The sequence below is a fragment of the Xenopus laevis genome, chromosome 9_10L, assembly GCF_017654675.1.
Source record: "Xenopus laevis strain J_2021 chromosome 9_10L, Xenopus_laevis_v10.1, whole genome shotgun sequence".
Lineage (NCBI taxonomy): Eukaryota > Metazoa > Chordata > Amphibia > Anura > Pipidae > Xenopus > Xenopus laevis.
In genome coordinates this window covers 38,124,917-38,269,095 of record NC_054387.1, presented here as the reverse complement: position 1 = coordinate 38,269,095, position 144,179 = coordinate 38,124,917, and the positions used below count along the sequence as shown (strand labels likewise).

The 144,179-nt window shown below is 39.7% G+C and overlaps 2 protein-coding genes across 2 annotated transcripts; one reads left to right on the top strand and one right to left on the bottom strand.

The window, feature by feature from the left end:
- Positions 1-28,645: 28,645 nt before the first annotated feature.
- On the bottom strand, positions 28,646-55,672 carry LOC108704601. The gene is made up of 21 exons (XM_018241222.2): positions 55,346-55,672; positions 53,353-54,589; positions 49,879-50,079; positions 49,519-49,642; positions 48,684-48,777; positions 46,578-46,664; positions 44,010-44,126; positions 41,223-41,321; positions 40,967-41,115; positions 38,991-39,129; positions 38,523-38,645; positions 38,045-38,236; positions 36,779-37,776; positions 36,282-36,531; positions 35,656-35,745; positions 34,832-35,053; positions 31,171-31,341; positions 30,881-31,058; positions 29,933-30,031; positions 29,366-29,608; positions 28,646-28,926 (listed from the first exon to the last, which is right to left on the bottom strand). The coding sequence occupies exons 2-21, from the start codon at positions 54,233-54,235 to the stop codon at positions 28,772-28,774; spliced, it is 4,614 nt and encodes a 1,537-aa protein (XP_018096711.1). The 5' UTR covers positions 54,236-54,589; positions 55,346-55,672; the 3' UTR covers positions 28,646-28,771.
- A 17,848-nt stretch (positions 55,673-73,520) lies between these two features.
- On the top strand, positions 73,521-101,339 carry MGC116505 (uncharacterized protein). The gene is given in 15 exon segments (NM_001096159.1): positions 73,521-73,655; positions 83,506-83,617; positions 90,289-90,417; positions 91,031-91,186; positions 91,746-91,809; positions 92,993-93,056; positions 94,090-94,181; positions 95,143-95,319; positions 96,901-96,960; positions 97,775-97,942; positions 98,205-98,272; positions 99,248-99,290; positions 99,894-99,957; positions 100,420-100,496; positions 100,838-101,339. Coding segments are annotated over 15 exon segments (1,428 nt in total). The 5' UTR covers positions 73,521-73,540; the 3' UTR covers positions 100,877-101,339.
- The last annotated feature ends 42,840 nt before the right edge of the window (positions 101,340-144,179 follow it).

Below are 144,179 nucleotides of genomic sequence, written 5' to 3'. Positions count from 1 at the left end.
GGGCTGGATATACAGTTTATCTGTGATTACTTGCTCTATGTGCCACTGTGTAGGCAGGATCATTAGTGCTTCCAAATTTTGGATGTTATATTTAATCCTCCATCTGGTAGAGAGCAGGCAGTTTACTATATACCAGAAGTACACCACACTCCTTAAACATGGACTTTCGTCATCAACGGATAGGTCTGTTATCCGGAAAACTCCAAATCCTGAGCATTCTGAATTACAGGTTCCATACCTGTACCTCTCCTATACTAGGTAGTTGCTTAGACAGAAAGATAGTTCAAGATCCTTTTGGTTGAAGGTCTAATATGAACTCATGTAACCAGTGGCGTAACTAGTTGTTACTGGGCCCCATAGCAAATTCAATTTAGGGCCCCAAAATATTTATAAGTTGGCCTATTTTACCAAGATATATTAAAATTGCTAATTAATTAGGGTCTCACTGGGCCCCCTACACTCCTAGGCCCCCCTGCAACTGCAGGGTCTGCTTCCTCTATAGTTACGCCCCTGCATGTAACATTATCTCAAGAAAACAGAAAGCACATTGGTTAATGGCTAGACTTCTTCATATTACTCCAAAAAAAAAACCCTAGCCATTAATGAATGCATATTCATGCACTGATATTGTACAGCTCTGTATTAATAAATGGCACCTTGTATATTTTATTTCATGTCAGAGAGGGAGTTCCAAACTAAACAAACTGTTTTCCCTCCTGTGTGACGATTTTTCCATGTTTACAGAGATTTCTAACTGGGTTTCTTTTGACAGTAAGGCTTTTTTAAACTACACAGATCACTTCATAAAAGTACACCTATTTCCCTTAATTTACAAATGGTTTTTCCAAACCGCACTGTTCCCTACTGCGCTGTGTCCCACCCCTACAGATCTATTCATATTTACTGTCTCTCAACCTCAAAGGATGTTGCTACATTTGATGAGCAGCTAGAAATGCATGAAGAGCCCTATGGTAAACTGGGACATATCCCTGGTGTGGGGCACCACAATAAAATTGGTTTAAAGTGACCTTTCTGTATTTTAAGCTATAAGTTCTTTAAATGTTCCAGTCATTACTTTAAAGAGCTTGAGCTACCTCTGTTACTGAGTGAGCAAATCCTCTGACTACAAATCGGGTTGCAACACTGTCAGAATTTCATCAGCCCCTAGATGATAAAACATCAAGTTAAGGCTGGGTCAGTTCCGCTGTTGGTTAGCCCATTCATGAACCCAGCCTGCCCATTTCCACCCCTGATCTGCCCAATACCCACTCCCACCATGTCCAGCTTCCCCCATTCCACTGCAGATCCACCCAATTGTTGCCTCCCTATGTCACCACCCAACACCCTTATAAGCAACTCCACTATAATGAAATATAAAAAAATCTGATTCTAGGAACATTTTCAGCACACATTTATAAAACATTTTTTAATTGTTTGTAGATGTAGTTAATATTGAAAGCAGTGTTCTTTGCACTGTGGGTTCTGCTTTGGAACTGGAAGTTCTAGCTGGTTGCTAGGGATTAATTACCGTAGCAGCATGGCTGCAGTGAGGAAGCCAGAATATAGGATGAATAGAAGGCCAACCTAAATAGAAATATAGGGACCTGTTATCTGGGAAAACCCCAGACCCTGCACAATCTGTATAACAGGTCTTTCTGTAATTTGCAGTAGAAAAGAGTATAATATATAAACCAAATAGCATTATTTTGCCTCCAATGAGGATTAATTATATTTTAGGATCAAGTACATGGCACTGTTTCAATATTACAGAGAAAAAGAAATTAATTAAAAAAAATAGAATTATATGCTTAAAATGGAAATTTAGGAGACTGCCTTCCCGTGCTTTCTGGATAATGGGTTTCCGGATAACGGATCGTATACCTAAGCAACAACATAAAGAATAGGAATACAATGTAAGTTTTAATGTCAATGCATTTAGGGGCAGATTTAAGGGTCGAATTTCGAAGGAAAAAATACTTGACATTCGACCATTGAATTAAAATACTTTGACTTCGAATATCGAAGTCGAAGGATTTTTCAGCGAATTTGGCAATCGAACGATCAAAGTAAAATTGTTCGATCGAATGATTAAATCGTTCGAATCAAACTATTCGAACGATTTTAGTGTAGGATCGAACAATTTTACTTTGATGTGTGAAGACTTAGAAAAATGCATTAGAAGGTCCCCATAGGCTAACATAGCACGTCGGCAGGTTTAATTTGGCGAACTATTGAATTCAAAGTTTTTTTAAAGAGACATTACTTCGATTATCGAATATTCTAACTTTTTTACTTCGAATCGAATTCGAAGTCATAGTATCCTATTCGATGGTCGAAGTATCCAAAAAATTACTTTGAATTTCAAATTTTTTTACTTCGAAAATTCACTTAGACCCTTGATAAATCTGCCTCTATAGGAATGCACAAATGCCTAATTTTAGGGCTTATGTGCAGCGAGATAGCTTACTGACTGGAGAGGCAGGCTAATAGTTCGAAAACCCCATAAAATAAAAAGTGAAGACCAAATGAAAGTTTGCTAAGAATAGACTCGGCTATAACAAAATAACAGCCCTTTGTGCATATTTCACATTCAGTAAATGCCACAGTATGATACCATATGTTGCCGAACAGCTGATATGAAGGTCATCACTGAAATTCCTCTGAATTATCTTGACTCATATAGTTCCAGCAAAACTGAGTGGGGACATTATTATCTATAGGTTATTTGTATGAACAGTATCTAATGCAGTATTGTTGTAATGATAAAGTTTTGTTAAAGTCTAGTGTTGAGCATTCTGATAAAATAATATTTTAGTCCTAACAATGCAGAAAGATGGAGGGTGGGATACATAACATTTGCATTGTAAAATAATGAATCTGGGAAATGTTATAAGGGGGGCTCCTGTTGCCTAGAAGATGTATTAGAGCTCACAACATTAAAAGCTCCAGAAATCATATTCTTTTGTTACCTTTTAAAGGCAACCTACCCTTCTGGGACTTGAAATACCTTTGCTTTCCAGAGAATCTGTGCACCGCCCACTCTGGAAGACTAGCAGAGGGACTTCAAGTCCCAGAATCCATCACTTCACAGTGGGACAAGGTGAGGGAGGGGCTGCATGACACTGTGAGCCTAAGTGGATGGGGGACTGTTCCTTGTTATCCCATACAGAAATCAAACAGATGTTTATGCACCTTTTCTACATATGCTCAACTGAATGAGCTCATGTGAAAAAGGGAGGTATATTTATCCATTAAGTTAATTTTTAGTACAATACTAATGATATTCTGAGACAGTTTACAGTTGGTATTCGTGTATTTTTAAATTATTTAGCTTTTTGGTCAGTTGCTAGGGCTTATTTACCATAGCAGCAGCAGTTTGGAAGTTAAAATGGGAGATCAATAGGGCAGGGACAGAAAAAAAGATTTGACTTATGTCTGCTTATACTATATGTTAGTAATGTGCAGGTATATTCATATGTTGGGTGGGTTAGGGTTACATATTGGGGTTGCTGGTGCAGTTTTGTGTGTGCAGCGAGTCCAGCTTTAGCCAGTGCCAGACCTGCCAATGATCACATGACATGCAAATTGCACTTCAGACTGGACTTTGATGTATTAATTTTAAACTGAATTTTATTTCTTAATCCATTAAAAAGATACAAACAAGTGCCTATGCCACTTAATTATGAGCATATAACAAATTTTAAGGGCAGAGACACACTCAGATTCAGGGAGATTAGTCACCCATCTCCTCTTCTTCCGGACGACTAATCTCCCCGAACTGCCTCACGCTGGCAAGAATGTAAATTGCCGGCAGGATGGCTATCGGTGCGCATTGTTTTTCGAAGTCGCCCCGAAGAAGAGGAGATTTTGCGGCCGGACGACTAATCTCCCCGAATCTGAGTGTGTGCCTCTGCCCTAAAGGAAAGGAAACAGAATTTACATGAGATTAGCATCAATTCTGTTTATTCAAACTAATCTTAAAATGCAAAGCTAGCTAGGGGTTGTTTTGGATACAGCTAAATTAAGTTTTACAACAATTATAACATTAAAACATATTCCAATTTGAGATCAAATCCGACCATTTACTTTAAGAAATTTCTGTGCAAATTGGATAGATATATATATATAATGGTGTCTCTTCCGTGAAAACATTTAAAAATGACGTTCTTCCAGTCATCCCAATCTTCCAACATCTACCCAAGGTCCTCCCTTGGGTAGACCTATCGAGACTGGAATTCACTCATTAAATGTGAGATTGTCAAAACTGATGTATTTTACAACCGGATAGCACATACGCCAACCTGTATATGGGTTGGTTGAAGGATGCCCACATCTATAAAGTGAAACACTCCGTACTAAGAACATCATCAAATATAAATGTTATGTGGATGATCTTAGCGACAGGTTTGGGGTATATGCATCCAGACCACTGACCGGTGAGTTCCCTCATTTTCTATTTCTCTTTGATGTGAAGCTGACCCCGGGGTATTAACACCTAGGTCTTTATTGCAAGTGAGTGCAAAGAAGTGATTATTCAATTGAAACTTAATTACGGGAGCGTTGTCTGGGGGTATTGACACCCAGACTCCATTACAATGGCTATGGGGTTATTAATTAAGGTTTGAGTTGTATTTTCATAAAAAAGTTGAGTTTTCGAGCTGTTTTTGATCAAAACTCCCATTTGCTAGTTAAAAAAAATAACTCTAGTTTAAAAAAAACAAACAAAAAAAAAACACACATTTTTGAGGTTTATTATACCCCGATCCTGGAATAGCAAGGTTGTATAGGAGTCAATGGCAGAGGTCCCTTGAACCAGATGTTAATAGCCTGCATGATATTCAAAATGTTGTTGCCTCTAGTTTCAGAGGGGTTGAGTTCTGTCTGGAGCCTTCATTTATTTATGAAGTAGAACGCTATTTGGATATTAATCATAGAGCGGATATGTTTGTCTATAAGATGGGAAATTGTTGCCTAAAATCCCTAAGAGAAGTCTCAGCAACATGCAGGCTGGGACAAATCAAGATAATTAAGCTGCTGTCACCTTCAGAATCAGACAGCCCCGTGCTATATAAATGTCTCACCCTGACTCACTGTACACAATACTTTACTACTGTCTGGAGTCATCGCACTTTGACTTTGGGTGTTTAATCACACGTATACATAACATTTAGTACACAAAGCATCATATTATACCATTTACAAGGTAATATTCCAGAACTTACAATATCACACCTTCAACCATTTTTAGGCATGTGTGGGGGAATTATTGTATTTCTCTTGCTTCAGATTATGAGCAACAAAGTAACAGGAACAGAACAAATAAATATGGCTCAGATGAATCCCCAACTGTTATAAAGGGGAATGCTGTCATTTTTCCAGTACACTTGCTTCCACATATTTAAGTGAGGACGGGCGTCTTACCCTTGTTGGCCATAATTGAGAACTTTGCTTCCACTTCTTAAAACCAGACTGGAACAAATCAAAACCAAACCTGATGAATATTTGTGGAGATCCCCAGGGTAATGTAGGTTTGTGTTGCTCACTTCTATACTGTAGGTTTGCTTAGAGCACTTTGGTACCCCAGATTTGTATGAATCACTTTGCTGTAGGATTCTGTAGATTCAATTAGTTCTATAGGGTTGTGTAAATACTTTTTTGATAAAGTAGGCATGCTGGTTTGTGTCGAACACTTTGGTGATCTACATTTGTATTGTGTGTAGGTTTTTCTAGATCCATTTAATTATACAGGTTTGTGTAGATCCCTTTAGGGACTTTAGGGTTGTATAGATCACTTCTGTGCTATAGGTTTGTGTCTTCATTTAGTTTAAGGGGTTTGTGTAAATCAGTAAAAGGTTTCGCATGGAACCCTTTGGCTCTCTAGGTTTGCATGGATTACTTCTTTGCTGCAAGTTTGTGTCCATCCATTTAATTGTATGGGGTTGTGTAGATCCTTGATTACTTTTAGGTTTCTTTGGAACGCTTTGATGCTAAAGATTTGTATTACTGATGTCGGTGTTTAGGTTTGTCTAGATCCATTTAGTTTTATTTAAATACAACACTTTGGTGCTCTAGGATTGAATAATCACTTCCGTGGTTTAGATTCGTCTAGATTTATTTACTGCTGTAGATTTGGGCAGATGTTTATAGGTTTGTGTAGAAGATTTTGTACCAATTTTATGCTGTAGGTTTGTGTACTGTAGATCTTTTCCATAATGAAGGTGTGTGTATAGTATTGTGTAGAACACTTTGGCTAAATTTGTGTTGCTTATGTCTATAAGTCTAGTTCCTTGTAGGCAGTGGCGTAACTAGATATTACTGGGCCCCACAGCAAATTATTTTTCAGGCCCCCAAAATTTTTAGCAGTTGACTTGTTTTACCAATGTTTATTGAAATTGTATATGAATTAGGGCCTCGTGGGGCCCCTATACCTCCTGGGCCCCCCTGCAGGCGCAGGGTCTGCTTCCTCTATAGTTACTCCCCTGCTTGTAGGTTTGTGTATATCCTACAGTAAAGTATTTTATGGAAGTACATCTTGGAACTGTATGATTGTATGGATCACATCCACAGTTTGGTTTTATCTCTAGAGCTGTTTATTTCGGAAAGGTTTGTGTAGATCCCTTTAGAAATGTACGTTTGTGTAGAACGCTTTGGTGCTCTCCGTTTATATTAATCACTTGTGAACTGCAGTTTACCTAAAGCATCGCTGTCGGTTTGTGTTTATCAGTCAGTTTGTATATTATCACAGCTGGTGAATATTACAACCATTGTTTCCCTGAGAAATAATGTATTTGTAAATATCAAATATCAAATGTTTCCCTTAAGTGTTAACTATATATTGCCATTACAGCACACAAGAATATCCAACCTTTTTCTTGATTTCTTGAAAAAAACGTAGAATGAGAATTTGCTGGTGTCTGCTAATACTTTCTTATCAGCCTTTGGGGTTAGCGAGTGCTACACTGAAGAATGTCTGAATGTATCTGTTGGCTTAACGTTGTGGTTTATCAGAATGTAGGAGTATGAGAGAAGTACAGAATCAACTCTGCACTTTAGATAAATATTTGGATTAGACCCAAAGAGCATCAATTTCTCATCATCTTGGGTATGATAGCCATAGTGATTCATTCATTTACAGTTATTATTATTTGCCATTCGTGCCATATTTTGGGTAATTATGCTAAAGTTCTCTGCTTTCAAATCAGTTGCAGCAACAGCAAATAGAAATATGAATGAGAGGAGGAATATGGTCATTATGACTGCTACTTGCTATTAGTCAGGGGTGTAACTAGAGAGGAAGCAGACCCTGCAACTGCATGGGCTACAGGAGGTATAGGGGCCCCTATTCATATACACGTTAAATAAATATTGGTAAAACAGGTCAACCTCTAGACATTTTCGGGGCCTGAAAAATAATTTGCTGTGGGGTCCATTAATATCTACTTACGCGACTGCTATTAGTTCCTCTAAGCTGTGCACTTTTGACACCAGCATATACAATGAAAATGAGGGAGTGTACAGGAAATGTTGTTTGTATAATTCAGAGTTACTGGGAGCTACCAACCATGTTTTGTGCACTTTTTGTGATGTGGGAACATTAGTGTAGTGTTATGTAGTTTTGTTTCTACAGTGGTTTAATAGGGAAGGTACATTAAAGCTAGAGAGTTGGGTTATGCAGGATTATGTAATAAATGCCCAAAGTTTGCCAAGGTCTAGCAGCCCAAGGCAACCAATCAGATATTTGGTTTCAAACAGCTAGCCATTAAATGCTACCTGATAATCAGTTACCTTACCTTATATACTGCATGAATATTTAAAGGGCTGGTTCACCAACTTTTAGTATGTTATAGAATGGCTAATTCTAAGCAACTTTTTAATTGGCCTTCATTTTTTCTTGTATATAGTTTTGTAATTATAAATAGTCTTCTGACTCTTTGCATCTTTCAAATGGGGGTCACTGACCCCATGTGAAAAAACAAATATTCTGTAAAGCTGGCCATAGACGCAAAGATCCGATCATACGAATCAAGTACGATCGGACTTTCCCATCTCCCAACCCTCCACTAACCATTCAGATCAAAGTCTTACCATTCTGATCAAATGAAGTAGTAAAAGAACAGATCAGCCGATGTTCTGCCCCTGACAGCAATCGTATGAAAGGTTATGTCCCACAAAACAAGTGACAGTCTTGCACTGAAAATCGTACGATCGGCAATATATGCAGAGATATTATTGGCAGCCGACAGAAATTTTCTAACCTGTCCGATCGACCAAACGACCGATCTCCACCAGACAAAAAATGTTGGGACTCTCCACATATGGTCTGAAAGTAGTACGAATCCACGATTCGTATGATCGGATCGTTGCATCTATGGCCAGCTTAAGGCTACAAATGTATTGTTATTGCTACTTTATATTACTCATCTTTCTATTCAGGCCTCTCCTATTCATATCCCAGTCTCTTATTCAAATCAATGCATGGCTAATTTGGACGATGCAGACCCACACCTGCAGGGGGGACAGGCCCAGGTCTACTTCCTCTGTAGGAGGGTCCGTGAGTGATCAGCGACGCACAGGAAAACACGGGTCACACAGGATTCCTTTAGGCACTGTGGGGGACTCACGATTTTCCGCACCTTAAGTGACCGATGATTTCCACTGGAGGGGTGTCATGATCAGGCAAAAACAAATTTGCTGGGGGCCTAGGTCCCATTCGCTACACCACTGCTTTTGCCCACTGGAGGACCAAATCTGTACCCCATACCTGCCACCACCTTCTGTACCATGCCAATGACACCCACAGCACCACCCACACATGGAAAACTGCCCGATGCACATGAGCCAACCAGGTATGGACTGGGAGTCAAAATAGGCCCTGGCATTTCAAGTACACAGTGGCCCAATAAGCCCCCCACCAGCCCACTAAATAGTGATTGTTTATGGCATCTTACAGCAGCCCCTCTGGCATTTGCCAGAACACACAGATTGCCAGTCCGGGCCTGGTAACCAACCTCTGTTAAGGACCCAGGGCTGGGTGGACTCAGAGGTTGGTGCCTAACAATTCCCCCCCGGAGGTTAACTTTCCTTGTCTTTAAAGGGGATGTTCACCTCCCAAACACTTTTTCAAATTCAATCGTTTTCAGAAATTTGGAAATAAAGACTTTTTTCAGTAACTTTACATTTTTTATTTTTTATTGTTTTTCCAAAATCTAAGTTTAAAGTTTAACGTCCTTCTCTCTGGTGTTTGAGTCTGGCAGCTCAGTGATTCAACATTGCAACATTTTAAATTTAGCTGGAATATTAGCAACTATTGCATCAATTCTAACAGCTGCCTGTAATGAAACTCCGGGATTCTGCTCAGCAGGGACAAAGATAAGACATCTCTCAATTTAGAACAGTTTACAGAGTAGGAGCTGCTTTAGAAAGTGAAAAATGAAATTTTACACTTCAATATTATAGAAATGGTCATACATAGAAAATAGAAACCAATTAAAAAAAGTCTTTATTTCTGGTGAATAATCTGAAACCAACTGAACCAAAAAAAGTGTTGGACGGAAGCTGCTTCTCATTTATTTGAATAAGAAATGCACTGCCCATAACATACTCTGGAGCTATCAGACAGGGATCACTGTGGAATGTTCCAAGACCATCTTGTCTCATATGTAATGTTATACTCTGTATAATGCTCATTATTTTTCTTTCAAATGGGTAGGCATTGTGACCTCCACGTTTCTACCCATGAATAAAAGCCTCATTAGAATTGCTGCACGTGACAGCTGACTATTTCACTCAAATACAATTGCATACATGTATATAAATATTGCATGGAAACATGTTTTAAAGGGCATTTTGGCTTCAAAGTATCCAATTGATGTATTTCCCATATCACTTGCCCAAAACTGACTGTACAAATCTGTCTAGTGTTTAATTATTCATTATAAGGGCAGAGGTACTGTATGTCCCAAAGTCTCCTAGAATTTCATTTTCTTGGAATATCCTATAAAGCAGGGGTGTCTAACCTGCGGCCCAGGATGGTTATGAATGTGGCCCAGCTTGAAACGCTCAGTTCCCGAGGAAACGTCATAATAATATAATAATACGTCTATTTTATATCCAGGTGTCCCATATTCCAGTGTATAGCTCCATCTGGGTATCCAACTGGTATTGTAGTTCTTTTCTGTGTATTTTCTTTACTTTTACAAATCAAAAGTGTTTGTGTATTTCATGTGTGGCCCCAGACAATTTTTCTTTTTCCAATGTGGCCCAGGGAAGCCCTAAAAGGTTGGACACCCCTGATATAAAGTAAAGCACCACCTTTTCTTTTTACTTTTTTTTATTTGCAGTAGCCATTGAGAGACAGCTGGGAATGGTGACCCAAATGCAGGGAGGGTGACTCTAGTCTCATTATTATACCCCTGGAGGCAGTGCTGTCCAACTTTTCCTGTGCTGTTCCCTAAATGATGGGAGAAGACACATGAGAGCTGGAGTTGGCAGGAGGGATTAAAGCAGAGGAGTTCAGCTGGATGCACAGAATTCTTTTCTTATCTAAAGACATATGTGCCAGAGATGGTGTCTGCAGGGTGTTCCGAGTAATTCTCTACCTCTCACAGCTAAAATGTCATTGTATTGATGAAGGAGGATTTCCTTTATGTATAATTTATATACATTGGAAGGCTGACCGACGTGACAGTGTAATATATTGTCATTTTACTAGTTCTGTACAGCTTTTTATTCAGCAGCTCTTTAATTTGCATTTTAAGCAATCCGGTAGCTAGATTCCAAATTACCCTAGCAACCATGCATTGATTTGAATATTTGAATAAGAGACTGGAATATGAATAGGAGAGGACCTTAATAATAAAAATTAGCAATAACAATACATTTGTAGCCTTACAGAACATTTGTTTTTTAGATGGTGTCAGCGACACCCATTTGAAAGCTGGAAAAAGTCAGAAGAAAAGGCAAATAGTTATAAAACTATATCAAAAAAAATAATAAAGACTAATGGAAAAGTTGCTTAAAATTGGCCATTCTTTTTTATAGTGTTTGAATTATTTGCTGTCTCTTTCCAGCTTTCAAATGGGGGTCACTGACCCCACCTAAAAGCAAATGCTCTGTAAGGCTACACATTTATTTTAATTGCTACTTTTTATTACTCATATTTCAATGCAGGTCCTCTCCTATTCCAGCCTCTTTTTCAAATCATAGCATGGTTGCTAGGGTAAGTTCAAACCAGAGAGCTGCTGAATAAAAAGCAAAATACCTCAAAAACCACAAATAATAAAAAAATGAAAACCAATTACAAATTATCTCATAATATCACTCTCTACATCATACTACAAGTTAATTTAATGGTAAACAACCCCTTTAATTGCCTTGGAAAGCGAACCTCCCTGTGTGTCTCTGCCCTTAGAGGACATTTTTTTCAGGCCGAATTTTGGTGGTATTAAAGTTTTACTAGAGCTCTAAAAATTGCTAATGCCACGAAAGTTATTAAAAGATCCGAGTATAAAAAATATGAATGGAAAGAAGTGCAGGAAAAAATACAAATATCTCTAAAAAATATAGTTTTTCAGATAATTACTAGTGAAAGAAATTCAAAAACCTCAAAGTCTGAATGGCTAAAAAAACTATTCCAATAGGATTAGCTCAGCTCCCATTGACTTCAATGGGACCTTGACTGCTTTTACTTGGGCAAGTTTTGTATTGTATTGTTTTCATGTTTTTTTAAATAGAGTTCCTAGTGTTGTGTAAACAGGTGTAGGCTTCTTCAGGGTTGGACTGGGGTGTCTTGGGCCCACCGGGGCTGCAACTTCAAGGGCCCTTCTATTGGTGTCTGTCCCCCCAGTGCTGTATAACTTTTACCTCCTTAACTTTGTGGCTGTGATCAGAGTGAAAGGGATTGTCTGGACAGAGGAGCAGGTCTGGGTTGGAGGGAGCCATGAAGGCCGGAGCCCACCGGTTTTTTTTCCTAGTATCCCACTGGTTCACTGGTCCTCTCCTTTGGGTCTTTTAAGAAAATAGCAATATTTCTGACTGGAGGTGAAGGCGTAAAATAAACAATTACCCTAAGAAATATGACCCTGAACCCTGGCTCAGCCATACATACTTTTAGAATCACACAATCTCCAGCTAACATTTTGGAGCGCTACTATTAGTTCAGGAACTCACTTCTGTTGTCAGCGATCATTTGCCTGAATGTGGATGAATTTGCTCCTAAGAGTTGGTTTCCAATGAGCAGATGTTATTAGATCTGGTTGGTTATTAGACTTGGGTAGAGTTTGTGTCCTTTGTTGCCTTATGGGTCAAGATATCATGCTTCTATTCTTATAGCTTTTGGAGACTACAGTTCCCAACATGGTAACTGGCTGGCCATATTGGGGAACATGTTGAGGATCACGCATGCACGAATGCCCCAGCTCATTCACTTTTGGATTGGTCAACATTTCCTCCAATCCTACACATCACATGCATGCCCACAATAAGTAACCCCTCTAGTGCAGGGCCCAGTTCTGGCTTAAGAGGCTTTAATGCAAAAATAACTATTGCTTCCCCCTTTGGGAGAGTGGGCTCTGTTGGCTTGCATCTCTGCTGGAGGAAACATTTTTCATGTGATAGGTGCCCTTTAAGTCGGTTTGCCTGGAATATGAATGTAAAATAAGTGTTGGTATTTCTCAATCAAATTATATGCTTGTGCTACAAAGTCAGCTCCCCCAAGTTCAGTGCCTTGTCAGGCAGTATGGAATGTCAGACGTTAAGCAAGATGAATTAAAAGACTGTGTAAGGCAATTTCTGTACATATGGCTTCCCGCTGTGAGACATTTGCTAACAGGCATAATACATTGCATGCACATAACTAAGCATTTCTTGGGGCAAAGCCAGGAGAGATGTTATGGAACCCATGCATTTCTGCACTGTCAAAACTAATGACTAAAGGCAGCACGATTCATAGGAATTCAGCTCTGTCACCAGCTTCTGTTAGTAAATGCTCTGATATTCTTTTGAATGTTACATGCGTTACACATGCACGGTAACAAGGATGAAATTGTGTTGGGAAAATAATTCCAGGTCCGTAGAGTGAGTTATGCCATGTGTTTGTATGGATACAGGCTACAGCCATTGTTAATGTGTTTGTATAATGTGAAAATATTATGCCTGCAGCTTTTGATTTTACATATAATAATACGGGAATGGGGAGGGGAATGAAGACGGGACAGGAAGGAGAATAAATAGCATAAACTAGATCAATGTTGTAGAAAGAGTTTATTTCAGTAACTCTGTATATTTTCCATGAATTAGTTAAATTGCTCAATTGCTTCCTATGCAGGAAAGGAAGAAAATAAACCATTCAGTTAGTAGCAAATCTTTTATCTGACGTCAGGCACAAATACAAGAGAGGAAATTGCACTGTGGGCAAAAAAACATGATATTTTGCAACTGATTTTTTGCATTTCTTGCCCCCAAACTCTTTGGCAAGGATCTCTAGCGTCTGATAAAATTAATAAAGCCCTTGCATACAAAGAGACTCAAGGAATAAAGACTCCTTTCTTTGGTAACATTTTGCCCTGAGTTACAATTTTGAGGATCCTTTGACAGACAGGAGGATGCAGAAAGGGTTTATGTTTCTAAGAAGGCAATAAATGCTCAGCATGGAGCTTCCTTTCGCAGAATAACTAGCAAATGAACTTTGCCTCAGTATTTAAAAATAGCCTCTCAAGACAGCCTGTTGCTAAGTATAGTTCAGCTATGTCTTCTTTGAAGTGAAATAGGAGAATATAGCCCAGAAGTACAGGAGGTGAGAGAATGCATCTCCATCCCTGTTTCATCCCTATTCCCCTGTAGATACAATAACATGATGTACCAGTTATCTGCCCCTTATATTCTGTCTGTAGCCTGACAGAAAAACAACCAAATTGCATAGACACATGGCCGCCATTGGGGGGGTGGCACATGGGTTAAAGTAGTACCTGGCCTGGGCCTAAAGGGGGGCCAGGCTGTGCTGCACTTTTTGAATTAGCCTGGCCCCCCTTGATAGTGCCTAAGTGAAGTCCCATGGAGCCAAAGTCCCACGAGCGAAAATCCCACGGAGCCGAAGTCCCAAAAAGACCCGGCGTTGAAGTCCTGAAGATGCGAAAAGACCCAAAGCCATGAAAAGACCCGATGTTAAAGTCCTGAAGCCGTGAAAAGACCTAAAGCCACAAAAAGACCCAACACTGAAGTCCTGAAGCCACAAAAAGACCAAAAAACACTAAAAGACCCGACGTTGAAGTCCTGAAGCCGTGAAAAGACCCAAAGCCATGAAAGGAGTCGAAGCTGAAGTCCTGAAGGCGCCAAAAGAGCCAAAGGAAACTGAAGAAGCTGTCATCGCCGAGGACAAGGAAGAAGAACTTAAGGTAAATTCCACTGGACACCAATGTGTTCTTTAAATACACTATAGGCCCCTGGCCACCAATGTGTTTTTAAATTTTCTATGGGGCCCCTGACCACAAATTGTATTAACTTTTAAGGGGGGTACCTTTTTAAAAAAGTTTCTGTGGGGCTCCTGACTACCAATGTTTTTTTTTTACTTGTAAGGGGGGGGGGACTGGCCAGCAATGTTTTTTTATACCTTGTGAGGGGGAAAAAAATTCTAAACGAATATATATATTTTCAGGGAAATATTTACAAAGGGATCAGCGCCTATGGCAACAGAAATTAGGAACCAACATAGCGTAATACGTTCACTCAAAATGAGGGGAATCACCAAGTGCTTTAAACTGACTTATTTCAGAAGTGCTCCCCTTTCTCCAATAAGCGTCTAGTTAGAGAAAACAAATACTCTAGGGATATAGGTAAAGAGTAAGGTTTGTTCTCCAGTGTGGCAATTAGTTGCGTGTTTCAAATCTGGAACACCTCCACCATTTAGGTAAAATGCCTACTTACAAACCACTCTCGTGCTATAGCATGTCTATTAAATCCGCCTGTACGATCCTTGTTAGACCTCGCACCCTCTGTAGACTCCAGAGCACGGATAAAAACCGGAAATAGTATAATACCGTTTTATTTAAAATGACTTCTTAAAAACAACAATAAATGCACTCACATTTCTTTCCCTTAGTAAAATCGCATTCAGTCCAATTTTTGTAGCTACAAAGTCCCAGAGGATAGTGTTTACTGGCCCGATTCAGACCTCCTCGTGGTGCTTGTAATAGACCGATGTGTGTTCACCTTCACCTAACGCGTTTCGCTGTTGCTCACAGCTTCATCAGAGGCATGTGGGGGGGGGGAGACCCTGGCCACCAATGTGTTTTTTTTTTTACTTGTAGGGAGGGGAGGCTGGCCCCAGTGAAGTTTTCTTTAACTTTTGTGGGGGGTCCCTGACCACCATTGGGTTTTTAGCGCCCATCTTTGTGTGGCTTTTTGGTGTATGTGGTCTCTAGGGCGGGGCTTGTCATGGTGGGTAGGCCCGTGATTTCTGATGGTGGCCCTGCATAGACAGCAGAGTGGCTGATAAATAGAGAGCGGTTGACCAAATAAAACCCTGGGTGATAAAGGAACTTTACATAGCCCCCCCCAGTGCCAGCAAGCAAACCCTTCAAAACGAAAAGTGCACGATAAGTAATGCCAATATAAGCCTATGAAGGATCAGCACTCTCTGTAGTGAAATATATGTGCTCTTTTAGTCTTTACTATTACAACCCCTGGGGAACCCCTAAGTCTAAGCAGTTAATGGCAGCATACACATGTAAGTCATGTAAGCAGGGTCAAGCCAACTAGGCACCCTAGGAAATCCGACCGGCAACCTTGCTCCCCCCACACACACCCTGACATTGAAGGAGGGGACAAATACAAGAGTCCTCTGCACTCAACCCATTATCAATATATTTAAGACAGAGACATTTTGTGCATACTGCTACTAAAAAATGCCTTACCCTTTAAACAAAACAGGGACTGTTTGTCCATATATTGCAATATATTTGAGCTGGCCAACTACGTCAAAGTCATCCCATATCTGGCCAGTCCTATGCTCAATATTCATCTGAGCAAATATATTGCAATATATGGACAAACAATCCCTGTTTTGTTTAAAGGGTAAGGCATTTTTCAGTAGCAGTATGCACAAAATGTCTCTGTCTTAAATATATTGATAATGGGTTGAGTGCAGAGGACTCTTGTATTTGTCTATATGTATTTTGTGGTCACAGCCTCATTGCACCCCTGCCTAATGTTTTTAAAAATTAGTGGTGAGCACAACTTTCCCTTGTTTGTTATTGAAGGAGGGGAAGCAGCAGAGGGGAGGGCAGTGACTATGAACTGGGGGTAGGCAGAAGAGGTACCTGCACTGCGCCTCCCTATTGTTGCACCCTAGGCAAGTGCCTTTCTGCCTACCCCTAGTTCTGGCCCTGCATGTAATGTCAAGGTCAGATCATTCTGGATGGTGGTACAGGTATGGGATCTGTTATCCATAATGCTTGGGACCTGGGTTTTTTTCTTGATTATGGATCTTTCAGAATGTGGATATTTATACATTGTCTGCTAGAAAATTGTCAACATTAAATAAACCCAATAGGCTGGTTTTACTTCCAATAAGGATTAATTATATCTTAGTTGGGATCAAGTACAAGCAACTGTTTTATTATTACAGAGAACCGTGGATAAGAATCTACTGGTTTCCAACAATTGGGGGCCTCCAAATAAATAGGTTCTGTCCGATATATCCTAATAAATATTTTGTATTTTTTTAATTCATTGGTTTATTATTATTTTTGGAGGGACATTTTTTTGGAATACTGTTGTAGATTTGCACCCTGGGACTGGGGTGAGCTGTGAGTATACCCTCCTGTGTTCATTGACTTTCTTGTTCTTTATTTTTGTTTTATTTTTTCTGGTAGTACCAGTACAGGTATAGGATCCCTTATCCGGACACCCGATATTCAGAATGCTCCGAATTACGGAATGGCTGTCTCCCATAGACTCCATTTTATCCAAATAATCCAAATTTTTAAAAATGATTTCCTTTTTCTCTCTAATAATAAAACAGTAGCTTGTACTTGATCCCAACTAAGATGTTTAAATGAATTTATAGTAGACTTAAGGCATGAAGACCCAAGTTATGGAAAGATGCATTATCTGGAAAACCCCAGGTCCCAAGCATTTTAGATAACAGGCCCCCTGTACAGGCCCCCTGTACTTTTTCTGGCTTTAAGCACCATTCATTTTTTCACGGCCTCCAAACAAAGCCTCCACAGCTTGCTGCAATAGGGATAAACAAAAATATGTGTGTAAAGTAATCCAAGGTAAACTATGGTGATGCACTGCCAAGAACTTATGCTCCTTATGTCCTGGTCATTCTACAGTTTCATTAAAGTGTACCTGTCACCTACACATAAAAAACTTCATAATGAAAGTCCTTTCCAAATTAAATATGGAACCCTAAAAATTTTTTCATTAAAACATCCATACCTGTTATAAAGGTGTTTAAATATCTAAACTCTCAATCAAATATTACCTGCCCCGCCTCTATGCCCGTGTCATAGAGGAGGGGCAGTCAATTACTTTCACTTTCCATTCAGCACTTCTTACATGTCACTGCTCTTCCCACATTCCCCCTTCACTCCTCAGGCTCTATATTTGTGTAGGGCACTGCACATGGACATTAGGTCCCTCATTCTGGTTCATATACAAGATTTTGGGGTGATACACAATTTCCCTTAATTTTTTTCTTAATCTTAATTTTGTGTCCACAAAATGGCAGCTGCCTGCTTGCTGTGATTGTATAATTCCAAAACAGAAGGAAACAAAATTTAAATAATAAATACAGTGTCAGTAAAGTTTATTTTGCTCAACTAACATGATAGAAAAGAATTTGAAATTATTTCTTAGGGTGACAGGTCCCCTTTAAAATATATGTTTCCTGGGCTTATAAACAGTGTCTACATTCTAAAGAGGAAGGCACAAGCTAAATGGCAGCTGCTAATCAACTCAGAGGAATAACCATATTATCATATCCACACCACTATTAAAGGGATGTGCAAATATTACATATTTCAAGGCAACAGACACGATTGTGATTATTTAACAGTGGTTCAAAGGGCACAACCAAAAACCAGGGAACAAATAGCTGCCTGATCAAAATGTGATGCATGCTTTCTAGACACTGTACTTTCCTTAGGTTGTGTAACATCACCCGGCCCAAATGATATATTCCCCTTATTAATATACTTATGCTATAAAGGTATATTTTAACTTTAAAACGTGTTTCCTTTTTTTCAGTATTTGTTTTAACTTTACTGACTGGTAAAGATCATGGTAAATAGTTTCAGTGACACTTAAGGACCTAGCAAATATTTGGGCTTATTATACAAAGATGTTTACAGTTTTCTCTTAAGTTGTTTAATTACCGTACTGAATTTTCAGTGAGTTATAACTTTTCTAAGGGATCACGTGTTGCATTCCAAAGGACTGAGTATACAGATCCTCCCCGCCCATCGTTTTCCTTCCCTGCGCATGCTCAACCCACCTTGCCATTTTCAGCCGCAAATCACACTGTTAGGTAGGTGGCCATCGAAGCTTTGACCCCGCACTGTATCCATACACAATATGGTTGCCTCTCCATTGCTGTGTTTGTTTGGAACAGCAGGAAGTAAAGGGGAGCTACAAGTCCTCTTCCTAATCTGTATGTGTATCAGACACTGGTAGATATAAGTGAATCAGCAGATAAGACATCTAAACATGGCCTATACTCCAACCAATATCCATAGCACACTCATATAATCAGCCGTTTATAAAATTGGAGTTAAAGGGACTGTTTACATTTGAACTTTTAGTACGATGTACACAGTAACAATCCAAGACAATGTGCATTTGGTCTGCATTTCTTATTATTTGTTGTTTTTTAATTATTTCACTTTTTGTTCAGCAACTCTCCAGTCTGCAACAGTTATCTGGTTACTAGGGTTCATATTACCTTAGCAGCAATGGAGACGTTTGAATAAGAGACTGTTATATGAATAGGAGCTGAATAGAAAAATATGTAATAAATAGTAACAAACAACAATCAAATTGTAGCCTCCCAGAGGAATCATTTTTTGGCTGGTGGGGCCAGTTGGGGAAAGTTGGAAAGCATCAGAAGAAGAAGGCATATCATTAAAAAACTATTAAAAAAATAAATAATGATCAATTGAAATGTTGCTTAGAATTAGCCATTAATGGCTTACAGGTGCACTTACTGTCAAGATATCCCTCCTCCAAGCACATGGATATGGGAATATAGTAAAGCAGTCAAGATGGATATATGTGGAATGCAGTAAAGCAGACAAGCCAGATCTGTGTCTCTGGGTGCTGATTTCAAGGCATATCGAGCAGAAACAAGACCCTTCCATCATGCATTGTGACTGTGAAAAGAATCCATGACAGGTGCGGTATTTATAAAGGTGTCTGTTTTATTTAAGACTCACAAGTATGCTGGTATTTCACATCACTTTTGGGACAAGTTCAGGCAAAGAAGAATTTCTGGGATGAAAAGTGTGTGTGTATAAGGCATGGCAATTAAAACCAGAATTTATGAAACATTAACAAGTTAACTTTTTTTAACACCATAATTTTACACTCCGCTACACCAAGGCCTGATCTCTCCCCAATTTCTGTACAACCACAAGTTCTTCCATAGCAGGATACATTATACTTTCCATGGACTGCTCTCTTCCCTGCCCTAGGTCCTGTCTGCAGGGCACCCTTCATGTACCCTACTGTCACCCTGCCTGTTTAGAACAATCAAAGGATATAGGTTTCATCCCACCTTGTGATATTGCATTGTGCCAAGGATGGCCAATGGCTGATGGGGAAGTCTCAGGGGCTGCACCCCTTTTCTGCTTCACTAGACTTGAGCTAATGGGTAAAACATTGTAATTTGGTCATCCATCCCAATATGAGAAGGCTGTAAGGAATGTATTGTCTAAAGATATATCCTAGCTGCCTGTGGGCTGAATCCTGACCTCTGCTTTAGAAAACAATGAGAGTATCTACCAAAACAGAGGATTCTCTATGAGCTGTGTTTGTGTATTCCTGGGGCTGCAAACTAAAATAGCAATTTTGTTTTCAAGGGAGACACACAAAAGTTAATCTTTGTGTATTGCTATTATGCTCTTGTTTATACAGTATCAGTGTTATCCTTTATTTATTTAATGCTACTATAGTGTTTACACAGCACTTAAAGAAGATTAAATATTAAGGTACATCTTGCAATGCAAGAAGGTCCCTGCCACATTTTGCATGCTACTACAATCTAATCAGGGGCATAGTAATCTGTATACGTATGGGTTGTGGGAGAAACCATGCAGGCATAAAAAGTACATACAGTACAGGTATGGGATCCATTATCCGGAAACAGATTATCCAGAAAGTTTAGAATTACAGAAAGGCCTTCTCCCATACACTCAATTTTATCCAAATATTCCAAAATTGTAATAAATGATTTCCTTTTTCTCTGTAATAATAAAACTGTATTTACTTTTTGTAAATATTTACAAAAGTGAACGCCGCTAATTAGAGAACTAAAAATCCATATACAAAAGCTTTGCTATTTAGTGCCTTTTACAACGCTAGCGGCCAGTCGCATTGAAACAGCTCACCCGAAAAAGGTGGTGACCCGAGTGTAGAAACCCCAGGTCCCGCTCCTGGGTTGAAAAAATGCCTAAAACATTATAGAGGGTAATTTACCAGAAGGAACTCACCAGATCAAACGAGTGGCCCCGGGTGCATCGCCCCAAGCCCGTAGCTGTAGGTGAGTCACGATCAGTAGAAAATATTTGCCGAGCACTCCATTCACCCGTAGAATTAAAAGAAGTACATTTTTATTTTCAACTTATTAAAAGCATCGATTCCCTGACGCGTTTCGTATCCACCGATATGTAGTGACCTTAGACACCTATGACTGCATATCGGTGGATACGAAACTGTCAGGGAATCGATGCTTTTTATAAGTTGAAAATAAAAATGTACTTCTTTTAATTCTACAGGTGAATGGAATGCTCGGCAAATATTTTCTACTAATAATAAAACTGTACCTTGTACTTGATCCAAACTAAGATATAATTTATACTTATTGGAGGCAAAAACCAGTCTATTGGGTTTATTTCATGTTTACATGATTTTCTAGTAGACTTAAGGTGTGAAGATCCAAATTACGGAAAGATCCATTATCCGGAAAACGCCAGGTCCCGAGCATTCTGGATAACAGGTGCCATACCTGTACAGATTTTTTGGACACAGTGGGGCTCATTTATAAACACTCGGCAAATGTGTAACCCATAGCAACCAATCAGTGATGAGCTTTTTTTATCAGTCAGCTGCACGTTGAACAAGGAAAGCAATACTTCTGATTGGTTGTTATGGGTTACTGGTTTATAAATGAGCCCCACTTGGTCAGAATCAAGACACTGGGTGAGTGGGTGGTAGTGAGAGCCCAAGAGAGGGTGTGGGGCCCCTAGGATAGCGACCTTGTTGGGCCTTGCACACCCCAGTCCAATGCTGGTTGCTGTCAATACCTCCCTCTAATATAACTCCCCAAAAGTCATCGTTATTATTGATTACATCTATAGTAATAAGTAAAATTAACTGGAATTGCTGTACTTTTTTTCCCTTGATGATGTTTCACTAGTCATCAGACTGACTTCCTCAATGCAGAATTGAGAAATTCCTGAATTGAGAAAGTCAGCAAGATGACTAGTGAAACAGTCTTCACGGGAAAAAGAAAAGACAGCAAGTCCAGTTGATTTGATTTATTACTATAGACATACCATGACCTGGATGAATGTGACCATTCACAGACCTATTGATTTACCCTCAAGTGTGAAACATGCACTTGTAACCATATTCTGCTTCCAAAATAACCGCATGCGCTTGCATCGAGGCAAAGGTGCAAGGACTATCTTTATCCTGTAAGGGAAGGGCAGATAATTGTAAGTCTCCAGAAACTGTATCCAACTATAAATGATGACTGCTCATTGGAATTTAAAGGTGTGCCTTTCAGAACTAATCTAAGATTATTTGGCTTTTTTTTTTTTTTTTAAATATTGTAACCTTTTGTTTTGCAGCTTTCCAGTTTGCTGTCTGGTTGCCGGCGTTGCAGGCCCTAACAACAAAATAGCATTTGCACTATCATAGTAATAGTTAATTCTAAAATTTCTTTAACAAGATGAGTAGGTTTATAGTTTTTTTTCCCAGCAGCTGCTTGAATGATCCATTTATCTAATTATACTGTTTCCTCCCACCCCAATCATCTGTACTGGTGCCAGCTCCCATCATGCACAGTGATTTATATTCTGCCTTTGAAGAACTCTGTTTAACCTCAGCTTCACTGCGTCCCGTCCTCATTATTGCATTGCTCTTCCTTAGGCTTGAACTCCCGTCTCATTACTGTAATACAGTTAACTCTCTGAACCCACATTTCCTAATTTCTCCTTCCACCCACTTCTGCTTGTGTGTCACTCACCCCACCTTCCCCAAACCAAATTCAGTGAACAAGAACTGAATATGAAGAGGGTGATTATGTGGTGCTCCCTATCCCTGGTAAAGCAAAGAATCTTATGAGGGAGATAAGATTAAGATGATATTGATGTGCTATAAAACTTACTGTTTATCGTTAGCCAATAAAACCAGGGAAAATGAAAAAAAAAAACATCAAAGCAAATAAAGACAAGAGCTCACTGCAGTTTCTTGGGTGTGCAATTAAAATGGAACTAACTGGAAAGCCATATCTGTGTAATTCAGTACAGGTATGGGATTCGTTATCTGGAAACCTGTTATCCAGAAAGCCCCAAATTACAAGAAGGCCATCTCCCATAGACTTAATTTTATCAGAATAATTCCAATTTTTAAAAATTATTTCCTTTTTTTCTGTAATAATAAAACAGTAGCTTTGTAGTTGTTCCAAACTAAGATATAATTAATCCTTATTGGAAGCATAACCAGCCTATTGGATTTATTTCATGTTTACATGATTTTTTTAATAGACTTATGCCATGAAGATCAAATTATGTAAAGATACATTATCTGGAAAAGCCCAGGTCTCGAGCATTCTGGATAACAGATCCCATAGCTGTAGCAGTTTCACAATTGATCACACACATACATATACATACATATATATATATATATATATGGCACATGGTCACTTTAAACTTATCTGAGGTGTACTAATATGGCATCAGTTAAATTCAGTTTTGGGTGTACCAATATGGCTCCCAAAAAGGGTCAGGGTTGTAACCTTTATCCACCCCTACTGAAACTGAATAGTAATTGTTGCACCTGGGATTGGTTGTTTTGTTAATTGGTATATTGTTTTGATTGGTGCACGTTTGTTTAAATATTTGAGGCATGACTCTGTTAAGATAGCCTATGATTAAGTGTTTATGACATGAAAGCGTAAGGCTGTGGACACAATAAACTCTTACTCTTTTCACTTGGAACTAATTGCCTGGTGGAAGTTTGCCTTCATTAAGTACCTGCTCCAAAGACTTTTCGGATTGTCCGCTCCCCGTACTGAGGGCTCAGGGCGGTGCACCTGGGCCTCTTCCCTCTTGTGGTGAGTAATCACTTTCTACCAGGAGCCCCTAACTTCAGACTTATGATAGACTTCATTTTATCCAAATAATAGTTTTTAAAAATGATTTCCCCTTTCTCTGTAATACTAAAACGGTACCTTGTATCTGATCCCAACTAAGATATAATTAATCCTTATTGGAAGCAAAACCAGCCTATTGAGTTTATTTAATGTTTACATGATTTTTTTTAATAGACTTACTCCATGAAGATCAAATTATGGAAAGATCCATTATCTGGAAAAGCCCAGGTCTCGAGCATTCTGGATAACAGATCCCATAGCTGTAGTAGCTTCACAATTGATCTCAACGCTTTAAATGTTCACTTGGTCACCACTTGTATTAAAATAGAGAGGGGTTTACATGGTGTTTGGCTTCTCCCACTGTCCGCGTTCCTGTGACTCTGTTTACTCAGATGGTTGGCCCTCTTGCTTCACAGGCATCTGGATCACAACAAAGCAAACATTAAGTGGTACTGACTTATACTGAATCCAAGATCCTACTTAGTCTTACACCTGTTACTGGGTCTTTGACAGATGAGGTTCTGTGTGGATACTGACCCCTTCCTTCCTCTTCCAGGGACCATCAGCTGCTTGGTTAACTGGCTTATTCCTATCTCTTACAAACCCAGGTGGAGTTAAATAGAATTTGGCCTAACGTTAGCTTGCCTGCCTATGGAGTAGTGATAAACTCTCTTAGGCAGATAACCTCAAGCTCTGGGGTCATTAGCATTAATTCTTCATCAAACAAAGTATTTGGGGCAGTCTACACACTCCTCTATATAGACTTCTCAATACAATCCCATCCCTCCTGATTGACACTGAGGGAGCACCTCCTACTAAACCTTCTACTAAAGGTCGTTCCTTGCCTTACACTGCCATCTAGTGAATGGAATACAGAATAAACGCAAACAAACAAAATATAAAACTTAAACCCTCTTGCAGGTATCGCTTGATAGCAAAGCCCTTGTTGCTTACAATACTCAATATTAATATACACTCATTCTCAACCTCTCTCACAAATGTAGAGATGTCAGTCAGGGCCATCCTTGGAGCATGCAGCATGCTGCCAGAAAAGTGGGTGTGGTTTAGCATGGTGTGGGGCGTGTCCTACCATGACATCAGAAATCGCTAAGTGCGCTTGTCCACATCTTTAACCAGCTCTTTTTGCATGTCACAAATAAAAAATAAAATAAAGACAGAATGGTCAATAATGATTGGAGTACATATAGGTGGGGGCTACCGTAGTAGACCATGGAACACTTTTTAAAGGCATCATTTTACATTTTTTCCCAACAGGCACATAAAGGTATCCATACATTCAAACTATCACTTACTTTTCCAGGGCTGGGCTTTGCTCCTCCAGCAGATCTTGTCATCTAGACCACACCCTTCTTGAACTCCTCCTCCTGCACTGCTATTGCCCTTTATATATTCTCCCTCTGGTGGTGGCGGTAAAAATTACACAACATTTAACATATCAACAGAACCTTACCACCCTCTAGTGGCCAAACTCCCACACCCTGGGTAGTTGCCATCACTGCTTTTGTCAATGAGGAACAAACTTGGTAAATTTCTGTGCTACATTTTAAACCTATAGAAATAAAGAAGTAATAAAATGAATCCTTCTACAATTCAGGCTACATAAAACTATAGATTTATCATGTTTTGTGAACGTTCCTAGTATCAGAAACATGGTCTGGGCAACCATCTAGAGGGTATAGTGAGTAATGCAGTCAGGGGCCCTGTGGCAGAGAGGGGCCTCAAAAACAGAAAAGTGAAAAGACTGGGGCCTGAGAGGAGTGGACAGTATTTAGTGGATCACAGAGTTTTGCCAGAGTTGGCTGGGTGGATCAGGGGTATGATTTTTGTTTGTTTTTTACGACGGGGTTCCATTTTGCTTGTTTTAATAGCCACCAACCAACGGTAGGCTAATAATAATAAGTAGGCCCTGCTATCTTAGGCTAATGCCAGGGACTGAAATCGGCCTGTGAAATAAGCAGACCAAAAATTAGCCCTACGTTATGTGGCTCAAGTGCAGACACGGCTGATTTTCTTGCACCAAAATCAGCAGTGTATGCCTGCATCAAAACCGACACAACCGTGCAGGCAGGAGAGGAGGCTAATGGCAATTTCAGCTGCCATCTGGCATTAGCCTGAGCCCTGAGCATGGCTATATTTATTAATAAATGAAGGTAGGTAATTTTATTGTAAATTTTCCAACACTGCTTTTGTTCCTTAAAGGGGTGGTTCACCTTTAATGTAACTTTTATTTAATTATAGAATGGCCAATTCTGAGCAACTTTTCAATTGGTTTTCATTATTTCATTTTTTTTATAGTTATTTGCCGTTTTCTTCTGACTCTTTGCAGCTTTCAAATGGGCGTCGCCGACTCCCTTCTAAAAAGCAAATGCTCTGTAAGGCTACAAATGTATTGTTATTGCTACTTTTTATTACTGATCCTTCTATTCAGGCCATCTCCTATTCATGTTCCAGTCTCTTATTCAAATCACTGCATGGTTGCTAGCAGGGCCAGAACTAGGGGTAGGCAGAAGACACGCAGCGAAAGGGGGGCGCTGGGCAGGTACCTGACTTTTGCCTACACCTAGTCCATGTTCGCTGCTCCTCTCTCACTCCTTCGGCACTCCTCCCCCCCCTCAGTCGCTTTACCCCGTCTCTCCTCAGTCACTTTCCCCGCCTCCCTCCCCTCAGTCGCTTTCCCCGCCTCTCACCTCCGTCGCTTTCCTCTGCCTCCCTGCCTCCATCCCCTCCAGCGCTTTAACACCCTCCCCTCCGGCGTTCTGCGCATGTGTGCCCACAATGTGTTCAGGAGTGCGGGGGGAGCGCAGAGGAGAGCACCGAGAGGAGCACATGGGGAGCGCGGTGGGTGCCCGGGTCGCCTAGGCGCCCGGTCAGCTTGGCCCGCCACTGGTTGCTAGGGTAATTTGGACCCTAGTTACCAGATTACTTTAGATGCAAATTGAAGAGCTGCTGAATAAAAAGCGAAATAACTCAAAAACCACAAATAATAGAAAATGAAAACCAGTTGCAAATTGTATCAGAATATCACTCTCTACATCATACTAAAAGTTATCTCAAAAGGTGAACAAATGTCATTGTGCTGATCATATCAGTTTGCCTTGGACTCCTGATCAACAATCGACAGTAGGTCACTGTACAGGTCAATAAATAACATCATTTAAGTCATTATTTGAATGATTTGAATTACATCATGGCTTCACAGAAATGGTTGTTCAGATTGTGTAACGTCCCGAGGTCACGATTGCCAAAGATATTGTAACGCTGTCATGTCTCACATCCTCTCCAGTGTGGGAATCCGTGCATTGAATACTGTGATTATTCTCATAGGAATACTTGTGTCCAGTATAGTGGGCTGCAGAGAAACTGAGCAACAGAGACTGGAATATTAGTGCCACTTGTGTTCAAAACTGAGTATCTTTTTGTCACTTGCAGGTATAGCCAAATAGAGGACTAATTGCCGCATTTTGGGGACATTAACATATTGATTATTTAGAAGATGAAACAGTGTTACTGTGCATGACTGAAGCCCATTGTGCGTGCGTCTAACTGCAGAACACCTAATTCCACTTCCTAATTTTGTGTGAGAACATCCTGCAGGGGAAACAACACTGTCCCTCTTATTAAACATGCAAATGAAGGGATAATAAAGTAAAACAAATCACCCCACTTACTCAGTTCCACTACAGTTGCTATTCCAGTTTACTTGCCACTGAACATTCCCATAGCAACTGCTATTCCAGTAATAAAGCAGTTTTTCTAAATTAAAGATGAAATTGCATGAAAATAGTCCCATCCACCATAAGATCTACTGCTGTACACCTGCTGGTGTATTTCAGCTGGACGATAAATGTCTATACAAATAGCAGGAGCTGTTATCCAGAATGATGGGAACCTGGGGTTTTCTGGATAAGGGACCTTTCTATAATTTGGATCTCCATACCTTAAGTCTACTAAAAAAGAATTTAAATAAACCCAACAGGATTGTTTTTGCATCCAATAAGGATTGATTATATCTTTATTTGGACGAAGTACAAAGTACCATGTCAATACTACAGAGAAAAAAAGAAATTGTTTAAAAATGTTAATTATTTGATTACAATGGACTGGCTTTTCATAAATCTGAGCTTCATGTATAACAGGTTTCCGGATAATGGATCTGTGTGTGTGTGTATATCTATCTATCTATATCTATCTATCTATCTATCAAATCATAATTATGTATAGAAAAGCACACTATGTTATTAGTGAAACTGTGATTTATTTTACACTAATTGGCATTTTATCGGACGTTTCGATCTTACATGGAGACCTTTCTCAAGGATGAGATCACCAATAACAGAGTGTGCTGATCCTGCTTTTCTATATATATTTATCGGGAGAAATACCGGCACTCTTGTTAAATCCAATCTTTAATGTCTGGGTGCAGTCCACATATTAAGTCAGCCGTGTCGAAGAACTTTATTGCACCATAAGACCTGTGAGTACGGCCTCTTCAAACTCTTTCTATATATTTATTTATATTTTTTGTCTGGAAACCAGCTATCTAGAAAGTTCTGAATTACAGGAAGGCCATCTTCAATAGTATCCACTGTAAAGAGATAAAAAATAAATTTTTTAAAATTATTTCTTTTTTCTCTGTAATAATAAAACAGTACCTTGTACTTGATCCAAACTAAGATATAGTTGGAGGAAAAACAATCCTATTAGGATGAATTCATGTTTAACTGATTTTATAGTAGATGTAAGGTACGGAGATCCAAATTACAGAAAGATCACTTATTCAGAAAGGATCCTGAGCGTTATGGATAACAGGTCCCATACCTGTGCATCAATGAACATTAATAATTATCTTTTAATATTTTTCTCTGTTTAATTGTCAGGTATTCCATCTCAGAATCGCAGATTGTGAAGAATTTCTAAAATTTCTGGGCGTTCCCAATAAATAATTAAGAAATTGCTTCCCAAAGAGCCCAGGCAGCAGTTGGTGTTCTGAAGAACCAGCAGGAATAAATCACATTTCAAATAAAATGCATCATATTGATTTATTTACATATTTAAAATTCAGTGTCTTGCAGGTATATCAGCCCAGCTGCTTTAGATGTGGAGTCCATGTCTGTTTCTGAAAAGCCTTTGCTACAGCTTCAGCTACAGTCCTTAAGGGATGTTGTTTCCAGGGGGCTTCTCTGTAGCGTGCAGGGGGCGCCAGCAATCCAAGGGATAACACATGTTCTGCTGACCTAGCGGAAAGTGATTTGGAACCGAAGAACTCAAACCGCTGACACTTCCTTCTGATGAACCGGAACTAGCGGCTGAGAGAAGGAAAAACAAAGTAGATATAATTGATGGGAAAGAGAGGGAAGTGGGAAATAAGGAGAAACAACAGCAATAAATCCAACAGAAACAATGTATATAGGTTGCTCTCAGCTGGAATTAGTTGTGTAAAAGGGATTCCTTTAGCCTGTGAGTATTAAAACTTCTCTCATCACTGTATTGCTACCCGCATGATGTTGCATAGTTCCTTCTTTGTATAAACTTTGTATAAATTGGACATACCAATAATAAATATGTGCTATGAAACTGTATCCCATAGCACCAAATCAGATCTCGGCTTTCATTTTTCTGACCAGAAAGCCAGCAAAAGCTAAATGCTCATTGGCTGCTGTGATTTACCAGCTTTGGCTGTGTGTGTGGGCCTAACCTGTTAGAAGAGTTGAAGAATCTGGTAATGTGCAAATCATGCATACTCACTTAAGAAGACACCAGCCTCCCTCTCCTGTGGAGACTCGGTTTTGTAAGACCTCCACGACGGTTCGGAGCTAGGGCAACAATGATGGGGGCTCAGTGAGCCTCGGCCAGAGGAGGTGGAGGAACAGCCACCAAGAGATACAGCACTGCTGGCACTGCTCCTGGAGCCGACTGACATGGAACGCAGCGGGATAGGAGATCTTGGAAAGGGCAAAGTGACTGCAGGAGATGAACGGAGATTGTCGTCTGGGGATAGAGAATGAAAAAGCATAAATATTCTAGAGCCTGGAAATTTAAAAAGCACACTGTATAACAAAAGCAACTGGGTGCAAAAATGATGTCACTCTTACACAAGTGATGTAAATACATACAGTACATAGTAGTTGGATTAAGGACACTAAAATGTCCTACAATTAAGAACACAGACACAATGAGGGGTCATTTATCAGCACTGGGCAAATTTGCACGTGGGGCATCATGCATGCAGCCAATCAGCAATTAGTTTACAATTAGAAGAGCGGAATCAAGCATTTGAGACTTTGCATGAATATCTCCTCCCCCTGTACAAACCTGGAACAGTTCTGCTGCTGATGGCTGAATCACTTGGCTGGATGTCCGTGAAAGGTTTGCACCCGATGCCTGAGAACACACGTTCCTGTCTGCGCAGCTCTTAGGAAAGATAAAGATAATGGAGTCAGATGTTTCCTTGGTCATCAATAAGGGGTGGGTAACACTTTGGTATAATAGGAATGATAACGGCTAACTTCTTAACTACTTTAAATAAAGGCAAACCTTAGAATGTCTGTGTTCCTCTTTGGCCTCATACTTTTATATGGTCATGAAACTTGTCGGTAACTTATAATATTCTTATATTTTACAAGAGGGGGTACTTTATTCACTATATAAATGTTGCTTAGAGATGTCTTCGGTTATAATCAGAGCTTAGCGATGTCATTTCTGTCACATGACTCACTTTTGTCTTATAATAAATAAAGTACCCCCTGTTGCAAAATATGAGGATATTAGAAGTCCCCTTGGAGTTCCATGACCTGTACAAAAACACTTGGCCTTTGGCCCCCTGTTCTTATATGGTCATGAAACTCCTCTGTAACTTATCCTATAGAAGAGCATGTACTTTATTCACTATATAAAAACTAAAAGGTTGCACTAAATATGATTTTTAATGATTTCCAGTTATGGCTCTGTGCTCTGCTTCCTATCACAGCTGAGCCACCCACTGGTCAGTAAGGAAGGTGGGATGAACCACAACCAGGGAGGCTAAAATCAGCAATCATTCAAATAGTGCAAAATCTCCCAGGATGAGGGGCATGGCATATATATATGTACTGTATATTTCTAATTTTCAAATGTTATGTGCCCAAAAAATTACAATAATGTGCTTTACAGTTTTTATTTGTTTATTAAATGATGCATGGAGTAAATCATAGTAACTTCAATGCATTTTGTCTTATTTTAAGTAACACTTTTGGATGCGGTGTATTATTATGTGTGATTTACCTCGATTCTTTATGGCTTGGTCCCAAAGGATCTTCTGCAAATCTCCTGTCCAGGCCTCCTTGACTTCTGCTGAGGGTGCCTGCAGTGTATATGTGTCCTCCAATTTTCTCCTTCGGAACCAGATCTCAAAGCAAAGTCCACTGCCCCCCAAGGTATGAGTTAGGCCAATCTCTGAAGTCTGGAAGAAGTTTGGAGATTAAGGTTTGCGTTCTTGTTCATCATATTTCATGCTGCACAACCTCATGTGTGTGTCATTGTCTTTACCATTATTACCAATGCATTCACATTACCTTGAATGACTGTTTGTAAACATAGACCTCACTACCCGATGAAGTCTTCTTGGCTTTGCTGAAAAGAATGAGATCTTCGAACAGGAAGACTCTCCTCCAACATTTCTTTTTCTTGTAGGAGATCATGAATTCCCCCTGAAGCAGGAGCCGGCCCTGCTCCTTCAAGTTCACCTGTAGAAAAGCAAAAATCAAGCCTACTGACACAAATGCTGAGTGCTCTCCTTCTCAATGATTCATGTTACTTTATATTCAGAAAAATCTATTTAAAACATAGTCTTTACTTTGTCTGAGAAGAGGAGAGCCATGTGCATATTTTTACAGCTTTCGAGTACCATTTTACCATTACTACTGAACATTCTTTGAGAAAGATTTCATTACTGGTGACCTGTTTAAAGCCATATGAAGAACAACTAAGGGTGGCCATGCACGGCACTTTAAAGCTGCCGATATCGGTCCTTTAGACTGATTCGGCAGTTTATCTGCCCCTGTGTGGGGGCGTCCGTCGGGTCTCCCCGATTGATATCTGGCCAAAAATCAGGCTGCACCCATTTCCTTCGTATAATCCAATAGTTTGGCCCTAGGGCCGAATGTTTGGGTTAACCTGATATTGCCCTGCCATTGGTGGGCATATTGGGGAAAGATCCGCTTGTTTGACGATGTCACCAAACAAGCGGATCTTTTCCCAATATGCCCACCAATGGCAGGGCAATATCAGGTTAATCCAAATTGTGTATGGCCACCTTAAATATGCTTTTTAAAGGAAAACTATACCCCCAAAATGAACACAACTCTGTCTGTTAATTGGCTCATGTGACCTAACATGTATGGTTTGTTGGTATGTTTGTGAGTACAGTGAATCCTACGATCCCAGGGGGTGGCCCTTATTTTTTAAAATGGCAATTTTCTATTTATGATTACCCAATGGCACATACTACTAGATAAGTATATTATTATGAAAATGGTTTATTTACATGAAGCAGGATTTTACATATGAGCTGTTTTATGCAATATCTTTTTATAGAGACCTACATTGTTTGGGGGGTATAGTTTTCCTTTAAGCTACCAAACTCTGATTGTAATTCATATTGGATTTCTGATTCTCACCACCAGATATATGCGAGAACGTTGCCGAACAGCCCATGGCGCCACAAATAGTTTTTGTATGGGGCAGGCAGATCGAGAGAGGGGGTTTGGGCCAGCGGGGGTCCATGTGGGCTGGGGTCCCATCAATCCAGTCCGACCCTGGGCCAATTTATTGCAGGTACAGCTCTTTTGTCATCAAACTGAATAGCCTATGGGCCAAATCTGTAGATCCCTCCAGTCTAAACATTCATATGTGTGGCAGAATCACATGCAACTTCTGTTTCATAGGCCTAGTTATACAAATAAGCCTAAATTGCTATACAGGTATGGGTTCCGTTATCCGGAAACCCATATTCCAGAAAGCTCCGAATTACAGGAAGGCTGTCTTCCATAGACTCCATTTTAATCTTATAAACCAGAATTTTAGAAATGATTTAATTTAAGCAAAACTATCTTATTGGGTTTATTTAATGTTTTCATGATTTTCTAATAGACTTAAGGCATGAAGAATTATGGAAAGACCCCTTATCTGGAAAACCCCAGGTCCTGAGCAGGGCTGGATTTACATAACGGGCACCCCCAGGGCCCACTGTCATTCTCCACCCCAATCCCCTACCTTTTCATTGAGACCGGAGCAATGGGGATTGGCAAATTTAAAACCTATCGTATCGCCTGCGCATCCCCAGTGTTTCTGAGCCAATCCTGGCGCCCTATGCCCTGGCCTTGATGGCCTCTCCACAAATCCGGGTCTGCTCCTGAGTATTTTTTTTTTTTTTTAATTGTAAGACACAGGCTGGGAAAGTAGTAAATGGGGTATACATTGTTCCTAGGTTTTTAAATTATACATGGTGAGGGGTTGAGTATAATTCGACTCAGCTGGCTCATGCTGGTGGAAGTCTGGTGCCTCAGTCTTTATACTTTATACTATATTGGAGGGAGAAGGAGTTTGTGAAGAGCTGCTGCAAAACGAGTTGGGAGCTCTAAGGTACCGTGCCTTACCATACCTTGTTTGGGTTGGAAGAGACCCTTATGAGGGTTCTGTCTTCTGTTAAACTTATATCCCTGCATAAGTGACTGTGTTCATTACATTACATTACACATTAGTACGGGTTATCTTAATATTCTGGTCATCTACCACAGGGATATAAAATAAACAGACTGTTGCATATTGCCATTTATTAATTTGTCTTGCCTCTTAGAATCCAATGACCTTGTGATGGTTATTATTTTATAAATGGAAACAAATTAGCCCTTACATGGCTCTCCGGAGTGTGAAGGATTTTCTAATGGTGACAAGTGATATTAAAATCAGTGGCAGGTGACAGATCTATTTCCAGCGTTATTTTGTGACTTGCTGGGTGGTGCACAGAGAGACGAGGCAGGCTCATCATGGCCGTTTCTTCTGATAGTTTTTGCAGCAATACGGATATATTTGATCTGTTGCTCAGTGCAGCAAATGGCTTGTGGATAATGCTGGGAAGTGTAGTTCTACAAAAGCTGCATAGCTGTAGATTTCTATGTGGTTTTTAAGCTGTCATTTGAAACCTGTGATTTCCACCTTTAGTAAACAGTGATTTTTCCCCTGGTGTTTTGCAGCTAATCCGCCACTTTGTCTTTGTCCCTCTGTGATGTCTCCGCTGTGCCCCTGTCCATTTCTATGTGCCTGTGATTAATCTGCCACCTTCTCCTATTTGGTTCCATGCAGTTACCCTGCTCCTCGATCCATCTCGCTCTCCCTAATGTCCCCTCTGTGCACCGGCAATTCACTTTGCCTTTAATAGCCATAAATGCTTTGATGCTTTCCATATTACATCTTCCTCGCTACATTTCACCGGGAATTTAAAACCTCCTTGTCACCTACCTTGTCTCATCTTTCAGTAGCAAGTGAGGTGCAGAGCATTTTTAACCCTCAGCTTAAGAAGAAAGAGGTTAACATTTACTTCTATTCAATTTTTTTAAAGTGACAATTTTGACTGCACGTTCCTTTTCCTCGTAAGCGGGTTGTCTACCTTAACAAGAAACTAAAATAGAAACAAATGCCAGTTCAATCACTTTTGCTGTATTGGTCCAGTTTGTAAAGAAAAGACAGGACAACCCACAACACCCCTATTATGTAGAGATGTAATAAAAAAAAATCTTTCATTTGCACATGAAACCCATAACAACCAATCAGATCTTTGTTTTCAAATAGCTGACCAGTAAATGCTACATGCTGATTGGTTGCTATGGGTTAGTAGGCTAGTAGCTAGTATTACATGACCACCTAAACCATATACACTCAAGGCCTAAAGGTGGCCATACAAGGTCCTGTAAAATTTGCCGACTCTGTCCCTCAAGACCGAGTCAAAAGTTTTATTGGCCTGTGTATGCGGCCACCAACAGGCTTGCCCAACTTAAAATTCCAATGGGCAAGAGGTGCATAGGAACCTTGATGTGGTCCTTTTGTAAGGAACCTCCATAGCCCCAGTCAAATGTTGGCCCCAAATAGGATCTGGCAGTTTATGACCAGCTTAAGGGCATCTTAAGGACATTGCCACCTAGGTTTCAAAAACAATAATCTGGTCATCAAATTACTTACATCACAGTCCTGAATAGCGTCCATTGCAAGGAGGTCATTGCCGTGCCGTAACTGGAAACGGACAACTTCACGAGCGGCCTGCAGCTCAACTTGTCGAGTGCTCTGCCCCTTCAGCTCCCATTCTAGGTCCTGCAGGAGTAGGCTATATTTGCTAATGCGCTGGATAGGTTTTAATAGGTAGGAAGAGAGGTCCATCTTGTCATTCAGTTCCTGCTGCTTTCTCTGAAAAAAGCAAACATAGTCTTGTAATATAACCTAGGCCTTATACATGAGCTATGTCTTCAGTGAAGTATACTTATGTAACATAGATTAAGGGGCATATTTAGCAAGGGTTGAAATTCAAACTGAAAAGACTTCGAAATTCGAATTCAAACAGACCAACCGAAATTAAGTCAAAGTTTCTTTTTGGCCGAATAGGTCCATATTTGGTAGAATTCAAATCGTACGAATCAAAGGAATAGCGCATTCGATTGTATTCGATTCAAAGTTTTTCCCAAAACTTTTTTCAAAAGTCCACCAATTGACTACAAATAGGTTCTACAGGTACAGTACATGATACATTTCGATATTCGAATTTTCTATTTTTTTTCAAATTCAAATCGAATTTGGACTATTCCCTATTTTTTCCATTCAAAAATTCACCTCGTCCGTTTATAAATCTGCACCTAACACAATAAATTAGGTTGAAAAATTATACACGTGCATGGAGTTGAAATTTTTTGTTTTAAAGAGAAAAAGTTGAAAAATCCCTCCTGAGGAGTTTCAAAATATGGACAGATGGGTTGAATGGCTATAAAACACATACAAAAATTGCTCTTCCCTACCTTAAAGAATGCTGCTCCATGTTCCTGTAAAAGTCTGTCTGACTGGGGCTTGTTCTTGCTGTAAAATGCATAAAGCCCAAACTGATCCTTCTGTAACAGTTTAAAAAATAATTTTTTTAGAATATTTTCATTTTACACACAAACACGAGACCTGTGAAGAAAAAACACGAATGGATAATATGAGTTTTTGTCTGACCTGCATTCAATATGATCTGATCATTCACCATTCTGAACTGAACAACTAGATTATCTCAAAATGGGCCTGTGGGTGACCAACTTATCAAATTTTTAGCAGTCTAAAAACGTTTGTTTTTTGTGTTTTTATCCTTCTCTGGTGGTGTCAGCGGCTGACTGTCTTTAAATTGACTTAAAGTGGACAATGGGCCTATCCACATGCACCTTATATGAGGCTGTAGATTCATAAACACAAAGTAGTCTGGGAAACTCAAAAACATGACCTATCGTTAGATAATGAATATATATGCATATATTAAAGTTTGAAATGCACTAAGGACTTGCAAAGATACACCAATATATAAAGAAAGGGCCAGAAAAAATAGGACTATATGGCAAATAATTACATAGTAAAATAACTAAATAACTGCCACATATATGTATGCACTTACATGTTTAAGGAAGCAGCCTCCAACAAGGCTTGGCTCTCGTCGGCAGCTAGTCAGTTCCTGTAGAAAAACATGGCTATGGAACTCGTAGAGTTTCTCCAGGTTACCAAAGATGGCAGCATGCTGACCACGCAGTGTTGTTGGGGCATCTGGACGGTCCATTTCACTCAGGTAGTGAGATAGGACATATCCCAGGGAACAAACATAATCTCTTTCAGTAGTAAGGAGCTCCTCCATAATCTTGTGCATCTTACTGCAGAGCAAACAAACAATAGTTGAAGCAAAATATTAAAGGGCAAGCAGTGGATGAAGAAAAATGAAAAACACACAAATAGAAAGATATAAAACACAGTGAGAGACAAAGGGTGAAATCAGTAGAGAAACAGAAGGCATGTGAGCTAGGTAATTACAGAAGTCAGATAACGTGGTACAGGTATGGGACCTATCTACAGGCAACAGTTGCACACATATACACTGTGAATTTGAATTGTTTTTCTTACGCAAAGTTGGCTTTCATAGACCAGTCACTTTCCCGTGATGAATCACTTATGTTTCCTCTTGTCCAAGGAATACGTGGAGTTAGTGGTTCCATTGCTAGCAAGGGAGATATGATAGAAGAGCTTTCGGTGGAATACTGAGAGCCTGAGTCCCCTGTGGAGAAGCTAGCATGTCTGGAGAGAGGGCAGCGCCTTCCTGGTTGCACAACTGCTCTACCACTATCTCTTCTTGAAATGGTGCTTGAGTCATCACTGAGAGATCTGCCAAGTGCCAGCCATCCTAAATGGTCTGCTTTGGAGGCACATGGTGGCTGTACTGGGGTTGTCCGAGACAGAGTTTGGGTTGGAGAATGAAGAATCTCCAAAGCTTCATTGTTGGAATTTTGAACCATGAGCTCTGTGTGCTCTGGGTCTGCATCACTGTTACTCCTAGATTCCTCGCTGGTAGAACATCCCTTTGAAGTGACTGATTCTCTTGCTGGTCTCCTATTCCGATTGCTCCTGGATGCCTTCAAGAACAGCCCTACAGAACCAGTATGCAGACCAAAGCTACAGCAATTGATCACAGTAGTTTCAGCTGTTCTCATGCTGCCCCTGGGTCTAAATTCTTCTTCCCTTTGATTTTTTGGCAACACTTCGTTGGAAAAACCTGTTTGAGTATCTTCGCTATGTTTTTTGGAATTTGAGCTCCCAGAAGTATCTTTGTGCCAGCCTGCTATGTCTGTCCTCTGCTCTTCTTTACATTTCTCTAAAGTCTCCTCTAGGAGTTGCCTGGACTCCTGGCATCTCAGCCATGTCTCATTCCAAACAGTTAGTCCTCTGCTGCTGCTGAGTGAGTACGACTCCTCTTTCATTTCCTGGAATTTGTCAGCTGACAGTTCATTGTTCAGCCGCTGCAGGTAACTTTCCAGGCACTGTTGAGTCTCTGGAAGGCATAGCTTCTGCTCTGACTTCTTTAGCTGTCCAAGGTAACGGCTGCAACTCGCAGTCAGCTGAGATATCTGGTGGAAGACCAGCCATATATATATATTAGTAAACATTCTTGGTCCCAATATAGAGTGCACAGTAATATGGAAGGAAATGTAGCCTATTGTAAGCAGCTACACAATCACCCTCACCATTTATATATTTTTTAATTAATTTGGTTTTCCTCATCTCAGCCCCTTGAAACTTGAAACTTGCCTTAGTCTGCAGTGCCCCTCCAGTTACCAGGGGCAGCAAAAAGCCACACCTGGTCATTTTAACTTATTTTCTGACCATAATATTTACCTTATCACAAAACCTGTAGAGATTCAAAAGTTTCTCCAGCTCCTCCTTCTGCCTTTCTACACACATATAAAAGCTGGTGAGTCTTGTCTGGAAGCTGCTTCTTGCCACCTTAAAGGATTCCATCTCTGGGAAGAGAGACCTGTTGAATTTATTGGCATCGTCCAGAAGTACAAGCCCATGGTTATAATGCACCTACAAAGAGATTGAGCATTATTATGGTATTGGGTATTAGAGCAACATGAAGATTCACCAAAAGCAAAAGGAAGTTAGCAGTGTTGGGTCAGGTAGATTTGAAAAGGACTGGTGCAATGTCGTGAAATACATGGTCACTTTATAAAAACTTCATAAAATAATTTGACTTATGAGGGACAAGAAGGACTACCTTAAGATGTATCATGCTTATAATATAAAGAATATAGAGTGATATACTGTATTTAGTATAATCTCTGATTTCCTGAGATGCATAAATGCTGCTAACCGTTGCTTGGAGGAAGAAGTCCTTGAACTTCTTGTGATATCGCTCAAGGATGTCCAAGGACCATTCCATCGTGTCCATCTCATGCAACTGATTCTCTCCATCTCCATCCATCCAGGAGCTCAACTGAGGGGACACAGAAAGAATATAGGAAATATGAATTAAAACATCCCACTGGCTTTTTCTGCTCTATAGCTACAAGCTCATAACCTTTTCCAAATATGCTTTCTAGAATACATTGCAAACATTTTGCCATTGAGAGGATTCTCTATGCTGCATTTGGAATGCACCCTATAATCTTTTATCCTTAAATTGTATGCCTTAAATTCTTTTAAATACAAAATCCTCCAAATCCCTTCTTGTCTTTTCATTTATCTTAGTGCTTCTAGCTTTTATCCTTTTTATTGAACCACTTCAATCCCCGTGAATCTGTGTAGTTTGTGGTTTCCTGTTTTTTTCTGCTCAACTCACCTGGTTAAACTGACTCTCTAGCTCTCGAATTTTCAGCAGTGACTCCAGGAGTTCCAGCCTTCGGTTGGACTTGGTCACTAGAGCGTGCACCTGCTCCTCCAACTGATTGTATAAATGTACAGCAGCCTCCACCGCACTCCTGCCAACCATAAACAATATTAGAGAAGCTGGGGGGAGGTAATTTCTGGGTAATTTATTAGTCCACGCCTACTTTTGACTCCCCACTCAAGGTCATGGCCATAAAGTTACTGCAGAATCATAGGGTGGGTGAACCAAAAATGGGGATATTCTTGAGCAAGTATCTGCAGTGTCATACTGGCCCACCAGAAAACCAGGAAAATATCCAGTGGGCCCGGGTGTCAATGGGCCCTCCTGCTTCTAAACATTTTGCCTATTTCATGGATATTACCAATTTCTGTATGGGAATAACTAGGCTAAATAGATAGAATGATATAGGATATAAAGAAAAAATGACTTGGAGAATAAAGTAAGGAGAGGAAGAGGAAATATAGTTTGTAGAGTGGGCCCATGAAGGTTTTCTGGAAGGCCCCTGGTATCCCAGTCTGACACTGGTAATAGGACACAGGAGCAAGGTCCTTAGATGGGGCCTATTTTTGTGAAATGGGGGCTGATGGGAACCCTTCCATAAAAAAAGTATGGAGATATAGTCCATCATATAGTTATATATTGTCTGGTGTTCTTCAAGCAGTTAGATAAAGGCATCCCAAATGGGCGAATAGTTGATAACAGGAGCTGCAGACCCAACCAGTTTACCCAACCATCTTAATTACCTTGCAATGCTGGAAAGGCTCCCCTGAGAATAATGATGGCTCCATTTACTTTGATCATTAACTGCCTGATTTTTCTCAGGCTTATAAAGAATGGGCAGCCCATATGGGCTGGTAACCATAGAAACACAGAACTCAATAGGGTAAGAAGCAGGACTCTCTCAAGATGGATCAGTAGTAATAGCTTGAACTGCATCAGACAGTAACCATAGAAACATAGGACCTAGAAGGGCAAGAATCTGTGGTACAGGCTTAGGGCGTTCTTAGTATAAACTGAGATGGTGCATTAATAGCTCAATCTGTTTTAAGCAATTTGGGAATTTAAATTTGCAGGTGGTTATCCAAATAAAATATGAAGACTAACCTTTCCAAGAAAAGAACTTAGAGAACTAGCCACTACTGCAATGCACCCTTTGCAAAAGAGCCTTAATGCAACTGTACATTATGATACCGTGGAGGTACCCCATTAACATCGAGGAGATATAGCAATGGCCTGCAGTTACGTCTTTGGATTTTATTAAAGCCGATTAAGGTTTCTCATATGGCGCCTAGTTAGACAAGACATTACATATTCAAAGCGACTACACTTTCTATGCTGGAATTTTACATAATAAATAGGCCCCTTAGTGTTCTGTAAGAATGCATCAGTGTGATCCTGTATTTAATGGAATGATGTGTGGATTATAAAAGGCAGCAATGTCAGTATCCTTACTGGCTCAGTTCTACACACTGCTGGCCAACTGCCGAGGGAAAAGCAGAATGTGTTGCCTGATTCTGCTCCTACAGGCTTGTGTGCTAAGGGTTGCTTGTTGACAAGAGCCAGGGTCCTCTGGAAACATGTAATGAGCAGTATTTAACACAGATCATTTTGCAACGTGAGCCAACTCTGCTTGTTACTATTAAATACTTGGCTGACCTTGACTAGACTTGGGTTGCAGTGGCACCTACTGGTAAGGACTATGAACAGCCCTTCTGTAACACAAAAGCTAAGCTTGCCTCTTTGGTTTAAGTTTTATGAATAGACATTTGTTTTTTGGAGTATGGGAATTCATCATTTTTTTCCTTTGGGATATATCTTTATGAACATGAAACTTGAAACAAAGAGGTACACTTTTTAGCATTTGTGTTACAATTTGTCAAAATGGGCAGTGCTGTTCATAGTCCTTGGTGTTGATCCCTAGAGCCTACCTGACATCCTGAGAGCAGCAGAAGCGCATGGCCTCCTTGCGGAGTCTAGCCAAGGTTGTCCCTCCTTCTCGCTGCAGGGACACCAAGCAGGAATCACTTAGCACCACCTTCATGAGATCTCTGTGCTGGGCCATTTTCTCTTCCACTTCCTGCATGGAATTGCCAAGAATTACTGGTCACAGCCAAGCATGGAGTCTGTGCTCCCTCAATGGTCACCCACCATAAACCCAGTGAAAGAACTAACTTCTGCCCTTACCCGAGAGTCTTGTGGGGCACTGCCCTCTCCCAGCTCCTGGATGGAGTTTTGCAGCAAGTCGGAGGCCTTCCTCAGGTCTGACAGGAATGCATCCAGCTTCTAGCCAAGCAAAGAACATGTGTCAGTGGTACAGGGGAAATAAAATGCTTGGAACAAGGATGAATGGTGACAAATTGGGGAAAATAATGGCACTCTGGGTGTTTTATAAACCAAATAAAATACCTTCAAATGAAAATCTGATGTCTCTATATGTAAATGTATTACATAAATATTTAAGTAAAGGTCCGCAGACCGCTTCCTTTTTTGTAGAACAAGAGGGAAAAAGAGCAAAAATAGAACAATGTAGGTTAACTTCTGTGATACTCAACTCGTTTATCATTTCTTTGAATTTTCAAGGCTCATCAACAGTTGCTGGAGAAGCCACCTCCACTTTGTATCACAGACGAAAAAGAGACTGGAGAGCCTTTCAATGCAGTCTTTATCTTTTTATTGAAGCACTATGGGGCAAATTCACTAAGATTCGTAGTTGCGCCAGGCGTAACTTTGCCGCACTTCGCCAGGCGTAGTTTCGCCAGCGCTCTGCAAATTCACTAAAATCCGAAGTTGCGCTCAGGGGTAGTGTAAGGTTGCGAAGTTGCGCTAGTGTTGATTCGCTAAGCGAAGCAAAGTTACGCTAGCGATGGTTAATTTGCATACGGCGCCAAATTCAAATTTCAATGGAGGAATACGTACAATCACTACAAATGCCTGGGAAACCTTCAAAACATCAAATAAAAATTTTATTTTGCCCTACACATGTGCCCACTGTATAGTTAAGTTGCCATGAGTTAGGAAATGTAGGGGGGAAGGAGGGGAGCCCCAAAAAAATTTTCGATCTTTTTCAGCCTATCACCCATAATATAGAAAAAATGCCAGCGTTTTTTGGGACTTATAAAAAATGTGAACTTTTTTTGAAGCAATCCCTATCTACTCTATTGCGCTTCGCCTGGTCTGAGGTGGCGAAGGAAGTCTAGCGTAAAAGGTAGCGTTCAGTACAATGCGTGCGTTAGTGAATTTGCGTAGTTACGTCCGTTGCGAAAATTCACCAGGCGTAAGGGTGCGAAGTAACACTAGCGAATTTACGCCAGCGTTCGTTAGTGAATTTGCGAAGTAACGAAAATGACCAACGCTAGCGAATTGACACTAGCGTTAGGCGCTTCGGCGCTTAGTGAATTTGTCCCCATGTGTTTCAGACTACATGGGTCCTTCCTCGGGTGCATGGAAGGACCCGTGTGGTCCGAAACACATAGTGCTTTAATAATAAGATATAGACTGCATTGAAAGGCTCTCCAGTTCATTTTTAGTCTACAAAAATAGAACAATTTTGCTATCTTTCTAAAGACAGTTAGTTTCAGTTAGTTCTGTTGAAAATGTATTAGAATTAGATGATAGAAAACTGTTGTTTCAGAAATTGTGCAGCTTGAATTTTCATTATAGTTACCCTTTAATTCTACAAAACTTGAGTCTATTAAATGCCCAAACCAGTTTTATGTGATGTTAAGTAGGGGCACAAGTATTTAAATGCAGTGATCAGTGCATGATACTCCCTGTGCCGTTAATGCAGAGACACCAACCCAGAAGTTTTACATTTCAGGTTCTCTCTACCCAAAGCTGCCTGTTTCTGAGCATTTCCAAGTGCATTTCAGTTCTCTTAAGACATCGGGGTTAAAATTCAGTTGCAAATTATATATGTATATAAAATTTACATGAAAAGCCAACGTGACGTTTTGGTCCACACAGGGACCTTTTTCCTTGAGATTTTTCGAGCATTTCACACTATCAAGATTATTTAACGTGCACCCAAGTTTTGAAAGCGGCGTGCTGCTCGATAAATATATCTGGGCACCAGTGAAAAAAGTGCTTAAGAAAATCAATGTTTAAGTAAATTCATTAATATACATGTAGGAGGGTCATGGTTTTGTCATCCCCTTATTTAAATTCCCTCAAGGTTTACTTCCAGCTATGAAAAGTAACATCAAGGGGCACATTTACTTAGCTCGAGTGAAGGAATAGAAGAAAAAATACTTTTTTTTGGCTACTTCAACCATCGAATTGGCTACTTCGACTACGACTTCGAAACGAACGATTCTAACTAAAAATCGTTTGACTATTCGACCATTCGATAGTCGAAGTACTGTCTCTTTAAAAAAAAACTTTGACCAACTACTTCGCCACCTAAAACCTACCAAACATCAATGTTAGGCTTTCTAACAATTTCTGATTTCATATTTTCTTTAATCGAATGATTTTTCCTTAGATCGCAGGAAATGCGGTAAATCCTTCGACTTCGATATTCGAAGTCGAAGGATTTTACTTTGACGTTCGAATATCGAGGGTTAATTAAACCTCGATATTTGACCATTAGTAAATGTGCCCCAAAAAGTAAAAAATTAGGCTACATTTTGAGTGTTCTACAGGGAAAGGCAGTATTAGTATGACTTGCAAGTTCATGCCATTTCCTTATAAACACTATTTTATGTTGGGCAGAGGTATTAAGTGAATGTGCTTGATAGATAATAGAGGCTAATAGGCAAAACTAAAATCATAGAATGGCATATAAGCCCCTGTTGCAAAAGCACTCCTTTTTTTTAATCCGTGCATGCATGTTTGAAAAGACCCCTCACACCCCATCCTTATGCATACATGTGCTAATTACATGCAGGTTTATTCAGGTCAAGGTAGATCAGCATGCAGCTGGAGACACACAACGTTCCGTCTCATTCATTCTGTTGTGCTGCAAACAGGCACCTGGTAAAACTGGACCCACTCGCTGTGACAGTATGGGAAGGTACCTCCTAGGTCCCAGGTCAGTTGCCCAATCTCCACGTACCGGCTCAGAGCCTTCAGCGAAGTCAAGACCTCCACCTGCAATGTGTGCCGAAAACAGAGATTATTCAATCATTCCATTTGAGGTGCAGGTAAGAATATATTTTCAATTGCTTCATATTCTTAATGTTTACCCCTGTGTTTGTCACACGCAGAACACTTTTTATATCCCCTTGGGAAATGTAGCTACCATTTTTTTTGAGGGTTGTTTATTATAATTGTAGTGCCGTAGATGGATCTCTGTGGCCATCACATTGCTGTCTCTGATTGGAGTATTCAAAGGTTTAATTATGGACAGAGGTCTAAACTGCACAAGCGCACATTAGGTACACATTGCTAGGATCATGAAATACTAGGGGGGTTATTTACTAAACTCTGAATGCAAAAATCCCGAAAATACGTATTTTTTTTTTTTATAAAATCGGACTTTTAAAAAAATCACAAATTTTTTGGAATTTATTAAACCCCCGAGGATGGAGAATGCCGAATGTGAAAAGCCAACATCTCAGACCTGTCGAGGTTGCATATAAGTCAATGGGAGAAATCCCAAAGATTTTTTTGATGTGCGCTGGGTTTCATGCAATACCCCAACGTTTTTGGGCAAAAATCAGAGTTTTCGGGTCCAAAAAAAATCCAAAAAAAAATCATGAAATATCAGATGAAAAATTTGAAAATCTGATTTTTTTTTTTTCCCGCAAAGCAAATTTTCGGGAAAATGTAATAACAAATAAGCGTAAAAAACCCATGCGGATTTGATCGGAGTTTGTAGCAGAAAATATTGAGATAAATTTGGACTTTGATAAATAACCCCCTAGGTGTTTTGATTGTCTGGACAAGCAGATGTGATCAAAACCTCATGGGTAAATAGGTTGGGTATGTAATTTTCTCTCTTATCCTGCACGTTATCATATCTGCATCTGACATAACAGACAAAGCTCCTTGATTTTTCAAATGCAAATGTTTGTATTAGTGATGTGCTGCTTGGCAAAAATCAAGCATCTGGCTTGTAAATGAGCCTTTATTTCAATTTTTTTTTAAATTACACAATTCGATACATTTACAGTACGGGGCAGATTTATCAAGGGTCAAATTTAGAGTTCAACTCCCAGGAACTCGAAATTTGAATTAAAAACGACGATTGAAATTTATCACAAAAAAAAAAATCTAATCTTTTGAATGGGATCAAATCAAAATTTGTTTCAAGTTTTTTGCTCCGTCAGGAAGCCAGTAAAACTCCAAATTGATCCCAGTACAAGGTTTTGTTTTTTTAAAAAAATTCAAATCGAAATTGTAACTATTCCCTAGTCGAATTTCTAAAATAAACTCAAAAATTTGAATTTGAAAATTTTCAAAATTTGAAATTCGAATTTTCACTTCGACCCTTGATAAATCTGCCCCTAAATGTTAAACAGACCAAGCTATAAAATTGTTGATCTTTGATAACAAAGCCAACATAGTTACATGAATAATATACGTCTGCTGTACAACCATATTATATTTGACGATGTAGCTAGCCATGGAAACCTATGCCGCTTAGGGTGGCCGTATACAGGTTGGGACATCTGGTTATTGGAAGGGTTGACTAGATGCATACGGTAGAAATGGACATAAACAGGGATAACTATTGTTCCATTCAGATTTGACAGGAAGTAAAAAGATCAAATGTGATCCAGCAGGATATCAGGATGGTTTTTCAAGTGAGCCCTGAGCTGATATACATCCCCAGAAAACTGGGCAGTATGGTCAAAATTGGCCAAGATGTCCTGCTAAATCTGAGCATGTATGACTAGCTTCAACTTAACAACTAGTGCATTGTTCAGAAGACCACATCTTTCTCCATGTTTAATTATTTCTATTGCTATCTAAACTGTTTGGTTAACCAAACAACCTTTGTACTTTTGTGTTATGAACCTGTAAGTTCCCCTTTTTATTTGCTGGGAAGGAACAGTTTAAATCCGTTTCTAAAGCATATGTGTTTACATTATATAAGAATAATCTTTATTTAGAGACAATGCATGGTCATAAAAAAAAAAGGATGTCTGTATTATTTACATAAAAGGGATCTGCCAAATTCGTATTCTTACGGCTGTCTTTTGAGGTGGTTGAATCTGGGGGATTATGTCTCGTATGGGACTCTGTGGCTAGTGGACAATTTGGGAGTTTTTTTAAAAGCTCTAATGTAATAAAATGTATGTTAAAACCCCTTTACCCACTTTCTATCCCATTAACCTAAATGTAGATATGTAGAAGAGCATGTGCCCAGAATGTACAGATGAATATAAATATATTATAAATACCATATATAAAGACCGTTTTTTTTAAAGAGGATATACTTTCCCTTTAAATTGTTCTGTTTGTTAGCTTAAAACAAGTTACTTTACCCTTCTACCCTACTGCACTTTGCAAAGGGCCCATTGTAACCTCATTACTGGCCAAACGGATTAAGAAACATGTTTCAGAGACCCTTGTAGTCTTAAGGTCACGGCTCACCTGTAGCCCCGGAATTCTTTCCAGCTGGGAAGCCGTCTCCTTTTCCACTAGGATTAAAATGCTTTGAATGGATCCAGGGAAAGAAGCCTAGAACAGAAAGACGTACGAGAGTCAGATGTTGTAAAGTTTTTGTTGAAATTTCACAAAAGTGGCCAAGATAGAAATAGCAATCAAGGCCACCCTGTAACATGCATTTTTCATATGAGAAGACTGCTGCAGTTCCTAAATTAAATGATGTTGGGAGTCTGCAGCCCCACTAATTGTATAGCTGTCACTCACTATCAGGCATCACCTCTCATTAAGAGATTATATTGCTCTAATTGGCTCATTAGGCAGCAGTTTTATTTATAAGATTATAATCCCTGAATGCAGGGAACATTTATGTTAGTAGTAGACACCAGGGTCAGACTGGGCCGGCGGCAGGGCCGGATTTCCATAGCTGGTGCCCCTAGGCCCACTGCTGTCTGTCGCCCCTTTTCCCCTCCCCTTTATTCGTCATCGGGACCGGACCCGTGAACCCAGTCTCACTGGAAAACTAATGGAAGTAGGTGTTGGTTTTCATTGAAAGCCTTCCTACAAGTGGTATTAGATATCACTCTTTAATAGAAGCTTTTTCTAAGAGTAGATGAGTTTTCATTCAGCACATATTTGTTAAAAATTATCAGAGTTGCCTAACATGAGCAGCCTTTTCACTCTTTAGAGCTATGGTATAAAGGGCATTTAGTACACTGTGGGTTAATTCCTATAAACAACAGTATGGAGTGACATGAATCTTTTTGACCCAGCACCGCAACTATCCAACATGGGGCTAGGGTTGCCATCCGGCCGGTATTTTACTGGCCTAGCCGGTAAAATACGTGCCGAGGCCGGTATTACAAATTTGCCGGTAATTTGTAATACCCTTAAGAAAAAGCCATTTGCCCGCCCCCAATTTGCGCAGTATTTTTTTTACCAGGTTTCTGTCCATTGCACGCCACCTTTTGAGTTAATGTGCGTGACCCCGTCCCTTTTGCATCACAGCCCGTACCTTTTTGTTCCTGCCCCACCACTGGCCGGTAAATTGTTTTAGAAAAGGTGCTAACCCTACATGGGGCCCGGCTGCAGCATATTTCAGGTTCATAATCGTGGGTCTAGGGCATTGGTCCCCCAAGTGGCTTGTGAGCAACACGTTGCTCTCCAACCCCTTAGATGTTGCTCCCAGTGGCCTCAAAACAGGAGCTTATTTTTGAATTCCAGGCTTGAAGGCAAGATTTGGTTGCATAAAAAACAGGTGTACTGCTAAACAGAGCCTCCTGTAGGCTGCAAATCCACATAGAGGCTATCCATAACCAATTACAGCACATATTGGTACCCCCAGGAACTTTTTGTATGCCTATGTTGCTCTCCAACGTTTTATCAACAATAGACGGTGACACATATGTACAGGCTTTAGCTATAGTTATTAGTTATTAGAAGACTTCTTTTAGTAGAAGAATGATTTTCAGTTCAAGGTAGATGTGTTAATCATTAGAAAAGCTTCCTCTGGCTAGCAGATAACATGGCTAATTAGAAGACGTTTGTCTTATAAGAATCTCATTAAAAAGCATTTTCAAGCAGTAACAGTCACGTGGCTGTGGAGGTACATCTACTGGTAGTATATTGTCAATTATTTCCATCAGTAATAAGCAGTTCTGCAGCCCAGTGAATGTGTCTCAGATTTGTAAAGTCATTAGAAAGCAGGCACATGGCTGAGCTGTTTCACTTTGTAAAGTAACCTTCCATTCATGAGAGGACACCCCATTTCACACATTTCTCATTATACCATATATTTAATTCTTGCAAGGTTATCTAAGCCCTTTATTAAGAGGAAGCCAGTTGTGCAATTAGAATGCTGCTAATTAGGGATTTCCCATTTTGAGGGAATTTCATCAGAGATGATTTTGTAACTGTAGCACAGAACGGCTCTTGGCTCAGAGCTCACTACTGACTGGCTGAATCACGCCTTTCCTTCATTGCACTTCAGTGTGAGATGAAAACATGTCTGGAACAGGGGAGTAGCTCAGAACAGCTGTCACTACATTGCTGAAGCCTGTCTCAACAAGCCTGGAAGTCCTATGGCAGCCTCACCTGTACTGAGTGTAGAGCAGCTTGAAGGCACGGCGATGGGGCTTGTTTCCTGGCATCCACTAGAATCAGCATTCCGAGGTCTTTCACTTCTTTCCTGAACAATGATACCATGAAGTTGTAAGGAGAAATCACATCTGTATGTTATGGTATAACTCACCCCCAGGGTTGACTCTTTTTCTGGAAAAAAATACCAGCCTTCCTAAACGATATGCTTTCTTCTTTATTAATAACATTAAGGCTGGTGGCAACTCTGAGCACACACACACATGCAAAACAGGTAAATATAGCATAAATGACTATCCCTATTCTGAATCATAAACTTTGCAATATAAAAAAATTCAACCTTCAACCATAGCTTTGCATCCCTTATGTTGCAGCCATAGGCCTGAGCTTCTTTAACCTACTGTACATGATATAAACAGCCGGTTACAGATTTATACATTTTACCTCTCTTGTAATGCAATTCTTGCTGAGTAAAACAAGGGTAACCCAATGTCAAAGAGATTCCTAATATCATGGTTATTGCTCAGTGAAGCCAAAAAATTATTCCGAAGCCTTTCAGTATGGCCAAAGGAGGGCACTGTTTTATTGGAACCTAAGGATGAGATTTTAAATGTACTTGTACATCCTTGATGACTAGGTTACCTGATGACCTCTAGGACAGATATATTCTTGTCTATAGCTCAAGTACAGCTTTTGGCTCTCAGGGGATATTGGGATTTGTAGCATTAGCAACCGTTGACTGGTCTGTAGTCTCTTTGGCGCATTAAATGTATGACTGCTTGGAGCAGTTGTGGTACCTGCTGGAGTGCCCATTATTCTGGTGTTTTCTTACCTGGCAACAGAGCAGAGGTAGAGCAGGAGACGAGCCACTTCCCTAGTCGAGCACCAAGTGGCATCCCAAGATGTACTGTCCGTGGTCACCTGGATGATGGCCCTGCCCAGCTTGTCACGGCTCCCTGGGACCACAGAATTAGTAAATAAATACTACATCTTACATAAACTATTCAGTGTAGAAATTGGTTTAAAACAATGTAAGTTATAAGACTAGTGTAACTCCCACATTTATAGCCTGTATGACTGTAAGGTACATCAGTATTCTTGCAGTGATTATTAGCGTATTGATAATAGTAAATGTTTTATACAAAAACAATCTGAGTGTTGACATTTTAACGTTTTTACCAATGATACTCACCTGGAAGACATGCGATTCCTGAGTATAAAAGTTTAGCACTCAGATCCTGGCACTGGATGGGAGGGTCTTGGATATTCTCCAAGGGAACAGTGCCTTTTACAGGAGATCCTACTATGGACACCCACAGTCCAGCTTTGGAAGGCACCTTCTGAACCGTGGAAGTCACCTCAAGGCCAGAGTTGCCATTAGCCACTGTTGCTGCTGAAAGGAGACAAAAATTGTTTGTTTTGTTAGGGTCCAACACTTAAAAAAAGATGTGGCTCATATCTAGGTAGGCTTTACCATGACTCAATCATTACTGCCTGTAACATATTCAAATAATATTATTTGGGTGGAATTTGTGGGTTTGGTCCTTACTGATTTAGTGATATCCAATCCAATGATGAATAAGTGATTGGGGCCTGTAACATATAGCAGTTTTTTATATTTTAAGCTGGCCATACAGAGCTAAGGCTAGTGGTGGGTATCAGAAGCAGCCATCTAGGGCACAATTGGGTAGGGGCAGACAAAGGATCGGCCGGTGTAGGGCTCGGGTACAGTTCACTAGTGAGCACTCAGTTTGTCTAGTGGTAAGGAAGAGTGAAAGGGGGTTATGTAAGTATGGGCATCAGGGCAGGTGGGTTTTTGGAGTGAGCGAGTGTGCATTCAGCAGGGAGGGAGTTTGGGGGGGGTGAAAGATAGTGACGAGGATAGGGGTGACCCAGCACTGTATACAGCCCAACATGAACTCTCGTATAGGTCAAAAACAACAGACACCCAGACCAAATGTTTTTGGGATGAATCAGATCTCCATCATGAAAAGTAGAAAATACATTGAGCGATGAATGCAGTAATTTCCTTACTGATCACTGTGAGGTGTTTAAAGGGGAACTCCACAAAAATATAACTTGAGCGTTTTGAAAAGTAAACATAATTTCAAGCAACTTTGCAATATACATCAATCAAAAAATATGCAGACTTTTCATGATTTTTAATGGTTTGGCACAGTTCCCTAAGCCTAGCCCCCTGCTCTCCTGTTGACCTGACTACTTTGCTGAGCTGGCTGACTACTTTTACTTTGTATCAACAGCCAGCTGTCCTCAGCCTGCATCAATTCCACAATTCCCTGCACATGTTATTTCACTAAGGAAAGGAACATCGCAGTGCAATGCATTGTGGGTTATATAGTTCCTGCATGCTGTCTGTAAGCTGTGGAGTAGTTGTTACAATTTGTAACATCAGTGTTTAGTCCCTCCTTCCCCGCGAGGTTTTCAAATGATGCAGAAAGAGAAGAACTGTTAAAACAGCTGGATTTCAGCATAGAAAATTTTATTTATTCATACTTTTTGAAGAAACGGGTATCTGTGATTGGTATATTAGGGGTTTCTGTGTTATGTGGTCCTCTTTATCAAATTTTGGTTTGGAAGCCGGAGTTCCCCTTTAAAATCTCAGCAACTGCCTATCTCCAAATACAACTGTAGCCTGATATTTGCTAGTGTGTTCTTCTTTAGTGTGGGGGAGAGAAGCTAAATCTGCTTGGTTATGTGTGTGCCTATGGGTGCGTTTGCTTGCAAGTGACTGTGTATTACAATTCAGTAAGTGGGAGGAGTTACCTGTGGCTAATGCACCAAGGGGACCCACCAAATCTCAGGCTATCTGCTCTGTATTTATTCTGTAAGGTGATGGTAGGTTTCATTGTTTGTATATCACTTCCCATTTAGTCTATTACGTTTGGGTCAGACTATTTCTTTTGGCCAGTCCCACTTCTAACCCCAATACACCTCTAAATATGAAGCACAGAGTAACCATTATATATATATATATATATATATAAATAAGCATCATGTACTCTTTTTATTCGTTTTAGTTGTGATATGGAATCTTCTGACTCAACTTTAAACAAGCATGGAACCTTCTCCCAAAATAATATCAGTTATGTAAATAGTCCCCCTAGCAACAATGTTATATAAAAAGATCTGCCTATCCATGCACACACATGCAGTTTTCAATGTGAAAAAAACCATGCTTCCACAATTCCTGCACCAGCCAACTTTTAGACCCGATCCAGACCTGATTAAAGCCAAATAGCACTCTAATCTGCATAGTGTTTATTGCTCTAGAGAGCACATGATAGCACAATTCTGCCAAGAAGCAACCAGCCCACACACAACTTGATGTATGGCACCATAAGATGCCCTCAAACCCATGTTGTACAGCTGGGGTCATACACTGGGTCATGATCTCTCTCTTTATATAGTAACAGCCCTCATTCCAAAGGAGAAGAACAAAAAAATAGAACAGTAGAAATGCACAAAAATAATTCAGTGACTGGTTGGTATAGGGAATGTACCTTTTGTTTTTGTTGTTTCCTTCTTCGTTTGCATTAAATTAAATAGAATATAAAGAATTAAGATAGTCTCTGTGTACTTCATTGCATTTATAAATACAAGTGGGCTTTGCATAATTGCTTGTCTCAGCAAAGGCATTGCACAAAGAGACCACTACTATATATTTAAAGGAAAGCAGAAAGCATCAATAAGGAAATCTGTCCATTAGGCCATTGGTTCAACTGCTCAATTTGCCTACATATATAGGGGGCCAGATTTGCAAAAAAACAGACCTCTCATAAGTCATCCAAATGAATAGATCAAGCAGCAGAACCATTATGCCCATTTGGCAAAAGTTGTCTTTGAATAAAAAGGCATAGGAATGCTGTACAGTATCATTCCAACTGGTCAGAATAACGGTTGTACTGAGGGGGTGCTAATATCTGGTTTATCAAGAAAAATGTATTATGTTAGGACCACACTTAATTTATTTGGCATCACCCACACTCCTGTAGCCTTGCATCATTTGGCAGAAGTCCAGAAAGACGCTGGCACAGAGTATATTCTATTCATTCTTAGTACTATAAAGTATACAATGGTATGGGAATGCAGTGCAGGCATTGTTTGAACCAAGGTTAAGAAAGCATGGATTTTCTCTGCTTGGCACTTCTCGCACAGGGCCTGAATTTCAATTCCAGTCATTACCATTATCATTACTCTGTCCAGCATCAGCCATCAAGTACCTTGCAGCATCTGGTACTGGTCTATTCCATTCCTGATCCAAAACATTAGCCTTTTAGCAGATTACATTCACCATGCAAGCTATTATCATGCTAATGTAAATACCATTCACATCCTTTAACCAAGCCCCCCACAAGCATGCAAGAATCTTGAATTTTTTGCCGTAGAATAAACATTGCTGTATTTTTCTGTTACATGAAATTTCCAGCTTATAGATAATAATACAGATATACATTTTACAAACATAAAACTGACTACCACATAAGTGCTCCACCATTATATTAAGACTTATCCAGGCTATAGTGATGCAAATGTATGTAAAATGATGGAGACCCTTCATTCTTCATTTGCTTAACATATTCATTTGAACCTATTTCTGTGGGGGTTTTTTTAAGCATTTTTATGTTTTTAGCACTTTTTGGCCTACCTTTTCCACCGAATCTACTCCTGCTAAGGCGAGGGGAACAGACAGCAGACACTCTCCTCCAGGTGCCGCCATATTGGTTGGCATTGGCATCCATAGCAATTCCATCTCCGGTTGACGAGGAACCCCTTTGACCTCTTAGAAATGAAAATTTGTGTACAAGAGATGGAGAGGGCTCTGAACCAGGTGTGGCATTGGGTTTGGGATTTCTCGAAGTGCTCTGACCAGACATGTCTCCAATTCTATTGGCTTCTGCTTTTCCTGGCAACAACCTGTGTGAGGGCACGTGGGCCTGATTTTTGCGGCGTGAGCAGAGAGGACTTTCCAGTGCAGCAAATGTCGTGGATAGCTCTCCTCTGCCCACTGAATCTTCTAAAATATTCGCCATGTGAACAGAGCTAAAACTAACTGGATTTTTTAAAGCAGCAAGGTATGACTGTCGAAAGTGGCACTTTGTCTCCTGAGCATCCAAGCCTTTGTTAAACCTTCTTCTTAAACAAGGGGTGCAAGCTCCTTCCTTGTTTGTCAGAACTCGCCCACAAATCCACTTTTTATTATTATTTGTAGAAATACTTAAAACAGAATCTCCATTAACGACAGGGGGATCCCCCATCTCAGGTGAGCAGCATGAGGAGGTGTGCTCTGCCGAAGCAGCAATGTCTAAAAGGTCCACATAGTCTCCTTCTATCTCCTGGTGAGACACATCCTTTACACTTGGTATCATCAGACCACTGATCTGCTCTATGGCCTGTGCATGGTCCAGGTTGTCTTTAAATCTAACAGAATGCAGGTTCTTATTCTGCATGGACTTTTCTATCACACCTACTGTCCTGCGGCAGTTGACATCTCCATAAGGCACTGGAGTGGATGGTAGAGAAGCAGGCATACACACTTGCTGTGGAAGCTTCTGTTGTAGATATCTGCTGAATAGCCTTGGAACAGGTAACACTTTCAAGATCTTCTATTGTGTCACCAGTATGTACCTGTTCCTTTACCCCCACAGTGCAGTGCACCTTGTGTCCCTATAAGACCCAATCAATCAGCAGCCAGAGACAGTGTTCCAGATGAGGTTTTGCTCAACACTTATCTCTTGCAATAAGAGGTGACATCTGGAGAGGGCAGGCTACTGTCATTTGGATATTTAGTTAGAAGCTCACAAGTAAACAATCCATTAGGGAGAATCTCGTTATCACTCTCTTAAAAAGTCGCACGACTGTGTTCACATTGGGATGTACAGAACCTGCAGGGAAGAACAACAAAGAGAAAAGGGAATCCATGAGACAGTCTGACATGTTTACGGAAAAGAGAAGAGATTTGTGTGCAAGGATAGCCAATAAATATCACCCCGTGCTATCTCTTACATTTTAATGCACATGCTCTTTCTTTATCATGCCACGAGGCTAAGAAATGCTGGTTTGGGAGGCGTTTGTCAGCAACAGTTCTCCTGAATGTAGATAGATCGGAGAAATAATGCTATAAACATACAGCCCAAAGTATCCCTTTTATTTATATATTTATTTATTACCACCAATGCTCACAGGTGCCTTAAATCTGCGCTGCACTGCCGGAATAAATAAGCATTTACGCTACGGAAGAATCATTTTGTAGGGCTGTAAAGGTCCATAAGTGATGGTGCAAAGAGAGCCATATTTCTTACTAAAGAGTGGAAGCAGCCATACTGATTTCTCTGTTGAAGTAAATTGCTTTATTATACAAAGACTCCCATGACACAGTGCCTTCATGGCCAAACAATAGAAAGCTATTTTATATAATTATTATTTTCAAATATACAATTCCCTTATAATGACATCTGTTCACAGTAGGGTAAGCCTGTTTAGATGGTAATCCAGTCTATCTGTCACAGTAGACCATGCTTTCCCAGTGTATTCTGGGAAATGCATTCTGGAGTGCAGAAACATAAAAAAACGAAATGGAAAAGAAGCAAATCCCCAGGATTTAGAGAAACTTCCAAGGAATGCCAATCATTGTGCCCTACCTCCTGCTGTTGGGCTTCTAGGAAAAGAAATTCAGGTTCCTTGGGCTCTTTCTGACATCGGATGAGGTTCTTTACTTATGGCCGTTGGTCGTGTTGAAGTTTTGGGTCTGCTGAACTGTGTCTATCGGCAATAAGAATAGAACAGAAGACCCCCAAGCACCTTCAGTCACTACTAGCCTCCCCTAGCAGTACTCCTCCCTCCCTGCATTGCCCTTCCATTGATGTGATTGGAGGGCAGGTTTCCGAATTTAGCCTTACTAAAGACAGAGGAATGTAGAGACAGAGCCTGGTGTCAGAGTCTGTCAGACTTTAATAGAAACCCCCTTCCCCCCACTGCTTGCTTCCACTGATCGGAAACTAACAGTTGTATCAACAGTCACCTGCTGAGACCCCTCTAACCCATTCAAGTACCCCTCCCACCCCAAAGCCCCTGCTACTGTAGTATAGTAGCTGTGCCAGGGAAAGAGAGCCGATAGCCAGCCTATCAGAATCCAGTGTTCTAGTTTTTTCTGTGCATAAAAAAAGTGTAGAAAGAGATAAAATGATTTGTCCTCTGCTACTTTCTACCTGAGGGCTTTGGACAAAATGTCCTGTCTGCCTTAGCCCTAACAGTATGTAGTTTGTATACTCTGTTTGTATCTTTTTTTGGTTTCCTTATGGTGCACCATAGTCCAAAATCATACTGGTAAGATATCTGGCGAAACTGCCTTTGGCAAAGAAAGTAGACTGCAAGCTCCTCAGGATGATCCATTCATAATAACCAATATCATTTCACATCCTGTAAAAAAAGATCCTTATAAATGTTGCTTAGGGATGTCCCAAGACTGAGTATAACTTGTGTACTATAGAAAATAGTGCACCCCTTTGTAAGAAAACCAAATTTGTGATTGTTCTTTACATTTTGGCTCCACAAATTCTCATTTAAAAGTCATCTGCAAAATGCAGGGAAGTCGACCTGTGACTTGCAAACTGTCGGAGAATGACTTTTCCAAAGGAAAAAACAGGGGATAATGTTTATATTTTTAACTTTTCAGATACAATTTGCAGTACCTAACATGCATAGCTTAGTAGATAAAAGGGAGAGAAAGATCTACTGTATCTATCTAATCACATTTATCTATCTTTATCACATTTATCTATATCTTTATCACATCTATCTATCTATCATCTATTTGTCATCTATCATCTATCTATCTACAGTATATCTATCTATCTATCTATCTATCTATCTATCAGTGTTTTATGTATGTTAAAGATGCAATTTGCCAGCCTGGGGTGACGGGTTTAGTGTGTCAGACTAAGGGGTTGCTAAAAAGATTAACATATATTCAGTTCTCCGTTAGAGGCTGAATGGGGATTATAAATGAATTCTTTGCAGCATGGGGTATTGTGTTTAAGGGGCATGAAGTGCAAGCGAAGCGCTGAATGGAATCCTGGCCAAGCCTCTGGTTCTTGTTTCTGGATACAGATGAACTTAATAGCCATGCAGCAACAAATACCTGATAACAATAATGCAGTGTTTTCCCTTTGCTCTGAGGTTGCAACACTACATACAGGCTACAACAGTTCAGTTCATCAGTTGTTAGGCTAGTTCTGTCTATATGCTTTGTGGACATTCACACTCAAACAAAAAATAAATCATCTGAAACTATTACAGGGAGTTGCAGCCATCTGTACTTCTACTACATACACGCCAAAGTCATAGATCCCACTGTAGGTGAATTAGTTGCAGCAAGTTCAAGACGTCCAAGTCCCAGTTATAACATTACTGGTGTGAGCAAGATCTTCAATGGCCTTTTTAATTGCCCCATAATGAGTCTGAATAGGCTGATAATAAGAGACAGTTCCTCTTTTTTTGTTTTCCTGGAGTGATAAGTGGCAGTAATTACATTCCTGCATCTTTAAATATTCACCCTTTGGTGCTTAAAGGACTCACTATAGTACTTTGTTCAGCTCTTGTCCAGTCTATTGTTTAAACCTTTTTACTGGGCCTGCAAAGTAATAAGGACATGTGCTCACAGAAGTTAACAAAGCTCCAGACAACAACAGCTGTTACTGCTGAGCCCAATAAATTCCCTATTAAATGCGCCAAAAGGAGAGGGTTAACCTCTCATATGTTTTGTGTGTGTGTGTATATATATATATATATATATATATATATATATATATATATATATATATATATATATATACACACACACCCATACAGATTATTAATGCTCTATACCACTATGACTTTTCTCAGGGATGACAAGCAAAAGACATTGGTAGGCAAGCCTGATGAAGGTCACTGTGGGTATTATAGAGCACTACCGTATTATATTTTTGTTTTCTTTAGTCCTATGCTGTGTCCATTTTTCAGTTACATTTTATGACACTGTATATTTGGGAGCAGAACACAGAAGATGAACGGTAGTTATACACTGATATCCAGAATGCTCAGAATTACGGGAAGGCCATCTCCCATAGACTCCATTAATTCATCATTCCAATTTTTAAATATATTTCCTTTTACTCTGTAATAATAAAACCGTACCTTGTACTTGATTCGAACTAAGATATAATTAATCCATAGGGATGGCAAAATAATCATATTGGGTGTATTTAATGTTTAAATATTATTCAAGCAGACAAAGGATGAAGATACAAATTATGGAAAGATCACATATACAGAAAACCCCAGGTCCCGAGCATTCTGGATAGCAGGTCCCATACCTGTACTGCATTATGATTAGTTTATCAATAATAGTTCAGATATGACACACACTTTTCCACTAACCTAGATTGTCTTTCTCCCTTTTTAAGCCTCTTTTTTTTTTTTTTTTTGCTTTCTTTTGTGACTGTAGCTCTTTAAGATCTGCTCCCTTCAGCCCATGCTGCCAGAAAGGAACAATAGATCTCTGGGATGAAGGGAAAGTGTGGGCCGGGAAGTTTAGAAGCTGCCTGCAGAGGGGGATTTTGTGATTGTCCATTAACCCCGTCCCACTTTCTTTCTCTCTTGTTAAAGAAAATCACTCTTGTGTAAAACTGCCAAAGATTAGGAGCTGTTTTCATATTATCCCAGAGTCAGAGAACAGCAAATGCTCAGGTAAATGGTGAGGGAACGTGCGAGTATTTACCTCTTTCCTCCAGCGGAAGCTTCACTTGTCAGGGCCTGTCTTACAAAGGCAGGCGTTTCAAATCAAAGTTTTTTTTATCCTTGTTTGACATTGTCAGGGCTAACACTGCTAGTGCATGTACAATCCTAAAGAATGAGAAAAGCACATGGCACAAGTGGCGCTTAAACTCACTGCTGTTTTGTACAACAAACATACAAAATCAGAACCTTACAAAGTACCCAAGGTTGGACAGTTGGGACTACGTATGTATTAGAGATAATATAGGTCAAGGTCTGCTACAAACTATGAACAGCTATTTCTCTGGTATTTTGCCCTCTCCTTACTTAAATTTAGAAGTCACAAATTCACTTGGGTTGGAAGACTCTACTGAGTTCAGCCTGGTATGTCTATATAAAACCTACCTAAGGGCTCTTACTGATGAGCGGTTGAAGCTGCGCTCCCCTGCGTTCCGTTTTTCTGCGTTCAGCCCCAGGGGAGCGCAGGAATAGCCGCATTTAGCTTTTTTCAATGGGGCTGTACTCACACAGTCGCGTGTAGGCACTGATCGCAGGTTGAGACGCAACATGCTGCATTTTTCCTGCGTTCAGCACCTACACGCGCGTGTGAGTACAGCCCCATTGAAAAAAAAAGCTAAATGCGTCTATTCCTGTGCTCCCCTGCATCTGAACGCAGAAAAACAGAATGCAGGGGAGCGCAGCTTCAACCGCTCGTCAGTAAGAGCCCTAACTGCTAGTTGATCCAGAGGGAAAGGAGCATTCCCCATCTGAAGCCTCTCCAATTTGCCTCAAAGGGGGGTAACAAATTCTGACTAGTCCAAGACCAGTCCCTCGGTCAACTTTGTACTAAAGGGGCCATACACTGCCAGATCCTTGTATAAAACACTTCGCCTACGGAGGCGCATCGACAATTTCATCAATGTTCTGATGCCCTCCCTGTTAAACCCATCTGATTATCAGCCAGATATCGGTCAGGCAGGGTCATTGGTGGGCCCCATACATGAGCCAAAAAACTGCTGACTCTTTCTGGAGAAACCAGCCCCTTCATTTCATTTCAGTGACCGTGTATTTTCTCTCTGGCTAAAGGTGTCCAGCCCTTTCTTGAAGCTATCTAATGTATCTGCCAGTACAGGTATGGGATCCGTTATCCGAGAATCCGTTATTCAGACTACAGAAAGGCTGTCTCCCATAGACTTTATTTCATCCAAATTTTTAAAATGTCTTTCCTTTTTCTCTGTAATAATAAAACCATACCTTGTACTTGATACCAACTAAGATATAATTAATCCTTATTGGAAGCAAAACCTGCCTGTTGGGTTTATTTAATGTTTACATTCATTTTAAGTTGACTTAAGGCATGGAGATCCAAATTACAGAAAGATCTGTTATCCAGTAAACCCCAGGTCTCAAGCATTCTGGATATCGGGAAATTTCCACAACTTCACAGCTCTCACTGTAACAAACCCTTTGTGCACCTTAAGGAACTAACTGTATTGTAATACAGTTATGGGACCCATTATCCAGAATGCTCGGGACCTGGAGCTTTCTAGATAACGGGTCTTTCTGTAATTTGGATCTTCACACCTTAAGACTACTAGAAAATCATGTATACATTAAATAAACCCAAAAGGCTCGTTTTGCTTCTAATAAGGATTAATTATATCTTAGTTTGAATCAAGTACAATGTACTGTTTTATTATTATAGAGAAAAAGGAAATCATTTGTAAATTCTGAACTTTCTGGATAGCGGGTTTCCAGATAACTGATCCTATACCTGTACAACATAATTGTATTTAGAATACTCATTTCTTGTGCCAAAGCTACTTAAAACATTACAGGTAGCACCATCACCGTACGCTATGACTTCCTCTCCTCTCATAGGTAGAGCCCTCCCCTACTGACTACTAACAATACACAAATGAAAGCATGCATCAGTTCTACTGAAATGTTTGCCTATATATGTAAACAATTATGTCTTTATCATTTTAGGGTAAGGCCACACTGGGCGTTTTGGGGAGATTGGGTCGCCTAATGACTAATCGCCTCGTCTTTTGTGGCGACCAATCTCCCCAAACGCCTTTTCTCACTCTGCACTGGCTAAAATGAAAAAAAATGCCGGCGCTAATTCGCTAATCAAGCGCGGCGAATTAGCGCCAGCGTTTTTTTCATTTTAGCCAGCGCAGAGTGAGAGAAGGCGTTTGGGGAGATTGGTCACAGCAAAGACGAGGCGATTAGTCGCCAGGCGACCAAATCTCCCCAAAACGCCCAGTGTGGCCTTACCCTTACTCTGTATTTAGTGAGATAGCACAAACACAAATATATTTGCTTTCCAGACAACCATAACCAAAAATATACCAATTCCATATCCTATCCTATACTATCTTAAGTTTAACAGATTCCAAACGTTTACAGATATATTGTTAAAGCTTCAACACACATCAAAGCATATTTGATAAATAAATACAGATATGGGATCTGTTATCTGGAAACCCATTATTCAAAAAGCTCTGAATTATGGGAAGGCCATCTCCCACAGACTACATTTTTATCAAATAATTAACATTTTTAAAAATGTTTTTCCTTTTCTCTCTAATAATAAGACAGTATCTTCTATCTAACTAGGATATAATTCATCCTTATTTGCGGGAAAACAACCCTATTGGGTTTATTTAATGTTGAAATTATGTTTTAGTAGATTTACTAATGGCAATCCAAACTACAGAAAGACCCATCATCTGGAAAGCCCCAGATCCCAAGCATTTTGAATAATAGGTCCCATACCTGCTTAATTTAGAAGATCTATGCCTTTTCCATGTTGTAACTGGTAGTTGATTTGTGCACATTATAATTTGGCTAAAATGCATCAGGTGCAAGCAGGGTTGCATGCCATTTTTTGCAAAAGCATAATTACTATGGAATGCTGGGTAAGAACAATTTTATTTCAAAGTGCCCTTATTCATGTAACAGACACAAGCCAGAATAAATAGGCAGAGAACCAGAAGCATTCAATATACTTCATATGTTCCAGTATAAAACGGAAGTGGGGGGAGGGAATAGTGTTCCTCTCTGTGCAAAAAAATGGCACCTATACCAAATAATCAATGTATTTCCCCCTAACATGGTCCCAAATGACTACAACTGCCCGTATTGTATAATGTCCTGCCTTGGCGTGAGTGAGGCGTAACAGGTGACAGCTTGGAGGGCTCTCATAAGATGCTAAGTGGAGGCATTCCATGTGTCCCAGAGATTTCAGTTGTACACACAAGTGAGTAAAGGCTGTGGGGTCACTTGCTGTGTTGCAATTATTGCATATATGGCTCTTAGTAAACAGCAGGTATGTCAAAAAGTATTTTAATAAACCTCCCTGTGTCAGGAAGAACTAAAGTTCCTCACAGGCCACCCTGCTTGTCATTCATTATGTGAGTCTATAGCTTGGGGCTCTGTGCTGTGGCCAAAGTAGAAAAATAAGTGAATGCTGATAATGAATAGTAATTAATAGTGTGAGAACTTTGGCAGTCCCTGGGATAATGGCTTCAGCATATGGTGTGGTAGCTTCTGTGATTACAGGCTTAGGATGGAAGGGTTCTTGGTAATGGGGTAAAATGTATTAGGGTATAGTTCATTATTCTATTAGGATAGAATAGAAGAGAAAAGACAGTAGAACCAAATGAATAGATAAACAATACAGTAGACAGTACAAATAGATAAATAGAATGGAAATTAATGTTAAATTATACAAATAGACTTAGGTAAAGAAGACGATAAGAATTATTGATAGAATGAGTAAATAAATAATATAGTAATAAGAATAAGAATGTGTCTGGCACTATTACTTGGTACTAAGAAAGACCCCAGTCAATTTACCCTAATATCGTCCAAATAGAAGAGGGGGATGGTGGTTAGCACAGCTTTTCCAAATGTTATGCGTCCAATTCCTTAATAGTTGCTCTGTGCTGCAACTGCTGCAACTGCTGCAAATGATCCAAGTATAGGAAAAGGAAGAGGAACTCCCCTTGATAAAGGGTATTGAACCCGAAACATGTTGTGTTTACCACTGCCTGGAATAAAAAGTTGTTTGCAGTAATAATGCTGGAGTTCCTCTTCCTTCTCCTATACTTGTAAAACACCATTATAGAGTATACCAAAAGAAGCATTCTCCAAAGGCTGCAGGACCTGTCTCCCACCCCTCCTCAGTCATGAGGTCTGCTCCCCCTTTCTGCCAATCAATATAGGCAGAGCTCTCGAGTCTAAGAAATGTAAAAATGTTATTTAAGAATAGCCAGCTTTTTTTAGAACTATTAATCTTATCATTATAACAACAGCTGGACTATCATGGGATACTGGGAGTGTTAATCTATCTGTGGAGGCCACACTTTGTATATCCCTGATTATAGTATTTTGAACTATAATATGTACACTCACCCTTCTTACCCTACCTCTCAATGTTAAACACTCAAGTGTTAAGCTGCAAGTTTGGTACAACTCTGTATATGTTTGTAATTCTTTTGCACCATATTGCAATTTATTGTGCTCTGTTTAGTTGCATCAACTAGTTTGTCTTATTTTGCTCACTGTGGTTACTGTGTAGAAATAACTCAGGTGGGTTAAAGTCCAATCCAGGTGGGTTAAAGTCCAACCCAGGTGATGTGAAGTCCAACTCAGGTAATGTAAAGTGACAGAATCTGTACCTTTTAATAGCTCTGTATATTTACAGTAATGGAAAAAACACACAGGCTTCATGTAGGCTTGCTACCTGGCAGGTATTTTACCGGCCTGGCTGGTAAAAATGATGGTTGATCCCAATGTTATTAATAGGGAAAAAAGTTAAATATATAGGAAGGCCAGTATTTTTTTCCAGAAAAGTTGGCAACCCTAGCTTCATGTCAGGCAGAAGTCAAATGTACTTCAGCTGCTGCAGAGCCTCTGCCAACAGTGGTGTAAATGCCATACGTCAGTACTGTCCTCTCTTTTTTACTAAAACGTTTCTCTGAGCGTTTGTCTTCTGAATTGCACCAGACAGAATAGGAATTCATGATGTTTGAGCCAGACTATCTTAGGAAAGTGAGGCAGCTGCAAATAAATCAGCTTGACATTGGTTGCAAGGGTCACCTGTGTTAGGAAAAGGTTTGACTGCATACATCTTTAGGTAAAAGCTTCCCCCTGCTAATTTCTAGGTGCTCGACAGTTCTTTACTTTACCCAGGTGCTGTCATGCTAATACACAAATGTGCACACTGGGCACATGCAACCCGTTTTGACAATGTTGAAAAGGTGAGACAGGCCCCAATGGAGGGAACTGTAGGGAAAAGTATGAGGAAAAGTAATGTATAATAGCTGTTAGTGTAATGCAAAACAGTAGCCACATTAGAAGTGTATTAAAAGTTATTTTTTGGGGCCCTTATTCGTCCTTCCATTACAAAGCTGCATGGCTATAGCTTATTGCGCTCATTGAACAGTAACTCCATGTAGACCATTCCATTTTGTTTTCCTCAGCAGTGGAAATGATGTACAGTACTTTCCCTCTCGGCAACAGCAATATCCCTATCGCCTACAGGGGCACTGATAGACACAGTTATTATCTGGTATTTATATCAGGGCGGATTTACATAGCAGGCGCCCCTAGGCCCACTGTCGTTTGTCGCCCCGTCCCCTTCCTATTATTCAGTCAAATTTTCATCATCGGGACCATAGCAATGGGGATTGCCGAACAGGAAATTTTTAAAACTATCATACCTCCTGCAACTCCCAAGTGTTTCTGAACCAATGTCGCCCCCTAAAATCCTGCTGCCCTAGGCCTGGTGGCCTTGGTGGCCTCTCCACAAATCCGGGCCTGTATATATAATGCCAATACATTTATGCAGCACTTTACAGAAATTATTGCATCAGTCATTCCCTCATTCTAAGGTCCCTATAACATGCCCACACAGTAGGGTCAAATAACCTGCCTAATTTTTGAAGTGAGGAAGGAAACCAGAGAATGTGGAGGAAACCCATGCAGACACAGGGGAAATATAAAGACTTGAATTAAGGACCCCAGGTGCTGCAAACAGAAGTCACTACTATGTTGGCAATTCCCGCTGACTTGTAAGGCAATATACAGAGAATGATGATATTTTCCCTATTCCCCCAAAATACCATACAGAACACATGAGCTTGTTGCCTCTAGAGAAGATTTCTTAACCTATTGAAAAATGTCAATCATAACTCAGATTTCCAGTCTCTGTGTCTATTAATCCTGGTCAGGCTGTTCCCAGAAAACTCCCTTGGGCTCTGGGGGTAGGGGTAACATGCCATCTGATATTTCAGGGGTTAAGGAATGGAAGGGGGATGACAGTAGTAATGATGTGCTTTAGGAGTGCCTGAATGACAGCATGCCCTGGACTGTGGAGTAGACAGACAGCTGTGTGACAGAGAGAAGCTTGAGTGCAACACAGTAAGAACTGGATACCTAATCTATGCAATACAGTGGGACCATAATAGAGTTAAAGGAACGCCATGTAAATAAACTCAGCTTTTTTTATTTTATATTCCAGGGGCAGTATATTTTCTTTCTTTTTTTATTAAACAACCATAGAAGACCATTGGCTTTCATGCTTTATACCTCCCATGTCATTAGCTGATTTAGTTTCACTGGAGATAATGAGCTCTGCATAAACAACCCCTCCCTTCACCCATTTGCTGAGACTGTTTTGGCTTACAGATAAGCAGAAATATAGCATGCAGTGACTTCTATCTATACACTGGTGATTTGATTATCTACCATGGTAGAAGTTAGAAACACAGAATAGCTTTAGTTTCCCTCTTTTCCACTGTTTACAATGTCGGACTGGCCCACCGTGTTGGGGGGATACCAGGAAAACTCCCGGTGGGCCCAGGCGTCAGTGGGCCCTCATGCTGCTAAAGATTTCGCCTATTTCATGGGCATTTCCTGTTTCTTTGAGAACAAAGAGGCTAAATAGATGGAATAATATATTATAGTATGTAAAGAATTGAGACTAGGAGAATAGAGGTTGAGTGAGGAGAGGAAGAATAATAGTACTGAGAGTGGGCCCCTGGTCTAAGGTTTTTAAGTGGGCTCCTGGTGTCCCAGTCCGACACTGCCTGTTTAGCTGAAGAAATAAAACCATTGATTTCCCCTGAATAAAACAATAGGCAAAGGTATGTCCAACGCATCTCCCCCTAGCCCTGAGGAGCAGTGATTTATTCCTGCGAATAAAGGATCCTGTGGTGCTGCTGTATATTGGGTAACACTGCGTTACAATAACAGTAACATGTTCAAAGCCGTGTTTTATTGCTCGCTCTCTGTCTGCTCGGAAGGAACAGCTGAAACAACCAGTTGGGGTCACAGAGAGGGGACATTATTCATGGAATCACTATTACAGTGTACTAGGAGGAAGCAGGTGTCCCTGATCAAAAGGAGGTTCTATATCAGGTTTTTATGTAGCCGTGCCCTCAGTGCCACCTGAGAAGGAATTTATGGTTGGCTCCGGGACAGCACAAGTGCAAATTCCGCCCCAGCTTTGAGGTTGCCATTTATCCCATTGCATACAGTATTTATGTTTTACAGCAGGTCAGGTGGCAGAGAATGTGAGGATGTCCGCTTTGCATGAAAGGGGACAAGATCGCTAAGTGATTAAAAATAATAGAGAATTCATATAAAATGTAGGTTTATGTAAGGAGTTGTCCTCGTTACATTGCTAGTTATTCAGGAATATCCTCCAGCTTAAGTTGCCACCTTTTCTGGTAAAAATTACCGGCCTTCCTATATATTTATCTTTTTTCCCTATTAATAACATTGGGATCAACCATCATTTTTACCGGCCAGGTGTCAACCCTAGTGGAAGTTCATGTGAGACTTAACTGTAAGTATGAGGTAGACAATTTGCAATTGGTCTTTATTTTTTATTCTTTATTCACTGGTTACTGGGGTGTTTCTTATCTTAGCAACAAGGCACAGATTTATATGGAATAGTGCAAGATGGACAGGAGAGCCAATGAACTAAGTATAAATAAAAAATGTAGGTAGTTTAGAGGTGAACTTCCCCTTTTATCGTCCCCTTTAACCACACCCAAGGGGGCTTATTTATTAACACTGGAGACAAATATCACTGTTGATGATGCCCATAGCAACCAATCAGCAATTAGATTTTTACAGTGATCTACAAGTTAGAAAACAAAAGCAAAGTTCTGTTGCTATGGGCAACTTCACTGATCTCCAGTGCTAATAAATAATTAAATATGCCACCCCCCAGTGTCAACTGCACCCTAATCTCTCAGCATCGACAACAGTATCAGTATGCAAGCATTCACAATGCAGAAATATAGCCAGTATGTGGTAAATTAGCCATCCCAGTAAGCAGGCTCTCTGTATTTTGTTCCTGTATAGAGGTATGTAATAGGAACCATCTTAACAGGTGTAGTGGTTTCCAGGGGAAGACAATTCTAGCGGACCTATGATGCACTTCCTGTGTCACTGTCCCATGTGATAGGCAGGATCTTGCTACTGAAGCAAATTGCCCTAAAGTGTCCCTGGAGTGGGAAAGAGGGATTACTGACACTGTCCCAGTAGCTTCTATGAGTTGCTTCTTGCAGGAATGATTAGATAAACATCTTGGAACATTCCATTCCAGAAGCAGAAAACACATGCTATGAAAGCCTACATGGGCATATCGTATTAGGGAGTAGTAATGACATGGCAGAAAGCGGGTTTAATTTCCAATTTTTATCATATAATATGCAGACGTTTCAATTTACATTTTCTAACTCTACGGGGCAGATTAATTAAAGGGCGAAGTGGGCTTTTTTTAGCAAAAATTCGCCAAAATGACCTTTCAAGGGATATTGCCAACTTACTAAAAGGCGAAGTGGACAATTCGCTAGTGAAAAAGCTCAAAGTTTTGCGCCATTTTGCCAGGGGAATTTTCGTTCAGACGAATGATCATTACTCTGTAAATTTATAAAAGTAGGAACTTTCCAATCTGTTACCCTTTTCACCAGTCTGTTTCACCAGGTTTTACCGAACTGATAAGATGAAGCTATATCCTCAACTAGTGATGTGCGGGCCGGCCCGATACCCGCGGGAACCACGGGTTTACCAGTGGGTCGAGCGGGATCGGGCCAACATCACACTTTTCTTCTCTGGGTGCGGGTTGAGCACCGTCAAATTCTGACTTTCGTGCTCTTCTTTTATAGACGATGCGCCTGCTTGCCCCGCCCCTTTTGTGACATCATCGGCGGGGCGGGTCAGCGCGGGTCTGTAAAAGGAACCCGGAAGTCTAGGTGGGCTAAGGGAGGGCGGGTTAAGTTTCTGGATTTCCCCGACCCGCACATCACTATCCTCAACATTATTATGTCAGTGACATCATATCCTGTATGCCAAAAAAGTCATAAAAAAAAGACAAACCGCTGGTGTTTTTTCCATATTTTAATGTGGGATTATGTTTACAAGTTGTTACTATTAAATATATTTTATTTACACTTTTTTTTAACCATTTGAAGCGCATTCAACATTTGTTTTAGGGTGGGCTCTTTTGTGGATCTCTTTTGTATTTATTTATTTAGCTTTTTTGGACATTTTTAATAATAAAAGTGGCCACTTCCAGCAATTTCACAAACAATCACTAATATAGGCATACCGGCATATATATATGTATAGATGTAACAAAGTTTTGCTAGGAAGAAGATAACATTCAAGAAAATCTGCATAGAAACGCTCACAATGACAACGTTTCAGTGGCGAAAGAACAACAGCGTTCATTTTGTGTATTCACTGCAAAATAACGTATGATAAAGTATGCCAACGTTTTTTGGGATATTCCTGCTTTGGCACTGTAACGGGCTGTTCCATTCTATAGCAAAAGGCAACTCTTTATATAGCAAAACCTGTGCTGGAGCAAGAAGTTGGCGGACTTCTTTAACAGACATACTTATATGCAGCTTTACTTTACGCTGTGCTCAATAGGCCAGTTCTCTGTAGGCTGTTTCCGAGCAAAGGTATAATTTGCACAAATGTATTAAATATGGATGTACCGAATCCAATATTTTGGATTCAGCCGAACCCCCGAATCTTTTGCGAACGATTCGGGCCGAATACTGAACCGAATCCTAATTTGCATATGCATATACCTCCTTGTTTTGTAACAAAAAGTCATGTGATTTCCCTCCCAGCCCCTAATTTGCATATGCAAATTAGGATTTGGATTTGATTCGGCCGGGCAGAAGGATTCGTCCCCCGAATCCTGCTTAAAAAGGCCGAATCTTGGCCGAATTCTGAACCGAATCCTGGATTCCTAGTAGTAAATATACTTAATTCCGTTTATGGTGTCAACAAGTCCCAATTTATGAACAACAGAGGCAAATATATAAACAAGGGAGGAATAGTATAAAAAGGAAGAGAAAGGCCATATTGTAATACCTCCGTTCATTGTCACTAACCATTGTAGACACACCTACATTTTGTCCTGTGCTTTTTCCAGGATACATGTGACTTATGTAATACCAAAGGCAGGGACTTAAAGAGTTTCAGGTATATCTGGGCATGGTCTGAACTTTTATTTGTCTTGGGCAGATCAGGGCATGCCCAATAATTCTTGCATTTGCCTGGCTTTATTTTTGATTGTCCCCAGCCTCCTCTTTAACTGTATCAGGGCCTGTCCCTGTGGCTGTTCTCTTAATTAATATTTCACATGCGCGGAAAATAAATTCAGTATTAATCTGTGCTTGTAGCTAAGAGCGGCACAATTAAGGAGTAGCTGTATTATTAATGTTATGAGTTTTATTACATCATGCAAAATGTGGGAGTTGCTGAGTTTTGTTCTGTTTGGAGAGTGATACAACAGTTGTTTTTACAGCTGTTGGAAACTAGTGTATGCTCTCTGCCAATTCATTGTGCAAATTGATCGTCTTAATTATTCAATTTGTTATACAAAGCCTATAGATCATGTAGGGGGGTAATGTAATACAATATAGCAAAGAGAAAAAATTTGGATGTTGCAATTTAATATTCTTCATTACGCTTTTATTGCATTGCGAAACTTTAACATCTGCTTGAAGGTGGCGTAAACGTTTGGAGCAAACTTAACGTTTTCAATCAGAAGTTTTATTACATACACTTCGCACTATCGCAAACTATAAAATTCGCAATCCTACTGGCGTGTAAAGGGCAAAGTGTTCGCAAAGGCAAAATTGTTCACTTAGCGAACATTTATTTACATTGTGAACGAATTGGGAATGAGTTTTGCGTTAGCGACAAATACGTTCCCTTCTAATTGTTTTATTGCTGCTCTGATTATCTTACAGGGGGAACATATTAGTCTTCATTTATATAGCTCTGACATATTCTGCAACCATGTACATCATTCCCATCAGTCCCTGGCTCATTGGAGCTTACAGTTCAAGGCCCCTATTCCATTCACACACACTATGATTAGTTATCGTAACAACCAGCTATCCTGCCTGTAAGTTTTTGTAGTGTGGAATGGCAGGGCTTGTTTTCCCACTTGATGAACAGCCCATTTAAATAGTTATAGCATTATTGCTTGGGCCATTATAAATGATGTCTCCCTGGAGGCTGAAAGTGCCGTGAGCTCATTACAATGACATCATGCAATGAGGATTAAGAAAACAGATTTGTACACATACAGTATTAGGAATTTTTAGTTAGGTAAGTTCACTTGTGGCACAGTAACTTGGAAACAGTATATGTTACAACAGGGGCACAAAGGCTAAAATTAAAGTCAGTCCCCATGAAAGGATGTGCAGATGTATTTACACACAAATACATGAAATTATTGAAACACATTTCACATTTCCTGATCAGAAACAAGTTTTTGTATTTGGGAACACATAGGGGCATCTGAACCAGTGCGCATAACTATAGGGCTGGGGTAAGGTTCCCTAATTCATCACTCTACCTTACATCCATGGGCCCTCACTATCCGGGGTTGTGAACAAAAGGCCTATAGGATTCCCAGAAATATATAATAAAGGGGGCCTGGAGATGCTGGTTTATGCCCCTGGAGGAACGGCTTTCCAGGACCAGAGCACTCGGTTAGATGACATCTCTTAATCTGCAGTATGTGTGAGAAAACTGTGTATCCAGGGGTGCAACTACAGAGGAAGCAGACCCTGTGGTTGCAGGGGGCAGAATTTAGGGGGCCCAGTTAGGCTAACTAATGGGTAAATTCGATATATTTTGGTAGAACTTGTCAACTTTTGGGGCCGAAAGTTGGATTTGCTGTTGGGCCCAGTAACCTCTAGTTACGCCACTGTATGAAGATGCCCCAGTAGCTCCCCATCTTCTTTTCTGCTGATTCATTGTACATGCTCTGAGCTGCTGTCACTTACTGAGCTTAGGGACCCACTCACAATATACAGTACACATAGAATAGAAATGTCACACTACAAGGCGGATTAGTAATTAATACAGATAGTTAGTACATGGCAGAGACCAGTGGGTGCTTATCACATTTGAGCTGTTTCATGAACTCAAGGTTCTACAAAGATTGGTCTAGTTAACCAAACCAACCATTCAGATGTTTCCTTTTTCAACAGATGACCAGTGGGTTATGGGTTACTAGACCTCGTGCAACTTCTTGTTATTATCCAACAACAGCAGTTTCAGTTCAGTTATAGAAAGATTATTACATGCTAGCTGGGAAGTCTAGGGAAACTAGATTAAAGGTCCCACTGAAGCAGGGAATAATATGAATGATGAAATGGCTACTGTACTTTTAACTTTTCCTGCAGAATTCTGTTAAGAACAGGGGAATCTAAACAACCACCAGAGGGACATACTTATGCCCCTGAGGAAGCCGTGTAATGCGGTAAAATGCGTCGGGCAGGTGGCATAGGTGGACGGTGGGCGACTAGCTCCCACTTGTTCCCCACGTAGCTAGGTAGAATTTTCTCTGGGGAATGACGAAGGGAGGTTTTGGGGAATGGCCATAGTAACATGGCGGATACTTTAATACTTTAGTGGTCAGGCTGCAAAGAGAACGCTGACTACACGGTTTGTCCACCAATCTATCCTATGCCTGGTTTTTAAATGTGTGTATTTTTAGGGACACGGTCCCGGACTTCCATATATATATTTAATGGAGTCAGTCTCGGCATTGTCTGTATGGGTGCGGGTGTGCTTTTAACTTATCTGGATTAAAAGTTACGTTTTATGTTATTTTTCACGAACTTTATTTATTAATTGCATCTGAACTGGTTAGCTTGGAGTGCACAGGGTTTAAAAAGTCCTCTACTTTCCCTGTCCCTCTGGTGTTTGTTTAGATTATATTGGTTCTTTAATGAACACTAACCTGCAGAGAATTTAGGTTTACAATTTGATTACACTCACCTGTGTGAAAAGAACAGGGGAATACCTGTGATTAAATAGATTAAGGGTATCTCTGTGTACCGGCGCTACAACCAGTCCCTATTATTAAGTGGCTGCTTAGGCTAATTTCACATTGAGTGGATCCTTTGCTGGTGCCCAACAATGTTCATGCCACTGCCATTTACTCATGGGCTCCACTATCTTACTGTTCAGTAAGGGCATGAAGAGGTTCTGCTCCAGGGGGTCTATCATTTCTATAGAATATGCCATTAAAATGATGGAAAGGCAGTTCAAAGATCTATTAAAGGGATCTATTATTTTTTTCCTAATAAAAGAAAACATTATTTTAAGCAACTTTCCATCATAAAAAATTTCTATGGTTTTTTAAATTATTTGTATATGTAAAGCTATTGAAAGCAGTGTTTGTCCCTTTCTATTCTCTGCACTGGTGGCTCAGCCTGTTGAAACAATGTAAGACAAGTCAGCTGATGAACAGACCTGTCTTTGCTGGGAACTAAGAATGTTGCAACATTGTGTAAAAAGGAACAACCAGGAGTTAAAGGAGAACTAAACCCTAAAAATGAATTTGGCATATTTTATATACTGAACGTATTGCACCAGCCTAAAGTTTTAACTTCTCAATAGCAGCAATGATCCAGGACTTTAAACTTGTCACAGAGGGTCACCATCTTGGAAAGTGTCTGTGACACTCACATGCTCAGTGGGCTCTGAGCAGCTGTTGAGAAGCTGAGCTTAGGGGTTGTTACAAATTATCAAGCAGAAAATGAGGTTTGTCTGTAATATAAACTGATGCTACAGGGCTGATTATTAAATGCTGATGCTAGTTGCACTGATTTCTGTGCTGTCATGTACTAACTATCTGTATTAATTACTAATCCGCCTTATAGTGTGACATTTCTATTCTATGTGTACTGTATATTGTGAGTGGGTCTCTTAAGCTCAGTAAGTGACAGCAGCTCAGAGCATGTACAATGAATCAGCAGAAAAGATGATGGGAAGCTACTGGGGCATCTTCAAAGACACAGATCTTTACTGCTAAAGGGCTTTGGTTGCTTTGGGCTACTACATGTACAACATTTCTAGCCTACCTCTTTAGTTAAGCTTTAGCTCTAATTTAAGCAAATGCTGCTTTCAATAGCATTTGTTTTTACAAATAACTTTAAAAAGCACTGGAAATGTTTAATAAATATATATTTGAAGGTTTCTTAGGATTATGTTTTCTATTATTAGGCATATTTTTATTTTGGGGTTGACTTGACCTTTAAGGGAGTCAATGTAAAATACCAGGCACCCTCTTCCCTACTCCATACAGCAATACCTGATCTCCTAAAACACAGAATGGCAGCATGTTTGCTGGTGGTGGTGGGAACAATGAACAGGCAGGGTAGGACTGGGCCGGTGGGACACCGGGAAAAAACACGGTGGGCCCACGGCTCTTTTCTACTCCCTCTCAGCCTGTAGAGACAGTCTATCTGGCTGTCACTTGTTTATGTGACATTTAACGGATCCCTGCCACCGGGTCCTTTGCCATTGCTTAATGCACATACAGTATTTGCATGTTGCATTTGTCTCTAGGAATTTCCAGTGAGCACAGTGATACACAAACACAAACATTAGGCAATCTAAGGGCCAGCCCCATTTGTAATATATAGTGTTCTACTTCCTCAATCTCTCTCCCTTTCCCTGATTTAAGTGCAGAGATTTTTCTAGTATTTCATTCACACTTGGCTGTAGAGATGGAGCTCGTCTGCAGACTGACCCTCGCTTTCTCATTGGCCTTGTTTGTGGGTGCAACTAATGCTGTGAACCCCGGGTTTGTGGTGAGGCTCACCCAGAAAGGGCTGGATTATGGTATGTTTGGGACGTTACATTACTCTGGCAGGGGGATCCAGGAGAGAGAGAGAATATAATTGATCTAGGCACAGTCACACTGCCACCCACATTGTGCCCTTTGCTATCTGCAGTAAATGCTCACCTTATTTGATCTTTCTTTGTCTATGTTTAGCACGGGGTGGTGTCTATGCCAACTATTTATTGCTTCTTTTATAGTACTAGCCGATGCTGCATATTTCCCTTAAAGTTTGGCTCCTTAAAAATCTAAAAATAAAGAAACAAAGCCATCAGAGTCTGCCACTATTTAACAACGTGACCCCTTGTGGCAGTAGAAACCCTAGCAGAAGTCACTTATGCACAGTTAAAGCAGCAAGAAAAATGTGTGTGCTGCTGTGGTACATTCAACCAGCAGATTGTCTATTTAATATAGCAGGTCTGATTTCTACACTCAGTAGGCCATTTTTTTTGCAGCTCCAGGCTAGTAATGATGATGTTTATATAGAGGAGGGGTCCAATCTCCCTGACCCAAACACACAACTCCTCCAATCCCGCTTGCCCTTTCAAGAATTTAGAGTAAGCCTGGGCCTTGGGAGCCAAGTGTACTATGTAGTCATTTATTGGGGGGTGGAATAGTGCCCTATCAAGTTGTGCATTAGGCAGCTGCATCTCCTGACTACCTCTAGTTACAACCTGGGCATTGTGACAGAGGAGCTATTCTACAACATGAACTCCAATGGCATATCTAGTAATTACTGGGCCCCACAGCAAAATAGTTTTAACCCCCACTAAACTTTGGGAATAAGACATTTTACGTTGCCCCTCTGGGCCCCCTATATCTCCCGGGCTCCTCAGCAGTTGCAGGGTTTGCTTCCTCAATAGTTACGCCTCTGCCAGAAAACAATAACATGCATATTTTCTTCCTTCATATTTATTCATACTGTACGACCTTGACCAACTTGAAACAGGGGGTCACCAGTGATTTGTACTTGGAAACTGTAGTGCTATTTCAAAAAAGGCTTATCTCCCTGTTTAAACACTGATAAGAAATATAATGCATGTTTTACAAGGAGATAAAAAGGTAAATCCAAGCTTGAAACCGTGGTTAATAGCTTCCTCAAATTCCTGCTTCAGTAAAGGATTCTGGAAACCCTGAATTTGTCTCTTGTCTGTGATGCCCAAGCAGCAGGATAACATAGTGCTACAGCTCACCCTCCCTGTCAGATCCTTGCAGCGAGATTAATGTCCCCACCCAGTCGCAGAGCTGCTATATGTTCTGCAGCTGTCACTAACTCTCAACTAGAGATTTCCATTCTGCAACCTTCCAGTTTTTGTCTCCCATCTCCCAGAACTTTTCAACTGAAGGCCTCATTATTTTAATTGTATGGTATGTAGGAAAATTAGATTTCCACATGGGAAGTTGGAAAGGATTGCTTTAGCATAGCATTTTTATCTCAACAACTGTAACAGTGTTAAAGGATAGCTTCAGTATATACACGAAATGCAGCACTGCAATTTTGGTATTAAAACCGCTTTTATTCCAACAATAGCATAGCGACGTTTTGGATACAACAGATCCCTTTTCAACGTCGCTATGCTATTGTTGGAATAAAAGCGGTTTTAATATCAAAATTGGAGTGCTGCAATTTGTGTATATATTGAATGGAGGTGTGTGAAAGTGAACATACTCTGTTGCGTGCACCCAAGAAAGTCAAAAGACTATTTAGCATATAGGGGTCCGTTTACTATAGTGCGTTAAAATAATTTGCAGAATATATAGACAGAATTTTCACCAAATATGTTATCGCCAGTTTACTAACCTGCGCTAAAAATAAAGTTACGTACACATTAACGGCTGGTTTACTAAACAGCGAAATGTGCTAAAGACAAAATTAACGCCAGAATATTCGCCAAATTTTACCGTCACCTATGTAGTGGCGTAAAAGTATTTTTTTCGCCAGAAAACTCTCAAGGGGCAGGAAACATCCCATAATACTGGTTTTTTTTTACCCATCATTCTTTAAAATTGTGATTGGCTACATTAAACTGTGCATTTCTATGAAGCAAAGAGATTGACTGGTATGATTTCTTGTTCATATGATTCTATTGTCAGAAGGGTTAATATGATGCATACATGTTTGATTGGTGTTACGCTGGTGATGTTGTTGGATGGTATAATCATCGGTCAATAAAGTTTATGAGTTTTGAAGATGCATTTCTGGCCATAAATGTCACAGTAAAAATTGCCATAATAACCGCCATCATCATCATCATTTATTTATATAGCGCTGTCAAGATACGCAGTGCTTTAAAACAATAAAAACATGAAACCATAAAACAAGACCATTTTATAAATATTCACAAAAACGTAACTAATTTGCAACTTGCTAAAATTACCGCTAACGTAAGCTGGTTCATTAACGTAGTTACCGCAAGTGATCGCAATGACTTCTGAGCGCATCGCTGTATAGTAAACTTAGTTGCTGCGAATATTCTGGTGTAAAAATATTCTCAGCGATAACATGCGGAAACTTAGGGGCACATTTACAAAGCTCGAGTGAAGGATTCGAATTAAAAAAACTTCGAATTTCGAAGTGTTTTTTGGGCTACTTCGACCATCGAATGGGCTAGTTCGACCTTCGACTACGACTTCGACTACGAATGGAACGATTCGAACTAAAAATCGTTCGACTATTCGACCATTCGATAATCGAAGTACTGTCTCTTTAAGAAAAACTTCGACCCCCTAGTTCGGCAGCTAAAAGCTACCGAACTCAATGTTAGCCTATGGGGAAGGTCCCCATAGGCTTGCCTGTGCTTTTTTGATCGAAGGATATTCCTTCGATCGTTGTATTAAAATCCTTCGAATCGTTCGATTCGAAGGATTTAATCATTCGATCGAACGAATAATCCTTCGATCGTTCGATCGCAGGATTAGCGCTAAATCGTTCGACTTCGATATTCGAAGACGAACAATTTTAGTTCCTAGTCGAATATCGAGGGTTAATTAACCCTCGATATTCGACCCTTAGTAAATCTGCCCCTTAAAGTCAGATTTACCGCTCTTTAGTAAATGGACCCCATAGAGTGCTGGATAACTGCTGTGAAACTTGAAGGATAGCTTCTCCTATTGTTCTGAACCAGGAAGTTAGTTCTGCTGCAGTGGTCTAATTAGGAGGGATAGCCAAGGAAACAAATGTTAAAGGAGATATTTTGTGTAAAAAAATAAGAATGAACCAGTACATCATACTCATTTAGATATAGAAGAATTGTGCTTTAAAAAGTAGTGTTTCAGGCTGATTTATTGAATTTTTCTGCAAAAACCCTAATAATCCCTCCTTTCCCTTCACTTCCTGCTCCCTGAATTCCCAGACTGTACAGGGGAGCTGGTGGCTCTCAGCACACTGTAGTGTAGGACAGGAACCAATCAGCAGCTAGCAGAACCTGATAGGGAACTGAAGCCTGTCTGTGCTTGTGTGACTGCAGGGCTGTCCCACTCCTACTGTGCAGGGACCGTGCCCACCCCTCATTTGAAACACAGACAGGGACCAGAGAACATGATCATTTGAAGCTCCAATAAAGGGGCTATTTTTAAAGATAATATTAATTTGTAGCACCATGTAAAAGCAACACCATATATTACTTACAATTGCATACAAAATTAGTGTTTTTTCATTTATCGTATATGTCTCCTTTAAACCCTGATTCTTGGAGCTGAAAGGTGCTGCTGTGTTATGATGGCACATAATAAGGATTGCATATTCCATCTCCCTGCTTGAGATAAAATTCTTTGTCAAATGGATAAATTAGAATCACCCAATACCATTTCAATTCATGCTGATACATAATTATTTATTAGCTAGAACATATCATTGAAAAGAGGGCCATGTTGGGATTTCATGTTCTCCAGTGGTATACAACTGGCCATCAGTTTTTTTAATGTGGTTATTGAATTACTTAGTTTTTTGTTTAGCAGCTTTCAAGTTTGGAATTGCATCAGTTATCTGGTTGCTAAGGTCCAATTTACCCCGGCAACCAGGCATTGGTACGAATTAAAATTAATAGAAGCTGTCATTTACAAATACACCAACAAAAAATGTCCATATTGATGCAATTGATTAATGTAGAAAAGTAAGAAAAGAAAGAAGTTGATAAATAAATAAATGTGAGTAGCCTTGCTTCCCAATTCATCTGATTTAATTAGCTACATTTTAAATCCTGATCGAATTACAGTTGTTTGCCTGTAAGGTCTATGGAGGTTTAATGGCCTAGTGCACTGCTGATGATGTCATAATAGTCTTTTAGTCATGTGACTGATGATTATGATGTCATAATAGTGACTGATAATGACACCTGTTTGAAAGTAAACAGCCAAACACTGCTCAGTCTGCTGAACATCCTTGCGAGGTGCGCATCAGCAGACTACTACTATCAATCTTTATTTCGTTTCTAACAAACATTTCAAAAATGAATCTTCGTAACCCGAAAAAGAAGTTAAGAATACATGTCCGATTCCTGGAGAATGAAAAAGATGGATCAGAAGCTGAAAAATCACCCGAATCTTGCAGTGACTACAAGATCTTACGCCTCCCGCACAACCTTCTGGGCAACAAACCTAATGCTACAGACTCGACATCAAATCTGTTGGAAAAAGAAGGTAGCCGTGTTTATTTTACAAGAAGATGGAAAATCATGATCATCTTAAGCATCTTTCTTCTGATGTTGGTTGCTCACACTGACAAATGGAGCCACATAATTAATGGAGAGATAACCCTTAGCACCATGTTTGGTGAATACAACAAGGAAGAGAGAGAAAATATGGAGGAACATCTCAAAGGTCTTGAGCAAATGATAAGTGAATTGAACAGACGAATGGAAAATGATAAAGAGGAGATGAGGCAAAATATTCTGTTGCTTATGCAGCTCAAAGAAGCGAATAACAAACTGAAGCAGCAACAAGATGAGCTCATGGCTACTGTAAAGAAAATGCCCCAGAATACAGCATATTCAGGCCTCTACTGAAGAACACAGGAATAAGGCATTGTTGGTCCAGATCAAAAATGATATGAGCAATTGACCCCACTGGCATATTTTAGTGGGTGAGAAGAGGTGGCACCAGTGGTACTGGCCATTAGAGTGCTGTTAGGCTGAGAAGCAGCTGTATTAGACCTGTTAGCCATTTGCCACTGAAGTCTAAAGAAGTTGGAATATGCAGCCTTGTGCCATTAGCCTTCCTGTCTCTCTTTTTATTGCATTTCTTGTTTATTTAAAATAAATATCTTTTTATAATTTTTTGTCTAAAACTTTAAATAAAATATTTATTCAACTTTATTTCTTTGTTTGTCTTTTTTTGGAGCACTATTCAATGAGCGTTTTTAAATTATTTTATTCACAGAGACTTTTTGGGTTTGTAGCCAGTATGAAATTACTTATAATTCAAAATGTTACCTGCTGGTTCTGTAAATCGACACTCCAGATGCAAACAACAAGAATGCATAGTATTACTGATGTCCTTGTGGGACGGCCTCAGTTATTCAAAGGGGCAAATTCACTAAGATGCGAAGTTGCGCCAGGCGCAACTTCGCTGCACTTCGCCAGGCGTAGTTTCGCCAGCGCTTCGCAAATTCACTAAAATTCGAAGTTGCGCACAGGGGTAGCGTAAGGTTGCGGAGTTGCGCTAGCGTTGTTTTGCTATATAAAGTGAAGTTGCGCTAGCGAAGGCTAATTTGCATACGGCGCGAAATTCAAATTTCAATGGAGGAACACGTATCTGCACTACAAATGCCTAGAAAACCTTCAAATCTGCAAATAAAATTTTTATTTTGCCCTACACATGTGCCCACTGTCTAGGTAAGTTGCCATGAGTCAGGAAAAGTAGGGGGGAGGAAGGGGAGCCCCAAAAAATTTTCGATCTTTTTCAGCCTATCAGCCATCATGTAGAAAACACGCCAGCGTTTTTTGGGACTTAGAAAAAATGTAGACTTTTTTTGAAACAATCCCTATCTACTCTATTGCGCTTCGCCAGGTCTGAGGTGGCGATGGAAGTCTAGCGTAAAAGGTAGCGTTCGCTACACTGCGCAAGTTAGTAAATTTGCGTAGTTTCGTCGCTAGCGAAGATTCGCCTGGCGTAAGGTTGCGAAGTAACACTAGCGAAACTACGCCAGCGTTCGTTAGTGAATTTGCGCAGTAGCGAAAATGCCAAATGCTAGCGAATTAACGCTAGCGTTCGGCGCTTCGCGCGTTAGTGAATTTTCCCCAAAGAGTTTTTCAATCACTAAAAGTGACATGGGTATCCAAATCTTTTTAGTGTAAAGGTTATAAAGGTAAGTGAGAGAATAGCAACTATTTTTATCCTTATTGGAGTAAAGATTCTTTGAGCTGATATATAATTCAAGTGAACCCTGATATTGTATGTGGTATATGTGGGTTAAGGGGTCTTGGCACACACAGGTATCAATGACAAAGTAATAGGAGGGGGGAAGTTTTCAAGAATAATTTAAAAAGAATTAGGTGTAAACAGTTGAGGGTGAGGACTTCAAGGTAATAATGTCAGAGATATTACCTGTGCTATGAGCAAAGTTAAGACAGCAGGAGTTTAGGGAGAGAGATTGGTGTAGGGAGGAGGATTTTGGTTTTCTGGGGAACTGGACTGATTTCTTAGTTGGCTACAGGCTCTTTGCCAGGGATGGGCTGCACTTTAATGGTGATGGGGCAGCTGCTTGAAGATAGCTAGAGAGTTGGAGGAGATTTTAAACTAGGTGTGTGTGTGGGGGGGGGGGTTGCAATAAGGGATTCCATGGAAGACAGGTTAGATGAAGTAGTGGGCATTGTAAGGGAAAATAGGGGAGTAGATGTGGTTGAGGGTACTGGTAAAATGGAAGAGCTGGGGGTGCTGGTGTTGGAGGGGAAATATGATGTGATTGGTGTTGCTGAAACATTGCTGAATGAGCTGCATGACTGGGAAGTTAATATCAGTAGCTATGCTTTATTTTGGAGAGGCAGAGCCAATAGAAAAGGAGGAGTACAAAGAATGTAAAATTATTCCTGACTCCAAAGGGAATCACATTAAAAAAACTTTAAGAATTTGTATTTTTTGTTTTAGCAGCAGCTCGTAAATCCATATTTTTACATTGGATTACAGAGGAACCTCCTGTATTGAAAGAAATTCTGTCATATCTGAGGTCTCTTTGCCTCCAGGAAGCGATTCGATTTAGATATGGAGATCTAAAAATTAGAAAATGCTATATAACTAGATAATCTACAAATGATGAAAAGTTCAAACATTTATGTACAATTTTCAATGTACAATTTGATTTTTTTTTAAACTTTTTTAAGATTATATTGCTATCCATTCAACTTTCCACATATATACTCTGGCATGTTGTTTTCATTCAAAGCAGAGAGATAAGTTATTAACTAATTTACCAATTAATTAACTAAATATGGTTACTATGTTTTTTGTTTTATTTTTTTGCTATCAAGCATTGGTTTGAATTTCTGTATTGATTGTCTTGTCAATAATATTGATATGTTGTCCTATATCTGAATGTCTACGTTAAAACTTCAATAAAAACAAATTGAAAAAGAAAAAAGAAAAGGAGGAGAGGCATGTCTGTTTGTTAGGCAGGATTTAAAAGCAAATATAAAGGAGGAGGTGATGTTGGGAAATAAGGGAGCTGAATCCTTATGGGTGGAGCTTTTCACTGATTGTAAATAGTCCAGCAAATTAATTGTAGGGGTCGCAAAACACTTCCTAATGTAAGGGAAGGGGAAGAGGCTAAGCTCCTGTGCAAATAGAAAAGGCTGCTAGTTTGGGGACAGTAATGATAATGGGGGATTTTAATTACCCAGATATTGACTGGAGCAACAGTACTGCCAGGACAGTTAATGGGAACAAGTTTATAAACTTGTTGCATGACAATTTTATGGCACAGGTTGTAGAGGAGCCAATCAGAAACCATGCTGTACTAGATCTAGTGATCTCTAATGACCCAGAATGTATAGCAAATGTGCCAGTCATTGAACCCCTGGGCAATAGTGACCGTAATGTGATATAATACACAAAAGCCATGAATGTCTTGTAAATTATATCCTTATAAACGGTGAGTTCTGATGTCATCAGTTATAAACGGTGAGTAGTGATGTCATTTCTGTCACATGACTCACTAAAACTTGTGTATTATAATAAATAAAGTACCCCCTGTTGCAAAATATGAGGATATTAGAAGTAACCTCGGAGTTTCATGACCATATAAAAACACGAGGCCTTCGGCCTCGTGTTTTTATATGGTCATGAAACTCCTCGGTAACTTATAATATCCTTATATTTTACAAAAGGGGGTACTTTATTCCCTATATAATTTCATGTCTGGTGCAAATAGAAAATATATACGCTTATAAGCTTATAGCATTGACATTTTACCCATTATTGAATCCTATTGGCTAATAGACCAAACACATGTATGTGTAATGTATTTTGATATGCTGAGTGGAAAAAGGGTTATTTGAAGTATGCACCTTTGCTTCTTGTCATTTGTTTGTTTCCGTACCATAACCTAGTGAAGTTTGGTGATGAAGAAGGCCGGTACTTTTCCTTTAAAAACAAATGTATATAATGTATATGTACAGTAACTAACAATGTCCAACTTGTGCAGCTGTCTGTTGGATGAGAAATGATCCCGTAATTTTTTTATTTGGAATGAACTGACAGATAGTTGCCATCTCCTGTTTTAATGTATAAAGAACGCATGGGTCATAAAGCTCCAGAATAAAGAATTAATGGTGTTATAATGTCAACTACTTTAGAGGTAGGGGACTGGGGAGTCATTACTTCTGGTGATTTAAATGGAGTCGAGCAGCATAGGGAAGCGGCAGAATATTAGGATGTATGGCAGAAAGTTTCTGGCAGGATGAGAGAAGCAGCGATGTGGGTTTATGGATCCCCGGTGAGGCCGCACATGCAGAACTGTATTCTTGGAGCTAAAAGGTGCTGCTGTGTTATGATGGCACATAGTAGGGTTTGTATATTCCCCCCCCCCCGCTTGAGCTGAAATGGTATGTCAAATGGATGAATTAGAATCGCCCAACACTGTCAATTCATGCTGACTCATTAGCTGGAATATTTCTATAAAAAAAAGGTCCACTCTACCCCAGCAATCAGGCATTGTTATGAATAAGAAAGTGAAAAATTAACAGGTGATAGGCTGATTGAAAATATAAGTTATAAAAAGCAAAAGATTTTTAGCTGCTGGAGTCATTGCCCCCATTTGATAACTGGAAAGAGGTGTAAGATCATGGCAAATAACTGAAAAACTATAAAGAAAAAAAACGACTTGAAGAATAGGATATTCGGAACCCTCCTCTCACTTTTAAATCATGCCGCCCCTCAGTCACCCTGTTCCATTGTGAAGAGATGGATTCTGGTGCTTGAAATCCCACTGCTTCCTATACAGTGACCACCTAAAGTGCAACTAAATGTTCCACAAAAGTATTTTATTATTTTGTTGGTATTCAAGTTGAAGTCTCTCTCTGTTTTCTGTGGGAGATATTGTGAAAAGCAGAGTGACTTGTATGTAAGTCTGTTACATTTTATGGGTATCAAGGCTCCTGAGCCTCTTTTTCAACGGGCATTAACCCAATGCAGCCTACCTTTCAAAATCGAATTCTCTTCCACAGGCCTTTTTTAGGCCCATCTCTAACACTTTACCTAAGGTTGGCACTTCATGTGGAAATGTATGAGGGCCTCCTGATCCTCCTGATGCACCCAATCTAGCAACTCTTGTGTTAGCGCCCACTGTGTTCAGTAATTTTTTCCTCCTAGCCACCTGTACCATATTTTATAACCTGATTGTTCCTTCTCTCTCTCTCATAGCCCGCCAGGAAGGCATGAGTGTTCTACAGCAGGAGCTCTCCAAGATTCACTTGCCTGATTTCTCTGGTTCTACCAAAAAGCAACATATAAAGTTCAAGTACAGCTTCAACAGGTGGGTCTTGCCTCACATAAGTCATGGTTGGTCTCTACAAATATCTGTAGAGGCCTAGTATATATTCTACAGTTAGAATTCAGAGATTTATAATATATAATTTATTTCCCTGAATTTACATTTCCCAGGAGTTTATCAATTTTTTTCTGGTTCACTGAAAAATGGGGTTTTTATTGTATTTATACCTTATCTTTTTGCGGGATCTTGGCCCACCCTAAGTAGATGTATTCAGTTAAAAAAAATAACTCATAATTTCACATACCACTTGTCTCCAATGTTTCGGTCCACATAAAAGTCCTAATGTGGACCGAAACCTTGGACACAAGTGGTATGCAAAACAATTTGATTAAGCAAAAAAGTTCTGTGATTTATTAAAGACTACTACACGACATGTTTCAGGGCTTACATACCCTATTTCAAGACACTGGAAAAGGGGTATGTAAGACCCGAAACATGTTGTGTAGTAGTCTTTAATAAATCACTGCATTTTCCTACTTTGGAGTGCTCTCCTCCTACTATATTAATTGGTATGCAAAATAAATAATTTTTTCTGTTTTCAATTGAAGAGCCTGCTGGTCCTTCCCAACGATATGCAATCTTAACCGACCAGGGACCTCAACAAATTTTTGGAGACGAGTGACGACACATTGTACTTTGATATGTATATAGGCATGGGATCTGTTACCTAGAAACCCGTTATCCTGAAAGCTCCGAATTACGTAAGGGCAGTCTCCCATAGACTCCATTTTATCCAAGTAATCCAAAATTTTAAAAATGATTTTCTTTTTCTTTGTAATAATAAAACAGTACCTTGTACATGATCCAAACTAAGATATAATTAATCCTTACTGGAAGCAAAACCAGCTTATTGGGGTTATTTAATGTTTACATGATTTTCTTATAGACTTAAGGTATGAAGAGCCAAATTATGGGTATCCAGAATACCCCAGGTCGCAAGCATTCTAGTTAACAGGTCCCATACCTGTATGTATGTATGTATATATATAAATATATGACCCTCCTAGTATAATGTTGATTCTGATCCCCTCTTGCCTGAGAATTTGAAGAGCACTTCCACTACTGTTCACTGTTGCTGACCCCAAATAGGGGATTAGACTGCCCCCTGCTGGAGGTGAAGCTATTTATTAAATGTAGAGGACAGGCATGAGTTAATAGAAGCTGCATCATATGTACTGAAGCAGTGAGGAAGCTGTGCTCTTGCCATGAAATCACTGTACAAACTGTCTTTAAAAGGATCAAAACATTTTTTATGTGTGGGATGTATGAGCTATTAGTAGAAGGGGGTTTCCTAAGGAGGACACTTTAGTTTACTCAGTTCTGTTCTCTAGGGATCAGTGTTATTGGTACATCATGGTCTGAGGAAGGACCAAGCCCTTTAACATTCTGTTGCAGAGACGTTATCTAAGTCTGTGCCATCAGTGAGTTAATGATCTGGGTTGGGCATTTTAAAAATACTATTCTACTTAATGCTTGTGGGGTCATTGTCTCACTGATTTCTTAAGGGGTGGTCACTGTCTAGACTGTGCCCCATGTTGGCTTATTGTAATCAAATCAGAATACTGTCTGCCAGCTGAAATAATAGACCTAGAGGGAGAGTATGTATTTTAGGTATCAGTGGTCCTTTTTGGTAAGCAGTCATCCTCAATAGGCCTGCACATAGAGACTATTCCACCTAATTAGGCTCAGATGAAGAATAGAGGGTACCTTCACAATCAGACATTGCAAGGAATGTTGGTTAAAAAACTATTTTGCAAAGGATACATCCAAGTTTTCTTATCCCAGAAACAAACCTCCCAGGATCTACTGCTCAGTACAGGGACTCCTCGAGTTACATACACCCGACTTACATACAACTCACACTTACAGAGGGGGCTATTACAGTAACATACTATGGTTTGTTTGACTTTAATTAGCATTTAGCTTAAATAAACCACCTGCCCCAATCCCCTCTGCGGAGCACAGAAAGGTAAAAATAAATACTATGTTGAGACAGACATCTGTCTAAGTTGGATTTAATAAATAAATGTACATATTTCAACTTACATACAAATTCAACTTAACAAACCTACAGTCCCTATCTCATACGTAACCCGGGGACTGCCTTTATTTGCATATTTCTGCATCTCCCACCTTCTGTTTGTAAATGAACTTGCTCCTCCAGATTAATTACCTAAACCTGACCGCAGTGACATTGCCACATACAGAAAGGGACACTCATTATTCATGATTTTGTGCGTTTTCAGCAAGTGACCTTCAGCAAGTGAATTATGCATTACAGTACGGGCCTTCTCCATGGACAAGTGAATAATCCATTAAAAATCCATTCTAGTTTTCTCTAGAGCAGCTAATATAGTGATTAATATTATGGGGAAAGGGAGTGATGGGTAGTGGCTTTCTCATTTAAAGGAGCGGTAAAGCATAAGTTGCACACACTAACTCTGGCATAAAGAGGGTTGCAGGGTCAACTGAAAAATAGACCAAATACCACACACACATATATATAGTGACAGAGCCGGGCCAAGCTGGGCAGGCGCCCTAGACAGCCTGCCCGGTTGCAGCGCCATCTGGGTGCTCGCAAGTGCGTGAGCTAGATGCATGCGCAAATAGATGCTCGCATGTGTGCAAATAGGCGATTGTGCGCATGCGCGAAAACACGTTTGTGCACATGCGCGAATTGGTGCTCGCGCACATGCGGAGCGACACGCTATTGCGAATATATGACAAGTGGGCGGTCAGCAGAGAAGACACCGGACTAGGGTTAGGAAGAAGTATGTGCCTGGCGCCCCTCCACCTTTGCGCCATAGTCACATGCCTACTCTGCCTACCCCTAGTTCCGGCCCTGTATAGTGAATAATCACCTATTGTAAAATACAAGTACAAGTCACTGAGGCTTCCATGATCTTATGAAGGCATGAGGTTGTAGGCTTTTGCCCCCATACCTGTTGCAAACCCTGTATGGCTTCATAGTTTATGGTATCTTGGTGGAAAGCATAGCAGCTTGACTCCTGGTGGAGCCTGGTTCAGTTGCACCCCATGCTTCGCCCATCGTTATACCAATGGCCAGAGTAAGGTTGAAGAAGCTGAAGAACTAAATGTCTCACAATTGCCATTTCAAAGCCCTGGTCTTCATCTAATGAAGAATTTGTGCTTGTATTTGAGCTGCAGAAAAGTCAGCCAACAACCCAAAAGAACCTGGAGCATTTATTCCCCATAAAAAAAGTCACATTAAGTCAAACCCCCATTTTCATTAACACAATTTGTGGGGGATGTGAGCACTAGTGCCAGTGATGGTGTTTCTAGACCGGCTAATATAGAGTTAAGTGCAGAACAGCTGAGAGCCTTGACTAGTGATAGATCTTGATTATGGTACTTGGGCAGCACTGCTAAAGACTGTTTGTTCTGAAGCCTTTGCTAAAGATTAATGCCCCTTCTATAAAATAATTTTTTATTCATTACAGTCCCTTTAAATTATAAAAGCAATTCCATCCACATCAGCTGGCGGTATAATCTCCCGCATAAATCTTAGCACAGATCAGCCAGCCCTGCTACTGTGATTAGAATCCCACCGGGGAATGTTTTTTTCTGTGTGCTGCATAATGCTTCTCCTAGCCTCATGATAACTAGTCTAGTCTTCACTCACCCAGCTGTTGGGGAACTACAGTTCCCAGCATGCTCCTACTGCCTAAACATATCTGATGTAGTTGTCATGTTGCTTGTTTAATCCCTAAGAATTTCCTTGGAAATTAATTGCTAGTGGCAGTGGCACACATAATACTCACATCACTGTCACCCGTGGGTAGTGCAGATATCGAGGTGTCTACTCTAATGCATTTTTTAGCGATTAGCCAGGATTGCTGCAAGTTTTTTTTCCAGTGAAATTTTTCCTGCAGGACCATCATTTTCCCATGGGTGACAAATCAATTTGTGTATCATTGCCCTAAAAGGCAAGTACACCTTTTTTTATTATTAGATTCATCTTATTATTATTTCTTTTATAGGGTCTTTGAACTACTGGCACTCCCATTCTGCACTGTCGATCCTGCAACTGAAAAATCCTATCTAGTTGTCTGGGTCACAGACCCCAGCAGCCCAAAAAATAGCTGTGAGGGTTCAGTTTTGTTGTTTTTAATTTTAATTGCTTTTCCTTCTTTTTTCAGGCCCTCTTCTATTGATCTTGCCTTTTGGCTTCCAACGGCTGCCTAGTTGCTAGGGTAATTAAGCCCTAGCATACAGACAGCATCTGAAGTTCTAAGAACAAAAGAAAACACACAAAAAAAAACCCCCAAATCCTTCATAGGTTCTTATAATAAATTATAAGCTTTTCTTGTGTCTTTTCTCAACCTGACTTACTATTACTGTCATAAAAAGATAAACTATTCTGTGCACACGGGAACCCTTTAGAGTCTAAAAAGGAATCTTAAAATAAATAAAACATGTTTTGCATTTAATTTGGGCATAGCGAATTGCCCATCCCCTTCAGCGTGTCTGCCTTATCTTTGGGAGAACTTGATTAAGACATCATGCAGAGTAGCCCAGGAGAGCGCAGAAATGAATCCGCTTGCCGCCTCATTTACATTCTCCCGACTACACACAGACTTTAGCCTTAAGTAACTGATTATTCCTTTTTCTAACCCAAGATGCATAGGGAACCTACACAAATGAATACACAAGTTACCAGCACAGAGGAAATACGTTCTGGTTCAACAGCAGCCTTGTGTCACAGTATTGATGGGGGATTGATGGGAAGGAGCTGTTTGATGCAGTGAACAATGGTTTACACCTTCAAATTGCTTCCATAGGTGTAATCTCCTATAATAGAATCCCCCCACCAAACAGTTGTGTTGCTTAGGCAGGACTCGGGGAGTTTAAGCTGGAGCATTACATACTAAGAATGTTCCAGAGGCCCCTTCACCATGTACATTTCCTGGGGAGTTTCATAGAGAGGGGTTATACTGACCTACCCTATGAATTGCTTCCTCTGTCAATATACAAGGGGTTGAAATTAGAATAAAATCTAAGAGGCCTGATACTTACTAGACAGTCTTCAAATGCCATGGATGTAAATGGCTGGACTTTAACATCTTGAAGGAAGCACATCAGGCATTCATGGCCCTAAGATGGTAATACACTCAGCAATCAGGTTGGTCTTGTCATGTGTTTCTAACCAAATTGCAGACAGTGCTTACATTGTGCAGGTTCCTGGCAAAGAAATGTAAATGAGTATATTATTATACATTGGCAGTATTATAATATAGGGCAGTGATGCCCAACCAGTAGCTCATGAGCAACATGTTGCTCCCCAACCCCTTGGATGTTGCTCCCAGTGACCTCAAAGCAGGTGTTTATTTTTGAATTCCAGATTGGAGGCAAGTTTTGGCTGCATAAAAACCAGGAGTACTGACAAACAGAGCCTCAGTGTAGCTTGACAATCCACATAGAGACTACCAAATGGCCAATCACAGCACTTATTTGGCACCCCAGGAACATTTTTCATGATAGTGTTGCTCCCCAACTCCTTTTACTTCTGAATGTTGCTCACGGGTTCTAAAAGTTGGGGATTCCTGATATAAAGATACATGCATCATATACCTTTATCTCTTTAATTTATAGCAATATTGAGATCTGTACAGCTTAGTATCCTAAAAAGACTGTCAGAAGCATGGCATTTTAGGAAGCCGGTCCAGCTCATGTGTGTTTCTTTCATCTTAGTACAAAGTTTGTGCTTTCCATTGTCCAACCTTCTCTTAGACCGCTTCCTCAATGTCTTGACTTTGCTACTTGAAAGGCTGACAATGGGGGTCATTAATAAACAGTGGGCAAATTTGTACATGGGCAGTAACCCATTGCAACCAATCAGTGATGAGCTGCAAGTTGGGCACTGAAAGCAATTGTCTGATTGGTTCTCATGAGTTATTGCCCAGGAGCAAATTTGCCCACTGTTGATAAATTACATCAGATATACTCCATCCCTTGTTGCCTGCAAGCTGCCTACACATGATTCTGTGTAAGAAGTAATTCTGGCAGGCACCTTGTCAGCAGCACAGGAAGATGTGGACCTTATACATTGAAACGCTAAGGCAGCAGTGGAATTTAGTCTCCAATATGCCTACCACCTCCAGCCTGTTCTTCTATTAGAAACAGAAATATCCTTTCCCAACATACTAATGGCATTGTGTTCAGTAGATATTTGGTTAATTCAGTTACTGCACAAGAATTAATTGACTACAGTGCCGTCTGTTTGGAATGAGCACCCCACCTTCAAAAGAGGGCCAGGCTTAAGGTGGTTATGGTGGGATTCAGTCTTTAAATAGTTCTGCTCATAACCTTCTCAAAAGTTTTTTTTAACTTTATTTTCAATTGTAAATTTCTGCTGCCATCTTGTGAACAAACATAGGCCCTACATTGTGACGCAAAGAAGCCACATTATACTTCCTCTGCTGGACAGTATCAGTGCTGCGGCGAAGCTGAATTGAACTGGATTTTTGCCTTGTTAGCACCCTTGTCCGTAGTAAATAAAATCATAGATTACTAAAATGATTAGCTGTGATGTTCTTTTCAACTAGTATTTGATTGTAGTGTGTGATGAAACCCCTGTCTGATAAACACTAGTAACACCGCTGATATTGACAAAGTACATTTTACTGTTGCAGCATGGTCATCCGCAGCTTCCAGTTACCCACTTCCCAAATAAGCCTTGTTCCCAATGTTGGACTGAAACTGAGCATCTCAGGAGCTTTTATTCAAGTGGATGGCAAATGGAAAGTTCACAGCAAAATATTGTAAGTTGATTGTGTATAGCAGAAACAAAACAGCTGTGATTGGAGGTATTGAATGAATGTATGATTGCCTTTGTTACTTAAAGAAGGGCTTGTACATTGCACGGTAGTGATCTGATCAGTGCAAAATGTATGTAGTGTACATTGTATGACATTGCTCAGATCATTACAGTGAGAGTTACTTCCTTGAACTACTTTGAATTTGGATGATCCAAGTGTGCAATTCAACTCTATATTAGGGGCAGGCCATCTCCAATAGACTCCATTTTAATCAAATAATTCTAACTGATCTAAATGATTTCCTTTTTCTCTGTAATAATAAAAATAAAAAAAAAGTACCCTATACTGGAGCCAAACTGAGATATAACAAATCCTTATTGGATTAAAACAGTAAACAATCTGATTGTGGTTAAAGAATGTTAAAATCATTTTTTGTAGATTATATCCCATACCTGTCCTACACCTGGCACACACACATTACTCTCCATTGTTTCAGATAATGCAATATGTTGTACAACTTTTTATACCTTATGCCTGTAATAATCATTGGTTTAGGATTTTTATAGAGAGAGAGATTTCTAGCTATGAATTCAGCTATTTATCCTTTTGTTTTTAGATCAGGTAAAGGAAACTTTGATCTGAAAGTGGAGGGGCTTAGTATCTCTGTTGGCCTTCAGCTTGGAAGTGATGCATCTGGGAGACCCACCATTTCCCCTTCTGACTGTAGCTGTCATATCTCAGATGTCAAGATACACGTGTCTGGGAAGTTCAGGTAAGTCATAAATATGGACTGTAAGTTACCCTTCCATTTAGATTGTAAGTTCTATGGAGACAGGATCTCCTTTCACTCTTGCCTCTTAATCTTTACCATAACTGCACTTACTTACTGTATTTATTATTGTATTGACCCTGTTTGTTCTATTCATTTATTGTTGAAGGCACAATCTCACCTTGCTGTCCGTTCTGATCTTTCTTATAGCTCAGGGGTGTCCAAACTGCGGCCCGAGGGCCACATGCGGCCCGGGATGCATATGAATGTGGCCCAGCTTGGTTCCTGAGGAAACGTCAGGTCGCAAAGGATATAGGAGAAGGGGGGACTCTGCCCATTGCCCAGTTAGTAATAAATATATAATAATAAGTCTATTTAATATCCAGGTGTCCCATATTCCAGTGTATAGCTGGTTATCCAACTGGCATTGTAGTTCTTTTCTGTGTATTTCCTTTACTTTTACAAATCAAACGTGTTTGTGTATTTCATGTGTGGCCCCAGACAATTTTTCTTTTTTCCAATGTGGCCCTGCGAGCCAAAAGTTTGGACACCCCTGTTATAGCTGGTTGGTTGATGTGTTCCATAAAAGTATTGACAATGCCTTAAGAAAAGATATTGAGGGCAAGGTAAGGATGAAGGAATATTGTTACATAACACATGACATTATTTACAGTATATTGTTGTGTAGAATGTCATAGAGCCTTGAATATTGATAGGCACCAATTTAAATGACAGCTGTATCTACTGTCACACAACAGGGCTCATTTACAACCACAGATGCAGTGTGGAAAGTGCAATATCGGATGCCATGTTCTGTCCCACAGCTCCAGTGTCATTGCATCCATGTGTAGGTTTGTGCTTGGTGCAATTGTGTCTGACGTGCTAATTTTGTGCACAAAAAGTTAGTTAAGTCTATTAACACATCCAACAGTGGGAACCTTGATGTTGGCGGTAGCTCCAGGATTCTGTGGCATCAATATTCATCAAAACAGACTGGGCTGGCACAATGGAGCTTGGCACAAATAAACACAAGTGTAAGGAACATGTTTAGGAGCAAGTATCCTTAAGAAATGGATTCGATGCACACAGTGATTGCATCCAGTTTGACACAACCGCAATAGTGGTTTGGAAATGAAGCCTAAAGCACGGCACAATATTTATGTACCCATAATTTTTTTACTTTCACTTTGGTTAAGGGTCCCCTATAACAACATTTATATCAGTCACCAAGCTGCTGATAACACTAGCTGAATGTGTCTTCTCACTGACACCTGACTCCTAGTTTCCTTGGCTCCTTTGGTTGACATATCTGCCTAGATGTTTTTTAGAAGTGACCCCTTTAACCCGACCAATGAATGATAGACTCACAGAAATCCTTCTTACTGTGCTTGACAATAACAGGGATCATCTACAAATGGCAGGGCAGGGTGCACTTTCTATACTTTCCTCATGAATATAGTGCTTTCTGTGTTCAGCTGCATAAAGAAAAGGAGCATTTTCCTTACTTGCCTACGGCAGCCAGTAATACAGGACTGTCCTGTGCCCCCCCCCAGCATTATACTCTGGGAGAGAGCTGCTACGCCCCAGACTCAATTGTGGAGTAAAAGAGCACTAAGGATGCAATTTTGTCAACCTTATGACACTTGCGCCCAGGGCATTTGTAAATGACCCCTAAAATCATCAGTAATATACTTCTGTAATAGATTAATTGTTGAACTCATGCTGTAAATAAAGGTTGGATTGTAAAACACTTAACATTTGTCTTTTTTTTAGTAATAAGAAATGCTCTCTGGTGTTTCCTTTTTCTAGATCTGCCCGGTGGTTACTCAGTCCATTAGTAGCAAACTCCAGCCACTTTTACAGACCCTGCCAGGTAAGAGATGACTCTTGGGGTGGATTCCAGTATACCAAAATAAAGGGCAAGACTTTTTAACCCCAACACTTTTTTAACCCGTTCTTAGGATGCTTTAAACTCCCACAATAACATTCTTTATGTTTCTGTTTATTATCCACACATGTTGTTGATAGTGACAAACCACACACTGTTGGGGACAGTTCCCATCATTCTTGCACCACGATACTATAATTTATAAACATCCTATAACTTAGAAAAAGATTATTTCCTATTTTAAAGGGGAACTCCGGCTTTCAAACTGAAATTTTATTAAGAGGCCCACATTATACAGAAACCCCTAATATATCCATCAAAGTTACCAGTTTCTACAAAAAGTATGAATAAATGCCATTTTCTATGGTGAAATCCAGCAAGTTTAACAGTTCTGTTCTTTCTGCATCATTTGAAATCCTGGCAGGGAAGGAGGGTCTAAAACACTGATGTTACAAATTGTAACAACAACTCTACAGCTTACAGACAGCATGCTGGAACTACATAACCCACAATGCATTGCACTATGATGTTCCGTTCCTTATTGAAATCACATGTGCAGGGAACTGTGGGGTTTGGAGGATGCAGGCTAAGGACAGCTGGCTGTTGATACAAAGTAACAGTAGTCAGCCAGCTCAGCAAAGTACTCAGACAGATCGGCAGGGGACTAGGCTTAGGGAACTGTCAGAAACCATTAAAAATCATGAAAAGTCTGCATATTTTTCAAAAAATGCATATTGCAAAGCTGCTAGAAATGATGTATACTTGTCAAAAAGCTTAAGTTAGCACTTTTCTTAAATACAAAATGAATAATGAGGGAACAGTTTAATGCGCACAGAGAACTCCCCTTCCTTTCTAAGGGGATATTGAGATTGGTGATTAAGAAATAAGTATGATTTTCCTGCAGGGAGTTGCTGTCAAACTCAGACTTGTCCATTAGCAATGTAATGTATCATAATTAGGCTTTGTGCAGACATTTTGTTCATTTGATCAAGGGAACCACTTCTGTTTTCATCTGCAGTCACAGCCAAAATTGACAGTGTAGCAGCAATTGATTACTCCTTAACGGGGCCTCCGCCTGTGACAGCTCAGTCACTGGACGTGCAGTTAAAGGTATGGTGAATACTCAAAAGATATGGTGTGTGTAGGGGATAAGCAGTGGTAACTCTTTTCGCCACTGCAAACACAACACAACAAAAATGCATGTTTCACCTCCTATTGCTGGCAGTGCAAGGGTCCCACATGTATAATTCACAACAGTATATTGTTATTATTATTATTATTAATAATAATAATAATACAGTAGAACCCCCATTTAAATCCCCTGAAGTTTTCCCTCATTTTTCACTGTTGTTTTGTGGTCCCACCTATATATTATGCATAATACATTTCCCTGATTTTACATTTTCCTGGATTTTTCTCTGGTCCCCCGAAAAACTTAAAATGGGGGTTCTACTGTAATAGCAAACATTTTTAAAGTGACAACATATTGTGCAGCGCTGTACAGTTAGGTGTATACACAAAAGATACTGATTACATACAGATTCTGACAGATACAGGAGGTAAAGTTATTATATATATTATTATAGACAGTAAAGCCCATGGTGCATTTAAATAGTAAAGCTAAGTTCTGTGCATACTGAGACCACAGGTCTCTAAACAGAGACATGATTTATTTATGGAAAACATCTACTATCCACAGTATGTAACCCTGCTACAGGTTACAAACCACAGCAGAATGCCTTCCTCTGGGGATACGCAGGGGAAAATATAGCCACAGTGTGATCTGTAGGGTACAGTGCATACCTTACAGTGGTTAATAATCAACTGTGCATGGGCAATGAATTTTTATTCCAGGGGTATATGGGTGCATAAAGCTAAAATGAGAAACCATGGAAAAAAGACATACACACCCAATTATTGGAGTTCTTTCTGATATACTAGCACTATTAGAATTAGAGGCAATAGGCTAAGGAAAAATATACTGTATCTACTCCCGTTCAGAATATTGTATATACCATTATGTACTTGTACATATATTCTGTCTATGAATAGCAATTTTTTACATCCACAGGGGGAATTTTTCAACATTGCTCATCGCACACCACCCCCTTTTTCACCTCCAACACTGTCCCTCCCTGCGGACCAGGGACTCATGGTTTATTTTGGAGTCTCTGACTACCTGTTTAACACTGCTGGCTTTGTCTATCAATCAGCTGGGAAGATTGAATCTTATATCACCGATGACATGGTATGTAACATAGCAAGACTTTTTTGATCAAGTGAACCTGCCTAACTGTGAGTCAGTGGTGTAACTATAGGACCAAGTGCTTCTGATACCTCTGCATCTGCACCCGTGCGTATATGTGTACTGCTATCCTGTGGCCTTTATAGCCATAAAGATCATGGGGGGTGCAGTTGGATGGTTACAACTCATCAGAAAATGTTCCACTTTTGTTCATTTGTGGGCCTAAGAAAAAATGATTTAGTAGTTGTTACAAAGGGTAAAATGGTAGTGTATATTGCTACATTTTTGATTTTTTTCTATTTAAAACATGGACCATTGATTTTTTTGTATACCTTTACTATGTCCTCCCCCGAGTAACCAGGATAGCTTGTTTGAAAAAAGAAATAGGCTTTGTTAAAACATACAACTCCCTTCTCCCAGCAGCAGCTAGGGCTCGAGAAAGTAAAAGTTCATTATACAGAAGACTTATCTATTGACTGGTAGTATTAACCACCTTCTCTGCCTCCCACAGTTGCTCATAAGAAGGATATTGGGAAGTTGAAGAACTTTCAGTTTAAGTCTAGTTTAGTGCAAGAAATAATATAAACCAATATGTCCATCACAAGCCCTTTTCATTTAATGCAAGATTAACAAGTGGCTACACTGTCCATAAAAGAGTTAACCTTTTTTTTTATCATCACCAAAAAGTCCATCAATATCAACTTGTATAGCTTTCATAAACCCACAATTTCCAGGATCCTCAGTGACCAGTGCTGGTATCTCTTGTAGTTTAGCTTAAGTTCAGCAATGTTTATATTTTGCATTTAAATACAGAATGTGTGTTATGTAGTACCAATGGCAAAAATATACCCTGGTCCAAATACTTAGGGGCAGATTTACTAAGCTCGAGTGAATTTTCGAAGTCCAAAAAGTTCGAATTTCGAAGTAATTTTTTGGATACTTCGACCATCGAATAGGATACTACGACTTCGAATTTATTTCGATTCGAAGTAAAAATCGTTTGAATATTCGACCATTCCATAGTCGAAATACTGTCTCTTTAAAAATACTTTGATTTCAATACTTCGCCAAATTAAAGCTACCTAATTGCTATATGGCCTATGGGGACCTTCCAGTGCATTTTTTAAAGTTTTTAGCATCGAATAAAAATCCTTCGATCGATCGCCAAAAATCCTTCGAATCATTTGAACTGAACTGAAGGATTTTTATTTGAACGATTTTATTTTATTTTTATTTGATTGAATGCTATTTTAGCGCTAAATCCTTCAAATTCGATATTCGAATTCGAAGGAATTCAATTCGATGGTCGAATTTCTAGGGTTTTAACCCCTCGAAATTCGACCCTTGATTAATCTGCCCCTAAATGGAGTTTGAAAGACAGGTAGTAGCTCCTCAGACTTACCTTGACCAAAACCAAACACAAGGCTTCATGAATACTGATCATAGTAAAATGTTTTTGTATAGAATAAGTATAATGCAATCAGTTTGGTTTGGTCCATTTTTTGGGCAATTTTTATTTACAGTATATGTCTCTTGATAAATGAATGATTCTTCAATTTACTGGTACTTATTTCCCTCCTATAGATTCCCAAGAACTTTAGTGTTCATCTGAATACCTCCTCTTTTGGGATTCTAATACCTATGGTAGGAAGGATTTTTTTGCAGTTATTTAGTCTTAAAAAATGAAATAAACTCTCCAAAACATAACAACCTCCTCTGGCAAACAACTCTGTAATATTACTGCTCACTTTCTTTTGAAGGTGAGTAGTTCTTCCTCCTCTGATGTGAATATGTGATACTTTATTAGTATTGGGGAATAAGCATCACTGCTTATAGTTAGGTCACATGAGGTGTCATTTATGAACATAAGTGCAATTTTCAAGTGCAAATCAGATTGTTTTTTACCTATTGTGCAGCCGTAGGTAATAATTCAAGTGTAATTGTTGCCATGCTCTGAGCTACGTCTGCCCAAATGTCATCTTATGTGACAAAACGGATGCAGTTGAGCTTGCATTCTGATGCTAATGGCTAAGTTGTGTCTAGCATTTGTAGAGAGGGGGTTGCTTTACTTCACAGGCATAACTGGCATTTGAATCCAATTCACTGGACACAAGTCTGTTGTGCCTATTGATCAGCAACTTACTGCGGGAACCCTGGAGCTACCACCAGGTCAAGAGTGGTAGTAGCTCTGAGTTCCCCAGCATGAATAAACACAGTTGCTAACCATTCATCAGCGGAGGCAAGATGGCTGTATTGACAACCATTCGGAATTGCAAGACCATGCTTGGATGCAAGTACTGCCTTGATAATTATTTCGAATTGGTCAAGGCTTTGGGTCACCAATAAACCTTGTGATACTTTTACTCAGATATTAAAATAACCACACTGATAAACTAAATTGAATTATACTTACCCTAAAGCATTCTGTATATAAAGGTGTTTCTGTATTTACTTACAGCTATCAAAGATGTACCCAAACATGCTTATGAAGCTGAAGATTTCAACTCCCTCTGCACCATTTCTGACCATAGAACCTGGAAATCTGACCACCTCGCCCATAATGGAAATTCAGGCCTATGTCATTCTGCCAAACTCTACCCTGGCACCTCTGTTTCTTCTTAATCTGGTTTGTAGCATTTATACTTTTGCCCATAAAAGCTAAATCCAGCAACATGCTAACTTTTGCATCTTGAGTGAAGCATCTTAAAGTAAAATGATCAAATGATGATCTCAATGTTGAGCCTTAAAGGCGGGGAGGCTTAAACCCAACATTTTGACTGCACATATATCAGCTGGTGTTTGGTTGCAGTGAATTACATGTGTGTAAATGGTGGTCAATGTATTGTCAGCTGTTTTGTAACCTGGTAATTTTAACATATATTCCACAGACTACTACTATTATGGTTAAAGTATCAGTGAATTCAGGGAGAATTGTGGGTGACCTGGAACTTAGCAGGTAAGTCAGTGTTCTCACTATATAATATAATATATTGTTGTATGGCCCATTAGAGTTACTCTTAGTAAGCAATAAGAAGTTTAGCCTTGATAATCAGAGCAGTAGATAAGAAACAATGTGCCTAAGGATTTATTAAAGTCTAAAGCGTTTTACTAATAGCATTTTACTATAAACTGCCCCCTATGTTATAGAATGGCCAGTTACAAGCCATTTTTCAATTGGTATTCATTTTCTTTTAGTAGTTTTTGAATTATTTGCCTTCTTCTTCTGACTCTTTCCAGCTTTCCCCATCTAAAAAAACAAGTATTCTGTATGGCTAAAAATGTATTGTTACTTTTTATTACTCGCCTTTCTATTCATATTCTCGTCTCTTATTTAAATCAGTGCACGGCTGCTAGAGTAATGAAGACATTGCAAAATGGAGTGCTGCTGAATAAAAAGTTAAATAGCTCAAAAACCACAAATAATAAACAATGAAAACCAATTGCAAATTGTCTCAGAATATCACTATCTACATCATACTAAAAGTTAACTCAAAGGTGAATAACCCCTTTAATGTCAATAGCAGCATACACTTGCTGCACACTTACCCAACACTGAACCATATTGCTGGCTGATTGTTAGCAGTCCATGTGCAGCAAACAATAAAAAAGAATTCAAATTATTGCAGAATCAGTCACAAATTGTCCAGGCACAAAAAATATCAGTCTAATGGCCAGGAGCCCTGGCATAACTCAGCATCGTGTAAATAATGGCTTAATATGGAAGTAGAAGCTGCAAATCTGATGTAATGATGAAATATAAAATTAAATACAATGGCGTCTAAAACCCTGATTTTTTTTTACTTTTGTTCCTTGGCTTAATATGGAAGTAGAAGATGCAAATCTGATGTAATGATGAAATATAAAATTAAATACATTGGCGTCTAAAACCCTGTTTTTTTTTTTACTTTTGTTCCTTGGACGTGTGTTCCAGGATAGAAATGGAGCTTGTTCATTCAGATATTGGACCGTTCTCGGTGAGTAAAGAGGGCACAGTTTGTGCTTGGGACCTGGGGTATTCTGGATAAGGGATCTTTCTGTAATTCGGATCTTCATATCTTAGGTCTACTAAAAATAATTTAATCATGAAAAGACCCCAATAGGATTGTTTGGCCTCCAATAAGGATTCATTATTTCTTAATTGGGGGATCAAATGGTACTGTTCTATTTTTTTTTTTAAAAAAGAATTATTTGATTCAAATTGGAGCTTTCTGGATAACTGGTTTATGGATAACAGATCTTATGCCTGTAGTATATTTTGACCCTATAGTATTAGCCCTTTCTTTCTCTTAGCTTCACAGCTTTGTAGTTTCTGCTAGGCATCATTTCCTGAAATTCCTTATGCTCCCATAATTTCAGAGACCCTTTCCCTTCTGGTAAACTTCACACTTTCTTTTTTTCCCTTGACTCCATAATCTGTGGTTATTCTCCACTTCTCTATTTTCTTTTCTCTACCACTTCCATACCATGTTCATTTCTGGTTCCTGGTCCCCTCCTAAGATCCAAATGTTTCTGCAGTTGATGTGATACAGTGCCCATAAACTAACCTCCCCTTTTCCTGTGCTTTTGATTGATTTTAGGTAGGAATTTTAAACACGGCTGTGAACTATTATATCTCAAGCATACTTCTTCCTGAAGTCAACGGTATGTATTTGATTTTTAAGCACACAACACATATACATTCCCAAATTAAATCATTTTGGCAGTTATTTTCAATGAATAATTATGCATATCGTGCCACTCTTTAGTTTCTGGGAAGGGGAAGTTGGTCTTAGGACCCCTGATATGTGCAGGGATAATATGCACCAAGTCAGGATTTGCATATCTTTACTGGGCCAATTCCTCGAATGTGAGAATTGTCAGGCCACAATTCCATTGAGGGTAACCCACTATGTGACAATAGATGCCTGATAACACTTTAGTGCACTAAAATCTAATCTAGTACTTGAAGTACAAGTGGTTGACTAGCAACAGTGAACCAGTCTTACTTGCTTATGTCCTCATTCCCTTAAAATGCTAGGAAAGGGTGATTATCTGATTATGTATGGAGGAAACCTCGTTTTACGCAGTGTGAGCCTCTTATCTGACCAATTTTCCTTAATACAGAAATTTTGCAGAGAGGTTACCCACTTCCGCTGCTTGATCACATTCAACTCACAGATGTCATCATAAAGCCCTCTGAGGTAAGTTATAAGCTATATTTAGGCTATTTTTCAATTTAAACAGTAGAGTAGAGGTTGTCAGGCTTTTATCATTTCCTTATTAACCAGTTAAAAAAGACATACGGGGAAATGTAGTATAAGGCACAACGTTTAATTAAAATTAATTTCACATGCACCTGTATACTTACTGCATACAATGTCCTTAAAACATATTTTTGGTTAATTCTGCCTTCAAAAATTATTTGTCGAACAGGTCCATGCATTAATAGTAATGCAAGGACATGTTCCCTGAAAGTAACCACTTGACTTGTCTTTCCTGGCAAATGATGTTTCACTTATTTATCTACATCTTGTTGTTTCAGCACTTCCTTCTTTTTGGGGCAAATGTTCAATACGGATAAATAATAAGCACAAGAGGATGTCTCATCTTTACTGTATGGAGTATGAAGAAGTCTTATTTTTTTCTGCATATTTGCATTTCTACTTGTGAGTGGACGCTGCCATCTTCCTTGGTCTGGATGAAATCTTCTGCATAAACTGCTGTTGGAGAGCTGCACTCAATGTATGGCCCTACCCACTTCCCAGTAAGCACAGACCCATTTGGAGGCCTAAAAACCCATTTGGAGGCCTAAATCTGGACTATTCAGGCTATGCTAATGATTATACATAAATTATTCTGTTTCTACTGTTGGCTAAGCAGATTCTCTTAACCTAGTCAAGCCAAATATATATATATAGATATTGATATAACCCATTAATTTTGTGATTTTTCTAATACAATTTTGTAAATTGCTTCCTCTTTCCTGTTTTGCTTTATACATACATATGTTGTTTTAGGATTAAAGCTCAAAAAAAGTCCAATCTTTCAGTAGGTTTAGCTTAAATTATGAACCCAGTACTATGAGAGGTGGTGTACCACAAGCTTTATCTTTACTGGACCAAGTATACAGGATGTTCTGCAAAATAAAGCTAAGAACAGATGTTATGGATTCTTTGCAGGTGGAGAATCCGCTGCCTGGCTTCTCCCCATTTATTTCTGTAGGAAGGGAGGATTTGGAGCAAAATGTCATGTTTCTGCACCGAAATCGGCCACATCTGCCTGCACCTGAGCAGAGACAATGCATCCAGGTACAGGCAGGCTTCTTCAGAGGTCAAGATCTGCAATCGTCTGGCCCTAGCATTTCCTTGCCCAGTGGTTACTGAACAGCAGGCAGGAATCAAAAAATCCTGACCTCAAATCTCAGCTACATTTGAACTGCGAATAAGACAGACAGAGTAAGTCACAATCTAATCCTGCAGAATTCCAACTCAACCTACCAACAGTGTCCAGCTTCCATCCACCCTCTCACCACAAGTTTTCTATCCTCAGCCACCAGCCCAAAATAGCACGCCAGAAACACAGTTTATTCCTGATGTATAGCAGTGTACATCAGGAATACATTGTACATTGTGCTCTGATAAACTTCAATCACTCTTTACTGCTGTACTGCAAGTCAGTGTGATATCACCCCAAACAAAAGAACAATGGGAAGGTAACCAGATAACAGCTCCCTAACACAAGATAACAGCTGCTTGGTAGATCTAAGAACAAAACTCAATAGTAAAAACCCATGTCTCACTGAGACACATTCAGTTACATTGAGAAGGAAAAACAGCAGCCTGCCAGAAAGCATTTCTCTCCTAAAGTGCAGGCACAAGTCACAAGACCAGGGGCAGCTGGGAAATTGACAAAATGTCTAGCCCCATGTCAGATTTCAAAATTCAATATAAAAAAATCTGTTTGCTCTTTTGAGAAATGGATTTCAGTGCAGAATTCTGCTGGAGTCGCACTATTAACTGATGCGTTTTGAAAAAAACACTTTTTTTCCCGATGACAGGATCCCTTTAAGAAACCAGTTTATTATGGACCTTTTCCATATTAAAAGAACAGCACTTAAGAAACCAATGCAGTAAAAAAAAAAACATTTTAAAAACTCAATATCCATCACAGCTGTTGGTAACCTTGCAGGCATCAGGTCAGGTGCAACCGGTAAAGCCACAATAGACTGAAAGGAAATGAGTATAAGCCTCTCCTTGTTTTTATATATATATAATACACAAAAGCCATGAATATCTTGTAAATTATATCCTTATAAACGGTGAGTAGTGATGTCATTTCTGTTACATGACTCACTGAAATTTGTGTATTATAATAAATAAAGTACCCCCAGTTGTAAAATATGAGGATATTAGAAGTTACCTCGGAGTTCCATGACCTGTATAAAAACACTCGGCCTTCGGCCTCGTGTTTTTATATGGTCATGAAACTCCTTGGTAACTTATAATATCCTTATATTTTACAAAAGGGGGTACTTTATTCACTATATAATATATCTATAGATAGATATCTGCTTGTGCACATGTACATCACAGGGGTATTACTGCACTGGCCTTTCAGGGTGTATGTGAATAACAAGCTAAAGATTAATAAGGCTGTGCATGCCTCCATTTGCATTAGGAGCTTTTACTCACAAGGATGACATAAAATGAGCTTGAATTCAGCGTATCTGTTACTTACCCCTTCTCCTGCCAGTATTTGTTAAAGGGAGAGCCAAAAGACATCAAAGCACTCTGGAACATCAAAGAACTTGCCCATAGGTAACAGATAACTTATGGCTTGCAGAAAACTCCTCTCAGGCAAATGCTATCATGCAGAGTGCACCATGAGGAGAGCCCTCATACAAGTTATGTTTTTACCAGATAGAGGAGGCATCAACTTAATGTAATCAAAAATTTTGCAACTTACTGCAATGAGTGGCAATAAATGGCCATGGTCCAGGTCAGACCCTCCCAGGACTCACATGGGTTAATTCTGGTCCTGGAGCTTCAGCAGGTAGAGGCTAGAGATCCTGCTGGTACTGGGGTGAGCTCACATGACCAAGAATGAGGAGGGATTGGTGAGTTGGGGGAGCCAAATGTATTTGTTTGCTTGATAATGCCCTGTCACATGATTGGAGATGAACCCATTGGTGCCCACTGCCATGTAGATGACAGGAAAGGTTGTTCTATATTTATATATCTTATTAGTCAATGATACACCAGCTGCCCACATGTTTCAGTGATGTGCTGTAGGGAAGTAGAGAGAAAGAGAGGCTTTTTAGAAATTTAGGGAGCGGAATGTTGCTAAGGTACAATGGGATGATATAATTTATCCATAAATGTACTGAACATACTTCAGGCCTGGACTGGGAATCTATGGGTTTTGGCAAATGCCAGAGGGGCTGCTGTAAGTCACCATAGAAATTCATTATTTGTGGGATGGTGGGGGCTGTTTTTGACTTTCAGTCCAAACCTAACATACTCCATATCAGTACTCACCAGTATATTCCTACCCCCACCAGAAGGATCCTCCCCAAGGGTTTAAAAGCCACCCACCCCATCAGTGGAGTCTTTTTTTCCTTTCTGCTTTCCTTGCTCCATTGAAAGTGAGGATGGGAGGGAAGAGGAGAGGGGTGAATGGGTGTCTTTTCCATGTCTTTCGTCGTCTTCTCAGAGCAAGGAGGAGGAGGCGAGCAATATTTGCTTTTAAACCTTGTGGTTTTTTATTCCCTGCACATTAAAGGGATGGTTCACCTTTGAGTTAAATTTTAGTATGATGTAGAGAGTGATATTCTGAGAAAATTTGCAATTGATTTTAATTTTTTGAGTTTGAGTAAAAAAGTAGCAATAGCAATAAATTTGTAGCTTTACATTTGTTTTTAGATGGGGCCAGCGACACTCTTTTGCAGGCTAGAAAGAGTCAGAAGGCAGCAAATAATTAAAAGAAATACATCTCCCCATGTGCTATCACACACACAGGCGGTTGAGGTTGGACAATACTGTTGGGCGAGTACAACATTGGTAGGTTGATGCTGTTCTCTCCTGACAGACCTTTTAGGCCTCTTTCATGATCCAAACACTCACCCCATTCATAGGGTCTGCGTATCCCAGATTTACACCCCATAGCAATAAAGCTGGCTCTACACAACCAGGTCTGCTCATTTGGCCAATGATAGGATCACCAAGAATGAGGACCACATCAACGCACTCATGTAAACTTGGACTAGGGTTTCGTTAACCTCCGCCTTTCAAAATTTTGACAGAATGTATTGTTTGGGGACTGGGAGATACTTAAGACAGTTTTAAGAAAGAGGAAGATGCTTTATTTTAAGGTCTCTTATATTAATAATTTTGGTACACTGTTAATTCAGAGTAACCCCACAAACTGAGTTTCCAACTCCCAAAGGATAGGTGTTCCCCCTAATGTGGCAGCTCCAACTTTCCTGCACTTAGGCTTTGACCAAAGTTTACGGGGAACCACTCGAGTCATTGATCCAAATTCTGTAAGAAGTTAATAAAAGTCTCGGAAGAATTCTTTGAAACCAAAGATGTCAGTGATCAGGTTGTTCCTTGGCTTAAATTGTCAAAGCCAAAATTGGAAACCAGGAAGTCGGCCAACACATGCTTTCATCTTCCTCCTCGTCATTATTCTTATCCTGCATCATCCTGCCAAACAACGTGTTCTGCCAAACAATGGGTTCTGGAATAACATAGGGCACTAGAAGTAGTAGTAGTAATAAGCAACCCTTCCAATGAAATCTTATACCCAAAGTTCCATCCAACCTCTCCCTAAATTTATCTGCACAATTTATATATTTTGCTGTACAGCTGGTAGCTTTGCCTTTACTATTCATGTATTAGTCTAAATTAACGTCTAATTATTTCTCTCTGCTTTGTTACCCCCTAGCTCTTAGGGCTCTTACACATGAGCATTCTGACCTGCGCTCCCCTGCGTTCCGTTTTTTGGCGTTCAGCCGCAGGGGAGCGCAGGAATAGACGCAAGTCATTATTTGAAATGGGGCTGTACTCACTCAGGTGCGTGTAGGCGCCGAACGCAGGTTCAGACGCAACATGCTGCATTTTTCCTGCGTTCGGCGCCTACACGCGCCTGAGTGATGACTTGCGTCTATTCCTGCGCACCCTGCGGCTGAACGCCAAAAAACGGAACGCAGGGGAGCGCAGGTCAGAACGCTCATGTGTAAGAGCCCTTATGCAGGTGCCATTGACTTGTCTCAGGCCTACTATAGTACCATAATGAATTCAGGTAACTGGGTTATACACTAGCACTATAGAAAGCACAATTAAGGAATTTCAATATAAATTAGCCAAACAGGTCAACTTCTGGAAGATTTGGGGTCCTTAAATTATTTTGCTGGGGGGCCCAGGAACATATAGGTCCATATATTGGTCATCAATTGTTTTACATTACCCCATTGTATGAATATAAAAATAATGCAAATCTTTGTTGTCTGAATAATTGTTGTATTGATTCTGCTGATTATTGCATTTGTTGAAACAATAAAATTAGAGGAACTTCAACAAGCTGCTCTAGTACAGGAAGTGGAGGTGGAGTGCAAGGAAGGAATTGAAGGTTGTTCAATTATAAAAAAGGTGACAAGGACCCATCATGCTGAAATGTCACTACGTGGTGGAGAAAGCAGATCAAATTTTGGTTGGGGCTGGGGAAGGCCCAGTGGTTTGGGTAGACACCAATAAAAATGTTAGAAGGAGGGGGAGGGGATCCTCAATAAGATTTCAAGAAATTCGGTGAAAGCTAAAGACTAAAGGACTAGGGTAATTATTAATCTGTATTAGAGGGAAATAGTGGAAGCACTCAAGGCTAAATCAAAATATATTTAAATATAATGGAAGTGCTACTTACAATGCACTTCCCTGGGCCCCTGTCTCATAAGTAATTCAGTATAAATGCAAGTGCATGTTTACAAAACAGGGGTTTTTAGTTACCAAAGTTATGATCATAAAATTGAAAAGCCACCATACCACGTCAAGGTAAACCCCATATGGCGGTCCCTAACTTACTTATTAAAAAGAAATGTTTCTCTGCATAATAGCATTACCTGTGTTCAGTGTATGTTGAGCATTGGTTTCAATTTGAAGGCTGAATCCTCCCCCGCCAGTAAAGGCTTTTAAGAGAGAGTGATTGCCCAAACCAACGCCCACATTTAAAAGCGTAGGACCACCATTAGTTTTAAGGGGTGGGTATGGGGTGCTATTGAAAAACCACATGAAGCTAGGCCACAGCTTCAGGCCAATATACTATATTAGAGGGAAATAGTGGAAGCACTCAAGGCTAAATCAAAATATATTTAAATATAATGGAAGTGCTACTTACAATGCACTTCCCTGGGCCCCTGTCTCATAAGTAATTCAGTATAAATGCAAGTGCATGTTTACAAAACAGGGGTTTTTAGTTACCAAAGTTATGATCATAAAATTGAAAAGCCACCATACCACGTCAAGGTAAACCCCATATGGCGGTCCCTAACTTACTTATTAAAAAGAAATGTTTCTCTGCATAATAGCATTACCTGTGTTCAGTGTATGTTGAGCATTGGTTTCAATTTGAAGGCTGAATCCTCAGGCCCAGGGAAGTGCATTGTAAGTAGCACTTCCATTATATTTAAATATATTTTGATTTAGCCTTGAGTGCTTCCACTATTTCCCTCTAATAATTATTAATCTGAGATATTGGCTGTGACAAGTTAAAAAGGCAGTGAAATATATTTAGAGACCTGGGATGATTTTTCTATTAGCACCAGGCCCTTTACTAGAAATGAGCTACACCTTAATGGTGATGGTGCAGCTGCTTTGGGGGAGAAGATGTGTTTGGCTCAACTAGTAATTAGACTGGCTTCTTTTAGAAGAGGTTAAACACGTTGGACATGTGTCTTTTTTTGCACCTTAAATCATTATGTTGCTATGCTCCTATGAAAAGCTAAAAATACCAGGCAGCGTCTACAAGAAAACCTCATGTAGCATATGTGGAGTTATCTCCAAAACCAAATTTCTATAACCATTTCATAAATATGTCTACTGCCTTCTGAAACAAAAACTGAGATAAGATGGTGCACGTCACGTACTGGGCAGACAACAGCACCATTGTGGATGTGTCACAACTGTTACAGGTTTTTGCAGCTGCCTGTTCTGTGTACTGGGAAAGAATTAGAATGCTGTGAGAATCAAATGACGAGATGAGAAAGGGAGGTTTTCGGTTATACTACACGGGTGTGTTAACTTTGTTGAGTAAGGGCACCTGCAGGGTAGAGATGAGAGGATGTGATTACCTTCCAGTGTCAGCAGTGGGGAAAAAATTTGAGACTGGAGGGATAATTCTGCTGCATGGGATGCTATTGGAAAGTATTGCCTTGAGAAACTTGCCTCGTGACACTTGAACAGATTCATATTAAGACAGTTTTGCTCTACTGTGAATGCTCGATAGTCTAAAAGAGCAGATGTCTGCAATGTAAGGAAATTCCAATACAGTACTTGACAATTTTTCCACAAACTGGTACGGTTTTCCAAAAAGGAGCACTGGCCCAGGGAAAACCATAGCAATCTATTTCACTGGGGGGGGGGGATACCAAATTATCAGGGCCAATTTTTTTTTATTATTTAAAAAAGAATTCCCACTTGACATATGTTACCCACTTTGGGAGTGATCCTTTGATATGGGTGGCCATGTTTCCTCACACATGCTTAATGACAGAGCCCTCCGGCTCACTCATTATGTGCATGCATGAGAAATCACACACATTTTCATAATCACCAATCTGGGACACTAAGCTTAATTGCATGTTTGAGCATCAGAATTTTAGTTCGCACCAGGAACTCCCTCGCTGCTTAGGAAAAAGCCGATGTGAATGAATTATATTGCCAGTAAATTTGTAATACTGGCACCAGCCCTTCTTAGTGATTTAATGTCTAGGCTAGTGAATTACCAGCTGGGCGGCAACGCTAGTCTACCCTAACCTGGCAAATTATGTTTGATACCAGTGTTATTAAAAGGGAGGATACATAAAAATAAAGGAAGGCCATACTTTTTTTTTCTAGAAAATATGGCAACCTTTAGAATGACCTGGCAGAATCACAGTCAACTGATTATATGCAAGTGTTTTTTTTTTTACTTATAACTAATATTGACAAGAGGCACACATCCTCCTATAATATAAATTGTATATTTTCGTGTGACAGCAGCCTTTGGCAAAAAGTAACTTTTTACCTAAAGGAATTGTTCAGTGTAAAAATAAAAACTAGGTAATTGATAGGCTATAGCAGGGATCCCCCCAACCTTTTGAACCCGTGAGCAACATTCAGAAGTAAAAGGAGTTGGGGAGCAACACTAGCATGAAAAATGTTTTTGGGGTGCCAAAAAAGGGTTGTGATTGGCCATTTGGTAACCCCTATGTGGATTGTCAACCTACATTGAGGCTCTGTTTGGCAATGCACCTGGATTTTATACAACCAAAACTTGCCTCCAAGCCTGGAATTCAAAAATAGGTACCTGCTTTGAAGCCACTGGGAGCAACATCCAAGGAGTTGGAGAGCAACATGTTGCTCATGAGCTACTGGTTGGGGATCACTGGGCTATAGTGATGTGAGGGCCGGGTTTTACCTGCCAAATACCCACCCTCCCTCCACCTGTGCCCGCCTTCCCCCTACCTTTTATAGACCTGCACCGCCGATGATGTCACTAAAGGGGCAGGGCGAGCCGACGCTCTTCTATAAAAGTTGAACCTGGAAGCCGGCATTGTAAGGTCGGAAAGGGGGTGCGAGGTCGACCCAAACCCGCCCAACGTAAATTTGTAATACTGGCCCCTGCCTTGGCAGGTGTTTTACCGATAAAATACCGGCCGGGTGGTAAACCTAGTTGGGGGGGGGCACATGGGTCACAACTGTTGCTTTTGAATCTGAGCTGCATGCTAAGGATCAATTGCAAACTCACTGAATAGTTATGACCCATGTGGCCCCCCTTAAAGTCGTTGACTAACTCAAAGTTAGAGTTGCAAACCAGGAAGTAGTGTTCTGGCTATTATGTTAGACTTCCAGTCACTCCATTACATTTTTGGCTAATTAACTATATTAGAAACCTTTTTTATTTTATTTAATATTTATTTACCCAGTTTTTATTTTTTACGCTGAACTGTTCCCTTAAGTGAAAATACTTGCCCCTTTATACTGGGCACATACTGCATATTTGTTTAAGAATCATTTCAGGTTAATGTTGTCAGCCTGGAGGAATGTTTAAAAAAACTTTTCTGCACTAACAAATAGCAATGAATTTGATCGCATGCTTCCATGTCTGCATTTAGATTTTCTACTTATTGCATTGTCTGTACTTTATGATTGGATGCATGCTGTCTGGCTGTTTGCAGGCTCTGTTGCATGTTTATATCTTATTAAAAACAAAAAAATCCTGTAACATATTCTTTTAATAATAGCTTCTGTTTCCTTGCTGTGGTTGAATGATTCGATAATTGATTGATACTGCCTGCGAGTATTACTTGGCTGTGATTGGATGAGTTCGTGACTGTGAGATTGATTGACTCTGCCTTGCCATGTGGTTTTGTGGGTGGTTCTTTGTTCTGCCAGCTCCATTTTGTGCTGAGCTTGTTTGCTGCTGGTTCATGTTATGGAGAGCTCTGCGCCTGCAATGCGTTCTCTCTGTATTACTGCTTTCGGCTTCAAGTATAATGTGTTATCTATCTGGGAATCTACTCATTATTCAGTGATTAAGAGTGTAAGGAATATAGATTTATAGAGGGGAAAGCAGGGGAAGTATGAAAGGGGTAGTTTTATATGTAAAGCTGGTAATAATATGCTTGCAGCTGAGAATATAACGCGACCAGGGAATAGAGAAACATTTTTAATTGGAAATGGGAGGGTGGAAATGATTTTTAGTGTTTCTTAAGCTGTATGCATAATATTTCTTAAAAATCCAGCTTGGAATATAATTTTATTAGATGGCATAGCAAGTCAGTGAAAGAATACATGAGATGTTGAAGCTGTGAGTATTTAAGTAGTATCGGTAGCTGTGAGTATTTCAGTGCTTTCAGCTTAAACCTGTCCAGATATCATTCCTTATGGCAAAACCTATTATCCACAAAGCTCCTCATTACAGAAATCTCATTACCAACAGAGTGCGATTAATACAAGTTCCCATTTTTTAAAAATCATTTATTTTTTCTCAGTACTGTGTCCTAAAAAAATCTGCACAATTCCATATTCATGTCAAAACCAACCTACTAGGTTTATATAATGTCACATTTTTTTTTTTTTTTACTAGACTTTAGGCTTGGTGATCCAAATAATGGAAATGTATATATAATTTTATATGAAAAGGGTTGGGTTATTTATTTATATAGCCCTACTAATCTACGCAGTGCTGAACAGCAAAACAATAAATTAATACACAGCATTAGATACACTAAAATAAAAATTTTTATAAAAATATTTATATAGTGCTACTTTTATATGCAGTGCTGTACAGCAGGAAAATACATTTATAGGTAAAAGAAAAACGGGAAATATAAAAGTGTCAGTGATCATTAAGCAGAAACTGAGGTTTACATGGCATAGAAGCTGATGCTACAGGGCTGATATTATTATAACAGCACTGCTTTCTGAGCTGCAGTGTCATGAGATTTTGAATTAATTACTAATCAGCGTAAAGTAACTTTTATATTCTATACATAGTAAACACAGTAAATTGTGAGTTGATCACTAGGGATGGGCGAATTTTTTCGCCTCGTTTTGCTGCGGAAATTACACCCATAGACAAAAAACATTTTTTTTGGACACCCATAGACTTTAATGGGCGTCGGCGGCATTTCACCGCCGGCAAATTTTTGGCGAAACTAAACGGGTCAAATTCGCCCATCCCTATTGATCACTAAGCTAAGGTAGCTGCAGCACAGAGCTTGCTACATAATGGGGGGCACATAATAAGGAAGCACAGATCTTCTAGGGTTGTGGTTGCCTTGGGTCAAATACATAATGTGCAGCATTTATAGCCTCCTTACTTACACTTTAGTTCTAACCCGGTGACTTGTCACTTTGCTATAAGTGCCACAACAGGGTCAAGTGTTATGCAATTTTTCAAAGAGGTAGTCTTTGAAGAGACTGAGGGAAGATTTGTTCTGGAGGAATTCAGTGATGCATTCCTAATTTGAAAGCATCAGGAGAGAATGGTTTAAGATGGGGGGTGCAAATTGTGAGAATTAGGGGAGTTAACCAAAGAGACGAAATGTAGTGAGTTGCAGAGGAATGAATGGGTTTGAATGTTATAAGGAGTTTATAAATTATACTTTGCTTTATGGGTAGGATTTCTGCAGGACAGGGGCCCCTCTTGTACCCTCTTGGTTGAAAGGAAGAGAATGCTGGCAGCAGCATTTAATACAGACAAATGGGATTAAGGGAGGCCAGTTAGTAGCAAATTGCAATAGTTTAGTTGGGATATTATGAGAGCATGCATGAGGGTCTTAGCTGTTGCTTTTGAAAGAAAAGGATAGATTTTGGCAACATCGTGTAAGAAGAAGAAGTGGCAGGTTTTGACGGGTGTAAATATATTTTCAAAATGATCCTGTCTTCATTTCTGAATGTAATGGATCATATATCGGGGAAATGACAAATATATTTGTATGCAAAAGACTGAGGGGGTAAAAAAATCAGAAAACTTGAATCCTAGTGGAAAACACCACCCGAACCTTATTAATAACCCCTAAGTCTCCAAGAGTGCCAGTAATTTACATATTACCCAAGATACATAATACATAAAAATCTAAATCACCCCCCTCCTCTTTGAGTGGTTACCTCTCTGAATTTTTTATTTTCTTGACATGATTTAAACTATTAATTTTTTAGAAACCATAAAAATCGATGAACTATTATTATGGGTACTTGTGATGTTACATAGTTACATAGTTAGTTACAAAGTTAAATTGGGTTAAGAAAAAGACAAAGTCCATCAAGTTCAACCCCTCCAAATGAAAACCCAGCATCCATACACACACCCTCTCTACTTTTAATTAAATTCTATATACCCATACCTATACTAACTATAGAGCTTAGTATCACAATAGCCTTTGATATTATGTCTGTCCAAAAAATCATCCAAGCCATTCTTAAAGGCATTAACTGAATCAGCCATCACAACATCACCCGGCAGTGCATTCCACCTTGACAGTCTACCCTCATAATTTGTCTTTCATCCCTCTAACCAATTTAGTTTCATGTCTCTGCACTCTCTCCAGCTCATTTATATCCCTCTTAAGGACTGGAGTCCAAAACTGCACTGCATACTCCAGATGAGGCATAATTATGTTTTCATCCCTTGAGTAAATGCTATTTTTTATGCAAGACAGAACTTTATTTGCTTTAGTAGCCACAGAATGACACTGCCCAGAATTAGACAACTGGTTTTCTACAAAAACCCCTAGATCCTTCTCATTTAAGGAAACTCCCAACACACTGCTATTTAGTGTATAACTTGCATTTATATTATTTTTGCCAAAGTGCATAACCTTGCATTTATCAACATTGAACCTCATTTTCCAGTTGGCTGCCCATTTTTCCAACTTAGACAAATCACTCTGCAAAGTGGCAGCATCCTGCATGGAACCTATGGTTCTGCACAATTTAGTATCATCTGCAAAAATAGAAACAGTACTTTCAATGCCCACCTCCAGGTCATTAATAAACAAGTTGAAAAGCAAGGGACCTAGTACAGAGCCCTGCAGTACTCCACTAACAACACTGGTCCAATTAGAAAATGTTCCATTTACCACCACTCTTTGTAGTATATATTTTAGCCAGTTCTCTATCCAGGTACAAATACTATGTTTCAGGCCAACATTTCTTAATTTAACCAGTAACCTTTTGTGTGGCACTGTATCAAATGCTTTAGCAAAGTCTAAGTAAATCACATCCACTGCCATCCCAGAATCGAGGTCTCTACTTACCTTCTCATAAAAAGAAATTAAGTTAGTCTGGCAAGATCTATTACGCATAAAACCATGCTGGCACAAACTCATAGTATTATGATTTGCTATGAAGTCCAGTATCTTATCCTTTATTAACCCTTCCAAAAGCTTTCCTACCACTGACGTCAGACTAACTGGCCTATAGTTTTGAGGCTGAGAACGGGATCCTTTTTTGAATAGAGGCACCACATTAGCAATTTGCCAGTCTCTTGGCACTATGCCAGATCTCAACGAATCCTGAAAAATTAAGTAAAGAGGTTTGGCAATCACAGAGCTAAGCTCGCTAAGTACCCTGGGATGAATACCATCTGGCTCGGACCTTTGTTAATCTTAACATTTTCTAGTCTCTTTTGAATTTCATCATGTGTGAACCATGCATCATTAGTTGTATTCTTTACCCAAAAAACAGTTTTTTTTGTTCCCTCTAATGTTTCTAAATAAATAGAACATTTTGTTCTAAAATGTTTCCTTGTCAGATGATCTCCTACTTTATATCTAACTGCATCCTGTAAACAAAAGTTATAAAATAATTGAAGAATGATTACCAAAACTGCAACAGCATCTGCAATCCAATTTAGAAAGATTGACTTCTGTGTTGCTACCATAACCAAGAAACAAAATTAAACCATTTCAACAGAAAAATCAGAGATTGAATCTTTTTCCGATTATTGAAGATAGTCTATAGGGTCAAGCAGTGCAAATTGGGGGACACGTTTAATTTTGGCGTTAGTTACCTTTCTTATAAATTCTTGGATATTTTTTTGGCAATAAGATTATTTTCTTAAATTAGAAGATTCACAAAACAATACACTATATAATCCAGATGTAAGAGGGTAAACTGTTAGCCCCTCCAAGATTCAGGATATATTTTTTTATGATTTTGCATCATTTTTAAGAGATCCTTAGTAGAAATCTCAATATTTAAAAATGAAGACCATTGTCCCCAGAATTTTTCAAAGGATCATATTCCCTGCTGGGCAAAAGTAATAGGGATATTTGATGGATTCTATTAAAGTTTGAGTTCTCCAACAAACTAAGTAGTGAGTCATAAAGATTATGTTTAATATGTGAAATATAGTATCTATTTCCCTTTAATTTGATACCTTGTTTTAGTTGAAAATATATCACCTTATCTATTTCTTCTAACTGATAACATACTTTAAGAAAACATCCCAAGGCAATAACTCTCTATTATCTTGATCAATTTAATGTCTAATTTGGAAAATTCCTTTTTTCCCCATCTCTGTATTATATGTTTCCCATTCCTCCTGTGAAAGCTCCCCAAGCAAAATGGAGATACAAAATGGGAAAAATTATAATTTGCTTTACTTATCTTAGAAATTATTTTCAAGGTTACTATCGTATCTTTATATAAAAGATTATTTTTGATATCAGAAGTTTGATCTGACCACTTTTTATGAAGAGAAGATATATGTATTTTAGATTCAGTTCTCAATTTCAAATCAAGATTGGTAAATTTTTCTTTACCTGATAACCACTGAATTATATATCTAGAGATAGAACCTAGATTAAATTTATGAAAATCCGGAACAGAAAACCCCCCCAATGCTTCTCAATTTTTCTATAGAAATTTTTGTTTTCTTCTTCTGCCAGATAAAATTGATTAAAGTTTGACCTAATTTTTCAATATCTTCATGTTTCAGAAGAGGAGGAAGATTTAAAATAGGATGAGATATCTTTGGGAATATTGACATTTTAAAAAATGCCACTCTCGCCAATAGACCAAGGGGACAATTCATCCATTTTTTACAGGGAAATTGTAGAGTGAACTAATGGGGAGTAATTTATAAAATACGATTTAGATAGGTCAGAGGAAAATATAATACCCAAAAATGTTGGTTACCCTGAAGATGATTTTAATTTGAGATCCTCAAGAATTTGCTTCGGGATAGAACCAGCAATATTCAAAATTTCGGTTTTATTAAAATTCTATATCTATATAAATGAACCATATTGTTCAAGGAAATCAAATATATTTTAATTGATTCAACTGGATTAGTGACCACTAAAAGAATGGAAGCTAGAGTTGATAACTTTGCTTACCTTTTAATACCAAACCTTGAAGGATATCTGTAGAATCGAAATGTCTAATCAGCGGTTCCATCAAAATATTAAATAATATTAAATAATAATGGGGATAAAGGGCATCCCTGTCTAGTCCCTCTGAAAAGCTTAAATGTTTCAGAACATTCTCCAGCAACTGAAATGTTAGCTTTAGGGAAAGAATAGATTTGGTTTCATAAAGATATGGATAACCCTTTAAATTCAAATTTATCAGCATGTAAATAAAAAATCCCAATTTATGTTGTCAAAAGCTTTTTCTGTGTCCATACTTAACAAAGAACATGAACTTCCAGAGCCTTATGTATAACATTTAATAATTTCCATATGTTAGACTACACCTATTCTTAACAAAACAAGTCTGTTGAGGAGAAATTATTTCTTTCAAAATGTTGGATAGTCTATCTGCCAACATATTTGTTAATAACTTAAAAGTCCAAATTAATTAAACAGATCAGTCTAAAGTAAGGTGGACTAGATAAGTCTTTCCCTTCCTAAGGGATTACCTTTATATTGGGTGTGAAGCTAGAGGGCAACTCTTTTCCAAACATATATTTTATTATATAAACCTGTTAGGAAAGGAGCTTTTTTCTGTACCAGAGCCTTATAAAATCAGGATCCCCAGCCTTAAAAACTTTAAGAGATTTAAGAGTTGTAGAAACTTCTTGTATTGTAATAGGCACATTTAATGTGTCTAATTTTTCTTGAGAAACTTGAGGAAATTTAATTTTAGAAAGAAAACAATCACTTTCAAAATCCCTATTTTCCTTCGGAGGGGAATCAAGATTTTCATAAAACTCTTTGATATTAGCAATATCTTGAGGGGAATTCCAATTTTTTGTCAGATTAGCCAAAAATCTATTTGATTTATTATTTGATTTATTATTAAAGTTATCATATCTAGCTTTGGAAAATGTTTCAAAAAATGTTCCCTTATTTTATTCCAACTACTTAATTTATTCATAGACTTTAAATGTATCACTATTTTCCTTTGATGGTTGCGATAAAAAGTTATGGTATGCTAGCTTAACTTCACCACTATGGGATATAAATTCTCTATTAACTTTTCTCAAGAAACCTTTTTTATTAGTAGTGATCTGACCTCGTACTGCCGCCTTCCAAGTATCCCAAGGTAGAGGAATATTTTCTTGATGAGATTCATTATCCTTAAGAAAAAGCTCCCACCTATCATTTAACATCTTAGTAAACTCTATATTGTCTTTAAGGAAGGAAGGATAAGAACATGAAATAAATGATTTTTGAGAGGAATACAGATTTACATCTACTGAGACTGGGGTGTGATCTGATAAACCAATATCTCCAATCACCGCTGACTTAGTTTTGTTCAAAACATCTTGAGAAGAAAAGAGGTAATCTATCTACTCCATGAGGATGGGAAAAAGGTATAATCCCTTTCATTTGGGTATAACATCCTCCATAAATCATTTAAATTTCTTTCCTTCACCAGCTTTGATAATAATTTTGACTTCATAACTAATTGTTTCTGATTTGCACCAATCTTATCAAGAGACCAGAAATGAGATTCATCTCTACCAATAACTATATTTTTTTGAGGGTAAGCTATTATTTTTTGAATTATATGAGAATACAATTCCTCTTTATTCTTATGAGGTACATATAAAGAGCATACAATCCTTACTTTGTCATATAAGAGGATTTCTGTAAAAATATACATACCCTCCTTATCTATATCAGGTTTTAAAACTTGAACATTAAGTGACCACCTTTTTTTTGAATAGCTGGAGAATAAAAAAACAAAAAAACCCATTCTCTTTTTATTTTTTCAGACACTTTCTGAATAGTGGGTCTCTTGAAGCAGTACAATATCAGATCTTAAATTCTGACAAAACCCTTTTAATAAAGGAATTAAGCCCATTCACATTCCATGTTATGATTTAAACCATTACACAAATTAGTAAAGATACTGATAAAATATTCTACAATACTAATATAACTATGAGTGTTAAGCATTAAAAAAAATTCCATTAGGCCACATGGTCAAACTTAAAATTTTGTAAAAATTGCAGAAACTTGTAAAATAAGAGGTTTCAAAAAATGTAAAGTAGAAAAAAACATAAGCAAACACAAGATACATAAAACCTAAAGAAAAAAATATTGAAATTGTTGGAAAAAATTCCAACAATTTAATATAATCAAATTCTGTGACATCTCTTTTCTCCTAGAGAGAAAGGTAAGTGAGATACTTTCTCTCTGAGAAATGTACACAGGAAAAGCTCACACCATCTAAAAATAGCAACTTTTATTTATATATAGATAACTAGACATTCGAGAATCTAATCTTGAAGTGACAATTATAACCCAATATTTTCTGGTGACTCATATCATCATCTCTGGTTCGATGACATTGGAGATCTTGGTTTTGTATGTGGCTTTCTTTCTTGTTGATTTTGTGAAGGTTTATTTGTTTATAAGAGGGGTCCCAGAATATGTACCGCAAACAGAGCTACGGACCACGGTAAGAGCAATGTTTGGTACTATTTTGGGGAAAGAAGCGACAGAGCCCCTAGAACTGGATAGAGTCCACAGGACACTTGGGCCTCAGAGATACAGAGCAGAAAAACCAAGGGACATTGTGTGCTGTGTGCATAACTTCTCTGTAAAAGAGGACATTACACGCACAATGCGCACTCGCCAAACATTCCAGTATCAAAAAACTATGAAGTGGCTATATTCCCTGACTTAGCGTGGCTCACGCTTCAACAACGCAAGGCCTTGAAACCCCTCACAACAGTTCTTCGGGAAAAAAACATCCCCTATCGTTGGAACTTCCCTTTCGCTTTGATTGCTACAAGGGACAATAAGCAATTCATGCTAAAAGTACCAGCTGAAGCCAAGTCCTTTTGCCAAGCTCGGGATCTCCCTAAAGTACACTTGAACAATTGGATTGAGCAGGCATATAATGGAGACCTCTCAGACCACCTAAGCACAGATCACTGGTCCCCAGTCCAAGAGCACTAGCCACGTAGACACAGAACCGAGTCAGCGCTACCCCAACGAGACAGAACCAAACCACATAGGGAAAGACGATTGGCTACTCCATAAAGGATCCCTGATTGCTAGACTGCGACGGTCGCTACCAAGCCAATATTCAGCACTTAACTTCTGGAGTTAGGCCTCTACTTCTGAGAAATATATCAACGTGAAACTCTGTTAACACCAGCAACAGCCACAATCAACAGAGGATGACGCAGTTACTTTGGTACAGGTATATGCGCTCTAATTTTATTATAGCGCATCTATCACTTTGTTCAAGACTTTGCTCAACGGAAGGAAAATTTATATCTTATCTACTCGTTACCCTGATATGGAAAACATCTTTTTTCATTCTTCAGTAGCTTCATTTTGTTTCTCCCCCTTTTTTTTTTTTGAGGTTGGATGGTAATATAACAGAAACCAGAGGGTCTGGACACAATTTAACTCTTCTTATTGCTGTTCTCTGCTCCTGATGTCATAATCACGCAGCATTTTAACATATCCTCTAGTTCTGACTAGATGTTATAATCCCAGAGTAGAGATAAGGTGAAGAAGGTTTAGAGCATTTGCTTTCACCTGGTCTCATGTAATAATAAAATGGGAAAGTAACAAAATATTCATGGTTATTATAATTATATGTTCTCAGTTAGCATTACTTGATTTGGATATGTTTAAAGAGTACAGCCAGCTGTTTCCTCCATCCGTCTTCACTTTATAATTTATACTTCCTAATTTCCCCCATTTCCCCCCTTTTTTTATATTAATTTTATTTTTCTGTTGTTTCCGCCTTCTCCCATAAACCCTGTTTTAGCTGATTTAAAATTCTGGCATGTCCTTTTGTCTAATATGGATAGTGACAAATACTCATAAGTAAGCTTTGACAAATGTTATGGAGGTTATACCTCATCATCTTATTTCACAGGTGCACGGGCAGGGGGTATATCCTTGGCAGCCCTGCGGCACTCATACCCCTACAGAGGGGAACCTGAGAGTTAAGACCGTATGGTTATTTCCATGCGGGAATCTGTATTATTCTTTCATACCACTTTTTGTGTTATTTTGTTTTGGAGTGTTGTAAACTTCTCTATACTTTGTTCTTTCCTTTTTATTTCCTCTTTTTGAGACTAAGCTTTACGGTGGTCGGGGGCTGGTTGGGAGAGGCCAGATCCCATCTTTATTCTTACTACGATGGCTACGATGAAGGTTGGTATTATCAATGTCAAGGGTCTAAATGTTCCATTTAAGAGGCATAGGTTAGATTGGGGGTCCAAATCATGCTTGTGCAGGAAACCCATTTTAAGACAGGGCAAGTTCCTAAACTGATGTTTAAAGGGTACTCCACAATACACATAAAAACCTTTTCATACAAAGAGATGGGGCACAGCAGTGGTGATAGACGACGCTCTGGGTTTTTCCACAACTGATGTGAAGACAGATTACGCAGGCAGATACGTTTTAGTTAAAGGAGACATAAATGGATCCAGATTTACTTTGGTATCTGTATATTTGCCCCTGACCGAGCAGTTGGCATCGTTGAAAGTGTTTTTACAAGATCTTAATAAAGCACTGCGTATCTTGACAGCGCTATATAAATAAATGATGATGATCTTAATGATTTCGGTGAAGGGACTTTTATAATAGGGGGAGATTTTAATGTCACACTGGAACCGAGATTGGATACCTCGTTGGGTTCCTCAAATTTAGCCCGTAGAACTATTACCATGATTAAAAACGTACTTAAAAGCAATATTTTCATAGATGTATGGTGCAAATTAAACCCCTCTACAAAAGATTATACATATTTCTCACACCCACACAAAGTCTATAGTATTCGTAAAACATAATGATTTATCTGTGCTAGCAAAAGCCACAATAGATGTTATCTCTTGGTCCGATCATGCACCTGTGATCTGCTCATTCAAACTCCCTAATAATAGCAAACTTAACCCGACATGGAGACTTAATGATTCCATTTTCAGGGATCCCCTTATTAAAAAGGAATTACAAATAACCATAAGTAATTATTTTAAGGACAATGTCACTGAAGGAATAAATCCTTGGATGATTTGGCAAGCCCATAAATGTGTTTTACGGGGTGACTTTATCAAGCTAGGGGCTAAAAAGAAAGCGGAGAAAATATACACAATGAACAAACTAATAGCTAAAATACACACCTTAGAAGCTCAACATAAACACCTTCTTTTCTGAATGATCTGACACAGGCCAGGCAACAACTTAGGGATCTTTATACCTCGTACACAGAGAAGGCTATAGACTTGAATAGGAAACTGTTTTTCGAACATGGAAACAAATGTGGTAGACTGCTAGCTTCAGCTTTGAAACAACGACAGACGCAAAACCACATTTTGGCGATTAAGGACAAATTGGGACATACGACACATCAGACGAAGGATATAGCTGAAGCATTTAGTGGGACATACGACACATCAGACGAAGGATATAGCTGAAGCATTTAGAGAATATTACACAAAACTGTATCAGCTGCCGAATTTCAACCTCCCTGATTCACAAAAACTCCCTAAACTAGACAATATAAAAGATTATTTAACACAAGCGGGTCTGGGAAGACTTCCTTTAGAACAAGCTCAGGAATTGGAATCCGCTCTTACTATGGCAGAATTCCTACGGGTCATAAAAGATGCAAAACAGGGAAAAGCCCCAGGACCCGATGGATTCACTATTTCATATTATAAGGAATTTGGAGAGCTTTTATCGCCACGCTTGGTAAAAGCAGTTAATTCTATTTCAGTAGCGAACCCCATCCCTAAGGAAGTATTGGAAGCACATATCACCCTCATACACAAAAAAGGCAAGGACCCACAGGACCCAGGTGGTTACTGACCCATATCTCTTCTAAACGTCGATTTAAAACTCTATTCTAGAGACAATAGAAGCTAGAAACAATACCAAAAAATTGTTTGCGCTTATGCACTATGGTCAGAAACGAAAGATACCGTTCATGATTCTCTCGACGGACGCCAAAAGGCGTTCGATCGAGTAGATTGGACATTCCTTGAAGAATATCTTCAAGGATAGTAGTAGGACTAGGTCACCCAATGCTAACATGAATTCTCATTCTATATACTGCCCTTCGCCAAACTTAAAATTAATCGAACACTCCAATCCTTTTCATATTAGCAATGGCACCGGACAGTGTTGCCCCCTGTCACCCCTTCTCTTTGCACACTCGATTGAAAGCTTTCTAAATTGTATTCGAAGTAACCCTAATATTTCTGGGTTAGTCATAGGTGAGAAATCACATAAAATAGCTGCTTATGCAGACGACATTATTTTTTCTTCAATGCCCACGGTTATCCCTACCCAGCCTATGGGGAGAATTTCACAGGTTTAACCAGTTAAGTAATTTTAAGATCAATTTGGCCAAGTCAGAAGCGTTAAACATAACTATGCCTAAGGAAGAATATATGGACCTTATGACTAACGTCTACTTTAAATATGCCCAGACGCACATAACTTATTTGGGTTTAAAAGTTTTTTCTTCCATACAATAGCCCATAAAATCTCATTATGAAGGCTTGTTAGGCAGGGTAGGCCAGCATCTTAAAGCCTGGGAGAAGACTTCCTTTTCATGGCTGGGGAGGATAAACGTAACTAAAATGAATATCCTTCCTAGATTTTTATACTATCCCCTACCCTCCCCAAGCAGATCTTGTTGGGTACTAAAAAGTTACACAATACATTTGGAACCATAAAAACCCAAGGATAGCGGCTTCCAAATTGATGGCGACAAAACAAAGGGGTGGCCTAGGGTTGCCAGATTGGGAAGCCTATCTCAAAGCGGCACAGCTTAATAGATATATAGACTGGGCCGTTTACGACACTAACAAACTACAGGTGAGTGTAGAACAGGAGTCAGTTTTAACACCCCTTATGGCATTACCATGGCTGGCACCAGCTGACAGACGAATCCTCGATAAACCCTTCAAATATTGGACAGCCTGGTTAAAACTGGAAAATGGATAAATTTACCATCAAGATTCACCCCTATAGTTGGCAACCCTAGTTTTTCTCCAGGTTTGGACCCTCGTCTCTTTCAGACATGGCCATTAAGGAGACAAAAGGGAATCTTTTCCTTGATCTGTAAATCAACTGTCCCTTCATGGGAGACATTGTTTCCTAATATGATTCCCTCCATTTTAGATTAGAACAGGTGAGACATTTTATCACAATGCATCAGCTTCACCGCACCACAAGAACTCCATCTACACTAGTTGAACTTCTCTGGGAATCGAAAGATTCACCAAAGAAAACCATTTCTTATTTAAAAAACATTAAAATCACCCCAAGGGACACATTTAAATCCAATTGGGAGATGGAACTGGGACATCCATTGGATCCGGAAATTTGGGAAAAAGTGGTTTTAATGACACATTCCACCTCGGTCTGTTGCAAAATACAGGAGCTAAATTATAAATTGCTGAGTAGTTGCTATAGAACTTCAGCGAAACTAGCTAAAATTTATAACGGGTTCCCGCCTACATGTTGGAGATGTAATAAAGAAGTCGGTACTCTGTCTCACATTTTTGGGGATGCCCATACCTGATGCAATATTGGTTACAAATAAGGTAAATCATTAAAGAAATAACGTACGGATATTCCAAATGCCCCTCTGGATCTTCTCCTGCATTACACGACCAAGTCAATACAGACATAAGAACACTCCAGTACCAATTATGCTAGATACAGCTAAATTGCTAATCCCATTATACTGGGAGCAGATTTGACCCTCCCAAGATTGTAGACTGGTTTCGTAAGATATTAGAAATAGAAAAATTTGAGATCTATAAAACCTCATCAGCACAAGAGATGCAGAAATATACCCAAAAATGGTTTTACTGGATACAGTTTAAGGAAACAGATAGATATAAAACTTTGATACTAGGCTAGTTTGTCTACCTCTCATAATAGACACGGAGATAAATATTTCCTGACTTGACCTGATACACTCTGAAAATTTTTTGACCCGAATCCCCCCCTTGGGAGTGCATTAAAGACCTACGAACAGATGATGTTTTTGAGATTTTAGACTGACATAAGGCCTGATGTGGCTGGCCTCTCTCTCCGGGACCCGACGCCGAGGTTCAAACAACAGGACAGGTATTTTAGCAATATTCTAGATATATAGTCTTTAAGAGAAAAATACAGAAATAGTTGATAGCATATTTGTTTCAGATAACTTTTATTAATGATAAATAAATACCATTTGGATGCCTGCTCGAGATGCCGGACACTTGACTGTTAGATGATGGATATAAGTTGGAGGACATTCACTCTTTTCTCTTTATTTTCTTTCTCTTATTCTTCCGAGGCGGCATTGATTTGCATGCATCGGACTTCTTCTTTCTATCAACCCACTTTTGTATATATTACATTCAGTTCCTGGAAATGTTCAGAGAAAAATGCATACTGACTGTATACCATGAATGTAACATCTTCTTTTCTTTTCTGTATTTTCTGTTAAAAAACTTTTAATAAATCAGAATTTAAGAAAAAAAAAAGTTATCAGGAGAGATATTTTTAATTGAAACTGTTGAAATAATTCAAAATCCTTTTCTGCCTCTTAAAGATATGTCTGGCAAATCAAAAAATAAATCTTTCTCCTTATGTACACTGCAGTCTAGCAAGTTAAGGTAATCTCAGAAATTTCCAGTTTACTATATTCAGTGAGGTAGATTTTGCTTCTATGTCATTGCCACTGCTCCTTATGACAAGATTATTAATGAAAATAATTGATTTGATTCAAGCAAAGCTCAGGATAAAGAAGGATTGTCAGTCTCACCACATTAGTAACAATGCATCAAGCCCAGTTTCTCGTCAGTGTGTCACCCTCTCACACATATATCTCAGGCAAGGCATGGCATGTTATATTTACTATAATAAGCAAAATAAAATCGCCACTTTTGTAAAAAATAAATGCCAACCTGTTTAAAAGTAAGTGTAAAGTTTGTCACTAACACAAAAGTATCAAGGTATGAAGTATGTTGCATTTCTAAAAGGTCTCCAAGTATTATACAAAGTGCCTTTGAATAGGCAGTGTCATAATTCTCAGTTTTTAGCCTCTCCGATATTATAACTTAACTTTCCATTTTCTTATTTTGCAGAGTGCTAGCCTGCCATCACATCATGGAAACTATGTCCTCCAGACCCGGACCCATGTCACCAAAGGCCACCTCCACTACACGTCCAGTACCCGCAAGAGACAAGCCGTCCAAATCAATTCCCAGTGGCTCAGAAAGCTTCAGACCAACTTTGGCAAGTAGTTGGATTCAGTTACAGGACTCCAATCTCTGAATTTATTGCGGCGGTGCATGGAGCTCTATTCCTGTGCTCCCTCCCTCTCAGGCGTCATACCCGGAACTCCTTATATATTTATCATACATGTTGTTGAAGCATTTGTTGTTAAGTTGCCAAGTTTACAATAAAGTATACCAAAAGAAACCAAAACTAAGAAAACAGTGGTGTCTTCATTTCTTACAAGCGGTCACAAGAGGGCAGTATATAACAAAAAATTGAGAAATCTATGCAATGCATTACAACAGAGATCAGTATGTAGTAATACATGGAGGGGGGTGAACAGTTATTTTAAAAATACCATCTCTGCATCCTTATCTATCCATAGCTCCCAGACTTCTGTGCACACTTTTCTCATATATGTAAGCTTTATAGAGAGGTATGAACTTCTCAACAATCTGTTCCCAAGACTATGGATGGTCCACCATTTCCAGTGCATCACTATTGTTTTTTTGACGTAGATACACAATATAGATATTGTGTGATATTTCCTCAACCTGGTTGAGCAGTAGTACCCTAGGTTCCAATTGTATGGGCAACTCAGTTTTAACTCAAATCAATTGTGGTACCTTCTCCCAAAAGGAATGAATTAAAGGGCATGCCCACACCATGTGAATAAAGTTAGCTGGGAAATGTTGACACCTGGGGCAATCCTGACTTAGGGTGGAATTCATTTTGTGTAGCCTTTGTGGGGTTAGATAAACCCAGTGGAGATAGTTTAATTGTGTCATCCTGTCTAAACTACACCTTCAAACGTTGTGTCAAGGATAACCTTCCAGTTCTCTGCAGTAAGATGGGGGATGTCCTGTTGCCATTTTGCTTGCCGTTTATTTAGTGCAGTGCTTCTATCAACTGGGCATAGAATTTAGATAAAGGCCTATTTTTACAATTTTTGGGGTTGTGTCTTTTGGCGTATGTTGACATAGGATCTTTATGGCATGTAGATATTGTATAAGGGAGAGAAAACTTATGTTTGAGATCCTGGAATGACATTGATATAGCCTCTGATATGATATCTTCTATATACTGTATTTTATGTTATAGCGTGCCCAAATCTGCAGGTCTGGGATTTTCACTATATTCAGAGCAGTATTGTTGTAGTCTGGGGTAAAAGCTAAGTGCAGTTTGCCAGGCCCGTGATGTTGCTTTCATCAGGGGGATGACTTTCCTTCTATACTTGGTGCTATATTGTGATAACTCACCCTGGTGGAGGTCTGCAGGGACGCCTGCAGCCTCCCCGGCGGGGACGCCTGCAGCCTCCCCGGCGGGGACGCCTGCAGCCTCCCCGGCGGGGACGCCTGCAGCCTCCCCGGCGGGGACGCCTGCAGCCTCCCCGGCGGGGACGCCTGCAGCCTCCCCGGCGGGGACGCTCACCACGCTGCCGCACCTCCGGGCCGCAAAAGAGTAATAGTTAGGGTGCGCGAGGCGCACCGCTTCCTGGTTTGTTTGCGCATGTGCGCTGGCGTGTGACGTCAGCGCGCAGTGGCGCAAATTTGAAAGTATTTAAAGCCACAAAGCATTTCTGCACATTGTCCGTTATAGGATCTTGTTCCTGGTGCTTCTGTGCTTTAGAGCTTCTGATTATTCTGTATCTGATTCCTGTTGTGTCCCCTGCCTGTCTTTTGACTATTCTGACCCTTGCCTGAATACCGACTATGTCTTCTGCTTAACCCCTCTGATTGACTTCCTGGTTTGACCCTTGCTTGCCTGACTACGTTTATTCTCTACCTGCCCCGGCCTGATCTGACTACTCTATTTGCATAACGTCTTGTACCGCGACCATCGGCTTAAAAGACTCTAGCTAACAGTCGTGCCCCTCTGCCTATCCAGAACCTCCAAGTAGCTGAGGGCTCCTCCCGAGGCCAAAAGCGGTCACACTACAGGTGAAGCATGAGCCGAGACCAGGGTGCTTGGCATTTGTTCTGGTGTTGGGTGCCGACCGTGACATATATATAGCATTTTTTAGTTTTTCTAGGTACCCTAAACACTGTGCATCTAGAAGCCTCCAGCTTCCTCCTTGTCCAGACTCCTACCTCTGATGCTGCTGACTCTCTCAATTGTCCATAGTTGGGGATAGTTATGTTGGTATATGGTGGGAGTGTTACTAGGAATATTAACTCCCATGTAATGAAAGTGTTTTTTGCCATTTGAAATAAAAATTTTATCTCAATAGTTTGACAGTGTTTTGTAGTAATGTGATGTTAAGGGCATCTGACTTGGTGTGATATTTTTCCAAAGCTGTCTAGGAGGTGAATTAGGTTGGGTAATGAAATTAATGGTTTAGTTACGGTCATGGGACTGTCATCTGCTTACAGGCATTGTTTGTGCTTTTGTTGACCTAGTTGGAGACCTGAGATGTTGGTGTCCTGTTTAAGGTCAGCTAGGGATCAATAGCAAGAATAAATAGGATAGGAGACAAGGGGCGTCCTTGTCTCTTGCTCCTCTCTATGTTAATTGGATTTGCTATATATATGAACCCCATTTAGGTACGGCTTTAGAGTATCAATATTGAGTTCTCAAGGTTGTGATAAAGTGAGGTCTGGTGCCCTATTTGTCTAGAATTGAAGTACAGGTAATCCCATGAGAGTGAGCGTTACATCAATTGCTGCTTTGTTTTGCGTAAGATGTGTGTAAGTTTCAGAATACTTCTTATGTTGTCTGGTTGTCAGAAATGTTAGAGCCAATTACTTGAAGAGTTCAAGCAGTTAAAACTGCTTTAAGTGTAACAGCCAATCGAAGAGAACTTCAGCGGAGGGAACGACAGGCAGAAGTCACTAGGCAGACTGAAGTCAAGCGTAGTCAGAAGCAGAAATCTGGAATCCAGAATCCTTTAACTTCAAACTCCACTTCATCTTGACAAGAGATAGCCAGAGAAGGGAGAGGAATACGCCCAGAAAAAGTATTTGGAACAAACTTTTTGAGTAAAGCAGCATGAAATACAGAATAAATCTTAAGAGACTCAGGTAACTTTAATTCAAAAGATACTGGATTAATAACTCTTGACAACAAATGGTCCCAGAAACTTTGGAGCAAGTTTTTTAGAGGGATTAGAAAGACGTAAATTTCTGGTAGACAGCCAAACCTTGTCTCCAACTTTAAATTCAGGATCCTTTCCCCATCTTCGATCTGCAAAACTTTTAAAATTCTGTTGAGCTTTAATAATGTGTTCTTTGAGATGCTTTGTATTCTCTTTTAAAAATCCAAGGCGATCTTGCAAAGAAGGAAGGGTCACCTCAGGGAAAATATCAGGAAACATATCGGGAAACATCATGGGATGGAATCCAAGATTAGAGAAAAAAGCCGACCGATGGATGAGTGTATTGAATTATTATAGCAAAACTCTGCACAAGGAAGAAGAGATACCCAATTGTCTTGTAGAGATGTAGAAAATGTACGAATATATTGCTGAAAAGATTGATTCGTCCTTTCCGTTTGCCCATTAGTCTGCGGATGATATGCAGAAGATCTGGACCAAACAATACCAAGAGCTTTGCATAAATGCACAAAATCTTGAGGTGAACTGAGTACCCCGATCAGAAATCATTTCTTTGGGTAATCCATGCAACCTAACAATTTCTTTGATAAATACGTCCGCAGTAGCTGCTGCAGAGGGTAACCGGGGAAGTGAAAAAAATGTGCAAGTTTAGTAAGATGATCCACAACCACAAAGATAGTATTACAATTGTTGGAAGGAGGGAGCTCCACAATGAAATCCATAGAAATGGAACTCCAAGGTCTCTCAGGCGGAGGCAAAGGACGAAGCAACCCTACAGGTTTGTTGCAGGATGACTTGGATCTAGCCCAGGACTTGCAGGAACGGACATAAGAGATACACTCTTTTATCAAAGAAGGCCACCAAAAGAAACGCCTTGCCAAATCTAGAGTCTTTCGAATTCCAGTATGCCCCGCCAATGGATGATCATGTATTAATTTAAGAGCTTCCAATTGAAGATTTGGTGGTACAACCAATCTGTTATCCCGCAACAAAAAGGTTATCTTAAAATAAAATATTTTCAACACCAGGATAGTCTGATACGGACTGAGAAATTCTTTTTAAATTTTCAATGAAGGAGGATTGAAGAAGCAAGAAGTGCCCAGACTGAAGAATAGTATCAGTAATCATAGCAACCTTTTCCACCAGACTCTGGAGAGGGCATTGGCTTTTGTATTCTTCAAACCAGGTTTATAAGTAATATGAAACTGAAAACAAGAAAAGAAAAGTGCCCATCTTGCTTGACGAGGATTCAAACGTCTCGCTGTTCGAAGATATTCTAAATGTTTATGGTCCGTAAAAATGATAATAGGATGGATAGCTCCTTCCAATAGATGTCGCCATTCTTCTAACGCACCTTTAATAGCTAAAAGTTCACAATCCCCTACATCATAGTTACTTCCCGTAGGGCTTAACTTCTTAGAAAAGAAAGCTACTGGATGCAACACATCTTTAGGTCCAGCGCGTTGTGTGAGAATTGCTCCAATGGCGACTTCTCAAGAATCAAGAATAAAAGGTTTAGAAGCATCCGAATGTACAAGAATAGGAGCAGATGTAAAACGTTTCTTTAGATGTTCAAAAGCTTGCTGTGCAATTGAAGACCAAGCTAATTTAACTTTAAAACCCACAAAACGTTGAATCCCTTTACGATCTACTGGAGGAGGCCAATTAATAATCGCTTCCACCTTTTTAAGATCCATCTTGAATTCTTGATCAGAAACCAGGAATCCCAAAAATTCAATTCGAGACTTTTCGAAATCACATTTAGAAGCCTTAGCATACAACTGATGTCTTCTGAGCTGTAGTAACACCTCTCTCACATGAATTCGATGGTCTTCCAAAGTATTGGAAAAAACTAAAATGTCGTCAAGATAAACAATGACAAATTGATCCAGTAAATCATGAAAAATGTAATTTATGAAATATTGAAAAGTAGCAGGAGCATTGCAGAGACCAAAAGGCATTACCGTATATTCAAAGTGGCCATAACGGGAGCGAAACGCAGTCTTCCATTCGTCTCCCTCGTATCCAAACTAGATTATACGCCCCTCTCAGATCCAATTTTGAAAAAACCTTGGCGTGACGAAGTCTTTGAAATAATCAGAAATGAGGGGTAATGGATAACGATTCTTAATAATGACCTTATTTAGTTCACGGAAATCGATGCAAGGTCTTTTCAACGAAAAAAATACCTGCTCCAGCCAGAGAAGTTGAATGACGAATAAACCCTTTTTTAAGATTTTCATCAATATAGTCTTTTAGTGTAGCCAATTCTGGCTCAGATAGAGAGTAAATTCTTCCAAAAGAAATGGCTGCCCCAGGAAGTAAGTCAATTGGACAGTCGTAACTTCTATGAGGAGGAAGAGAATCTGCAGATTTCTTATTGAATACATCTGCGAAATCATGATACACCTGTGGAACACACTGTAGTAACTCGTCATCAGAGATGGTTAGACCCAGAATTTTTGGAGAAGGAAGACAATTTTGACGACAATACTTAGAGTTGAAAAGGATTGTCCCAGACTGCCAGTCAATACTCGGATTATGAGCCTTTAACCACGGAATGCCAAGAATAACTGGGAAGAGTAGAGTTTCCATAACATCAAACTTTATTAACTCACAATGCCCCTTAACGTTAAAAGTCGAAATGTGCGGGGTCTCAAGGGATACTAGTCCCGAAGAAACAAAATTGCCGTCAGCCATCTTAACAGGAACTGGTTGAACTTTAGAAATAAGAGGAATTTTATTATGTTGACTCGCGAAGGTTTGATTGATAAAACAGCCACATTCACCGCAACCACCGCATCCACCTCAATCTTTCTTTGGTTCCACTGAAAAGAAAGGTGTAGCAAAATGTAAGATTGTATGGACGGAGTCAATGGAATATTAGAAAATAGATGAGAAGAGTCTTTACCATCAGATCGTGTGGGATAATTTCTTAAAACATGGCCAGCCTGACCACAGTATAGACATAAATTCAAACGTCTGTGTCGAAGTCTTTCCTCTGCTGAGTGAGTCTTGCGAACCACTCCAATTTGCATAGGCTCAGGATCAGAAGAGGGACCTCCATTAACTGGAGGAGGAGCCGTTGGAAGGACCCATTCAGGAGTCGGAAGGCAAGCACCTCTTTCTTGACGTCTTTCCCTCAATCGCCTATCAATCTGTACAGACAGAAGAATTAATTCTTCCAGAGTGCTTGGCAGTCCCACTCTTGCCAGTTCATTTCTGAGAAGATCATATAACCCCATGTGAAACTGGGAAAAGCGTCCGTTGTGGCTAATAAAGGACTGTTCTGTTCCAACAGGCGATGGGCCCAAGCTTGTGGTTGGCCCTGTAACAGGGAAATCATGACCCCAACTGGAATCTGGTCAGTAGAATGTGACTGAGGTTTCAAAGTAAATAGGAGCCGACAACTATTGATAAAGGTTCTGAAAGTCTTTCGGTCACCTGAAAATGTATCTGGCATGGCAACTTTTGGTTCTCCATGTGAGGAGTTTGCTGCAGCCTCTCCTGAAGTTGATGATGACTGCCTGGATGTAGAATGAGATGGAGGTACAGTAGACATCCGTATGTCTTGGAGCTGACCTTGCACGGTCTGATAATCTCCCCGGAGATCCCTCACGGCTTGAGTGAGTGAAGAAATTTGCTGAGACAAATCAAACAGCGTAGGTAACTCTTCAGAAGGCTCCATTCTGGCTTGGTTATTCTGTCAGGAATGTTAGAGCCAATTACTTGAAGAGTTCAAGCAGTTAAAACTGCTTTAGGTGTAACAGCCAATCAAAGAGAACTTCAGCGGAGGGAACGACAGGCAGAAGTCACTAGGCAGACTGTCAAGTCAAGCGTAGTTGGAAGCAGGCAGAGGTCAGTAGGCAGGCAGAAGTCAAATGAAGTCAGGAACAGGCCGAGGTCAAACACAGAAGATCAGAAACATCAAAGGCAAGCTGAATCACACAGGAAACGTTCACAAGTTAGAATCACAAGCTAGGAAAATAACCAAGCGCTGTTTACTTCCTCAGACGTCTATTTAAAGGGACGATATTTGGCGCCAAATAGCGCGTCGGCGTCTTGCCGCGACGCGCGCGCGTCCGAATAAACTGTCGCGCACGCGCGCAGGGAACAATCGCGGAGAATGCACAGAACCCTGCACACCCCTCCCTTAGGGGAAGGCTTAGATGTGTCCAGTGGTACCTTACAGCGGTTTGTCTTTTAGGAATAAAACCTGTTTGATCAAGGCCACTCATATCTGAGAGAAATAAATTTAAAAGTTTGGCTAAAATTTTAGTCAGCAGTTTTATGGTAGTGTTCATATAGATATAGGCCAGTTTTAGCACTCAAAATTATCTTTCCGCCATTTTGGTAAAATAGTTTTTGTGGTTTTCATTGCACATTTCTCCTAAACTAATCAAAATGAACTTATTTGTTAAATGTGGAATCAATAGAGTAGCCAGTTTTTTTGTAATGAAGGCCTGAGTTCATAGCTGGGAGATTTGGCTGTTTTTAAATGTTTAATTGCTTTAGCTACCTTGTCTGTTGTGCTGTGCAACATAAAATATCTGATTGTGATGTAGATAATTTAGGGTATGGTTGGTTGGTTTAGTTCCTAGTAAGAGCATTTCTTTCCTTATTACTGTGGGTGTACAGTTTCTGTCTCATTGTTATTGTTTTTCAGTTTGAGATAAGAAGTATAAATTGGTAGGTAATAGGCATATTGATGCTTTCAAAATAGGGGATGGGAAGTACTGGTCTCATAAAACATGCTGTGGAGTTTCTTACTAAGGTTTGAATAGTAAGTATAGTGTTTAGTTTGTGGATCAAGCTCCCTTCATGAGTGGAGTGAGGCATAGAAACTTTCTTTAATTGGGAAGAGAAATCCGAATTTATAGCAAATCTGTGGTGGGTTAGGGTGTGATTATCTCAGAAAGAATAAAAAGGGAGGTTAGTGCTAGGGCCTGAGTGGTGGTCTGATACTTGTTGAAATAGATGATTAAAAAAACATGGTTTGCTGGGTGTTTGGTGCGTAGGCGGCTCCCGAGCTGAAAGGCAGAAGTGAGAGCCATGACCAGGGAGCTTAGCTTGGGTTCTGGATATAGGGAGCCAAACGTGACACCATGTCTGTTCCTCCAATTGGGTAGCATTGGCTATATAAGCTGTCATGGTTTCAAAGACATTGTTATTATTCACTCTGGAAATAACCTCCATAATGGTGGGTAATAGTTGGGATTTCCATTTAGCTGCAAGTGCAAGTCTAGCTGCTGTTGCAATGTGGTTAATTCAATTTTTTTTGGCATAGGCTGCCCAATAATAAATTGTTTAATAAGTAGGGGTGTAGCCAGTACAGATTGTATTAGGTCCGTGACCTCCTTCCAGAATTGCTCTATTCGTGGGCCAGAATATATGGTAAAGAGACCCTGTTTCCCTGCAACCTCTCCAGCATAATGGAGATGAGGTTGGAAATATCTTACACAATCGGTCTGGGGTTAAATGCCACCTCATTAGAACCTTATAAACATTTTCTTTTTGATGAGTGCAAACCACCATTCTACGAGTATTGTCCCAGATTCTGGCCCATATTGTCATTGTTATTTCTTCCCTCAAGGCCTCCTCCCAGTATTGGATATATTTATGCTTAGGAAAAGAATCCTCAGGCAGTTCTACCATTAACTTGTATAGGTGTGAGATCAATCATATTGGTATGATGATCTTAAGATCTTCTCATATGGAGTTAAGGGAACCTTCATAGGAGCACCCAGTATGGACATTATAAAGTGTTAAACCCTGAGGTATTCCATAGATCTGTCCCCTTGCCATTGGGCTTTATCTTGCATTTTGACATAGGGGTAAAGATTTTTGGTCAGGGGGTCTATAAAATCAATAAGCTTGCCCATTCTCACTGGTATCCAGATTTATTTGTGTCTGGGTTAGCCCCAGGGGAAATTTGACATTGGCTAACACCGGCATCAGCGGAGAGGAGGCCCCGCATATGCTGTATTTCTTGTTACATTTGTTCCAGTTAGTTATTGTGAGCCTTGCTGCGTTGGGGGGGGGGGGGTGGAAAAGTGCAAAGGTATTTTAATATCTCACCCAAATAATAGGTTACTAATGTGGTATGGGTGTGTATAACAAGCTTCTATCTGGGCCCACCTAGTGGTAGGTATCATTTGTGTCCAGGCTAAGGTCTGCCTCATATGGGTTGCCTCATAGTACTTAGCTATATCTGGGACTGCCAGCCTACCCTTAGACCCCTTACAAATTAACTTGTGGATATGTATGGGCAAGTTCTCAAATAGGTATAGTGTGTTCATTTTGACCACTGCAATTCTGCCAAACCAAGACAGGACTGTCTTGTTCCATTCTTTCATGTCTTGAGTTATTTGCATAAATAAGGGGGTACCGTTCGCTTTATAAAGGTCTCTATATTTTGGGGTGATGTTGACTCCTAGGTATTTAATATGGGTAATTTTCCACTTGAAAAAAAGGGGGGGTTATGGGTGCACACTTAAGGCAAATTTCTAAATATTTAAAGGCCTGTCTAAGTAATTTCAAGTAAATATGTAATTTTAAAAAACGTTTTTTTTTGTTAAATTTTTTCAAAAATGGGCGTTGGTTTGGGCAGTCTCTCCCTCTTAAAAGCCGCATTAGCAGTCGGTGGGGGAGGATTTAGCTCAGAGTTTGAAACCAAGACACAGGAGATGTTCATACAAAGTAATGCTATTAAGCAAAGAGGTAAAATACCTTTTATACTATGGTTTGGTTTGGGCAGTCTCTCCCTCTTAAAAGCCGCATTAGCAGTCGGCGGGTGAGGATTTAGCTCACAGTTTGAAACCAAGACACAGGAGATGTTCATACAAAGTAATACCTTTTATACTATAAGAGGTGAACAGTCCATAATGAACACTGCTGCGAGGCTCATACACCTCAGCAACCGCTCCTCCTCTGCCTCGCCATTCTGTCAATCCCTGCACTGGCTTCCGTTACCTTTCAGAATCAAAATCAAATTAATGACACTGACTTTCAAAGCACTTCATAACTGCCCCACTCTACATCTCTGAACTCATCCAACCGCTTACTATGCTCCTCTACTGACCTGCTACTCAACTCTTCTCTCATTACCTCCTCACATGCTCGCATTCAAGACTTTGCAAGGGCTGCATCCCTCCTCTGGAACTCTCTCCCACGGTCTGTCCAACTTTCTCCCAACCTTTCTGCTTTCAAGAAATCTCTTAAAACGCACTTCTTTCGAGAAGCCTACCCTCACTCTGCTTAACTACCAAACGCAACACCACATAGAGTACCACATTTCTCACCCACTTAATTCGATCTTGCCCACTCCCACGCCTTGTGTATTACTCCCTTCCCTTTAGAGTGTATGCCTATGCATAGGGCCTTCCTCACCTTTTTGTACCTGTATTGATTGTGATGTATGTAACTCCATATGTTCTATGTATATAATTCATGTCATTTAGTTGTATAATCACATTTACTTTACAGTGCTACGCAATATGTTGGCGCTATATAAATACATGTTAATAATAATAACAAGTTAGGGACCACCGTGTGGGGTTTACCTTGACGTGGTATGGTGGCTTATCAATTTTATGATTATAACTTTGTAACAAAAAACCCCAGTTTTTTAAAATTACATGCACTTGCATATTTACTTGAATTACTTAGACAGGGCTTTAAATATTTTGAAATTTGCCTTAGGTGTGCACCCACAACCCCCCCTCTTTTAATTTTCCACTTGCATAAGAAGCCGAGTTTAAGGGCTTCACTGGGTTTCTTAACTAGATTCAGAAGAATTGCTTCAGATTTGGTCCAATGAATTTTGTACCCTGAAACTATACTATACTGTTGTAAAATTGTATGTACATTCGGTAATGATACTGTTGGATTGCTTAGAGTGAGGAAGACATCATTCGCAAACAGATACTTTATATGAGGTATTACCGATCTCTATACGTTTTATGTCAGGATTCTGTCTTATTTTGGCCACAAGTGGCTCTATGCTTAATGCATAAATCAAAGGGGATAAAGGACACCCTTGCCGGGTCCCATTATTTATCAAAATTGGGGCTCCACTGTCTCCATTTAATTTCAAATATGCTTTTGGCCGTGAATATAACTGTATGGCCTGTAAAAAGGGCCATCATGTGCTGCAGAAGATTTTGCGTATAATTCCAATCTAAGCGGTCAAACTCTTTTTCTGCATTCAGGCTCAAAGTCACTGCAGGTATTTGTAAGTTTTGTATAACATCAAGAATATTTATTCGAGTTATGATAACTCTTCGAGTGTTATCCCTTGCATGGCGACCCTGCACAAAACCTACTTGGTCTAGGTGAATTAGGCTATTGGACAATAGTTGGAACAGAGAGCAATATCTTTGCCCTCTTTCGGCAACACCGTGATATAGGATGCAAGCATTGTTTCTGGTATGAATTCTGTCCCTTTTAAAAAAAGCATTAAATAAATTGGCTAATATGGGGCTGAAGTAGTCCTTATACAGCTTATAATAAGTGTTTGGGAAGCCACCTGGGCCCGGTGAGTTTTGTGTCGGAAGAGAGGCAATTACCCCTAAGACCTCCTCAACTGTGATAGCTTTTTTGAGCTCAATCCTCAATTTCTGAATTTCGCCATATGATTTGTTAAACAGGCTCCTATTTGCTGTGGGCTTTTAGGTAGGTTGTACAGGTCTGAATAGTATTCATGAAAGGTCTGTGCTATATGTCTAGGGTCATATGTAATGCTGTCCTTATTGGTTTGAATGTAGAGAATTTGAGACTGGTTGAGATTTTTCCTCCAATGTCTAGCTAGGATTGTGTGAGCTTTGTTCCCGGATTGATAGTATTTCCTTTTTGACCAAATAATTGTTTTTTCTGCTGCCTTACGAGCCCACTGCTTGAGTGAAACTCTGGTCAGTTGGATTTTGCTTAAGGCTATTGGGGTAGGGTTATTGCTATATGCGTTTTTGAGCTTATGCAGTTCATTCTCTAATTTGTAGATCTCAGTTCGTTTGGTGGATTGCCTAGCTGATGAAAGTGCTATCAGTTGTCCTCTAATAGTGGCCTTGTGTGCCTCCCAAAGCATTCTTTGGATTCTACTGTGCCTTTGTTGATAGTGAAATATTCCTTGATGGAGTTAAGGACTGTTGTTGGGTTTCCATACTATGTAGGATAGTCTCATTAAGCCTCCAATGTGACTGTTTCGGTAGGCTAGGTGGTAATGAGATAGATAGTGTGATAGGGGCTTGGTCTGACCACGTTATGGCTTATACAGATGTTTCAATGGGATATTTCAGACATTCCTGGGTAACAAAAAAGTAGTCCAGTTTAACAGGGTTTGCTCTCTGAGCAGTATTCTGAATTGTTTCGATTGGTGAAGTGATCTCCCCTTAGGCTCAGGAGGGCAATCCCTATCCAGGTTTTCTGAAAATACCAGGTTGAAGTCCCCCAGCCCCACAATTGTTATGGGGGAAGTAACGTCAGACAGTGTAGATAATAAAACAAGCCTCCTTCCGATGAAAATAAGACGCAAAAATACAGTACTGTATATAGTCAAAGTTATTAGAGTGTTACCTTTAGTTAGGTAACCTACAGCACTACCAAAAGGTACCTATCTAGCCATACCAGTGCTGTTCAGAGCATCCAGGTTACATGGAGGAAAGATCATGGAGAGTGGGCTCCGCTTCAAAGGCTTGAGGATGTTAGATTCTGGAGAAGTACCTCCGGAATGAATTCTGTGTGCTCTGGCCTATGGAACTTTCAGGTCGGTGAGGTGGATCTCTAGGAGTGCTGGGGTGATGTATTGGCCTTCGTTGGGCCGACTTTTTCCCAGTCTGTCCATCTTGATTGAAGATCTGAGTGGTTCCGACTCTGACGAAACTGTGGGTGTGATACCCAACGAAAGTAGAAACTTCTTGCCTTGACCTGGTTCTGTAAGCACCAGTTGCTTACCATTCTGAACAACGATCAGTTTAAAGGGAAAGCCCCATTGTTATTTTATGTTATGTGCTTGGAGTTGCTGTGTTATGGGCTTCAATTTCCTACGCTTTGCCTGTGTAAGAGGAGGCACATCGCTGTAAATCTGTAGCTTTGCCCCTTGAAATTCTATCTGGGGGAGTTCTCTGGTGTGTAGCACCACTTGCTCCTTACTTTCGAAGTAATGACAGCAGATTATTACGTCCCTGGGGTTTTTTTTGTTGGCTGGGTCTCCTAGGGCCTAACGCTCTGTGGGCCCTGTCGAAACGCCAGGCTTCTGCTGGAAGATCTGGGCACAGTGTAGAGAACATTGTTCTGAGATATTGTCTAAGATCGTTCATCTGAATACTCTCCGGGATGCCTCTTTTTCTCAAGTTCTGCCTGCGATTTCTATTCTCAAAATCTTGGCAGTGATCTTTTAGTGTGATTAACTCGTCCCTCAGGGTCATAAGATCAGCATCCAAGGTATTTTGGCGTAAGATTAGGTTATCTGAAACTGTCTCTAGGTGGTCAACCCTCTGGCCCAGAGATGCAATATTGGCCTTGATCTTCTGTACTGCAGATTTTACTGACGCAGTTATTGCCTGGGAGAGGGAATCGCGCAACTCTGAGAGTTGCTTAGTCATGATGCTCGTGGTGACTGGCTGCTTTTTAGGGGAATCGGTACCTTCACAGTGTCTTGCAGACCTGCTTGGTAATCTCTCTGTGTGTGTGGAGCAAACACGGAGCTTGCCAGAGAACTGAGGTCTGGCTCCTGGTCATCGGCGCCATCTTGGATTCGGCAGTTTTATGTAAAAAGGGGGAGTTGGAGTTATCCAGATTCTTCCTTCTCCCCATTCTCTTTTTGTTCTCCGCTCGATTATACAATCCCCAGGTTATCAGCTTCTTGTTGCTTGTATTGGGGTTGTTCTGTGCCTCGGTCTGCGGAGCTCCTCACTCAAGCGTCCTCACTGTTCCATGTTTCGCATGCGCCCCTCCCCTTCTGGATAGTTTGAGGGGCCAGATCACTGACGATTTGTATACAGTATAGTATGCTATTTGGCCCATTTTGTGAGATGCTCATAGTAATTATTTTGTCTGGAAAAAATTTGGTTTTGCAGTCAAAAAGTGCAATGCTTTACTCAGGGATCAGTAGACTCTGTCCATTTCAAGCCGTGAAGTTGGGATGTCTGGAGCAATTAGCTGAAATAATTCTGTAATATTCTGTGTAGGTTTTGTGTGTTTTTGGGAGGTCTTGAATTCTAAAGTTGGATCTATTCTTCGGGTCTTCTGCTTTCTCATTGATGTTCGACACTTGCTTATTGAGTTTATGAATGTCGGATTTATGACCGTCTAGGACTGTGATGGCATTGCCTATTTTGTTTTATCAGGTGCATACTGCAGACAATAAGAGTTCACATGATTTTTATTTCACCTCTTTGAGGTTGGAATATTAATAGATCGAATGTTGGTAGAAAGTACTCATTGGAAGCCATGTTAAACCAATTTCTGTAGTTGGGAACTAAGTTACCGCATTGATGCACACTGATAGCACACTCCAAGGATGAGTGTGATTTTAACACAGCTTTTTGAATATATTATGTAAAGCAGAATTACATTATTGGACAGAACTCTTCCAATTTTTCTTGAGGTCTAGAGCAGAGAAGAGATTTGTGAAATTACTGAACAAGTGGACCATTAAGAGACTGAATGCTATATTTATGTGTATGTATATAGCCCTTGAGCAGGCTAGGTGCCATAAACATTCTCTGGAGGGCCGCATACATAGAATTTTTTCTCTAGAGATTTCTATTGGACTACAAACTTGGTAACTAATGATGTCACTAGTTACCACACCTCTCCCACAGTGCTTATAACACTTGTTCAAAGATTGTGTCACTAGCCTTCATAAAAGGCCCAAAAAGTTGCCTTTATCCTGTGTGTTTTGGGCTGAATAAATCACATTTTTTGGCAACTTGCCAAATCGTCAGTTTGCTGCTGTATTTCTGCTGTGCATTGAATATGACCCAAATAGCAGATGAGAGTCCTCCAGTATTAGCACTGTACACATTTAAAGGCCATTAATTGAGCTCTCCAATTTTACATATCAGGCCATGTCCTCTTGTGTTTTTTCAATAAAAGGAAAAAAAATGTTTAAATTAGTTTGATCATGGATGCCCGACTTCAGGACCTTCTTATTGTTTTCTGAGTTGCTGGCTCCTTACTGTGTCCCCTTTTAGTGCCCCTGCATCCCCTTTCAACACTTCTGATGTAGTCAGTCTGTCATCCCTGACCCTCCGGACCCCCAGACTCTGGTAACTCGCTTCTATTCTCTTGTCTATACCCAGGGTCAGACTGGGGGGCCTGGGGCCCAACGGGGCTGCTATCCAGGACCCCCCTACGTTTTCAACCTGCCCCCCCTGCCGCATGCGCACTACGTTCTTCAGGCAGCCGTGGCAGGAAGGAGCCTGCAAATCGTCCGTCTGGGTAAGGATCTGGGCTAGCAGGGCCCACAAGAGCCCGTCCACCAGGTTTTTTCCCAGTGTCCTGCCGGCCCAGTCCGACCCTGTCTATACCCTTGTGACCACCATGACACCATTCCTCTTTTGTCATGCTAACAGCTTCTGAAGTCCTGCTAGTAGTCCTTGCCCCTAGTGTCATACTAATTCTCCTGCATACCAACCACCTAATACACACTGGCTGTCAGAACACAGTGGACACACTATAGACTCGAATACATCCACCTTCCAGTTCCACTTTGCTTACAGGCTCCTGTTGATGGTGCATCATCATCCATGACCTCACCACTGATTGTCCCTGTGCTCTTCAAGGTACTTTCTACTGTTTTTTCTAGCTGTATCCCACTATTGGGAATTCATACCTTGTGGTTAACTCCAGCAATGGAAGAGTTAATCTTTTCAAGAGTTGTAACCAATCAGCTTTGAGGGGAGGCTATAACTATTCCTTGGTCAGGTGATCACACTGCCTGAGCTACAGGTTGTGGAGAGAGTGAAATTAGTGATCTAGACATTTTGCTTGAGTATATTGAGAGATTTCTAGCTACTGAGTCTGATTCTTGATTCTGGTTTAGATACTGTTTTAGGAAGTTGCAATTTCGGAGTTTTGTCTGTCCCAGTCCGTTTGTGTGGCTGCATTTAGAATCTCCTGATCTCTGTTTGTAGTTTTCTGTTGCTGCTATTGCAAATCTTTCTTTTCTTAACTAAGTTTTACTTTTGTTATATTTACCTAGAGTTCTTCTGTAATGTGGTACTTATTGCAGTTATATAAAAACTAGCTGTGTTCTGTGTGACTAAGCATTGAAAGCCTTTGATTCATTAAGGAGGGAGCTGGTCTACACTCTGCATCCACTGCTAGCTGCAGCTTAACCCTTTCAGCTCAACTCCTGCTAACTGCCTGCTAATTATTTGTATACAACTGCTTGCTCCTTAATAAAAATAATTTTTATTCTGAGTAAAACAACTTGGCTTTCATAGCAGAACCTTTTCTGACCTCAAGTGAAACATATATAAACACTAATTTCTTTCTATCCCTAATTGCTCTTTGCTACAGGGATCTCATTGTGTTCCTAACACCCACTTTGGTGCTTGTCATGCCACTTTATTCCAAAGCCATTTCAACAGAAGGCCTCCATTGCTTCTCTTGCCAGTGCTTCCCCATGATGGCCAGGGAACTTGTTCACAAGAGTAAGAAGAAAAATGATTGCCTTTCTCTGGTGCCTAATACAATTTAAAGTACTGCTTCCTGGCAATTTAGCTATAGTAGAAGACAAAAGGAGTTCTGGCCAAGAGGGGGGGGGGGGGAGGGTTATAGACCTTTAAAAATACATAAATGTATAAACCTAATGTGAAAGAAAACAGAATACACTACACAATTTGTTTAATCTTAAAGTTTAATGCTGAAATTTGTATATATGTAATAGCAGTGTCTCTTTAATATGAAAACAGCATACTTCATACATTAAACCCAAAATGTTGGTAAAAATGAAAAAAACTGACAACTTTTAAACAAACCTTTATTTTCCAGTTTACAGCAAATCAGCAGGCCAGTGAACTAGAACTTGAAAAACAATGTAATCAGGGAAGCATGGTGTGTCCCCCATCTCTTTATTTTTCATATGCATTATTAAAAATGCAGGGCATACACAGTACCCAATAATATTGATTCTATGCAAATGAGCAAAGAATAAATGGGAAAGACCAGGCATGTCAAACACCTTTGAAGTTCCTCTACCCTGACTACTCCCCCTGAGTTGTATTAGCACCGAATCCAATGATTAACTAAATGCTTACTGAATGTAAAACATAATGAAAAGACACATTAAAAAAAAAAAAACGAAACAAATTGGAAAAATGTATATTTTGATATATACCAACAATGAACCAAGATCAACGTTGCTGAACTTGAACTTCCATTTAATAGTAGAATGCAGATGATTAAGTCAGCATTTTAAAATTTTTAAAGCCAAGTTAGTTAATCAGTTTTAAAATATATATGTTGTTTGGGCACAAGCCCAATGCTACCTATTAAATGATTAAACAGTTACTAATATGTGATGAAAGAAATATAAACTCACCAATGTGAAAAAAAAACATTTTACAAAAACCTCATAAAAACAAGCCTTGAGTGTTTTGTGCCGGTAGGGTAATACTGACACATGTAGGAATATGAGAAAGTATGAAAGCTTGTTCCATATACAAAAAAAAAAGAATTCATGGCTTGGATATTCTGAGTTCTTTTGTGTTTTGCTTTATCTTTTGTGAATGAAATTCATCAGTGCAGTCCTTACCTGTCTGCCAACAAGCACATATATGGTCGGATTCAGACAGCAGTTGGTATATTCTATACTAGTTAAGAGTAGAATAAATGAATTTTTGTTAGGCCAGTGACAAAATTAGAAGTAAGAAACGCAAAAGGGGCAACACTAGATTTGACCAGGCCAGAGGAATGAACTGCCTACAGGGAGATGGTGGAAAAATGGAATGATTGTGGAAAAAAAAGCTTTGACATGGGGAGAAGACCAGGAGTAACCCTCAGTAGTTTTACTCTAATTGAAATGCTGCCTGTAGTAGAGGTTTCTTCTGAGCATAGGTTTTTATTTCATTCTTTATATCAATTGATATGCTAATGTAGGAGGGTATGGGTTTTCTAAGCCCCAGGGATTGAGTTCACCAGCTACGCTGGGCCCTTTTTCCCAGAGGGGAGGAGGGAGTAGTGAGTAGTAACCTGCGTTTATAAAAAGGGATGCCCACATGTACTCAGCCTCTTTGAAGTGAACCCACTAGCTGGAGGAAGTTAGGTGTTGGGTGTTGCATAGTATAGAATAAGTAAGTATCAGGACAGAAATTGATATATACAGTTAGGATTGGGAAAGTTAGTGAGCAGCTAAGGCTCCAACATGAAGTTTAATGAGGGGTAAGTACCCTGCGGCACCTCTGCTGCCATTATAGGAACCTGGTCGGTCAGGCTCAGGATTAGGTAACATCTGTTACACTGGAATTTATTTAAACAGTTTAGCCTTTTTAATCAGTTTTGCCCTTCGCACCTGAGGGTGAGAAGAAAGTACAAGGCGCAAAATAGAAATCTGCTCGTATACCCCCCCCCAAAATGCCTGTTCACTTGCGGCTGCAGCATAAGTAAATTACCCTTTATACTTAAATACATTTATACAATTTTTTTAATGTGTTTTGTATAGTAGTAGCAGAGTATTGACGCTAAGATGAACAGTTCCTTTGCAGGATGTGCATGTGGCTTTATCAGTAAGGGGAAGGGCAAGGCTATTGTATTTACTCCTTGTTCAAAGTATCAAGGTTTGGGAGTATATTAACCTAAAAGACCTAGACTTTCCTTTTCAAGGTAGAAATCATAACACTGATTTATGAAAAAGATGTGATTTTAGTAAGAATATATACATACAAATAAAAAGTATCCTTATGCATTTTGTATGCAACTGCCTGAAAATGCACTTATTTGCAGTATGTTCCCTGGAAATGGTCAATCAGATGTATCACTCAAGTGCAACATATAGACGCAGGGGAACCCCCTTAATTTCTAGAGAAACTTCAAAGGTAGGGATAATCCCAGGGCTCCAAATGTGGGCAGCATTAATAATGCACACACTTGTGTGAAGAATTAGAATGAAAAAATATTCGAATTTCGAAGTATTTTTTTTGGGTACTTCGACCATCAAATGGGTCAAAATCGATCGAGTCGAACGATTCGATGTAAAAATCCTTTGACCATTCCATAGTCGAAGTACTGTCTCTTTAAAAAATACTTCAACATTAACCTACTGCTTTAAACCTACTGAGGTATAATGTTAGCCTACGGGGACCTTCCACAGCACTTTTTTGATTGAATAAAAATCCTTCGATCGATCGCTTAAATCGTTCGAGTCGAAGGATTTTATTGTTCGATTTTTACTTCGATCGTTCGATAGAAGTATTTGCACTA

Excerpts from the sequence above, each read along its gene's own strand:
- LOC108704601 (XM_018241222.2), bottom strand. The coding sequence starts at position 54,235 with ATGCCTGCTTCTCTACCATCCACTCCAGTGCCTTATGGAGATGTCAAC. Across the intron at positions 48,778-49,518 it reads TACCTCTGCTCTGTTGCCAG|GAAAGAAGTGAAAGACCTCG; the intron begins GTAAGAAAACAC and ends ATCATTGTTCAG. Across the intron at positions 28,927-29,365 it reads GGAGGCTGGTGTCTTCTTAA|CCGCTAGTTCCGGTTCATCA; the intron begins GTGAGTATGCAT and ends TCCTTCTCTCAG.